At 36.5% G+C, this 136,982-nt stretch overlaps 19 protein-coding genes and 2 non-coding genes across 32 annotated transcripts in view; 11 read left to right on the top strand and 10 right to left on the bottom strand.

Annotated features, from left to right (window-relative positions):
- Window positions 1-5,239: 5,239 nt before the first annotated feature.
- LOC103938994 (AP-3 complex subunit delta-like) lies at window positions 5,240-8,378 on the bottom strand. Its single transcript, XM_009349049.3, has one exon. The coding sequence runs from the start codon at window positions 8,232-8,234 to the stop codon at window positions 5,352-5,354; it is 2,883 nt and encodes a 960-aa protein (XP_009347324.1). The 5' UTR covers window positions 8,235-8,378; the 3' UTR covers window positions 5,240-5,351.
- A 14,138-nt stretch (window positions 8,379-22,516) lies between these two features.
- On the top strand, window positions 22,517-29,908 carry LOC103938978 (zinc finger protein BRUTUS). Of its 3 annotated transcripts, XM_009349037.3 has the most exons (14): window positions 22,517-22,964; window positions 23,411-23,620; window positions 24,568-24,762; window positions 24,850-25,214; window positions 25,567-25,792; window positions 26,012-26,180; window positions 26,279-27,463; window positions 27,739-27,910; window positions 28,050-28,271; window positions 28,374-28,511; window positions 28,619-28,853; window positions 28,958-29,017; window positions 29,153-29,224; window positions 29,520-29,908. In XM_009349037.3, the coding sequence occupies exons 1-14, from the start codon at window positions 22,674-22,676 to the stop codon at window positions 29,658-29,660; spliced, it is 3,681 nt and encodes a 1,226-aa protein (XP_009347312.2). In that variant the 5' UTR covers window positions 22,517-22,673; the 3' UTR covers window positions 29,661-29,908. The 3 variants fall into 3 exon arrangements, with proteins under 3 accessions (XP_009347312.2, XP_009347318.2, XP_048445438.1); XM_009349043.3 differs by lacking the exons at window positions 22,517-22,964; window positions 23,411-23,620 and adding an exon at window positions 23,814-24,424; XM_048589481.1 differs by lacking the exons at window positions 22,517-22,964; window positions 23,411-23,620 and adding an exon at window positions 23,814-24,482.
- Window positions 29,909-31,999: 2,091 nt separating this feature from the next.
- LOC103938970 lies at window positions 32,000-33,777 on the bottom strand. Of its 2 annotated transcripts, none has more exons than XM_048589482.1 (2): window positions 33,317-33,777; window positions 32,000-33,266 (listed from the first exon to the last, which is right to left on the bottom strand). In XM_048589482.1, the coding sequence occupies exon 2, from the start codon at window positions 33,084-33,086 to the stop codon at window positions 32,307-32,309; it is 780 nt and encodes a 259-aa protein (XP_048445439.1). In that variant the 5' UTR covers window positions 33,087-33,266; window positions 33,317-33,777; the 3' UTR covers window positions 32,000-32,306. The 2 variants fall into 2 exon arrangements, with proteins under 2 accessions (XP_048445439.1, XP_048445440.1); XM_048589483.1 differs by having other exon boundaries at window positions 33,387-33,777.
- A 10,849-nt stretch (window positions 33,778-44,626) lies between these two features.
- LOC103938956 (AMSH-like ubiquitin thioesterase 1) lies at window positions 44,627-49,674 on the bottom strand. 2 transcript variants are annotated; one of them, XM_009349017.3, is made up of 14 exons: window positions 49,333-49,674; window positions 48,349-48,413; window positions 48,131-48,206; window positions 47,839-48,039; window positions 47,528-47,622; window positions 46,969-47,071; window positions 46,847-46,893; window positions 46,345-46,699; window positions 46,038-46,127; window positions 45,897-45,959; window positions 45,713-45,787; window positions 45,349-45,411; window positions 45,135-45,187; window positions 44,627-45,013 (listed from the first exon to the last, which is right to left on the bottom strand). In XM_009349017.3, the coding sequence occupies exons 1-14, from the start codon at window positions 49,450-49,452 to the stop codon at window positions 44,839-44,841; spliced, it is 1,581 nt and encodes a 526-aa protein (XP_009347292.2). In that variant the 5' UTR covers window positions 49,453-49,674; the 3' UTR covers window positions 44,627-44,838. The 2 variants fall into 2 exon arrangements, with proteins under 2 accessions (XP_009347292.2, XP_009347284.2); XM_009349009.3 differs by having other exon boundaries at window positions 46,345-46,708; window positions 49,333-49,672.
- A 2,852-nt stretch (window positions 49,675-52,526) lies between these two features.
- LOC103938948 (cysteine-rich receptor-like protein kinase 10) lies at window positions 52,527-55,025 on the top strand. Its single transcript, XM_009349003.2, has 5 exons — window positions 52,527-53,063; window positions 53,534-53,744; window positions 53,843-54,080; window positions 54,203-54,353; window positions 54,678-55,025. Exons 1-5 carry the CDS (start codon window positions 52,884-52,886, stop codon window positions 55,023-55,025), a joined length of 1,128 nt encoding a protein of 375 aa, XP_009347278.2. The 5' UTR covers window positions 52,527-52,883.
- A 231-nt stretch (window positions 55,026-55,256) lies between these two features.
- On the top strand, window positions 55,257-56,449 carry LOC125479726. Its single transcript, XM_048589450.1, has 5 exons — window positions 55,257-55,262; window positions 55,438-55,655; window positions 55,818-55,965; window positions 56,118-56,213; window positions 56,267-56,449. Exons 1-5 carry the CDS (start codon window positions 55,257-55,259, stop codon window positions 56,447-56,449), a joined length of 651 nt encoding a protein of 216 aa, XP_048445407.1.
- A 61-nt stretch (window positions 56,450-56,510) lies between these two features.
- On the top strand, window positions 56,511-57,464 carry LOC103939767. Its single transcript, XM_048589196.1, has 6 exons — window positions 56,511-56,610; window positions 56,710-56,734; window positions 56,839-56,922; window positions 57,019-57,048; window positions 57,140-57,242; window positions 57,325-57,464. Exons 1-6 carry the CDS (start codon window positions 56,512-56,514, stop codon window positions 57,395-57,397), a joined length of 414 nt encoding a protein of 137 aa, XP_048445153.1. The 5' UTR covers window position 56,511; the 3' UTR covers window positions 57,398-57,464.
- Window positions 57,465-58,909: 1,445 nt separating this feature from the next.
- LOC103938939 lies at window positions 58,910-61,753 on the top strand. Its single transcript, XM_009348993.3, has 10 exons — window positions 58,910-59,260; window positions 59,766-59,861; window positions 60,189-60,273; window positions 60,433-60,554; window positions 60,722-60,746; window positions 60,833-60,916; window positions 61,009-61,038; window positions 61,132-61,234; window positions 61,336-61,401; window positions 61,527-61,753. Exons 1-9 carry the CDS (start codon window positions 59,168-59,170, stop codon window positions 61,397-61,399), a joined length of 702 nt encoding a protein of 233 aa, XP_009347268.2. The 5' UTR covers window positions 58,910-59,167; the 3' UTR covers window positions 61,400-61,401; window positions 61,527-61,753.
- A 474-nt stretch (window positions 61,754-62,227) lies between these two features.
- On the bottom strand, window positions 62,228-64,257 carry LOC103938923 (40S ribosomal protein S7). Of its 2 annotated transcripts, none has more exons than XM_009348977.2 (6): window positions 64,126-64,257; window positions 63,526-63,615; window positions 63,367-63,440; window positions 63,169-63,292; window positions 62,641-62,823; window positions 62,228-62,539 (listed from the first exon to the last, which is right to left on the bottom strand). In XM_009348977.2, exons 2-6 carry the CDS (start codon window positions 63,598-63,600, stop codon window positions 62,420-62,422), a joined length of 576 nt encoding a protein of 191 aa, XP_009347252.2. In that variant the 5' UTR covers window positions 63,601-63,615; window positions 64,126-64,257; the 3' UTR covers window positions 62,228-62,419. The 2 variants fall into 2 exon arrangements, with proteins under 2 accessions (XP_009347252.2, XP_048445046.1); XM_048589089.1 differs by having other exon boundaries at window positions 64,130-64,152.
- Window positions 64,258-66,676: 2,419 nt separating this feature from the next.
- Window positions 66,677-68,355, bottom strand: LOC103938915 (transcription factor MYB62). The gene is made up of 3 exons (XM_018645345.2): window positions 67,896-68,355; window positions 67,646-67,775; window positions 66,677-67,427 (listed from the first exon to the last, which is right to left on the bottom strand). The coding sequence occupies exons 1-3, from the start codon at window positions 68,062-68,064 to the stop codon at window positions 66,836-66,838; spliced, it is 891 nt and encodes a 296-aa protein (XP_018500861.2). The 5' UTR covers window positions 68,065-68,355; the 3' UTR covers window positions 66,677-66,835.
- A 5,335-nt stretch (window positions 68,356-73,690) lies between these two features.
- On the top strand, window positions 73,691-75,229 carry LOC103938907 (transcription factor BEE 3). Its single transcript, XM_009348961.3, has 6 exons — window positions 73,691-74,101; window positions 74,191-74,310; window positions 74,438-74,503; window positions 74,603-74,671; window positions 74,770-74,847; window positions 74,952-75,229. The coding sequence occupies exons 1-6, from the start codon at window positions 73,739-73,741 to the stop codon at window positions 75,045-75,047; spliced, it is 792 nt and encodes a 263-aa protein (XP_009347236.2). The 5' UTR covers window positions 73,691-73,738; the 3' UTR covers window positions 75,048-75,229.
- Window positions 75,230-81,179: 5,950 nt separating this feature from the next.
- Window positions 81,180-85,808, top strand: LOC103938890. 2 transcript variants are annotated; one of them, XM_009348941.3, is made up of 10 exons: window positions 81,181-81,489; window positions 82,106-82,315; window positions 82,520-82,754; window positions 82,983-83,152; window positions 83,325-83,467; window positions 83,589-83,766; window positions 83,893-84,472; window positions 84,589-84,701; window positions 85,056-85,299; window positions 85,408-85,808. In XM_009348941.3, the coding sequence occupies exons 2-10, from the start codon at window positions 82,137-82,139 to the stop codon at window positions 85,633-85,635; spliced, it is 2,070 nt and encodes a 689-aa protein (XP_009347216.2). In that variant the 5' UTR covers window positions 81,181-81,489; window positions 82,106-82,136; the 3' UTR covers window positions 85,636-85,808. The 2 variants fall into 2 exon arrangements, with proteins under 2 accessions (XP_048445563.1, XP_009347216.2); XM_048589606.1 differs by having other exon boundaries at window positions 81,180-82,315.
- Window positions 85,809-86,282: 474 nt separating this feature from the next.
- On the bottom strand, window positions 86,283-87,279 carry LOC125479615 (VQ motif-containing protein 20-like). Its single transcript, XM_048589150.1, has one exon. It carries the CDS (start codon window positions 87,229-87,231, stop codon window positions 86,524-86,526), a length of 708 nt encoding a protein of 235 aa, XP_048445107.1. The 5' UTR covers window positions 87,232-87,279; the 3' UTR covers window positions 86,283-86,523.
- A 6,366-nt stretch (window positions 87,280-93,645) lies between these two features.
- On the top strand, window positions 93,646-99,050 carry LOC103938871 (extended synaptotagmin-3). 2 transcript variants are annotated; one of them, XM_048589736.1, is made up of 15 exons: window positions 93,647-93,929; window positions 94,023-94,223; window positions 94,663-94,737; window positions 94,824-94,931; window positions 95,285-95,317; window positions 95,428-95,517; window positions 95,649-95,774; window positions 95,906-96,049; window positions 96,473-96,880; window positions 97,062-97,196; window positions 97,287-97,502; window positions 97,613-97,885; window positions 98,031-98,168; window positions 98,285-98,587; window positions 98,699-99,050. In XM_048589736.1, the coding sequence occupies exons 2-15, from the start codon at window positions 94,023-94,025 to the stop codon at window positions 98,918-98,920; spliced, it is 2,472 nt and encodes an 823-aa protein (XP_048445693.1). In that variant the 5' UTR covers window positions 93,647-93,929; the 3' UTR covers window positions 98,921-99,050. The 2 variants fall into 2 exon arrangements, with proteins under 2 accessions (XP_048445694.1, XP_048445693.1); XM_048589737.1 differs by having other exon boundaries at window positions 93,646-94,223; window positions 97,622-97,885.
- A 1,084-nt stretch (window positions 99,051-100,134) lies between these two features.
- On the top strand, window positions 100,135-104,608 carry LOC103938866 (CRM-domain containing factor CFM3, chloroplastic/mitochondrial). Its single transcript, XM_009348911.3, has 9 exons — window positions 100,135-101,163; window positions 101,352-101,817; window positions 101,902-102,032; window positions 102,421-102,765; window positions 103,001-103,157; window positions 103,238-103,530; window positions 103,623-103,682; window positions 103,923-104,006; window positions 104,118-104,608. Exons 1-9 carry the CDS (start codon window positions 100,303-100,305, stop codon window positions 104,223-104,225), a joined length of 2,505 nt encoding a protein of 834 aa, XP_009347186.2. The 5' UTR covers window positions 100,135-100,302; the 3' UTR covers window positions 104,226-104,608.
- Window positions 104,502-105,920, bottom strand: LOC103938855. 2 transcript variants are annotated; one of them, XR_007260209.1, is made up of 3 exons: window positions 105,544-105,886; window positions 104,888-105,414; window positions 104,502-104,800 (listed from the first exon to the last, which is right to left on the bottom strand). It is a non-coding gene; the product is annotated as an uncharacterized LOC103938855 (transcript). The 2 variants fall into 2 exon arrangements; XR_007260208.1 differs by having other exon boundaries at window positions 104,502-105,414; window positions 105,544-105,920.
- A 503-nt stretch (window positions 105,921-106,423) lies between these two features.
- Window positions 106,424-109,739, bottom strand: LOC103938846 (protein CUP-SHAPED COTYLEDON 1). Of its 2 annotated transcripts, XM_048589838.1 has the most exons (4): window positions 109,348-109,485; window positions 108,336-108,388; window positions 107,840-108,105; window positions 106,424-107,439 (listed from the first exon to the last, which is right to left on the bottom strand). In XM_048589838.1, the coding sequence occupies exons 3-4, from the start codon at window positions 108,092-108,094 to the stop codon at window positions 106,747-106,749; spliced, it is 948 nt and encodes a 315-aa protein (XP_048445795.1). In that variant the 5' UTR covers window positions 108,095-108,105; window positions 108,336-108,388; window positions 109,348-109,485; the 3' UTR covers window positions 106,424-106,746. The 2 variants fall into 2 exon arrangements, with proteins under 2 accessions (XP_048445795.1, XP_009347167.2); XM_009348892.3 differs by lacking the exon at window positions 108,336-108,388 and having other exon boundaries at window positions 109,348-109,739.
- Window positions 109,740-119,404: 9,665 nt separating this feature from the next.
- On the top strand, window positions 119,405-122,864 carry LOC103938829. 2 transcript variants are annotated; one of them, XM_009348884.3, is made up of 6 exons: window positions 119,405-119,715; window positions 119,830-120,278; window positions 120,399-120,746; window positions 120,865-121,239; window positions 121,411-121,625; window positions 121,930-122,864. In XM_009348884.3, exons 1-6 carry the CDS (start codon window positions 119,543-119,545, stop codon window positions 122,176-122,178), a joined length of 1,809 nt encoding a protein of 602 aa, XP_009347159.2. In that variant the 5' UTR covers window positions 119,405-119,542; the 3' UTR covers window positions 122,179-122,864. The 2 variants fall into 2 exon arrangements, with proteins under 2 accessions (XP_009347159.2, XP_009347152.2); XM_009348877.3 differs by having other exon boundaries at window positions 119,407-119,715; window positions 121,405-121,625.
- A 4,762-nt stretch (window positions 122,865-127,626) lies between these two features.
- LOC103938811 lies at window positions 127,627-129,807 on the top strand. Of its 2 annotated transcripts, none has more exons than XM_009348858.3 (4): window positions 127,627-127,786; window positions 128,152-128,331; window positions 128,449-128,515; window positions 128,999-129,807. In XM_009348858.3, exons 2-4 carry the CDS (start codon window positions 128,192-128,194, stop codon window positions 129,278-129,280), a joined length of 489 nt encoding a protein of 162 aa, XP_009347133.2. In that variant the 5' UTR covers window positions 127,627-127,786; window positions 128,152-128,191; the 3' UTR covers window positions 129,281-129,807. The 2 variants fall into 2 exon arrangements, with proteins under 2 accessions (XP_009347133.2, XP_009347141.2); XM_009348866.3 differs by having other exon boundaries at window positions 127,702-127,859.
- Window positions 129,808-134,494: 4,687 nt separating this feature from the next.
- Window positions 134,495-134,567, bottom strand: TRNAR-ACG. The gene has a single exon. It is a non-coding gene; the product is annotated as a tRNA-Arg (tRNA).
- Window positions 134,568-136,162: 1,595 nt separating this feature from the next.
- LOC103939745 (kinesin-like protein KIN-14P) overlaps window positions 136,163-136,982 on the bottom strand; it is a 5,362-nt gene continuing 4,542 nt past the window's right edge. The window contains exons 18-19 of the mRNA XM_018645305.2: window positions 136,962-136,982; window positions 136,163-136,862 (exon numbers count right to left, since the gene is read on the bottom strand). The exon at window positions 136,962-136,982 is cut by the window's right edge and continues 143 nt beyond it. Of these exons, the coding sequence (XP_018500821.2) occupies window positions 136,716-136,862; window positions 136,962-136,982 (168 nt within the window). The 3' untranslated portion in view covers window positions 136,163-136,715. The remainder of the gene's footprint in view (window positions 136,863-136,961) is intronic.

Below are 136,982 nucleotides of genomic sequence, written 5' to 3'. Positions count from 1 at the left end.
GACCACGCTCGTCCTCGGGATACGTCTCACCTATATGCGAAATAACTATAAAAACGTTAATTTTAAAGCACATAACCAAACTTTAGAAATAACTTCTCATACAATGCTCAAATGGGGTGTATGAATACACCAACGTGATCTACTCAACCTCACGAACATCCCCAAATTTTTAAAATAATTTTTCACCGCCGCACGCGCCCCCACGCGCAGGCACGTGCCTGGCACGCTGACGGCGTCAACTGACGCCGTAGGGAATATTCCATTAACCCTAACGGTTTCCGTCAACGGCGTCAGGAATATTCTGTCAGATTTGACGGAATATTCCGACTTCTTCCCCGGCGAGCCTCTGGCGCCGTCGCCGGTGCCGGAAAACTGGAAAATTTTCAAACTTCGATAACGTCTTCGTTTTTCATCCAAATTTCACAAAATTGGTACCAAAATGAAGCTTAGAACTAGAAGAACACAATCATACTACTTTCAAGGGTTAAAAACCACGAAATCTCACCTGAAAATTCAACCCAACTCCGCCCAACTTCGAAACTAGTGATCCCGACGTCCAAAACCATCAAACGAACCACTCCGAGCCTCCTTGGAACCTCACCAAGCTACCTACAAGCTTGAAATTCCCTAAAACATGAGAAATCACGTGTGCATGAACAGTACTCGAATTCGGACATCGTGGATTCGACGTGAAAACGATGGTGTTCTTACCTGAAAATGGTATGGTTGGACTCCTACAAGCCTCACGAGCTCGAATATGGTCTTGGTTTCCTCGATCTGTGGAAGTTTAATGGGTTTTGGGTGTGTGTCCGTACGTATATGGTGAATGGGAAGGGAAATGGGGCTCGGGACAATCACAGGGAAAGGGACAGAAAGGTGTGGGGTGTAGGAGTGTGAGTGTGTGGCCCAAAACATGCCAACACAGCACAAAAACAACCAATAAACGTAACGAAATCGAACTAGGGGCAAAATAGTCTTTTCACGCGTACGTTTTTGATGTTTCTGGGACGGGCTGTCACACGGAGGGATTTTGATAGTTGAAGAAAATAAATAATATGTTAAAAAGTGATTTGGGGTTTATTTAGAAATATTTTTTTTAAAACCTAATAAGGTCAAAATTGTCATTGCATAGTAGGGTAAATAAATCATTTAATATTAAATTTTAATGTGAGGTGCATTCAATATTTTGTGGGGTGCTAATATAAAAAGAATTTTGGCAAACCATATTGTTAGGGGGATAGAGAATCGGTGACAAATCTGCATTAGAATGCATATATATCATTATTTTTTTATATTGTAGTAAAGCGTCATTTGCAGTTGAGCCAATTAATTAAATGGTCAAAAAATACTCCATGAGAAGTGTTGAACCATGCTAACCCTACCGAGAGCTCGTGCCAAAGCAAAAATACTAGATCTGTCTCGATTGGATCTACTAGAAGAGTAGAAGAGGAATCACTCGCTATTTATGCCTTTTGAGAAATGCTAAGGAGACTTTTGAAAGTGAGACTCTCTATGAACTCTCTGTCATCTCATGTTTTTCACATAATATTTTATAATGTTTGCACGAGAATTAATGTTAAATTGTGAAATGCCAAAGAGTTCATGAAGAGTCTCTCACTTTGAGAGAGTTCTCCTTAGCATTTCTCATGCTTTTTTTGGGGGGGGGGGGGGGGGGGGGCATTTTGATTTAAGTGCCTTGTTGAACTGCTTTTTTGATTAAATATCTATTACTTTTTAAATTTTGATTAATCTCTTCCTTACTATTTAGGTGCCACGCATATTATAACTAGTCAAATTTTAATGCAAAATTACATAATTTGCCATCATATTTAATGGACCAATTGATTCTCAAATTATTATCCAACGTTCCTACAATTTAGTAGATATATATTCCAATACTCAATTTCAGCAAAAAGTCTTTAATTATAAAACCTAGCAGACTTGATATGTTCTTCTACTGATATATACCTCAACGTGTCAATACGAAACCTTGCTTGTTCGTCAAAAAAAAAAAAAAAAAAAAAAAAAAAAGAGAGAGAGAAAAAAAAAAAAATTCAAATTGGCATGTACAAAGAGAGGTATCCTAGTACCGGACATCAGGCCACAATCCAAATACCATTCAAGTTGAGCAAATTGCTCAATGCCTGTATACAAATTCTGCAATACTTAGAATGCTAATTTTGGTACGTTATATAACTTAGGTGTGCTATAGAATGCTAATTTTGGTACGTAACAAACTATTATGACAAACCATTGGTACATTATACAATTTCAAGGTACGCTATAGAATGCTAATTTGGTACGTTATATAATTCCAAAGTACGCTATAGAATACTAATTTTGGTACGTAATAAACTATTGGTACATTACATACTTTCAATTTGGATACGCCATAGAACGTTAATTTTGATGCATTACAAACTACTCATATGCTATACATTTCCAACGTGAGTACGATATAAATTGCATTTTTTGGGACTTGCAAGTATGTTGGTAAGCTGTAATATATGTTGGTACACTATGAAATGTTTATTTTGATACGTACCAATATGATGGTACATTATGAATTCCCCAAAGTGATTGTTACCAACTTGACAAACTTGTACGAGCCTTTGTAAAAAGAAAAAGGAAAAAAAAATTGGCAAAAGCAAATGTTTCTCTCCAATAGTTTGTATAAAAGGTATCATACATCATTGGAATCAAATTCAGTTTGGGAGTGTTTACATTCATTTTAAACATAGTAATTATGTACAAACAAACATACCAACTATATACAGATAAACTTATCCCTGCAATGTTTATGTACCCATAATTTTAAGTTTGTTTAGTTTCATATTAAGCGTACCAACTACATACCAACAAACATACCTAAATAGCAAAAAGAAAACTGAACAAATCAACTATAATATCTACGTAATTAATTGTACCAATTAATATTGTGTTCACTAGTCAAATTTACCAAACATTAGTAAACTTTCAGTAGTTCCCCAAACAAACATAGCCATGAACGTACCCACACTACCCAATAGAAAAACTAGGAAGTGTAAACATAAATAAAAATAAAATAAAAAAACATATTTTGAAATCCAGAACCACATCAAAAGTTAAACATATCAGTAAAGAGATTAAAAAGTGTAAAGTTTGTTTTGATAGTTCCTAAAATAAAGGCATTGGGTTCAAATTGATATACCATTATGAGTATAAATATAATGACATGTAAATATAAAAATGACACCTTAATATATAGCATTATGAGTATAAATATAAAAATGACATGTAAATAGCTTAAATTCAATTATGCTGATGTGGCCTCAAATTAAGGCACCTTAATCAAAAGTTCAAAAACTTTAATAAAAACTTAAAATATCCTAGATGTTTAGTCAAAACATTGTAAAAATGGAGTGGTGAATTCTAATTTCTCCTTTTTTTTTGTTTATGCATTTATGCCTTTAGGATGGAGGGTATGGAGAAGGATTCTTTTACGATGGTGCTGCACCACCTCTCTTTCCTGCTAGGTCCATGATCCATGCCATGGAGGAGCATCATTGGAGCTTCGTACCCTCTACGTAAGAGCCACCTTAGCACTCGAAATGCATTAAAGATTAGAACTAATGTACAAAGTTCCTCCAAACCGCAGCCTTACTGCAGCTTAAAGCGGGACTCTCCTTTTTCCGGTAGCACCCAATCTTTCATTAAAGTCGCCGGTGACAAGCCATGGGATACTTGCATGAGGACTGATGTTCGTTATTTTACTTCTTGCCAAAGCATTTCTTGAATCACACGATCTCCGGCCAGTGGAAGGCTTTCTGGGTTCAGTGAATCGGTCACTAAAGGAACCCCCCGAAAGGGCTGCCGTCCAATGGGTACACGAAGTGACGAAGTTGCTCTGGCTACAAAACTACGCATGTGTTGTTTTGACGAAGTTACTTTTAGTTTTTTATTCTCAAAATAATAAAAAATGAAAAATTAATTTATAGAGTTTTTACAATTTGGCTTTTAGTTTTTAATTTTTTTTTAAATTGAAAATTAAATAGTTACCAAACTACTGTGAATTTATAGTTGCAATAGAATTGTAGTTCATTTAGTTATCGCTAGTCAAAACCAAATTAAAGCAAAAGAACGATTAGGCTGGATTCTAGAACATATTTTAAAAGGGTATCATTGTTTTATGGGCATGGTCAAGTACATTCTAAAATGCACAATGTGCATAAGATGAGCATTGACATAATTCTCCATGAGATGAGCGGTGTTATTAAGTAGGAAAAAAACTTAAAACATAAAATAACAAACTGGAGAGACATTGTCTCTTTTTTTTATCTCTCTCATCACTTGAATGCTCACATGATTAAGAACATAGGGTTGTCATAGAGAGAAGGTCGAGAAACCCGAATGTGAGTGTGTGGATGAAATGGAATTATGAAGCTTCATACAATCTGGTGCAAAAGTGATTTGATGCTGAGAAGAGATGCTACGTACATTAGTAGTAGTTGCTCCTCATGCATGATGCATGCCTTGGCCTGATCGATCAGAGGAGTCATCTTCGCTGCCGTCAGAGGACTCAACTTAAAAGTTCAAACTTCCTCCAACACTAGCAACCTAGCTATTACCAATGGACTTTGTTCTCAAAGTATAAACAGTAAGAGTTCCGTTAATGTGGCGAAGCCAAAGATTCCACGTACATAGCTACTCCAATAAGATATAGAGCAGAAACGTCAACAACTTTCTTGCATGTCACCTTCTCAGGATTATATAAAAATATCATACACTCTTTTCGGTTAAGATGAGAAAAAATCGGTTAAAATAGTTTGAACACGTGAATAAAGACCTAAAGATGTTCCGTTAGATGATGTGAGACTTAGGGCAAAAGAGATAAAGGAAGACATAGGAAGACTTGGACAGAGATTATAAAAAGACATGGGGTACTTATATCTAATGAAAGATTTGGTGCAAAACTGAACACCATGACGTTCTAAAATTCATATAGCCAACCCCACTTGATGAGATAAGGCTTGATTGTTGTCGTCGTTTTGTTGTTTTATCATACCCTTTTCCTTGTCTCCGGTTTTGATCAAAACTTCATCTTCTAAACCGGACATGGGCTGCAACCTATAGTGGTCAATACTCAAAACGGAAATCAGAAAGAACCTCAAACTTCATAGCTGGAACGAAATTCACTAGCATCGTCTCGCTTAAAAACGTAAACAAGGGGAATCCCAACAGTTGTGCAAACACAAACCAAGACCAGAAAAGCCGAAAGTGTTATAAATCTACAGCAGGATCAACCTCAACAGTATACAAGGTCAAGCTTTGTGAAAATGACGAGTAAAAAGTAAATTCAAACCTTTTTAACACTACAAAAGAAAATCTGGAACGACCGGTGTTTGTGCAACCACATTCAAAGGCACTTCCGCTCGTTGTCGAGCTTTGTGCTTACTATGTCTATGACTACTTTTCTGCTTCACTTTCTGACCATTTTCTTCTCTTTCATCTCCCTTCTTCCCCGGGCTTCCATGTCTTCTCCCTTTACTATGACTATGGTGCTTGCTATTTCTCGAACATGGGTTTCCTAGATCATGCTTTTCAACATCACCCAAATTTTCTTTAGCAGAATCAACATTTAGTTTCTCCTTCCCTTTTCTCTTACTCGATGACTTGGTGGATACTCTACTCTGAGATGAGGTGGGATTGGTGTCGCTACCTGAAAGAACGTCTCGCACAGTACCAGACAACACATCTTCCTTCGGGCGAGGGTTGGCTGCAATAGGTGCTTGATCTCCATCTAATTTCACCACCACAGGCCGAGGCTTTGCATGACATGGCTTTTTCTTTGAAACAAGTAATTTAACTAGATCTTCATCATCGTCATTAGTATCAACCTGTAATTTAGGATCATTGGCAGGTGGATAATTATCTTCCTCCTTCACAGAGGGAAGATAATATAAACCGTGCTGCTTACGGTGCTCTGCAAGCAGAGACGTGGATTCGTTCGATGGCACTGGCTCTTCTTTGCTTTCATGGATAGGAATAGAAAAACCAGCTCTCTCCTCATACTGTGGGCTTCCAAGAGAAAATGAACTTAACGAAGGTAGTTGAACATCACCGAAGATTTTTTCCAAGTCTTCAAGATTCTCTGCAAGCATTAACCCATCTGGTACAGGAACTCTTTCTTGAGCACTCACTGAGACAGGACCTAGATCACTTGAAAAGGCATCATGCATCACTCTGATGATTTGGGACGCTTGTGCTTCTTCACTTTCCAAACTTTCTTCCCTGTGTACTGGACAATCAAGCAGTTCTTGCCTAATCAACTCGATGTAACAAAGTATATTCCGTGCTCTCTCTAGTATTTCTACATCATAGCTTCCCATTAATGGAGTCACAGCCAGTTCAACTCGATTTAAAAGGTTTATGATAGATTCACATGTGAAACTGTCCTTCAATGAAGACGATGCAGATGTCTGCCCAAGAGTAGCAGTTTCCTCCCCATCATATTCCACAGAAAGACCTTCAAAAGATTGATTTAAAACCCTCGGGTTGAATCCTTCATCCTGTATGCAATGCACAGGAGCATCACATGATGCCAAAATAGAACTCTCTGGGTCAACTCGTTCCAAAACCAATCCATCAAAAGTTGAGGAGGAAGCAGTATTACCCCTCTGCAAAAGGTAAGAATTTAAACAAAAGACTAAAACTTTAAGAGCAGACTGTACATATATCGCTCTTATAAATGGTGCCAAGAGAATTGTACGAGGCTGTAATAGTGCCTCCATGAGCTCAAACGGGTTTATCGAGAATTCAACATATTGCCCTGACAACCAAGCAGCGGCTGATAATATCCTGTGTAAGAAAGGATTACCAAGTAATGCAGGATCAATCAGTAGATCACGACTGACCCGGACAAGCTCTGGTCTAACATCCTTGACCCTCATACCAATATCAATAAGCTGCTTCTCAATTTCTTCCCCCTTCTGGCAATGCGGGATCCTCGCCATTTCTCCCAGAAGTGATACATACCAATCGAAGTCAACAATAATCTCGTACACATTACTGCAGCATGTTGATAAAATGGAATCCAAAATCTCATTGCAAAACTCGGGATCAGATTTAAGAGCATAATTGACCAACAACCTGCAAATTTCAGCCACATTATTCTCAGACAGCATTGCCATAACAAGACGCAAAGACTCCAGCTTGATATTCGTATCCACATCACTCAAAGACTTAATCACAACCTCCTTATTCTCCAACACTGCCCACAAGTGCTTTGGGGCAACCACCGAAAGTGCCTGCAACGCAAGATACTTGAGATTCGGATCATCATCAACTAGCATTTCCCGAATCTTCACAACGACAACCTTCACTGCAGATTCATAATCACTCAAACCGGTCACCACTGTCCTAATACACTCAAACAACAATGATTTGGCCCCAGTCCTCCTGATATGTTCACAAACCGGCTCAACAACCCTCTTCGCCAACCTGGGTTCTAAAGGAGCCAACTTTGCAAATATCTTCAACACCTTAATCAAAACCCAGTTGTTCTTGGAATCAACCAAGATCTTATAAAACTCAGGCGCCAACGGAAGATATGACCTGGGTTCTCTCAAAGCAAGCTCACAAAACACCCCAACAGCCACAGACACAATCTGCGAGTCAGGACTCTCCAAATTCTCAACCAAACGCTTAAAACACACCCTCACAGCATCTGGGTATTTATCAAACACCCTCAAAAGCACGCCGGTTGCTTTCTTTCGGACGAAAACCTTGCCGCTACCCAGCAAGGTGAAAACCTCTGGTGTCAAATCCCTAGCAAGATCTACAGTAGCAATTCTAGAAAGGCATTCGAGCGCTAAGCTTACCTCGAGCTCGTTCGTAGAGGTGAGGTCCTTGCGGAGCTGGTTGGTGATGAGGACGAGGACCGGGGTGTCGTCGGAGAAGGAGTGGGCGGCGGCGTGGTAGGCGATCTTCTTGTGGGAAAAGCGGGTGGAGGAGAGGAGCTCGACGACGTGGAAGGCAGCGAAGGACATGTCGAAGAAGTGGAGGGAGGAGAGGTAGGTGAGCTTGTGGAGGGCGTTGGCTTTAGTGTCGGCGTCGGTGGATTTGATCTCGCGGCGGATTTCGTCGAGGGCTTTGGAGAGGAAGGCGGACTCGCCGATGAGCTGGAGGCGGAGGCCTTTGATTAGGTCCTCCAGCGTGCGCTGGAAGAGGTTTTCCATGAGGGAGGAACCCGCCATGCGCGGCGGAGGATTTGAGATTTGGTAATTTTTGACGGTGGCGCTACACACTCCGTACAAGGTGGGGCATGTTATGGAAAGGTGATGGCTTTGGGCTTGTCTTTGGACTTGGGAAGTGAACGAGAATTCTCTACAGATTTTGAGAATCTTTCAATCATATTTGTCCATCATATATCATGTAATTAGAAATTATTGTAAATTTTTTATTTAAAATTAAATATAAACAATACTTAACGAAAATTGATCGTACGATACACGATGAACGGATGTGATTGGAGGATTTCCAAGATCTTCACAAAGAGGAACCATAGAGGATACTCATTCAGATACCTCACAGTCTGGTTTCTATCTAGTTGATCTTGTTTCAAAATAAAATATAAATTTTTTTTAGTGGGTTAGACAATAAGGTCAATAGAGATTGAACATCGGTCTAAGTACTAGTTTAGTACTAAGGTGCTTTTATAAAAAGTGGGTATAAAAAAACTAAGCTCAAAAAGTTGTTTGGTAAATACTTAAAAACAGCTTATTTTCACAGTTTTGGGTGAAAAAAGCTAAAAACGTGAAGCAACAAAAATGAGCTTATTCTCACAGCATAGTAGAAGCTGTTTTTTTTTTTTTTGAAGGCACAACAATACAAAACCAGCGCATCATAAGAAAAAGTTGGGAAATTGATTGAAATTCATTTTACAAATCCAATTGTTGAAGGAACAAAAAAGCTGAATACTAACAACATTATCGATTTAATATTGACCATATATTGACAAAACGATGGGACATAATCGATGAAATGTTGAGAAGTGATCATTTCAGCAAATAAAACCTGCAAACTGATCATTTCGGCTAACTTCTTAGAAAATTTGGTAATGCCTTGGACTTAACAAATGATATTATATACACTATAGGAGAGGGGGTCGGCTTACCCTCACAATGGGTTAGCAATAATTTGGTTCAAATTCGCTTTTGATGAGAGTTGAACCTAAGACCTCGCACTTATAAGTGAAGAGGAATACCACTAGTCTCTACTTAAGGACTCCCACCACCACGTTTAAGGACTCACTTAAGAGCTTTAGAGGATATTCGAGTCACTAAAGAATTTTGTCTACAATGAAAATTCCGTATAGTATAATCCCTAAATATAGGGACTAAAATATTAAAAATTATTATTCATTTCATTGAAATATTGTAACCGTTGATAAAAATAAAAGGGTTAATATCAGTTTACTACCCTTAAGTTTATTGGTTTTCAACATTTGATACATCATTTTTTTCATCTTAAAGTGGTATCTAAAGTCATAATTTTGGAACACTTTCATACATCCGTTAAGGTTGTTGTTAAAGCAACCGTTAACTGGTGATGTGGCGCCCACGTGGACAATGATTGGGTGCCACGTGTCAATATAGGATCCATGCGAATTAAAAAAAATAAAAAATTAAAAAAATAAAAAAATTATTATTATTATAAATAATTTCGTCTCCTACCTCATCCCATCCCTCGACCCTCCTTCCCTCCCTCTATTCTCTCATCTGCACCCACCCAATCATCTTCCCACGCCCTGCAAATCCACCATTCTCCATCTATCTTTAACCGTGCGCCGTCAGATCTACGATGAGATCGAAGTTGTGGCCCGCCTGCACCAATGACAATGTCTATTTCTCCTCCGCTTTAGTCAAGATCCCGTCGCTGGTTGTCACATCCCAACCTGAGCCTTCACCACATCCCGGGCTCGACTCCATCGTAGCACGATATTGTCCGTTTTGGGCCCCGACCACGCCCTCACAGTTTTGTTTCTGGGAACTTACACAAGAACTTCCCAGTGGGTCACCCATTATGGGATTGCTCTCGTGTGCTACTCGCTTAATTTTGGAGTTTCGATGGAACCCGAAGCCAGTGAGCTCCCAAAAAGTCTCATGCTAGGTAGAGATGAGAATATACATATAAGCTTTGCAGGATCCTCACCCCTGGACGATGTGAGATCTTACAATCCACCCCCCTTAGGGGCCCGACGTCCTCGTCGGCACACTTCTGGCCAGGGATTGGCTCTAATACCAAATTGTCACATCCCCGCCTAGGCCCCCATCATATCTCAAGCTCGACTCCACTATAGCACAATATTGTCCACTTTGGGCCCCAACCACACCTTCACGATTTTGTTTCTGGGAACTCACACAAGAACTTCCCAATGGGTCACCCATCATGGGATTGCTCTCGCGCTACTCGCTTAACTTTGGAGTTCCGATGGAACCCGAAGCCAATAAGCTCCCAAAAGGCCTCGTGCTTGGTAGAGATGAGAATATACATATTAGACTTACATGATTCTCACTCCTAGGCAATGTAGGATCTTACACTGGTTCTCTTTGGAATGGCTGCCATCAAGTTCATGGTGGACCTGAAAACTGACGTTGTTCACCAGAAGGATGAACCCAATCGAGAACAGCGAGGCATGTGTTGGAGAAGAAGACGGTACAGATGCAGATGGGTCGAAAAATTAGGAAAAGCCAGAGTCTTTTGCCAAGGTGGGGCTCGAAGGTTTGAGCTGACGAGGCTATCGAAGAGAAGATGAGGGTTGGGTGGGTGCAAAAAATAGAAGGAGTGAAGGAGAATAGATGGAGTTTCGGGGGAGGTAGAAGGCGACCTTTTTTTATATATAATAATTATTTTATTATTTATTTAAAAAAATTTAATCCACGTAGGTCATATATTGACATGTGGCACCCAATCATTGTTCACGTGGGCGCTACGTCACTAGTTAATGGTTGATTTAACAGCAACCTTAACAGAGGTATGAAAGTGTCCCAAAAGTATGACTTTAGGTACCACTCTGGGATAAAAAAACATGATGTATCAAATGTTGAAAGTCAATAACTTCAGGGTAGTAAACTGATATTAACCCAAAATAAAAAACTATCTATACCATTGATTTTTCAAGAATTAAAAAAAAAAAAAAAAAAAGGCAAATGAGAAGTTGCCCCCCTTGGATGGGTTCAAAAAACAAGGAAAAAAAACATAAAGAGCAGCACTATTCTCATTCAAAATTAATATGAAGTCCACTATTTGAGTTTCTATATGTAGTCCTCATATTTGAGAATTCTTTTGAGGTATCTGGCGAGTCCCTATGTATTGAAATACTTTGAGGATTTTAATTCCGACTCATTAGAAGTCATTTGTCCCTATATATAGGGACTATACGGTTGTGGGGACTTCATTTAGGAACTCCATTGAAAATGCTCTAAGTGGCTAATTATCCCTTAAACAGTAGACGTATCACTTTACCCGTTATTATTAAATTTTGTTAACTTGTCATTAAATTTAGTCATATTTAGTTCGTTTAATATGGAAAGGTAAATAAAAAGTGTGATAAATTTGACATATAAAGGAAAATTGTAAATTGTACATGTCAAAATGCCTTAGAACTAAACTGAAAATGACTGGTTGAATGAATGTCATAAGTTGAAAAAATTCTTATGTTCCACTTGGCAAACAACCTAAGACGCAAAGACTCTCCATCAACCCTCACTCATTAACGGCCACGTGGTCAAGCGTCCAAATCCAAGTGTTTTTTCATAAGTTGAGGCCTGAAGGGGCATTTTAATTTTTTCCCTAAAACAATATAATTAGCTGAATTACATTGTGTTACCATCCTGGCAAACCAAGCCAAAACACAAATAACCACAATACATAGCAAACACATTACTTAACTACCTACAAATATAAGTCTAAAATTCTGATTCTGGAAGAACACCAAAACTTTCTCTCCCAGTGAGAGTTTTTCTCTTCTATTGAAAGTCTTTCTCACCTTCTGTGTGAGGCTTCAAAAATTAAGAAAACTCAGTGGCGCCGACCCTAGCCTCAGTCAAGGTTGGTCGCTGTTACCTCCCTTCTCTATTTCAATTCTCTGCTCTTTGTTTCTACTGCTTTCTCCTCTTGCCTTTTACTCTGATCTATTTTATCCCTCTTGCCCAGTTGGTATCCCTCATCTTCGTTCATCATTATTCTGATTCTTAACCAAGAATATCGTGGAGATCGTGTGTGGAGCATCGGCGTTTTCACCGACTCGAGTGTTTCCAACACCAACACATTCTCCTGGTTATCTACCCTTATCAGCATTGTTGTTCATGGGCTTTCACGGACTTCATCCTAATAGTTGGCTTCCTTCGATCAATTGTTGGCTATCCTTTCTTTGTGGCTATGCTCATGAAGCAGATCGGGGTAGGATGCTGCATTTGAAGAGGCGATGCTTGGGATGTGGACAAGGAATTGGATGGATCAAGGTTTATGTGGAGGTGGCGGATGCAGTGGATGTTTCTAGAGTCTGTAAATTTGTTTGTGTGCTTGGGCTTCAATGGTTGGTTGGCCCTTTTGTACTCTGTTTGTCTTGGGCCACTTTTTGCTTGTCCATATGTTAGCTTTAAGCCTTTGGTTGTGTTTTTTGTGTTTGTAAGAGCACTTCCACCCCTAACACAAATGTGCCAGCACCCAGTGCATTTATCCACTTAGTGAACATTGATAGACCCCAATGAACAGTAATAGACCAAATGCATCTCCACCCCTAACAAAAAATAGCCTAGTCAATTTTATTAAAATATTATTATTTTTATTATAAAATAATAAAAATAATAATTTTATTATATATATAAAAAAAAAAAAAAAAATAAGTCACACTAGAACCCTTTATACACTCCCTCTACATCCCCAACTGATTCTTTCTCTCTCTCTCTCTCTTTTCCAGCTCACTCCCGTGACCTCTCCTTCTCCTTCCTCTTCAAAACCTTCAACAAATCAAACACAAAATATTATTTTTGTAATCCTTGGAGCTCAAGGAACCCAATATGGCCTTGCATGCGGCATTGGTGCATGGTGCGAGGTCCTACCATTGAAGGCAAGAGCTTGAGCTCTCAATCTCTAACCCAGGTGATGTTTCTATCACTATATTGTATTCTTGAGCTTTAAATCATGTTGTGTTTCAATTTTTGTGGTTAATTTGAGGGCTTAATTCCCTGCATGTGATTCCGACAAAGGAAAACGGACAACTCAGACGAGTTCAAGGTCCAATCTCGGTGAAATCTCTTGCATTTCACCTGGTTAAGTTCTTAATCCTATTCTTATGGTTTCTAACATATAAATCATGTTGGAAACCTTTGTGTTGATGCAAACATGATGTCACTGCATTTTGTTTCAGATTTTCTGACAAACTCAGGCCATCACTTTCAGGGCATTTGCCTTCTCCCTCCGTGGCTCCTTCCATCCCTGACGTTAGTATGGTGTCATACGGGCCAGTCCCAAGGTCTGTCAATTTTGGGTTGGCCTGGAGACCAACTTATAGGCTAGGTGCCAGGCAATCCTGTGGGCTGGAGAAACTTCTTTAGGTGCCAGGCCATTTTTTTGGCTGTGTGCCAGCCTATCCCACCCCCAGTGGAAGTGCTCTAATAAAAGTAGCTATTAACCCAAAAAAAAAAAAAAAAAAACACCTACAAATAAATTAATTAGTCTTCCCAATTATCCTACCAATTCTTATTTTCTTACTAACTAACTACCCCAAATCCTATTCTGATGTCCTTTTAAGCCGCTTTCGCTGGTGCTGATCTGCGAGGTCCTTCACCAGGAAAATCCTCAGGATTGATGAACTGAACCTCCCCCAGACCTTCTTCTGCCATCGTCTCCATAAACCTTTCTCTCTCTTCTCTTTGAATGGCTACGTCGGCAAAACAAGGGACGGCGAAGCCCTTAAACTGCTTCATGAAGTCGGCGATGACGATAGACTGCTCGTTCGTAAGCCAAATGACGGTCCAATGCTTCATGGCAGTGACGACATGCTCCATTTCCCTCCTTACTAGGTCAATCACTTCGACTTGTCGGGCTATGTCTGCAAGGGCGATGGGAAGGCAAATCTGCTGTTGTCGGCCAGTTCCACCGTTGATGATCGTATACATGGTCGACAACAATGGATTTGATGGCCCCTCGCCCTCGCAGAGATAATCCAAGAACTCGAAGTGATTGACCGAGTGAGGAGGGAAATAGTGCATATCGTCACTGCCATGAATTACTGGACTTCCATCTGGATGACGGACGAGCATACCATTGTCACTGTTAGCTTCATGTAGCGGTTCGAGGGCTTCGTCGTCCCTTGCGTCCCCAACCATGGGAAGAAATTAGTCCCATATTTCAGTTTGTAGGGTTTTATCTGAGACCAATTTCTTAACTGAAATAAAAAATTAAAAAAAAAATTTGGCACTTTTAGACAAAGAATAAGCCCTAAGGATTGGGAGTGGAAAAGGTTTTAAGTATATATGGACACATGAACCGAAGACTTATATATGTTCCAGTCAGAATATGCGACTATGAGATAGATAACCAAGGCAAAAGGGGTAGAAAAAGACGTAGAAAGATTTTGAAAGATAGTTTGAGAAAAGATATGATATCGAGTACTTGAAGCTAACAGGAGACTTGGTGCAAAACGAGTACAATGGCGTTCTATAGTTCATACAACCGATCCTTCTTAATGGAATGAAATAAGGTTTGATTGTTGTTATTATTGTGTGAAACAGACGGACAGACGGATGGTTTTAACCGGATAGGTGAACGATTGATATTAGAGCTGAAAGTCTAATTGAGTACCTAAATGTAGTGGAGAAGGACAACTAGCCCAACGGGCTTTTATAAAGGGGCCCTGTATTATGATTATATTTGGTTGAAAAAAAAATGAAGTGCATCTTGGTTGTAAAGATTGTGTATGGAGAAGCATTCGTTGTGTGTTTTTTATAGGTAGTATTCTAATTGTAAAAGCATTGGTATATTTAATAAAAAAATTGACATATATTTTTATAAAATATGATAGGATTTTGACCATTGCAAAAGTAGGGATAAAAACACTTAAATACTTGCAAGAGTACAAGGTAATTGTAGTATAATCAGCTCTAACAAAATCGTTCTCCACAGGGCTACGGATTGAATGAATAATTTGTATCAAACCTAATTCTTAATTAACTACTTAAAACAAAGTTTTAGAAAAGATAGATTTTATGACCTAAAATATTAAAAACGAATTTAATTAAAATTATTAAAGAAATTAGCAAAGTAAAGAAAAAGTTTTGAAAACCAAATTATAAAAACACTAGGGTTCCGCCGTCACCTTAACAATCATATGTAATTTTACTAATTACTTATGAATTATATATGCAACTTTGAAGGTTAGGTTTTCCTTATGCATATTCTCCTTGTGATATTCATGCAAGAATGTATATTTAACCTACAATATGTCTATGATATTCAGATAAAATGTAAACATGCAAGACTCATTAAGTTTTGTGAAAACACTTTAAAAAACCATGCAACCCCTAAGAGCATGATATTCGCCTTAGGTGAAATTACAATTATCAATTGCAAGAAGCAATACTCAATCCTTCAGTGATATTCCGATTGAATTGCATCCGATTACTTATCTAAACATCTTAATGGTGGCGAAGCATTAAGATATAGAGATAGTTTAAATACAGTGATTAATAATTCAAAGTATGTATGCATAATATCATAAGCAATTGAATAAAGACTACATATTCATGCTAAGGCTCGTGGCCTTGTCTTAGCAAACAGAAATTAGTTACGCACAACCATAAACAAAAGGAATTTTATTAAAATATAAAAATGATAGAAAACACCTTGAAAGAAGAATACAAATCGTCAAAGTTTAGCCAAATTCTCCAAATTGATGCGTTCCCCCAAACCGTAATGGCTAAATAGCCTTATTTATACTACTACAAAATAAAAATCTTTACTAGAAAAGGTCTGTTAAAAATAAGGAAACATAATAAAATAAAATAACTAGGAAATACATTCATATTCTAACTTTTGGAAATTTGCCCAACCACAAAGAATCCCACGTTTCTAGATCTTCAATGCTCCAAAACAGACCCAAAATGACTTGAATTAAAACTTAGGATATCACGAACATAATTGCAAGAAGGCCTCGAATCCAAAAATATCATCTTGGATGCCAAAAAGCCCAAATAAGCCCAAAACGTAATTTTGACAGCATTGTACGCTGCTCTTTTATTTCTTCGCCATAAATAAATCGCTTGGAAAAAAAATTTGAAACTTTGACACAAACAATCCTACATTGGAAATATAATTCAAGTATCAAAATTCTTACAAAAATAACTAATAAATTAATACTAAAATTAAGATAAAATATATAGTATAATATTAACTAATCAAAATACTTTTAGCATAAGCGTTTATTATCAATGAATTTTTATAAAGGGACGTTTTGATATAAACGCCTCGTTTTTAAATGTCATAGACTAAACATCTATTCCTTTTGCAAATTTGATTAAACATTTTCCCTACAATTTTAGTACTTTAATTTTATTTCATTAGAAGTCTATTCACGTTAGCATTCCCTTTTTTTCCTCCTATTTTTATGCATCTCTTATTATGATGATTTAAGATTTTTTTTATATTTTTTATTAAAATATTTATTTTAGTAAATTAAATATAATGTAACAAAACTCGTTGTTAGGTACATTTGGTTATATCAGTACGTTTGATTATAATGGTACATGTAATTACTTGGTACATTTGAATTTTTGGTCCATTTGGCTTTTTGATACATTTGAATTTTTGGTACATTTAGTTTTTGATACATTTGAATTTTTGGTACGTTTGTTTTCAAAACATAAGTTTTATTACTTTTGTCCTAATAATGAGGAATTACTTTAATTAATTTTTTTTTTATAGAAAGAGTCATTAACAATGTAAAAGTTTAAATTACTTAAATTAATTTTTTTATATTTTATTATAGAAAGAGTCATTAATCAACGGACAATAGCCTTTTTGTTAATTCAAAATTATATGATTTATCGTTATTATTTAGCATTATCTACAATAATAAGGATTTATCTCCGATCAACTAAAAGTTGTTCCAGATACCTATCTACCAAAAAACAAGACTATTTAGAGTATTGTGTATGAATCAAACATATTTTTAAACATTACAAAAAGATGAATATTCATTTTAATATAGTTTATAATTGGGTACGTTTTAATTTGGGGTGGGTATGTTTTCGTTTGACGTTGGTACATTTTCATTTAATGTTGGTACGTTACCATTTGGCGTGGGTGTACATTTAGATTTGAAAAGTTTAAATTTTTAGACTTAAATATAATTGAAATTGTTTAAAATATATAGCAGATATTTAAATATAAATTAATTTAAATTAATATAAAGTAGTTCAAGTCTGAGTATCTTAATCAAATGTCTCAAAAGCTTAATAAAAAACTCAAAAAGCATAAATGTTTAGTTTACAAGAGTCTAAAATGAGGCATCTAATTCTAATTTTCTCTTTTATAAAATACCATGTATCCATTGAAGTTTGGGATTAGTATTAAAACGGATCACGATTATCCCAACGTTTTAATGTTTGACCAATTTACATATATATATGAACCGTCAACTTAACCGAATATGTAAATCGGTCGAATGTCAAAATATTAGATTCCAACTAGAGAAAGCTATAGTTAAAACCTTGTGACCCATTTTGCAACTTACTCTAGAACCCCGATAATCTGAAACGTACTATGCCCTTGAGAGCATGTGTTTCTGCCATTGGTTGCCTCACTTTGGGTGACATGATACTAGTGGGGTTAAATCAGACCTCCTCATCCACCCCATATTTGAATGAAAAAGGCAGGAATCCATGACACCAATGGGTCGCCTGAGTGGCCATTCATCCTCCATCTGCTTGTATAAGTATCTTCAAAGATATATATATATGAGTGTCACTTCCTGAATGTATGATTCACTGAGGAAGGACCAGATCATATGCATTCTTAGTCACATGCACTTCAAAAAAGAGGTTTAATCTTCTGGGAAATACTTTTTCTCCGACATTTTCACTTGTCCTCTACACATATTCATCTCCTCCGTAACACTATGTGAAGTGCTCAACCAACACGCTGCGATTACTCACACAAGAAACTTAGAACAGCATACCGGAAAACTGGCTAGCACGCACGTACCTAATATTAGTCGTTGTCATAATTCGGAGCACGCACACAACGAGCGACAAGCAGCTGCACTCTCTTTAATTTGTTAGAGGCATGCAAGTGGAATGCTACTTCACCATGCAGTAGTGTTCATGAGATAATAACAGTAGGGAAATTATCTTTCTTCCACTTCATAAAAGTAGAATATCAGATATCATGATTGATTGCTTAAAGCCTTTTTGACACTAATTAATTTGATAAACCAACTTTTATCCATGCTTTGGATAATATATTATCCCAATATCCATTCAAGAATTACCAAAAAATCAATTAAGCACAGTTAATTAATTTTGTCTTCAGGCATGACAGCAGCTTGGCTAAACATTGCAATTGCTAGGGTTTTGCATGCAGGGTTTTCGAAAATTTTGATGGTTTTCAACCAGCAGGAAGTGATGGTTACATAATTCATCTGCAGTTCTCATGTTATTATTAACGTCGTTACTCCAAAAGAATGAAAATTACGAAAAACAAAAAAGCAGCTCCTGATTTGATGATTCAAACATTCACAAGTTGCTGAACCTGCAATCACATCTGCATTGCGATTTCATTAATGTTGAAGTAAGTCCCCTTTTTTTGGTAGGTTAACTGTAATCCAAGTACTTACCAGTTTATTAGACAGTAATTTAGACGGCCTAGATTTTTGGTAGGTTGACTGTAACCAAGTACTTACCAGACAGTAATTTAGACAGCTTAGAGCATCATCAAAGAAGATGTTAAACAATCTACACCAGCAATAACAGTAAACAAAAAGAAAGACATCATTTGTGTTTTCAGTCAAAATGTCAATTATTATGTGGCATGACGTGAATTTACAACAAATGTGATTGCTATAAAATTTGACTGTGACTTCAAAAATTGATTAATAAATGTTTTTAATGTTTTCTATTACTTTTACTATTGTTTTTGGTTCTAAAAATGTTTATTACAAGGATAATGTTAGGGATACCAAATTTTTAATCCAAATTTATAAACCAAATAATGTGTCATCAATAAGAAACAAACACGTTAATCGACACTTAGTTAATAATCCAATCATCTACAACCACATCATTTAGTTTGCAAATTTGGTTGAAATTTTTTGATCTCCCTAGCATTACTCTTATTACAATTATGAAAAAGTAAATAATGTGATAAATAATAATTTAATTTAACATAATGGATAGAGAACAAAATTTAAAAAAAGATCAAAGTGTTATATAAGCTTCCAAATTTAAATTTTATTTTAAAAATTGGCATCTCTTTTGGAGATCCTTTTACAAATTAGCTCAGTTACACTCAATAAACTCAAAACTGTTAACATAGAAAGCCGCAAACCAGAAAACAAAAGTCAGTAGAAGCTAATCGATAAAATTATGGGAAATTTAACGAAAAACTTTTAGTACTGTTCACTTTAACGGAAAATCACATTTTGACACTAAAAAGTCAATTATGATACTATTCACTTTACCCCTTATTTGTCTTTATCATTAAAACTCAAAGTTTTCAAACTATTTTCATTAGTTTTCCTTAAAATTATTGTGTTGATGAAACACAAAGACCACTTTGAAAAAAAAGCACAAAAAAACAAACATTGGTTGAGGAAGTGGGTCTGCAATATCTTTGTACATAGAAAGTGCTTAAAGGAAAAGAAAACATATTAGTGGCCAAGTTGGAGGAGTTGGAGAGGGAAATGAATGATTGACTAACTGATCAGACATAAAGAAAGGTTAAAATATCATTAATATTCGCTAATAAGAGGTTGATGAAACATCTCAACTAAAGAGGAGATTTTCTAATGAAAGGTTTGTAGTGAGCCAAACAGGGTTGCTTTAGTTGGTAAAGGTATGTTTATGGTTAATCTCAATCTAAGTTTGATCTCTTTACCTGCAGTTTTCGTTGGTTCGCGATCTATAGATTATTACGTAAATTTATATTAGTGACAACTGTTAATTAGGTGTCACACACAAGTCCTTTCTGCTTGAAATTGTGGATATGTCCTGACACTGGTGGTGAGAGTTGCAATCTCCCCTAAAACTTTGTACCTCAAAAAAAAAAAAAAAGTTTGTAGTGGATTCATTTCAATAATTCACACACATATATTTGGATAGAGCGCCGAAGTCCCAAAATTATGTCCTTGTTTAGGTATTTAGATTTTTTGTTGAACAATTTCCCCACGTACAGTGCCATTAGAAGGCAGGGCGAAGAGTTCATTAATTGTGAAAAAAAACTTTTCTGGAGCGGAAATATATCTCTTGTTTCTGTCTCTCTTGACTTGAAAGTATATATACATGCAAATTTTTCTCATGCTATATGACGAGAGACAAAGAAAAATAATATACATGTGTCGTGCAAGTTCTTTTCATACAACAAAATCTCGATAAATGAATGTTCGATAAAATAATTAGCTCAGTTAAATAATAGAATCTTCTGGCCCTAACATGGACTAGTGTAGATAATAACTTCACTAAATGCATAAGACAATATTTTTTTTAAAATCCTTTAAGGTCCAGTAAATATATATAATAATTGATGAAATGCATGAAAGAAATAACACATAAAATTCATAATAAATACTTTAGAATTTTTTTGCTTAACAAATTCTATTTTCTCAATTTAGCTGTTTCTACAAATATGCGTCCACAGCCGGTTTGCTTTTTCATTGTCCCTAACAGAACTGAACCTCATCTCTAGTTTTTTGCCTTTTCTAGAGTTCTTATCCAGTCAATGCAAGACCTCGTAGAGAAACAAGATATGCTGTGGAGTCTAAGAGATTACGTGCATATATAGAGAGATTAGATTCTTGTACATAAAACATCTTGAAACACTTTATCTTCTTGGGGATTTATTTTTAAAACACTTGATCTTCTTGTTCTTAAATTATCTTAAAAGTTTTAAGGGAATTTTAACGAAACACTCTCGGTACGGTTCACTTTTAACAATCTTTTTCATTAAAACTAAAGGTTTTTTTAGATTTTCGTTAGTTTTCTTACGTTGTTTTAAAGCCCTAAACCCTCTACTTGTATCTTTGTTTTCTCAATAAGATACATGAATTTTTGTTTTATTTATTTATTATATACATGCATCTTTGATTCTTAATCACCAAAAAAAAAAAAAAAAACCATAAAATTCTGAATTATCGATAAATTAATAAATTATTCATTTATCGATATAATAATAACTTCTTTAACTAATAATTTTTCTTAGTTCTAAATTTCTAACATTATTCATTTATATAAAATTTCACTATACACCGAACCCTCAAACAATAATTTCCTAGGTCTAACCTTAAAAATATTTTGTTTTATGCTTAAGCAAATAAAGATACAATCGTACAACAACGGGATATTAAAATAGAAAAAAATTAATAAAAACAGAGTTTGCAGTTCTGAAAGAAATTGCAAACGACTAAAAAACTTGACAAAACTGAGGTGTAACTTGTGAGGGCGTGGGCTGGCACGAGCCTACTCAAACCACAGCACAATCGGCACGAGCACCCTGTGTGCCTTCAAGGCTTCAACCTTAAACATCTTTCCCTTTCTAGTCTTTAAATCTCCAACCATCTCGAAAACGACTCACTTAATTATTTGATTTCATTTTCTTAATTACATCACAAGAATTAAATTAGTCTGCTTTCAACATATAATAATGCATATGTATAGTTTGATGTGCAAATAATTGATTAAGTTGGTAAAACTCTTAAATCACCGAATACTATTAAGCACTCTTTTAGGTATGAACCAAAACGAACTAAGTTCTAACTCTAATCGACAAAGTTAAGATTGAATGTCTCTATCCCAAATCTACATAGTTATCTGATCACATACGTATCTCTATAGAATTTTAAGCACTCGTACGTCAAGCTAATTGAATTTGAACTAATTTGGCCCTTTTCCGTAGTTTTCCTTTGTGATCACGCTTCCATTCTTCTTTAGTTGAAGTAGAAAGATTGTCAGTTGTGATCAAATTCTTTTTTGAAAAACTTAATAGAAGCTTGCATTAGATAATTTTTCGTTTTTATTTAATTATAAATGTTTCTAAATAAGAAAATAAGGAAAAAATCACCATTACATATAAATTTAGGAACAAATTATTTTCAAAAATTGGATTAATTGAGAGAAAAGAAACAAATATTTTCTTTATGAAAAAAATTCTTTAGTAATTTCCTTACCATACATGAACAAGTGCCTCACGTGACTAGCCGTTAATGACATCACCGTCCACAGTGGCGCCGTGCGGACTATAAAAACTCATCGTCCTCCTTCACCAGTCTCTCCTTATCGACCTACTCCAAGCCCCCCCTTCTTCTCCGTCAAACGAAAATAACAGACAAAAATTAAATTCGGATAAAAATATTTTAGAGAGAGAAAGAGAAAGATAAAGCGAGAGAGAGAGAGAATTCTCCGATTTCCTGGAAGACGAGGATGGCGGCGCCGTTAACGGACGGAGGCGGAGGACTGGTGGTTCTGTCGAATTCCGTCAACAAGGTGGAATCTTCGTCGGTCAATGGCTGCTTGGCGAGCACGGAGGAGCCGACAAGGAGGCCGATTCTGATTTTCCTGTTCTTTCACAAGGCAATTCGGAAGGAGCTCGATGCGCTCCACCGATTGGCCATGGCCTTCGCCACCGGAAAAAGAACTGATATTCGGCCGCTGCTCGAGCGCTACCATTTTTTGAGATCGATTTACAAGCACCACTCCAATGCCGAAGACGAGGTCATTGATTTTTCTCTCTATTTATTGGATTCGTTTTCGTTGAGTTTTGAAATCGCATTCAGGAATTTCAATTTGTTCGAAGAAATTAGTTTATTCTGAATTATAGCTGTATGTCTTGGTTTCTTGTGTATAATCTTTAATATTAGTGAAGGTTTTGCTGCAATTGCATGTGTGTTGGTAAAGATTGCAATTTTATTTCTAGCATTTTAAGATATGATGATCATGTGTTGATATGGCTTTGTTCATTTCCGAACCGAGATAGTGTTTCGTTTTATATCATCAAAGTAGAGTTAATATCCAATGGCTGCACTTGAACTGTATTCTGTTTTTCAAAATTTTCTTTCTTGTTTAAGTTTTCTATCAGTCTGGCCAAGCAACGTCACGCGAACATTTTGTTTTCCGCTGCATCTTCTATTCTATTTATGTGATTGTTTTTGGAAATTCAGGTAATCTTTCCAGCTCTTGATATACGTGTGAAGAATGTAGCACAAACGTACTCCCTTGAGCATAAGGGCGAAACAAATCTTTTTGATCATCTATTTGAGCTGCTAAGTTCGAATGCGAAAGATGATGAAAATTTCCCAAGAGAGCTAGCGTCTTGTACAGGAGCCCTACAAACATCAGTTAGCCAACACCTGGCAAAGGAGGAGCAACAGGTGCTGATTCATTTTTTGAAGTTTGAATCTTGACTCTTTTTTTTATATACCACCAGTTGGCCCAACGTGTTATTCCTAATTACTTACGTGTTATTTGTAATTGCTTTTTATAGATGAAAAAAAATGGAAAGAGAGTTTTTAAAATAGTTGGTATTCGAATAATATTTTCTAGTGGTAATACTATGACGTGGCTGCATATGTGGTTATACCATGTCAGTTTGTGATTAGCTCCTGGTGGCGTTCTATGGGAAGTATAATAACCATTAATGATCATCACTTTTGGTAGTTTACTTATTTTTCCTCATGAAATTTCATAACTAAATGTACTGGCCATGCAAATCCAACTTTGCAATTTTGGTCTATTAGGAGCTATGACAAGTTCGAAAATCTGATGATCACCATAGGTACTGAACACAAAGTTTCCCGACAAAGTTCAACCACTAATATACTGTTAGTTGAGTTTCTGCCTTGGAATGTTTTCTATTAGGAGCTACAAAACTGTCTGATCAACATCACTTTTGGTAGCAAGTACATGTATTTCACACAAAATCCCCTCTCTATGTGCATCAAGTTGTCTCTGTTAGCGTGTACACATAATTGACTCCTCTCTCTCTCTCTCTCTCTCTCTCACACACACACACACACACACACACACACACACACACACACATCAACAACAAGGAAACCCCACGCATCTGCAGTAGGAGGGGAATGGAGGAACTACGGTAAAATAAGGGACCCCCTGGGAGATCTTTCTTCATATAGTATGAGCACCATAATAGCTGTCCTTACGAACTGGAAGAGGTGAAAACTTATGCTTCTTGGAAAACTTCCATTTGTCAACCAAGGGACCTCCTTGGAGGTCTTTATTCATATTTCCGAAATGTTCTTTTATGCTGAACTTAGACAGTGAGATTGGAACTTATTTTCAGTTTTATTTTTGGCAGGTCCTTCCCTTGCTCATTGAGAAATTTTCAGTTGAAGAGCAGGCAGCTCTGGTCTGGCAGTTTCTATGCAGCATTCCTGTGAATATGATGGCCGAGTTCCTTCCATGGCTTTCATCATCTGTTTCACCTGATGAACATCAGGATTTGCGAAAATGCTTAAGCAAGATTGTTCCAGAGGAAAAGCTTCTTCAACAAGTAATGTTTAGAGTTGGTCAAAGAATTCAGTGTTTTCTAGTATTGCTCTCCAAATGCACATAACTGACAGCTCTTTGTTACTTGAAGGTCATTTTCACCTGGATGGGAGGTGGAAACAGTGTTGACATGTTTGGAAGCTGTCTAGATGCCCCTCAGTTCCAATGTTGTGTGGATTCTGGTGCTAGCACATCAAGTCAACATATGGAGAAGGAGAATTCTGCATGCGAGTGCAGGACTGGGAAAAGGAAGTACTTAGAGTCAAGTACTGATCTTTCAGATAACATTGCAGGGCACCCAATAAATGAAATACTTCTTTGGCATAATGCCATTAAAAGGGAGTTAAATGAGATAGCTGAGGAGGCTAGGAAGATACAACGTTATGGAGATTTTACTAATATATCGGCTTTCAATGAGAGGTTGCAATTTATTGCTGAAGTTTGCATCTTTCACAGGTATGTCTACATATCTATCATGTATCTGATGGAAAGTCAACTCATTTAACTTCTGCTGGATATTAGTTTTTCTTCCATTTTGAATGATGTGTGGTTAGTAAAAAGTTTCTACTATGGTTGCATGAATTGGTACTGCAACATGTTAAAGCTAATATGTCATAGGGTATGATTCAGTTTTGGTATTAAATTTTTAATAATTCCAGTTTTTCCCTGTTCTCTACTCTTTGAATTGTTTCTGTCACTTGATGTATCATTTAGAGTCTGCTCCTAATGAATTCCTAGCCTGCACTTGTGATTATATATCTTAATTTCTCTCCTTTTTATTTTAACATCACTTATTTGCTGATTTCAGTATTGCTGAGGACAAGGTCATATTTCCAGCGGTTGATGGAAAAATTTCCTTTTTCCAAGAGCATGCTGAAGAAGAAAGTCAATTCAATGAATTCAGGTGTTTGATTGAAAATATTCAAAGTGCAGGAGCCATCTCTACTTCCGCTGATTTTTATGCAAAGTTATGTTCTCATGCTGATCAAATAATGGAAACTATCCAGAGGCACTTTAGCAATGAAGAAGTTCAGGTAAAGTTTCTTTATTGCTACAATAATTCTTCTGGATTTTTTTGGTGCTTTTATAAGTTGTGGAAAGTTGATGCGTTACCTCATAGAAATTATATTGAAATGATAATAAATTGGTAACATGGCATGTTTGATAATTATTAGATAATAGATACTAGAAACTATAGAATTAATATCCCATCTAATTCCTAACGGTAATTGCTCCATTCCCTGCATATCTAGGTTCTTCCACTTGCTCGAGAGCACTTCAGCTTCAAAAGGCAGCGTGAACTTTTGTATCAATCTTTGTGTATGATGCCCTTAAGACTGATTGAGCGTGTTTTGCCTTGGCTGGTTGGAACGTTGACTGAAGATGAAACAAAGAATTTTCTCAAAAACATGCAGTTAGCAGGTTCTGTATTTATTGTTTAAGTTCACCTTTTAATTGAAAAATACTAATAAAAAAGTTTACTAGTCACTTTCTATTCTGACATCTAGTTTATGATTCAGCTCCAGTGCCTGATTCTGCTTTAGTAACACTCTTTTCGGGATGGGCATGCAAGGCTCGTAGTCAGGGTTCATGCTTGTCGTCAAGTGCAATTGGTTGCTGTCCTGTTAAAAGCTTCACTGATATTGAAGAAGGTTTTGTTCGTTCAGCATGTGCGTGTTCTTCCGCATCGTCTGCTAGAGACAGCCTGACACCAGCTCAAGCAAATAATGTGCACAGGCCAGCCAAACGAAATGTTTCTATGTCATGCAATGGTAGTGACCAGTCCTGCTGTGTCCCAGGTTTAGGAGTGAACAGCAATAATCTTGGGCCGAGTTCTCTTTTTGGGGCCAAGTCTTTGCGATCCTTATCTTTCAGCTCTGGTGCCCCATCACTGAATTCCAGTCTTTTTGTCTGGGAAACGGATCATTCTTCTTCTGATATTGGCTGTGGGGAACGCCCTATTGATACTATTTTTAAATTTCATAAAGCCATACGCAAAGATTTGGAGTATTTAGATAGTGAATCTGGAAAGCTTAGTTATTGTGATGAAACCACTCTTCGGCAGTTCATAGGAAGGTTTCGATTGCTGTGGGGATTATACAGAGCGCATAGTAATGCGGAGGATGATATAGTGTTTCCTGCGCTGGAATCCAAAGAGGCGCTTCATAATGTGAGTCACTCATACACACTGGACCATAAACAGGAGGAGAAATTATTTGAAGATATCTCATGTGTTCTGTCGGAGCTTTCTCACCTTCATGAAAGCTTGCAAAAGGATCACATGGACGAGGATTCAGCTGGAAGTAGCATTAGCTTTTCTGCTGCTAATGGTAACTACTCTAAAAAGTATGACGAGCTAGCTACGAAGCTTCAAGGAATGTGCAAATCAATCAAAGTTACACTAGATCAGCATATTTTCAGGGAAGAACTGGAGCTGTGGCCATTATTCGGCAGACACTTCACTGTGGAGGAGCAAGACAAAATAGTTGGCCGCATTATTGGGACCACGGGTGCTGAGGTGCTCCAATCAATGTTACCATGGGTGAATTCCGCACTTACTCAGGATGAACAGAACAAAATGATGGATACATGGAAGCAAGCAACTAAAAATACAATGTTCAATGAGTGGCTTAATGAATGCTGGAAAGGAATTTCAGAATTAACTTCACAGACTGAAACATCGGAAAGTAGCACTCCTCAAAAAGGTTTGTATCATGATCCAGGTGTTTTTGTCGAAGATAAACACACAGTTAAGGCAGTCAATCCACCATGTCGAATGAGGACTATGCCTTTGTCCTGACTTCTAATGGGAGATATTAGACTTTTTAGTACCGTCAAGTTAATTTTTGAATGCCCAACTTGATTTTGGGAACACAAGTACCAGCTGGATTATATTTCTGAGCTTCAGTGAATTTAATGTCTAAAAAGCTGCCTCTTAACTGTATTAATTTAGCTTATCTTGACTTTTATTTTGTTTTAGGGATTGAATTTCAAGAAAGCTTGGATCACACTGATCAGATGTTCAAACCTGGTTGGAAGGATATTTTCCGTATGAATCAAAATGAACTTGAGTCAGAGATCAGAAAGGTTTATCGTGATGCGACTCTGGATCCAAGGAGAAAGGCATATCTTGTGCAGAATCTTATGACTAGGTTAGTTCTATACTAACCTTCTAGAATTTCTCCGATTACTACACTATCTTATTCTGACACAAAAACTAGATCATGACGTCTAAAAAACATAACCCTATTGGCCAATATTCCTAAATAATGATAGACTCGTTTATTTCAGCCGCTGGATAGCTACTCAGCAGAAGTTACCTCAAGAAATAGCAGGAGAATCGTCTAATGGTGAAGACATGGTTGGACACTCACCAGTGTATCGAGATGCTGAGAAAAAAGAGTTTGGGTGCGAACACTATAAAAGAAACTGTAAACTCCGAGCTGCTTGCTGTGGCAAGTTATTTACATGTAGATTTTGCCATGACAATGTGAGCGATCATTCAATGGATAGGTACTTTTCAATCAACACTTATATTTCAAGTTACATCACATTAACTTTATTCTTATTCTTCTTGTTGGGGTAAAACCTCGGACTTTCTCTTAACCATTGCAGGAAAGCAACATCTGAAATGATGTGCATGAGCTGCCTGACCGTTCAGCCCGTTGGGCCACTATGCACTACACCTTCATGCAATGGACTCTCCATGGCAAAGTACTATTGCAATATATGTAAATTTTTTGACGATGAAAGGTATATGAGTTATTAATTGAAATTTCAATTTTGTACATATTTAATCATTAATTCTGATAATTAGTGAATTCTTATGTGTAAATTACATCTTCCTTTTACAATTTCAGGACTGTGTATCATTGCCCATTTTGCAATTTATGCCGACTCGGAAAAGGTCTTGGCATTGACTTCTTTCATTGCATGACATGCAATTGTTGCCTGGGGATAAAGTTAGTGAACCACAAGTGCCTGGAGAAGAGTTTAGAAACAAATTGCCCCATCTGCTGTGATTTCTTATTCACATCAAGTGCAACGGTTCGAGCTCTGCCTTGTGGCCACTACATGCATTCTGCTTGCTTTCAGGTCTCTGTTTTTATAAAGCTTCTTTTTAATCCATTTGCCATGTGCTTTTCTCCTTTCCTTTCAAAAGAAAAGTAAAATTAAACTACTGTGTTGTTTTCTATTAGGCATACACTTCCAGTCACTATACTTGTCCAATTTGCAGCAAATCTTTGGGAGATATGGCGGTAAGAGGATTTCTGGTTTTGTTTTTAACTTTTTTCTTCTTCTTTTATCGTTACTGGAGAAGCTTTGTCATTATCTCTTGAGATCCTTTATGAAACCGAACTGTGAGATCTTTCTTAATCTCTATACCTACTCAGGTTTACTTTGGCATGCTTGATGCATTATTGGCTGCCGAGCAGCTTCCAGAGGAATACAGGAACCGTTGTCAGGTGCATTGCTTCTACTCATTTTACTATATTCATGTTCTCAAAGTTAGTCGTCTTGACATGCTGAATTAGTAGGTCTCCTATCTCAAAGAAGATTACAGGTTCTACGTTATGTTAGTTCCGTCTCCTTAAACTTGCGACTTGGTCTTCATATGTTTAATTTGACGATATTATTTGTCCTCTTATTTTTCATTTCCTTAAAGACGGCATGTCTTCACTTGCGATAGATGCATTACTTTGCCGAAATTTAGAGGCATAATGGTAAAGGAACCATCTCACAAATTAATTTTCCAACCAGGACATTCTATGTAACGACTGTGATCGAAAGGGTACCTCACGGTTTCACTGGCTCTATCACAAGTGCGGGAACTGCGGATCTTACAACACCCGGGTGATCAAGGGGGAGACATCAAATACCGACTGCTCAACATCGAACTAAAGGCAGGTTTTATTTTTTTGACAAAGAGATGTATATATGTTGGTTTGTAGATATTTGTACAGGCAATTCAATTTTCCCGTGACCATTAAAGTGGTTATTTGACATCCGACACAGCAATTTTGTAGAAGCCTGGTAAATATCATCCTGCCTTGGTTTCGAGATATTCGTTTTTCGAACATATAGACGGAGGAAGTAAACAGAGCTCATTGAAAGCCATCTGTATATAAATTTGCTAGTGTCGCTTTTTCTCTGGTGATGTAAATTTTTCGATCCATGATCTCGTTGGATTTTTCCCTCCTTTCTTACGTTAACGTTTTCGGTCCTATTTACTCGAACTGTAATTTTTTTCACCACGCTTCGTTCACTCTCTGTCCAAAAGTTGCACCTGAGACTCACACGGAAGGGCATTTTTACTTCCATTCATTGTAAGCCTCAGATGCAACTTTGGACGAAACTTGAAGGAAAATCATATTGATTGAGAAAGATGTTCCGAGCATCTTATACACTACGGTGTTGTTCATTTAATCTTGCATTTTAAATTGATCTTAACTTTTTTAAACATTTCAAACTAGTATTCAACCTATTAAATGTGTTAGGGCTTATTTTATCTCCAAGACCAATAGAAGGTCATGGATCTTCATTAACAGTCACCATCACTTCCATCAGGCTATCACCTCCAAACTCAAAGCTTAACCACCTACTCCACCCCACAACTCAAGCCACCAAGATCGAGAAAAAGGCCATGGAGGTTGCTGAAATGGTATGGATTGTCATTTGTGGCCACTACCATCTTCACTAGTCACAAAGAAAAACTGGAAGCTAAACTAGTTGTTGGGTTTTGTATATAAAGGTTGGGACGGGGTTTCCACGGTCGTAGGTTGAGCTTGGAGGTGGTTGGGCTTGATATTTCCCGATCTTCATTTTTTAAATTTTATTTGAGATTTTGTTTATTTATTTTTTATTTTTTCATCTTCCTGTCTTTTTAAAAGTTATTTTTATTATTATTTTAGTGTCTAAGCAAGCTAAAAAGTGGGACTCATTTTTTCACTTGTACATTTAAGGGAAAAATTAATTGAGATTTAACGGATGTAACATTTCAATGGTTGGATACTTATTTGAAATGTTTAACAATGTTAAGACCAATTGAAATGATACTAAAAGGTTGAGCGGTTTTAAGTACTTAATTCTTAAATTTTTGGTTAAGAATTTAATGATTAAGTTGTAACAAGATAAGCATAGTAAAATTTTGGAAAACTCTGTTGCACAAGGGTGTGATTTCCATCCATCACGAATGACATGTCCATCATAGTTGTGTCAATCCAACGTCAACCAAAGAGTAATCTCCAAGCTTTGGCACAGATCTGGACAGCCAAGTCTTTTGCTACAGGGAAAAGGCATCTAGCAATTGCTTGCTTGGGACCCCAATTGCCAATATGTATAAAAGTTTTGGTGACGACCAGAAGACATGGTCCGTGATTAAATTAGTTCAACAGCTAAAGGTTTAATGCTGACAAGAAATCTATAAAGTTTATGACATTTCAAACAAGGATTCGGTGTTTTTCCGACCCACTCCACGCATGAAACCAGCTTCCCTTGTCTCTTCAATCACAAATCTTAACAGATGAGAGAGAAATTCTAGTGATTTTCCAATCCTCACTTGACATTTGATAGAGAAATTTTCACTAAAGCAGCTTATTTATGCGGTTAATAAATAATAAGTGATCGGACACTCTCACTGTAAGTAAAATTGTGAAGGTTGTACCTACGTGACGAGACCGGATGGTACTCTAATACAAAAGAGCATGTTTCTTTGTAAGAGTAACATGATCAATCATGTAGTCAAGTTGCCCATTCTTCTTAGTTTTATATCCTTTAGAGTTTAGAAAAATATTGAATTTGGAGTGCCGTGATTACTACCCAATAAAAACTTTTGATTCATTTCACACTGAGCTACAAAAAGAAAAAAGAAAAAAAAAAAAAAGGTTAGCTGAGAAAGAATCATTCAAACAACCAAGGGGCATGGGGTACCCTAGTAGTTGGGCCTAATTCTAGGCTCCTATTCACACATCTGATTATGGGTTCGATTCCTGACTTGTGAATCACACAATAATGGACAGAAAAACTAAAATGCTTATGTGATTCTTTTCGATTCCTGAAAAAATGGGCTGCCATAGCTTTTGCTACTACCTGATCCCCTTTCAAAATAAAAAAAAATAAATAAAAAAAGCAAACAAAATCCACAAGGAAACAACAATGAACTACCAATTTCAAAAAGGGTGTATGTTGATTAGCATTATAGACATGGACCAAAAGCACCCCTAGAATATAAACAACTGCAATTATCCCACCACAATGAAGACAAATCCTTAATAATAGGGATACATGTCGTGTCTCCTATCTAATGACATTTTAACACGTTAAAACCTTCCAAGCCCCTCTATTCATCCACTCTTTTAACTCAATAATATTATTAACTCGATATCTCAATCTAATCACGTATACTAAATTTAACTACCAACCGGTATTACAAGTGAGTTTCTATAAGCTAAACATTGCTTCCTTCTTTCCAAGTACACTGAAACATTTGACAAGGAAGCAAGTGAACAAAAGTCTAGAATGGTAATATCGCTTGTAATCGAACATAAGTCATTTCTTGCCCTTTTTATCTTTACCGGGGTGTAAAAAAGAACCCAAACAAAAGAGCTTTGCGGTTCCTTTAGAAATGTAAGGAGATGGTACATTCAACACAGGACTAACTCGAACCCCGTTGCCGTAATAAGACGATCCATTGTATCCCTTCCTCAACGGCGGCCTCGGCACCAGCGGTGCATGCGGGTTCAACGACGACGATGAAGAAGAAGATGATGAACATGATGCTGACTTCAACGTTGAAATATTCGACGTCTGTTTTTGTTTATGAACATCCTTAAAAATAGCCTTTTTCGGATTCGGAGCTGATCCGGTCGAGTTGCTTCTTGACAAGAGTTGCAATGAGCAAAATAAACTTTTCTTGTTTTCTTGATTGAGGCTGGTGCTTCTCTTGAATCCCCAGAAAGATTTCGACTGAGGCTTCTTCTCGAAATGATCGGAACTCGAATCTATATCTTCCTTCGAGTTCTTGCTCTCTTTCTTTGGATTTTGATTGTCATAGATTGGAAGATGACTTGGAAGAGGAGCAGAAGAAGAATAACTTTTGACTTCGCTGTTCGAAACCTTTTCTTTCGGCTGCATAGGGAGGATTACGCCGTGCAAAAACAGCTCGTCGGCGGAGGAAGACTGACGTTCGAAGCTGCTTCTGCTGAAGCTGAACTCAAAGTCACAGTTCATGTCCAAGAGTGATGCGTCTCTCCGACCAACTGGTAGAACATCTGGTTGTCCAAGGTCATGGGAGAAAGATAATCTGGGAGGACTAGTTTCTGAGCACATGTTGATTATCTTTGATTGATCAAGGAACTGGTGAGGATGTGTTGGAGCAAAAAAATTCGAGTTCTTTAACAAATATCTTCAATCCACACGTTGAGAAGCCGGACGCCAACCTTCGCTTGCCAACACGATGAGCGAGAGGGTATCTGCAAGAAAATACTCTGATGCTCAACTTGCACCAACCTTCTTTAACAAATATCTTCAATCCACACGTTGAGAAGCCGGACGCCAACCTTCGCTTGCCAACACGATGAGCGAGAGGGTATCTGCAAGAAACTACTCCGATGCTCAACTTGCACCAACCTTCGCTTGCCAACAATGAACGAGGAGAGGTACCTGCAAGAAAACACTATGACCTCAAGAATCTTCAGAAGACATTAAGAGTTTAAGAGCTACTTGAAGTTCAAGAATTAATATTGGTATGCCAATGGCATGTGGAAATGGATTGGGATTAGAAGTTTCAACTCATGATGAGGTATTCAAACTTGACATGTTGGGCTGGACTTGGAAGTCAAAAAAGACGAACAAAGAAAAAAAAAGGCGACTCTTTTAGAGGACGAGTAAAAAACAAAGGCAGCTTTTGGAGCTGCACAAATTTGAAGAACAGTGAGTAAATCTTGGAAATTTCGAAGATTAGAGGATGAATTTCCCAGCTTTTAGTGCTGCTATTGTTATTTGTTCTACAGAGTGGAAACAAAAGAAGGAGACGGTTACATACATACATATATATATATATATATATATGTATATACATATATATATGTATATGTATGTGTGTGTGTGTGTGTATATATATATATGATGAAATTGAGGTTACACTGTAAAATCAATTAGCAATATGAGAAGTAACCCAAGATCATATAAGCACATAGTAAACTTTGTCCCTCACCGATGTGGCTCAACTCTCAACATGTCCCCGCACATGTGGCGGGTTTTCAAGCCTACACGTGGACAATAACTGAGTGATGTGGAGTGCGTGTGACCGTTTGCTTCACACAAGGACAACCCGCTCTAATACCATGATGAAATTAATGTTCCACCATAAAACTAATTAGTAATATGAGGAGTAGCCCAATATCATATAAGCACATAGCAAACCTTGTCCCTCACCAATGTGAGACAACTCTCAACACGTCCCCGCGCATGTGGCGGATTTTCAAGCCTACACATGGACAACAACTGGGTGACGTGGAGTGCGTGTGGCCATTTGGCTTCACACGAGGACAACCCGCTCTGATACCATGATGAAATTGAGGTTCCACCATAAAACCAATTGGCAATATAGGGAGTAGCCCAAGATCATATAAGCACATAGCAAACCTTGTCCCTCACCGATGTGGGATAACTCTCAACAGTATATATATAGGGAAATGTTATTGGTACTTCAAAAATTTCATTCTACACTCCTCACAAGTGTATTTTATTTTTCAAATATAGAAAGTTTGAAGTATAAAATGAGGTTTTTGAAATGCCAATAACAATCTCCTATATATATATATATATATATATATATTGGACCGGAAAAAAAAAAATATATATATATAATGTTATTTTGTTCTTTTTTAAGATGAATGAGGAGAAAAAAATCTCTGCAGCGTTGGATAACTTGTGGAAAGAGAGAAACTATACTGCAAGAAACTACTATTACACTGAGAAAATGAATGACTCTAAAATGAAGAAAGATTTTATGCAACAGGAATGCAATTCTGATGGTTGTTCAGACTAATCAAGTATTATTTCCGAACGCATGACACAGTGACACTTCATTATCCGGTGGAAAGTAAGTTTCTTGTTCGAAAAAGAGGAAGCCAAGCCAAGACTATGAGATTTCTTTAGCTTCTAGTAGTTTTTTTTTAAAGCCAGAAGTTAGGGAAGATTAAAGTGGTGAGATGGAGATAAAATGTGAGGTCTGTTCTCAAAATAAGGACAAGGTCTATGTTCCTCTTGGTGTTGCCATGAGTAGACTTTTGGGGTTGCCATCCTAACCACTAAGTAGGCCCTTTTCTTCTTGTTTTCCAAAGTTTCTTTCACTCATAACCTTTCTTGTATAAAGAAAAGCTAATCAAAAGTTTCAATAAACAAACTAATTGACGCAGCACAAAGCTAAGGATTAGAAGCGTAATTCTTTGAAGAATTGAAAGTCTGAAATTCATCAATTTTTGAGAGAAATCCTAAAGGATTGTTTATCTAAAGATTGAATTGATGATATTACATAAACAGTCAAATGACTTATAAAGACACTAACGCAACTCTGGGAAAATTCAAAGGTCTTAGAAAATTAAAAACAACATATATAATTCAGACGGTAATTGAAATGTCTGATTTTTATTACAGAATTTCAAATACTGCTTTGGAATCCTAACAGTATCAGATGGCTAAAATCTATTATATGTCACGACAAGGCTGTGTGTTTGAACGGAAACATCTTTTTCTTTTCAAAAAAGGTATCATAGGCGCAGATCGGAGCTCGGCCAAATCTGAAAATTTCTAATGTGCCCTTTTTCCTTCCGTCAGTCCATTTCCTTTTCTATCCACTCGACCATTTATTCTACATCATTAATAAGATAAAAGAACATTTTGCCACCACTAATCTTGAAATTTCTCCTCATCCAATCACATCAATATCTCAAATATTATGTAACCTTGGAAGATATTTTTGTTGGTACAAATCGGAAGCTAGTGAATGGGACTTTGCAACTTCATTGAGATCCTCATGCTTTACGAAATTAGGTTTTATAATGCATGATATTCATAGCAATTTGTAAAACCAATTAAAATCGTGAGTAAATTAGTAATTGCTCAATTTTTTTGTAAAAAATGCAACTAATGAATTTTCGTGAGATCTTGCTCGAGCAAAAGACTTTATAAATCATGTGGAAGCTCATTTACAATTTATTTAAGTTTATTTTCATAGCATGAGGATGACTTACATGCAATTGGAACGTCAAGATTATGATATTCCAAGCTCATTGCTCAACGGCATGTAGGTAAGTTTCATATTGTCATATTAACATCGTGATTGTAAATAAGTTCATATCCATGAGTTGTGACACAACAAATTGTCTTAAAAGATAGGTACGTTAAAATGCATAATAATGTATAATAGACTGAAAATATTGTCACATTGACGTCGTGATTGTACATAAATTCATTCCCATAAGTCATGACACATCAGATTCTCTCAACCCAGCAAAGATAGGTCCTGACTAAATTTTGTCATTAGATGGGATGATGGGATATAGCATCGTGATAAAACATGGCAGCTACGCTACCGTGACGTACGCGTTGAAAGGCGGTAGTTTCGTTTTGTGAACAGATCCTCTCTGAATCCAAACTATCCGGATCCTGCAAACCTCCCTTCCCCTCAATTCCCACTGCTTATTTCTCCGACCTTCATCCCCTCCCATTTTCTTCTTCTTCTTTCTTTCGCGAATCTGCTTTGTTAATCGCCACCGGAGAAGAAGGTGACAATACTGAGAGAAAGAGAACGGGTTAGAAAATTAAAGAGGAAGAGCGATCTCAACTGCATAATTTTACATGAACGGTTGTGTTTTTTTTTAGGAGAACTTAGGTTTCTATTCTTTTTTTTGCTACTCTTGATCAAAATCTTATTCATTTTCAAATTTTGATCAAAGTTCTTAGGTATTAATAAACGTCATTAAGTATTTCAATAATAAAATATTTTTTATTTCTAAATATATTCATTTAGTGTTTTTTGAAGGAATATTCATTTAGTGTTAGAAATGTTACCTTTGGTATATTTATATCTATGGCTAAATTTTTTATCAAATTTTTTTTAGTTTGTACCCATTTTTAATTTGCAACTTTTTTTTTTAATTGTACCAATTTTCTTTTCAGTTTTCATTTGTACCCATATATTAATTTCTTTTTGTGCCCATTGTACCCATATTTTAAATTTATTTGTACCCATCCTAATTATATGTATTTATTTTATGTTTTAAAATATATCAGTAATTATTTTTTTAAAAAGAATATTATGTGGGTACATTATTTTTTTGCTATAATTTTGTGAAGAACAATATTACTGTAATATTTATTTTAAGTATATTATCTTTTAAAAAAAAATTTGAATTTGTTTAAATTTCATAATTTGTGGGACATTAAATGCATAAATGCATGAGTTAAATATCTTAAATGATGTTAAGGATCTCGATTAAAATATTTAAACAAATAAAGTTTCAGTCTAACAATTAGAATGATTAGGAATCAGAACCAAAATGATCATTTTTTTTATCCCAAAATTCAAAAGATTCGTATTCGAAGAGGATTATGTTTCGTTTTACAATACAAGTGTGATTGAGGTAAGCCAAAAACTTGGCAAAAGATATTCCCGAAATTCAGAAACTCTAATTTATTCAGTAGGATTAATGCTTACTACTGCACAAATGTCTGGTTACAACTTTACATCAGACGAAAGAACCGACCGACCGACCAACCAAATCTAAGTTCTAATCTTTTGCTAAAAATAAAAAATAAAAAAACAATTAAATTAGATGCTTCCAACCATTGGTTGGGCAATTGCAAAACAGATTTGCTAATCATTGAGTAGTTCATGCAACAAATATGTATTTGGTATCCTCCAATCTTTGCATGAAAAATTGATAATCGCCTCATTTTTTGCCTTTAATTATTAGCTTGAGATGCTACCGATCTTCTCGGCTCTATTTTTTCAGTTTTCCATCTATCTTGTATTCTGTAATGTTGCTCGATGAAATAATACTCGATTCAGATCGTCTTACCATAGCACGTGATGAAATAATACTCGAAAAAGTAGAACGAGAATATTCAAATAAGAATGTGAAAGATAAAAAAAAAAAATGTGCGAATAACACAATTCTTAAAATAAAACTCATATGAGCAGGACAAGAATGGTTATATATTTACCTCAGATGGGCCCATAATTTTATTTAGTAGCATGAGCTGTAATTATGTCAAAGCACAGAGTAGGCGATGACTTGGTACACAGGACTGAGTAAGCATTAATAGTAAAAAATAATAGGGTTTGTTGAAACTTTGAGATCGAAAGATACTTTAAATTATTGAGGTGGTGATGCTATACCATTACGATCAAAGATTTTGGATTGACCATGGCCTAGTACAATTGACTGGGTTAGGTTAGGTTAGGTTTCGGTGCACATAATATTCATGCACTCTTTCGATTCTTAAAAAGTTTTAAGGAGGAGAAGAGGCTATCCATTTCAGGGTCAATGCATATACCGAACCTCTTTGAGGATTTACAAAAGGTGTTTTAACCTTTTTCTTAGTTTTTATAGATCGCTTACTAAGAAAGTGTTGACAGCAAGACTTAAACCTAAACTTTAGTCTAACAAAGAAAACGATCCTTATCAACTTAACCAACCTTCGTTGGCAATAGTCATGCACTCTCATTTGTAGACATGCACTCAATCTTCTCATAAATTATTGAGAGTTAATTAAACATTGCATACGCTAATCCTCATATAATAGTTTAATACACCTTTGCTTGCAAGGATGTGTTTGTCATTCTCAAAAAGTTTTGATTGACGTGAGAGTTAATGTTTGTTGTGTGCTCAAGTGAGATCTTTTGTCACCATGCATTTAGAAAGCATTTAATTTCTCTTGCTTCTTGATGTTGTAAGAGCAACTCCAGCGTTGGAGCCCTCCCCCCTGGCAATACACTATTCAATCCACCTAATGAACAGTAATTGCCCTTAATGAACAGTAAGTAGCCCTGGCAATAGATTTTGCATCTCCACCGTTACACTTCTATAGCCCTGGCAATAGGCAATAAAATATTAGTATTTTTTTTATTTATAAAATTAATACAAAATAATTTTAAATGTAATATCGGATAAGATTTTTAATCGTTGTCGGTGCGCCACGTGTCATTATCCTAAGTATTATTAAATAATACAAAATAAATAATTATAAATATGGATTTCTGATAAGATTATTAACCAATCACGTCGCGCCACGTGTCATAATCGGTTCACAATCTTTGAGGATAGATTTCCATCAGATTTTAAACGAATGACGGCATGCCACGTGTCATAATCTGTTAACAATCTTGGATGATAGATTTCCATCAGATTTTTAACGAATGACGGCATGCCACGTGGCATTATGCAGAACCTAATCCTTTCTGAATCCTCTATATAATCCACCTTCCATCTTCACAAATCTCACACCAAAATTCTCAAGATCTCTATCATTATTCATAATTTCTGCTTCCTTATTCACAAAAATCAGTTTCAATATTCATAGTTTCTGTTTCTTTCTTTCAATGTCTTCTTCTTCTTCGTCAAGGATGATGTGGGAATTGAATCAGGAAGAGGAAGACTTGTTTAACCAATCAGAATCAATGTTCAATCAGCAGCGGGTAAGAAATGAGAGGGAAGAAGATGAGGAGCGTCAAATGAGAGATGACGACGTAAGAAGGGGCAGAGCCTCACATTCCCGTCGAGTCATCCAAGCTGCGGCTCAGATCTGCAGGCCCAGGCGTTCCGGAAACATTGATAGAAGCAGGCAACGACGAGGTATGGAACTCTTGGATGATTATTTTGTTCCTAATAGTGCATTCCCTGATACGTACTTTAGACGTCGTTTTAGAATGGAACGACATTTGTTCAACAAAATCATGATTGCTGTTTGCAACCATGATTCTTATTTTGTGCAAAAAAAAGATGCTTTTGGTGCTATGGGTCTACTGCCGGAGCAAAAAATTACTGCTGCCTTGCGGATGCTTGCATATGGAGCATCTGCAGACCAAGTGGATGAGATAACGAGGATGGGGCAATCAACCATTCTTGAGTCCCTGATGAGGTTTTGCGGAGCAATCGAATCTATCTACACCGCTGAGTACCTCCGCAAACCCACACACATGGACTTGGAGCGGCTGTTGAAGAAGGCGGAGATGCGTGGCTTTCCTGGGATGATTGGAAGCATTGATTGTATGCACTGGACGTGGAAAAACTGTCCAAGTGCATGGCAAGGTGCTTACGGGGACAGAAAAGGGGCAAAAAGTATCATTCTGGAGGCGGTGGCATCTTTTGATACATGGATTTGGCACGCCTTTTTCGGGGTCCCGGGAGCTCAAAATGACATCAACGTCCTTGCCCAATCCCCAGTGTTCAACGATGTCCTGCAAGGAAAGGCACCAAAAGTTACATATGAGGTCAACGGACGTATGTACGACGGGCCATACTACCTAGCTGACGGCATCTACCCGCGCTGGTCAACATTTGTCAAAACAGTGCCAGGTCCGCGGAGTGCGAAGGAAAAACACTTTGCAAGCTGTCAAGAGGGGTGCAGGAAGGATGTGGAGCGTTGTTTTGGTATCCTCCAAGCTCGCTGGGCGATCGTCAGGGGTGCGGCCAGATTGTTTGATGTAGAGTCGCTTCGATCCATCATGATGACGTGCATCATTCTTCACAACATGATTGTGGAAGATGAGTACGATTATGAAGCTGTTGATGAATATGAGCCAGACCCGATGAACAATTCAAGAACACGTATATATTGTGCTCATGACGCCACCGATGACCCCGTGCAACATGAGCCATTACAAAGGGATGGACGTTACAATGAAAGGCTCATTCAACGATATACTGCATTTCAAATGCCAGACATGCACAATGCCCGACAAATTGACTTGATAGAGCACCAGTGGGCATTGAAACAAGTTGAGGATAATTAAGTTCATTTTAGTGTGTTTATGTTTATGTTATTTTATTTGGTATGTTTATGTTATTTTATTTGGTGTGTTTTATTATTTGGTATGTTTATGTAATTCTTAGTATATGTAATTCTTAGTATGTTTATGTAATTTTTTTATGTTTATGTTTATGTAATTCTTAGTATACGTAATCTATGTTTTTTTAATGGACTTTTAACAACATAAATAACTTACCAAATTAAATAACTTACCAAATTAATTCTTAATATAAATAACTTACCAAATTAAATAACTTACCAAATTAATTCTTAATATAAATAACTTACCAAATTAATTTGAATAAATATTCATGAACATGGAAACAACATAAATAATAAATTACAACCCAAAGTGATTGGAAAATTATGGGCTCCGATTACAAAAAGTACTCTATTCATCATCACTTAACCAATTTGTGCTGCTAGGATGATCTTCTCTTGCGGTGCTAGAACCACCTTGGCTTGCTATTGTTTCTCTTGCACGCCTCCTTCGCACCACGGCCGCTTTCTCTGACTTCCAAAAAAATTTAGAATTTGGAGACTTCCCTTCTAAAGACATGTTCATAATCTCACGATCTTGTTGAGCTCGTCTTTCTTCTCTAACATGTTCCCTTTCTTGCCTAAGTAGCTCTCTTTCTCTCTCATTAGCATAAAATTCTCTCTCAACAGCTGCTGCTTTTGATGCCTTATCAGCCTTATCAGCCTCATCTTTCGCCAGTTCCCTCGCCAAAGTCAATTCACCTTGGCGAGTAAGTTCTTCCATGAACTTTGCATAATCGTTCTTGGAAGCACTCCCTTTTCTCTTTGTAGCCTTCTTACCTTGAGGCCTAATTGGAAAACGGGTCGAACCCGACGCTTGTTCAGGGAGGGGCGTTTCGGGCACTTCTTCTGCATCATCTTCATGAACATGATCGGGTGTAGAGTGTAGAGGGGTGCTGTTCATGTGCACTTCTGGACCAACTGGCACAACTCTAAATTTAGGACAATCTTTGACAATATTCCAACATTCCCACCGGTTGAATGATTTATTTTTGCCTTTGGTTTTGGCAGCATACCAAGCTTGTGCTTGAAGTTCCTACACAATAAAAATAAGTAACAAATAAATAATACAAATAAATAATTATAATGAAAATAAGTAACTAGCAAATATATACATATATATATATATAAGTAACAAAGATAATGAAAATAAGTAACAAAGCAAATAAGAAGGCTTCAAGTTTAGTAAATAATGAAAATAATTAACAAATATATATATATATATATATATATATAATACAAACAACATAATTATAATGTAACAAATAAATGTAACAAATAAGTAACAATAACATAATTATAATGTAACAAACAACATAATTATAATGTAACAAATAAGTAACAATAAATAATAAATTTTGTACGTAACAAATAAAGAATACAAACAATAAATAATAATATCTTGTTACCATATCCGAGTAATTTTCCCCACTTCGAATATTATTACTAGCTTGTGCCAAAGCGTCTCTCCACGTACTAAACGATTGGCTAAGTAATTTCCAACGACTGGACATCGATTCTTTGGTTCTTTTCCCACCAATTTTCTCAAGATAATTGGTATGAATAAGACTCCACATTTCTCTTAACTGCATCTCATTACCCGTAAGCGAACTATGAGTAACTTCAACCCAGCTAGTACACAACGCAACATCTTCAATAAGCGACCAATTCGTACCTGCACCAGTGGTCATTTTGTTGAAAAAAAATTGATTCAAACTTTGAGACAAAGAAAGGAATGTGATTGAAAGTGGTTGAGAAAATATGAAATTGTTGTGAAGGTAGATGATAATGAGAAGGTATTTATAGAAAAGTAAAAACAATTTTTTTTACAATTTTTTTCAGATTTTTTTTTGAATTTTTTTGAATTTTTGACATTTTTTTTTGAATTTTTATTCAATTAATTAATCTCTGCCGTTGGATATAAAAAAATTTGAATTCCAACGCTCCAGATTGTGCCACGTGTCACAACGGTAACTTTTCAGATTTTTAAAACTATTTTTTCATTTATTTTTTAATTTTTAAAGCATTTTAATATCCACCATTGATCTCAGATCGAACGGTGGATATTAAATCTGCCAGTTTGAAAATTTTTTACCGTTGAGATCTAACGGTCCACATTAAGTGACCGTTACGATCTAACGTACCGTGGGAAGCCACGTGGCTTCCCAACGGTAACAGACAAACCTTTTTTTTTTTCTGATTAATGTGTCAGGACGCGCCCCCACGCGCGGGTGGGGTGCACGCGCCTGACACAAAAAAAATAAAATAATATGCTGACGCCACCCTGGCGTCAGCATGACGTCACTCCCACCCCGGGCTCAAGGCCTGTCGATTCCTCACGGGCCTGGCCCTCGGGCCTCCCCCGTCCCCCGGCCTGCGTCACGCTGGACGCCTTCCACCGGCCCTCGGGCCTTTGTTCTGGAGCCGGTCCCCCGAGCAAATTGCAACGGTGGGATAGCTCTAACGTTTAAAATTATCAGATTTTTGAGCTTCTATTAGAATATTCTTGAATAAACATGTTTGTTGGACATTGTTGACCTTTTATTTTTTTTCAACATTATTGACCTTCGACTCCACATATAATAAGCAAGGACTCCATTTTTAAGTAAAAGGGTTAGCTTAAAAATGGTATTATGGATAAGAACAAACTTTAAGCTAAGCCCTCACTGTCCATGTAGGTCCATTCGAGCAATTTTCTTATACTTAAAATAACCTAATAGTTTATGAATTGCAACATGCTATTGTTTAGTTAAGGCTGAAAATACAGGTTGAGTTAGTGAAAACAGTGTAGCCGCTCTCTTAAAGTCAAGTTCGAATTTCGCTTTCCGTGACTTAAAGAGTATATTAGATGAGCAAAACCTTAAGGCATGGGGGAGGGTTGGGAGTAGGGACCCATAAGGTTCGAACTCTTTCCACCTCGTAGAGGACATACAATCCATCTGTGGTAACTGGCCATGTGACCAGTCTCCTTTGTCACTCTTTAGGGTGGATGATTAAGATGCAGAGACTTGCCCACAACGACCACAATGGTGATAAACCACTCATTGTGCATATATATGGGACCAACTTGACCCACTTGGACTTGGTATGTTGCTGGATCAGTGTTCAACATTGGTGTGTGACATTAGAATACTCGATGGGTACACGGAGCTACTTCAACATAGACAAGGTATCCTAAACCTATCAAGCGTTGTTGACATTTTTAGCGAGTTCACTTAACATCGCATGATTGGTTTAGGATAATGGCACTTAAGCATCCTGGTTTCATCTTAAGCCGTCCTGATTGATGATGAGATCATAGGTAAGGGTATAGACATAAAGCTTATCCCATCACAAATTGCCATGTAATTTAGGTATGTTGGTTTGTGATACCGTCACAATGACATGTGATCGAAGTTATGTTTGCTTGTGGACCCACAACTAAGCAATCATCATATCACCAGCTTCATGTAAAAGGAAATTATAAAGGGACCGACTTATGAGGAATCGTTTGTATCCTATGGTTTGCCGGTACCCAGTTCAAGATGCTTTCCTTTCATTGAAAATGGTCAAGAAAAAAAAAGGGGAGATAACGTAATCCTCAAGGCCCATTCCTTGAGAGTTGGAGAGTAAAGACGTTTTTTCCGGTAACCCTAATCGTCTTCAACGACCCTTCACATAAAATGAAAACGATTAGGGTTACCGAAAAATTCAGGTGAACATGTACATCATAGACAAACAGTTGTAGCTCTCTAGACGAGCATATCTTAAAGACGTCATATCGATAACAAAACCAGTAAAACGCAAGTCACTCTCGCAACACTCTTCGACTCAATGCTTAATTACTTAGTCATCCGTCCTTGGGAAACAATCGACAAATGACAAAAACAGTTCCCAAGTCTTCCCAATTCAAGCCATGCCTGGCAACATTTCATTCTTTACACACAGAAAAGAATACTTGTACATACGACGGTATGAACAATTGCAGGAATGAAGGTGAGCCATCTGAATACCGTTTGTCTAACTATCGAAGATCAATAACGTCAAACTTTAGATTGGGGTTCATATAAACATCTGCACAGGTCTTGTAAATGGGTCCACCATCAGGTGGCTGATCATGTGGATGAAAACCACGGTGCTGGCACTGTCTAATGACCGACATGCCACCTGGGTTTGTCAATCGGAAAATGCCATGGGTTCTGTACATGTGAAAAAACAAAAGCTAATGTACCAAAAATAATGTACGGCAAGCAAAAATCATTCCTACGGTCACACCACCAATAATGCAAGACATTCAAGGAGATGTGATCGATCTTTTACCTTGAGCCACCTTGTGGTGCCATGACAATTGCAACAGCTTCCGGCAACATAATCTGAACACGGAATAAGCATTTGTGTAAACCGCGGTTTTATAATTTGGTACATTAACATCTTAGCTTCTGTTTATCAAAATAAACTCACATCCTCTAAGCACTTAAAAGTGGTTTCCAATTGACACAAAGAAAGCTATGCGTAGATGATAAAAGGCATTCACCTGATATGAATAATGGGTATGGAGATCAATCGACGACATGAAACAGGACTGTGTAGGATGCGTCTGAAAATTGTGCCATAATGAACAATTGAATGGTCAGCATAATGATTGGAAATAAAGAAAATCCCGGGGTAAACTTTTAACATATATAGATTAGGCATTGAAACAGATGCAACTACAGACATGCTTTTTAGCATATTACATTTAAATATTATTATCCTTTAAATGAAACCAAAAGCTACAGAAGTGTAACTCTTTTTGCAAAATCACAACCAAATCAAATATGAAACTAGCTTTCATCCATGAATCAGAGGAAGATCAAAGCATGATGTTTTGATCAGTGATTGAAGCACAAATTACTCACATGTATCCAGCCAAGAGGAAAGAGAGATTGTTTATCCTGAACTTCAAATATTTCCTCTTCATTCGTGGCCTGACACTGTTAAAAAAAAATGTATATTGGACAAGAGTTATATCACCAGGCCAAGTATACTGATATATGTGAGGCCAAAACATGAAATAGTACAAAAGGCACAAAACTGCCATACCGAATTTGCAGTTGACTCCTGTTTAGGTATGATGAGAGCCGTAACATAGAACTTTCTGTTTTTCTGACAAATGGAAATTTAAAACATTATCATCTTAAGAAGTCAAAGACTTTGAACAGTAAATTAGTTATGCAGTCTTACTAGTGAGCCTCCTAGGATGCCACATGTCTCCAAGCTCTTATCAGTATTTGACTTAGCCAGCTTCATGAAATGCTCCATCATTGTCGTTGACTGCAAAGAGAAACAAATTATTAGGTAAAGGGAGCACCTACAGATTCTTGTCAATGTGATTGATTTTCCGCGTACATGACCGAATAATTATCAAAAGTTTTTATCATCAGAAAGATCTTGCATTTAAAAGTTTCTAGTTTCTGTTCCTGACAAACAGCTGAATGCCCAAAAAGGAAGAAAATACAGTAAACATTAAAGAACTTGTCATGAATCTTACAATGTGTAATTGCAAGGGAGATTCAGCACGAAGAAGTTCATCCGATGAGAGAGTCTCTAGTCCACATTCTACCTCAGACACTTGAGGTGAAACTGCTGGAATCAAGTCTTGTACTTCTGCAAGAACAGGAGGAGGAGAAGGCTGTCTGATAAGTTTTGTATGATCAGGAGTTTCTGTTGAATCGAAAGAAATGAGGGAGCAAAGTTCCTCTGTAAAATCCTTCTGGCCACCATCAGTAGTCTGGGTAAGAATTGGTTCCAAACTTGACCTTTCAGGTTCCAAGTCGCTAGCATCCTTTATATCTGTCTTTTCGTCTTTTTTACTTGTATGTTCATCTTCTATGGACTGTCCCATGCTGTTTGCCCTGAAAACTTATCAGATGCATATATAAAGCTACAAACTCTTACGAAACAGAAGTAAATATATCATGGAATGAGAACTGCCTGGATTGTTTAGTATCAGGACCAAAAAAGAACTTCAGAAAGTTGACCAGGAGACATACCTTGGGATTTCAACAGGAGTCAAGTCTAATATACTTGGATAGCGAACCTGCAATTTAAGAGAAAAGTGAACATTTTTTTTTTTCTACTTTGAACCAAAAACAATAGTCAGATACCATCATACCCCTATATCACTTCTAGGTGGCTGCCACTGTCCACTAAGGCCATTTGGGCCCAATATAGAATGTCTGGAAAGAGTTTCCTCATTTGGACGTGGTACTATGGATCTACAAAAAGCAAACAAGCAAGGGCAATCAAGACCAGGAGCTTTTCATAATACCAAACTTAACTCATTTTCTCACTGTCCCATACAGTATGTGTGTGGTAAATATGCAACAAGTTTCGAAACAGAAAGCAGAAACAAAAAGAAGGTTCAAACACAATGACATATTAGCAAACTTCACATGCAGAATAATCTTTCCCTCAGACAAGATGGCTCTCAAAATAAATTTTTTTGTTCTGATAAATATGCAGCTAGAAATGGTTTTTTAAAATCCACGTGTACATAAAAGGGTGGAAGCAGTGTATGTATAATACTATAATTATCTCAATTCAAGAAATCCTCGAATTACCCTCTCATGGAAGTAAACTAGAGTTTGTGCGTAAAGCATGTAGGGCATATTCTTAGTTTTTTTTAGTAAGAATATATAGGAGACACCTTTGTAAAGTAAATAAATACTTACAGTTTGCGAAATTGATCCTCCAAAGGCTTGGCATAGGAAAATTGTTGAGACCTCGGAGGCTGATAGACAAGTTCTCTTGCAGCTGATCTTGCCACCTGTCATACATAGAATAGCATAAGGAAAAATTGTTTCAACAGTACACATATAATAGTGGCAGTCGGAAAATGAAAGAAGAAGCAAAGTATAAGGAAAAAATGACAATGGCAGGCAACAAGGTCAAAGAACGAAAATTGAGATCAGTAGTTTCCACTTTTTTCATATGATACGTCTAATGTCCGTTAGCATGACAACGCAGTAAGCACTAACTGTACCTTGGTTGCATCATAGCTAATCAACGATTGCTTCTTGAGAGGAGAAACCACAAAATCAATCTGGTTATTATGGCTCCACCCGTTGTTAAATTTTCCGTTTATCCTGTTAAATTCATTGTTCTTATGTATCGCAGCTGGCTTAAGCTTCTGTTTCACTGCTGGCTTGAGTTCCTCGAGTTCATTCAGAGCATCAAACAATTTCTAGAGCAAAAATCAAAAATTATATTGTGCACAAAAACAGAATAATAAAAATAACTTTTATTATGAATTAAAGATGAAATGACAACATTACCGTTTTCAAGAAACCCTTCTCTCCTTGAACAGATGCTCTATAGTCACGATGACACGGTATTGTCTCAGAGACCAAACTGACGTAGAAAACCAAAAAGTTTCACCATTACTTTTAAACATTTTTGCATATCTCCACACACACATTCTGTGTATACTTTTGACCTACTTCATATAACCTAGCTGACTGTATAATTAATTGACTGGTGCTTACGTACGTACCTTGAAAACCTTAGTAGCATAATATATAGGTCTATAATATTCTTCTCTTGTCGGAAAATGTCAGCCTACAATTGAACAATTTTTTTATGAGCTGAAACGACATTCTAAAACAAAAACAAGAAACTAAACTAGGGGGAAAATACATGTTAATCATTTTCTAGTAATATAAAAGAGGCAAAGATGTTAAAGGAACAACTAAACATCAATATCACAATCTATTACGAAAAAGTAACTGCAAAATTTAGCGAAAAATACACTTCAATATACATTGTAGCGGCAATGGATATGGCACGTAAGGAGGACATCTGTTATGTTATCAGAATATGAATGCACAAGATAAGATGCATTGGCACCAGAATAGCAAGCTCTATATAATTAAGCTGAAGTTATCACATCCCTTTAGCTGCAATTCACGACGCAACTGATGCATTCCTATAATTTGAGTGAGTCAAACACCGAACAATAACAACAGCAGCAAAGCCTTTTCCCACTAAGTGGGGCCAGCTGTACGAGTCCTAGGACGCCACTGTGCCCGGTTTTTTGTGTTATACATGGAAACTGTCTAAAATATTGCTTTTGCTTTACTGCATTCGATTTATTTATGTAGTTATTTCCTACTTGAATGATAATGATGATCCCTACAAGTGATCAAATTCGTTGTGTTTGTTCTTCTTCTGTTAATCGCACTGATCCTTCGGGTCCTATCAACCACAAGCTACCAATTTGAATTCTTGAAATCCTTAGTAAACCCTAATGATCTATACAAGATATTTCAGCTTCTGAAACTCAAATTACCAATAATTCTATCTAAATAATCCATATAAAAAGGCGCGCTCATACAGAGCACCAACAATCAAAATTCCACTTCCAAAATAAGCTAATTAACAAATAAATTCAAAATTCCCAGCATAAATTCAAAATTAATGAAAATTTAATTGACAAAATTGCTGAAAAATTAAGGAGAAGGAGAGAGTGAAGTGAAACCTGCTTGAGGACATTATTGGCGATCCGAAAGTAGATACGCAGAGGAATCCGATTGTCGACATCGAGTCGCTGGGCACTCGCGGCAACGTTAATCCTATCGGAGGAAGACGACGACCTCATCTTCTAATTTTACCAATTTTTTCTTTCTTTCTACACATGCAACATCCTCTGCGATCGAGGGTTTACTCGCTCCGATGCCTGCTTCTGAGTTCTGAGCATGGAAGCCCGGGGCAAGGTCGGCAACGGCGGCTTCGTAACCAGAGAAAAGAGAGGTTGGAAAAACCGAGAAAGGGTGCGTACAAGGAGGTAATTTTAACTCTTTCGCGGGGGTAAATTGGGAAACATGAAAAAAATTGAGGGAATTGAATTACAAGCCAACTATTGAGGCTCATATACTAATCCGTAATAAAATTACGCGAAAATGTATCGAAGAAGAATTGTATTCATTATAAAACAGAATTAGATTTTATGTTAAAATTGTTTACTAATCCATTTAGAATCATAATAAGAATGACGTAGTTCCATATGAGTTGCTTTAAGAAAGGAATTAATGAACTTAATTATCAAATTACTCTAATAATAGAATTTTCTTTAGAGAGCTGCTAGACTCATCCCGTTATCTTATTTTCCCATCCATGTTATATTTACACCCATTATAAAAAGTTAAAAAAATTAAAATGTTATTTTCCCACCCACTATTGTTCCAAAAATAACCCTATATATAATTAGAGATAAATATCTCTTAAGAAAAGAATATAAACAAATAATATTACTCTCTTCTAAAAGCCAGAAATAAAATAAAATAAAATAAACCGAGGTCTTCTAATCTTCGTCCTACATGTTTGGTCAGGATTGAAAATGGAGAAGCTTACTCAAGTCCGAACCCATGTTTTAACTTCTTTCAGCAGTTTACTTTGTCTTGCAATATGTTTATCTTTAAAAGTCGATTTGCACTTGGTATGATCAGGATGATCTTTTTACGTCATAAAAGAACCATATTTTTTTTATTTCAATTACAGGTCAATGCCTTTTTGTATTGTCATATACACATTAAAAAAACAAATTTACTGTATGACAGCAGTATGCAACAATTGAAGGTTAATTCGGCTTCAATTCTAACTTAAAGGGAGAGAGAGGTGGTGCTTGTGGTAAGTACGGGCTAATGAAAAATCAACCACGCTTACCGCTGTTTAGGTTTTCAATTCTAAATCAACCACGCCTACAGCAGTATGCAACAAATTTACCCTTACCTAATGAACGATGTCGGCATAGCTATGCTTCAATTCCAGAAATTCTCATTAAAAATCAAATTGCACCCTAATCTAATGCAAATTCAAATAAAAAGTCACAGAGCTATGCTTCAATTGTACGATGTCGGCAAATCAAGATGACCCACATAAAATTATCTTTTATGTCTTCGACGGAAACATAATCATCTACTTCTTCCATAAGAACGTCATCTTCTAAGTTCATTCTTTTTGCTTTATCTGAATAATTTTGCTCTCTGAATGAAAGGAGATGGGAAGGATGAGTTAGGGTTTAAGGGAGACAAATTTTCTAAGCGTGAGAGTTATCACATCCAAACTTTTCTTTTTTCTTTTTTATAAAAAAAAATAGTAATGTAAAAGGGATAACTAAGGTCCTTATTAGTTATTTTACAAATAGACAAATTTGTAATTAAAAAATTCATTAAAATGTGGGTGGGAAGATAAGACATTGGGGTGGGAATAACAGCTCTCTTTTCTTTATCAATTAAAAGAGAGTAAAAAGACTATTTAGTCTTCTATCACAATAAAAAAAAATTAAGGGCAGTAACGTAATTCGACAGAACAAAATTTTGCAAAAATCAAAAAAACAAAAAAAAAAGAGTGAAAAGACTATTTCTTTGATTGATAGTTTAAAAATAATAAATTCTGTATTCAATTCCATTATTATTTTAGGTTAACCAAACAAGAAAATTCACAAATTTTAGAAAATAAAATCTCATCATTTCAATTTCCGTCATTTTAATATTTTTTAATAATCTTAAATTTATTCGTCCAAACATAGTGTAAGAGTATTTTTATTAGAAATGTGTTAAAAATTTAGGGTCTGTTTGATATTCAACTTGAGGCGTAATTCAAAATTTTGTTTTTTTTTTTCCTAAAAACATGCGTTTTGATTTAAAAATTTTAAATTCAAAACCTTGTTTAACATGCAACTTCTTAACCAACAAGATCCTCTCTGGACCCTCATCGTACATCGTACGGTCAGATTTTATCAAGTACTGTTTATGTTTATTTTTAAATAAAAATATTTAAAATGATTTCTGACTGCACGATGTACGATAAAAGGACACGATTTACGGATTCTAAGGATCCTCACAAAGAGAATCCGATGAGAATTCAGACTCATTTCTCAAAACTAATTCAAAACAGGAAAAAATCAAACGCCCAGGGCAAACCAATTTCCCAACCACCGCAGCCGTCCCTGGCGACCCCTTTTGCTATTTATCGACTCCTTCCTCCAAACTCGCTTTGACAGACCAAGGCTGGTCATGTCGGCAATCTCAAATTTGAGATCCATTTACCCCCAAAACCAATGACTATTCGTTGTTGTCGATTTATCTCGGTTGGAGGAAAAAGGATTGAGGTGGTGACTATGGCGGATGCAAGTGGGAAGAGATTGAAGAGGCAATAGAGAAGAGAGCATCAAGAGAGAGAGAGAGAGAGAGAGAGAGAGAGAGAGAGAGAGAGGGGAGTCAATGGTAGGGGGTGGGTGGTGAATCCCAAAAAAATAAAATTAAAAGACACTTTTTGTGTTGAACAATACTTGGCTACTAAAAAATGAGTAGGAACTATTACTCAAAACTTTTGGTATTTTAATCACAGAGCTTTGTGCTTATGATCAAAACTGTTTATAGTATGAATCACACTATAAAGATCATCTCTGCAAAAAAAAATAATATTAAAACTAAGATCGTTTAGTCAATCTATTATAGTAAATACATAGAATATTCATAATACTTTTACCAAGACCATTCATTTGTTTTTTAAAATATTGGATCCAAATCAAATACCAAACGGGCCCTTAATAATTCAAGTAATTCTTGAAATTAATTGTTTGTTGTAAAAATTAAGTTTTGGTCGAAAGGAACTGTTGTAAACTTCGTTTTTAGAAGGGACAAAGGAGAGAAGGTGGCCGGCTAAACAAGAGAGAGAAGGGATTGAGAAATTTCAAGCATAATTAAGTTTGGAGTTATCTTTGACGATGTCGTTACTTGGTTTCACTATTACAAAGATGACGAGGGTGGTGAAGGCTAATTCAAATGTTTGTTTATGTTGAATTTTAAGCATCCGTGACGCTGTTTTTTTTATATCTAAGTTCTGCCTCAAGTAATTATTTTTTTTATCGAGTTCCACATCATCAGCGTACTTCTTCTAGCTAAGACCTTGTATTTTTCAAGTAGTTTGAGTTGGTATTTGTAAGACATTTTGTTTTATATCCCTAGGCAGCTGTTTTAAACTAAAACTAAGCGCCAACAACTTCCTTGGCTCCAAATTTATGCGTTCATGGGACTTTGCTCCAGCTTCTGCGTCTGCCTAGAGGGGCTGAGAGCCGGCTCCGACGATGCCGCAGACGGAATTGATTCGTTCAACCTCTTCTTCGACCTCCAGGCGCTGCAAATCGCCACCGGTTTCTTCTCCGAGCTCAACAAACTCGGCCACGGAGGATTCGGTCCCGTTTACAAGGTACGTACGGACTCGTAAATCGCTAGCTTGATCAGGGCCAATCCTGGAAGTTTAAGTAAATCACGTATTTTCTTCAAATGGTAGATTGCTAAGTGTATGAGTATTTTTTTTTCCAATACAAGCGATAGTTTATACTAAATTAACTATAGGATAGAGAATTCGAACTTTAGTGCAAAGGGTACCACACTGCTCGAGCAAGCTTTGCTAAGCTCATGTTTGCTGTAATGTATAAGAGTTGAGAAGTAAACCTACCCGTAGTTTAGATGTAAGTGGAGCTTAACGCAGACATGAGCGTACTAACATTAGAAGTGGATGCGCTCCCCTATGCACATAATTTGAATCATCTCCCGTAGTTTATAATAGATTAAATTGAATATCGTCCTAAAAAAAAGTTGTGATCTTTAAAATACCACTTATTTCTATTTTCTTCGGATTGTTGAGTATTTATCTTCCTTGTATGGACTATGCAGGGATTGATGCCAAATTGTCAAGAAATAGCTGTAAAGAAGCTTTCGTTAGGTTCCCGGCAGGGAGCTAGAGAATTCACCAACGAGGTGAAACTGTTACTGAGAGTTCAACACAAGAATTTGATCACGTTATTGGGATGTTGTGTAGAAGGGCCTGAGAAGATGTTGGTTTACGAGTATCTCCCAAACAAAAGCCTCGATTACTTTCTTTTCGGTTTGTTGCTCTTCCCTACTTGAATTTATATGTGTTCATCTCGGCATCAGAGTGAATTTGAATGAATTACTTCATTTGGTTAAACCCGAAACTTTCAGATAAACAGAAATCTGGAAGCCTGGATTGGACGACAAGGTTTCAGGTGATTATGGGCGTGGCAAGAGGTCTTCTCTACCTTCATGAAGAGGCCCCGGAAAGAATCATTCACAGGGACATCAAAGCTAGTAATATATTACTAGATGAGAAGCTGAACCCGAAAATCTCGGATTTTGGCTTAGCAAGACTCTTTCCTGGGGAGGACACTCATATCAATACATTTCGGATTTCTGGCACTCAGTGAGTAGTCTCTTTTCTTCACTTCTTTTACCCTTTATCCCATACAAAGTTTTTACCATTTCATCCCACTCGTCAAGGAGCAATGAAAAACGGAATTGAGTGAATTATTTTGTTGAATGCAGTGGTTATATGGCCCCTGAATATGCAACGCATGGATATTTATCGGTGAAGACGGATGTTTTCAGTTACGGAGTCTTGGTGTTAGAGATCATCAGTGGGAGAAAGAACCACGATGGGCAGCTCGAAAGAGAAAAGGCCGACCTCTTGAGCTATGTATGTTACTTATGTGGAAAGTTTTGTTGCAAATTATGCAAACCACAAATCAAAATATGATCCCTCGATAGTGTGACTAAGTTACTAACTATACTTGGTACCTCTGCAAATTTAGGGAATACCGAAACTGATTCTTAGTTAGCGTGTAATGCATAGCGCAGTTTATCTAATAGGACTACTTCTTAACGAACTCTAACCTAAGTAATCATTACAGGTGTTATCGTCCAATGCTCATGCAGTTTTTTTTCCCCTTTTTTTTTTTCTGTTGAAATATGTGCTCAGTCAATTCATATAACCCTCACTTTCCTTCGCTCTCTTCCGCAGACATGGATGCTGCATCAAGGAGGGAAAGCATTGGACCTGGTGGACCCAAACCTGGCCAGGTGCAATCCCGTCGAGGCAGCAATGTGCATTCAGCTAGGACTTCTATGTTGTCAAGCAAGTGTTGCAGAAAGGCCAGACATGAAATCCATCTTTCTCATGTTTTCGAGCAATTCATTTACTTTGCCGAGTCCAGGTAAACCTGGACTTCAGGGCCGTAGAGGATGTTGGACAAGCAGCCCTACCTCCGCTTTTACCAACGTTACTAATGCCAGTAGTCGCGGGAGCAGTTTTGTTGAGGAACATTCTAGAAATACGATGTCTCATTCTTCTGTCGACGAAGGTAGATGATTAATAATAACCTTCACTTGTAATTCAATTGTGTTGTGAGCTCCATTTTTGTGATGTAAAGTGATAGTGTAGGAGAATCGGTTTAGGATTCTGTTGGGCTAGGTTACGTAAATTCTTGTGGGATTAGGTTTACTTGTACACCAAGTCAGTTGACTAGTATATATTTGTACCTTGTGTTATCAATTGAAATCAATCCAATTGTAATTCTACATAAAGTAACTAATTTTAATCATGAATGTAATTTGTTTAACTCTTTGATTATCCAAACGTCAAAAGATTTACTATTTTAAGGTGAAAGTGAAACCTCTGTTTTAGGCAACAACACAAACCTGTGTTTTACACCAACCACGTACAAGAAAGAAAAACCTCAAACCTTATACAAATCAAAACAGATAGAAATCATGAATTGCAGAGAACAACATTTTCAATTAACAAATCCCAGAAGCCCTGCGCTCCCTCGGTTCATCACCAGGGGGCCTGGAAGGCCGTCTTTGTTCAGAATCGGAAGCACATAGGGCAGGTCTTGAAGAACCTTTACCTTCATAGCTCACCCTCTTTCCGGCTTGTGGGGAAACCAATCTGTTACGCTGTTAGCTTCGTGCAAAAGCTAACCTCGAATTCAACTTGCAGGTCCCACATTGTGTTACATTTACAAATTTCTTGAATTGTATATGAAGACGAGTTTTATCTGCAATTCAAATACTTTCATGTATTTCCTGTCTAATTTTCTTGTCTATTCATTATTCATATCGCTATGGGGCAACGCCAATGCCACATGAAAATTTCTTGCAGTATTTGGTTTCCGAAAAAAGGAAAAGAGATGGAGTTGAATTTGAATTTCATGAAATGGAGGCCAAATTGGCAACTCAGAAAATGCTGCAACCACGACCAAGTAATCTTCCTCATCTCCGTTGCTGTCTGCACTGTTGTTATACTTGTGGTAACCCCTCTCTCTCTCTCTGTCACGATCTTTACCTCCTAGCAAAATTTTGGTACTTGGATATATCTAATTAATCGAATTTGTTTTAATTTTTAAACATGTAAAGAATCCGCTAATGTTTTTGTGTCAACTTGTTTCGTCAATTCTTGTAGCTGTGGAGGACAGTGCTGATGACACCTTTTAAGCTTATAACCGTGTTCCTTCACGAGGTGAGCCATGCAATCGCTTGTCTGCTTACATGTGGTAAGGTAAGAAATTCTTTCTCACTTTTATCTAAATTTTTAAGAATGGTCACGTTTAGTTTGAGACGGGTAATGATAAGATTAGTCTGCAGGTGGAAGGGATTAAAGTTCAGGCAGATGAAGGTGGAGTCACACAAACCCGTGGCGGCATATCCTGGATAATTTTGCCAGCCGGATGTAATTTCGTTTTATCCTTGGCCATATTTTATGTTCAATTAACATGCACATTGCATCTGATTTAATTGTTACATTTATCATCCTTCGATTTTGTGGCACGCCAGATCTTGGTTCATCGTTTTGGGGGATGATATTGATTCTTGCATCTACGAAGCATCTCACTACACAAATCGCTGCTGGCTGTTTCATCGTTGCCCTAATTATTGTATTCTTTTTAGCTAAAAATGTAAGTCATAGCAAACCCATCTTTTACTTGATTTCAAAGGAAGTAAAACTTGCTAACTAAAAACTTCTGTTGTGTTTGTACTTCTTGACATCGTACAAGTGGACGCTTCGAGGACTTTGCATCGGTATGGTTTCCGTATTTCATCAAAACATCGTCCTGTTACTACTAGCACACGATGCAATTTGACGTTTGGGGTTTTATTTATGTTTTACGGTGTTGAACTACCAGGATTCATTGTTTTATTTGCTGCAATTTGGTATCTGCAAGAAGCAACGCCGGTTCATATGCTTAGGGAAGTGATTCTGTTCACCGGTAATTGCATCTCCGCTATTTTCGTTCAACTATTTCTTGAGAAAGTACCTTATGTATTCTTCATTTCGTCTGACGCTTTATTTTATCTAATGATAGGTGTGATGAACAGCTTGTTTTCGGTGTATGGTAAGAAGCGATACTATTTGATCGTCATTTTAACTGCATGTTTTTGTACTCATAGATACCTTGTAACGTATACATGTAACGGTCAATGCAGATATATACGATGATCTTATATCGCGGAGAATTAATACGAGTGATGCTGAAAGATTTGCAGATGAGTGTCCCTGCTGTACTGGATGTGGATGGGGTGTCATTTGGTGAGCCTTTATGGTTTCTCCTCCGTTCTTTTCTTTTTATCCATTTTCGTTGTTTTCTAACTACGAAGAGCTTTACGCGTAGGGCGTTCATATCTTTCACATATCTCTGTGGATCTGTGTACCTTGCTCTTGTGATCTTGTCTCCACGTCTGTGACTGCATTGCAAATTGGCCTAACATGAACTCCGTTCGCCGCATGCTTTCAAGCGTTTCATTTGGCCGGACGAGGGAAACCTGGACGAAAACACCGCCGAGGAGGCTTCTGGGGGAGTAGTTTTGTTGAGGATTTTTCTAGATATTCGTTTTCTCGTATTCTTCCATTGATGAAGGTACATTACCTCCATTTCATGTGATACAAAAGCTATTTTTGTAATCTTAAATCTCATGGCAATACTATATAATTTGTTTAATTAATTCATAATATATACTTGTTCAAATACAAATAAAAATGTTTACGAGATGTGGATTAATCTACTTGACTATCGTTAAGGACTGCCACTGAGTCGTAGTCGTAATGTTCCATTGACTGTGGTCGGTTTTGGGAATAAATCATGTATTAATGGGGGAATGACGTTACATAGATTTATAAGTAAGTTCGTCTACTTTTCATATTGCCAATTAATTCTATGTTCAATGAGATCCAACAAAAGCCATCGAGTACCTCAACAAGAAATTTTTTTTTTGTTTGTTAAACAAACGATATAATCTACACTATGAGAAAATAGGATAAGTCTCACAATGAGCTAGCAATAATGTGGTTCAAATTCGCCTTTGGAAAGGATCAAATCTAAAACCTCTCACTTACAAGTGAAAATAAATATTATTAGACCGTAGTATTAAGTAGCAGTACTTCAACAAGAAGTTGAAGTTTGTGAAAAATAATTGCATGTATAAGACCTCGTTTGGTATAGATAAATAGTTCATCAAAAACATCAAAGGAAATTTTTGTGTTTACATTTACAATTTGCCACCTTTACATTGTTTCTTTTTTTAATAAATGATATTATCTACGCTAAAAGAAAAGAGCAAGCTTAGCCTTATAATATATTAGTAATAATGTAGTGTAAGCTCTCCTTTAACGAGAATCGAACTTAAAAAAAGTAAATTGACTGAAAAATAGCAATTTTAAATAAAAATTATAAAATAATTTCTGACCGTACAGTACAATGTAAGGTGAATAAGGGCTGGTTTGGTATTGCTGTGCTTTGAAAAAAAAGCTGCTTCTGCTGTGCTGTGAGAATAAGCAGCTGTGAAATAAAGCAGCAGAGTGTTTGGTAAACTTTTTTGTAAAAGTGCTTTTGAAAAAAAAAAAGCAGTATTAGAGTGTTTGGTAAACTTTTATGTAAAACAGATGTGAAAAAAAGCCGGTTTTTCAAAGCTAGGTTTTGCAGCTTCTTGTTTTTGGCTTTTTTTCATCCAAAACTGTGAAAAAAAGCTGAAGCTGAGTGTTTACCAAACACAAAAACAGCTCTCAACTTTTTTTTATAGCAGCTTTTTTCATAATTACCTCAATACCAAACCAGATCTAAACATAATTAAAGGATTCCGGAAGAATTCTCGTTCTGTTGTACATTCCCAAATATACCAAAAAAAAAAAAAAAAAAAAAAAAGACTTTAACTCGAAGATTTTGAAATGGGTTGGATCTGGAATGTAGCGTTAGAAACAGTGCACCTGGCGAGACAAAAGTCATGGGATTTTTACTACTTTCCAGACATGTTCTAGTCTCCTGATTGGTCACCAAAGATTCAAACTTTTTCAAAACTTCCTTCTGTTTTGTTTTTGCCCATCTTCAAAATTTGCTCTGCACTCTCCTCACTCTCACTTCAAATAAAAAAAATTCAATCTTTATACTTTCTCTTTGATCGGGGAGAGAGAGAGAGAGAGAGAGGGACACCAACTTTCTCTCTCTAAATTTGGGGTCAGAGATGAGGCCTAATTGGGAACTCACAAACTGCTGCAACCACGAGCAAGTCGTCTTCCTCATCACCGTTGCTGTCTGCACTGTCGTCATACTTGCTGTAAAACTCTCTCTCTCTCTCTAACTTACATTGGTTCTGGCCAGTGTTTTCCATGGCTTTTGATATTATATTTGAGAAGTTGGAGTGTCGCTTTGATCTGGGCAAAGATTTGTTTTTCGACAAGTTGGAGAATTGGATTGATTCTTTGGTTCATAAAATTTGTTCTTCAGCTGTGGAATGAAGAGCAGTTTGATTCCCTGTTGATTTGTTTTCTGCTCTTAACAAATTTTGGGGCTTGGGATCTTTGCCAGTGCTTAAGTTCAAGTTAAATTGGCCGAATTGGTCATTTTTCAATCCCCAATTGCTGAAACGATCGTTTGATTTCTACGTCGATATTTAATTTTGATCAGTTCATCTGGGATTTGATTTCTGATAATTTTAGCTCATTTCCCAAATTAGTTTCAAGGAGAAATGCAATTCTTCAACTTGTTTTTTTGTTGTATCTTGTAAATATGGTGTACCGTTTACAATTCATGAATGGTGAATCGTTCTTCCTTCCTTGTAGCTTTGGAGGACAGTACTTCTGAGACCCTTCAAGCTTGTCACTGTGTTTCTTCACGAGGCGAGCCATGCTATTGCTTGTAAACTTACATGTGGTCATGTAAGAACCCCTCCTCTTCCATATTTTCATCGAAAAATTTACGTTGATAAACTGGAACAGAATGCCTGCCTGCCTGCCTGCCTGCCTCTAGTTTTGTTGAATCAATAGTGTATTTGTTAGTGACTGATACTTCAGGTCAGGAGAAATGCCACTTGCTTCCAGTAATAACGCTCTTTCGTATATGTTCTGTATGCACTTCGTTGTATTCGTTTGATGAAATTAGACATTGGAAAGTCTGCCTTGCTGAGATGTCCTAATGAAAACGCGTAGAATGTCTTCGTAATTGGCTATGTTTAGAGGCAGGTAATGATACAGATTAGTTTGCAGGTGGAAGGGATTCAAGTTCATGCAGATGAGGGCGGAACCACACAAACCCGGGGTGGTGTATACTGGTTGATTTTGCCCGCTGGATGTAATTCCTTTTATCTTTGACCTCTTCTCCGTTGGGAACTGTTTTCAAATGCATGATATTTTATACTTACCATTTGGACATTTCGGGTCATATATGGTTTGTTTCTCAGTCTGATGCAATTGTTATCCTTCTCATTTTTCCGTTTATGTTGCGCATCAGATCTTGGTTCGTCCTTTTGGGGGATGCTCTTGATTCTTGCATCCACAAATCTCCTTACTGCTCGAATAGCTGCTGGGTGTTTTATTGCTGCTCTACTGATTGTACTGTGCATAGCTAAAAATGTAAGTGCTAATAGACATGCTTTTACTTGAAGCGTCAGGATATGTAACAGTTTAACGTTGGATTTCATTGATGCTGAATGCATAAGTTTGTCAAATAGACGACATGTTTGCCTAACATTGGATTTCATCTTTATCCTGTTGTGTTTGTTCTGCTTGATGATGTGCAGTGGATGCTTCGAGGACTCTGTATAGGTATGTATTCTAGTTGCAGTGGTATATCTTCCTATGACTAGCAAAGGATGCAATATGACGTTTGTTTCTCATGTTTACACCGCCAGGATTCATTGTTTTTCTCGGCGTAATTTGGGTTCTGCAAGAAACAACAACAGTTCGTGTGCTTCGGTACATTATTCTGTTTATTGGTAATTGAATCTCTTCTATTTCCTTTCTTTTGGTCATCTTCCAAAACTACGGGAATAACTAATCGCTGCCGGTTCTATTTTGTCTAATGCAGGTGTAATGAACAGCTTGTTTTCAGTCTATGGTATGGGGAAGAAACAAAATATTTGATCCTCAAATTAACCTGGCAATTGTTGCATTGGTCAACTCCGTTTAATGTCTAATTGTAACAATGCAGATATCTATGACGATCTTATATCCCGTAGAGTTCGTTCTAGTGACGCCGAGAAATTTGCAGAAGAGTGTCCTTGCTGCACTGGCTGTGGATGGGGTGTCATCTGGTGAGCTTCTTATCGTTAATAAGAATTGCGCCCGAGTGCAAGACATGCTCTTGTGCCCTACTTCAGCCGTTTTTTCTAACTCCTAAGAGCTTTCTTTGTAGGGGTTTTCTATCTTTCGGGTTTCTTTGCGGAGCCATGTACCTTGGTCTTGTGATTTTGTCTTAGAGGCAAGTTTTTGCTTCGAAAAGTTGTTATTCTTATCGCCTATTTGCTCAATCACGAGAAATACTTATATAGAACAGGTTCACCGTGTAAATGTCTCCCCTCAATCACCCTCGCTGCATTTGTGCAGGTTACCAAATCCGGTAAAATTATTTGGCTGCTGCGAAGTTTCGACAGCACCATGTCTGTGGCTGGCAATGGTCCGTCGCTGCCACCGCCCACGAGCGCCATCTAAATACTGTCAAGCAGATTTTTTCGTCATTCTTAAGCTTCTATCGATTCATTCTTTCAAACGATTTGAATCTCACAGAGACGATTTATCCCAATGAATTTTGTTTGCTACAAATCTATTAACCACGGATCTGTTTGGAATTTTCTAAATAAGGATCTCACTTATCAATTATTTAACAAACGCAAAATCAAACATTGACAACATATTGATTAAATATCAACGACATAGTAATCATTATCAAATTCCCCGACTCAAGGACCTTGATCACAAAGTGGGAAAAAGGATGTTGGAGATCTTGTGATCGTAACTGTTCATCGTACAATCATCATATATCGTACGGTCAAAAATTATTTAAAATTTAAAATTAAATATAAATACTACCTAACGAAAACTAAACGCATAATATATACAATGAACGATCACGATCACAGGACCCCGATATCTTTTTCCCACGAAGTGAAGGAATATCAAGGACTAGTTGAAAACTAATCATTTCAGCAACCAAATTAAGAAAATACTAATTATGCAAAATGGTAAATAGTTTGTCACGAAGCAAGTGATGTCGAAAACCAAGCATGAAATTTGAAGAGTCGAAACACTTGATTGAAAAACCTTCGATTCAAAGAACAGAATAAAAATCCGACATTAAACCATATCACATCAACAAAAATACGAGCTAGTAATGTAGAGAACGAAATCCTTCAAAGGCTATCCTAAAACCAGGTCTTCAACATCAAAATTTTAAATCGTCTGCCTGCTCAACTGCAGTTCGTAAGGTAAACCAAATAATTCTATGCTTCGGTGATTGGATACTCGAACACAACATCCTTTCCCGAAAGCTTCCTGTAAACAGCAGAGAAGCTCTCCAGCTTGTATTCGGTGTTGTTACGTTCCTTGGGGTCCAAGAACACCTGCCCAACATTAGGATAAAGGAGACTTCAATATTCTAGTTTTTCTATTAGAACATCTATCCAACTTAATTTACCATTTCATCCAAGCCTTGATAGTTTACCTTCATTATCTTGGATCCATCAAGACGGTATCTTATGCGCTTTCCGGTAATCTCAGCAGGCAACACAACATCCTCCAACATTGCCTCGTGCACAGCAGTTAGTGTACGAGTGCGGGGGCGTTGAGCAGCTGACCCTTTCTTTGGAGGCCTCACAATCCTACGTGTGGCAATCAGGATCACATCCTACCAAATGAAAACCCAGGAGGCCCCTATGAGGTTACCAAACAAAAAAGAAATTTTGCAAATAGATACAGATATGCATATAGGAATCACTTATTTATAGATAAATAATGTAATAAGACAACTAAATTTCAGAACTAGGCCACCCACTAGAGAGACAAGAAACCAAGATGAAAAGCTAGCTGAGCAGATAAAAAGAGTAACAAAGAGATAAATTGTTTCAAGCTGTTAGGCGCAAAGGGTAATGCCTAGAAACGAGGATGCTACATAACCACAATGATAGACTAGTCTCAATTATTTATAAGTTCACATACAATACAGAACCGAACATCATAAATTACTAATCACCTTTCCACTGAACTTCTTTTCAAGCTCCCTCACGAGGCGAACGTGAATCTTGCGGTATGCCTTCCTAAGCCTATAGGGCACATGGATAACAACTGCCTTCTTGCTTCCAGACACATCAACTTGACTGCGGCAGAAAAAGAATGCAACTCATACAATAGGCAACAGTTTATACACACAAATTCCGTAAACAATGCTTACATTGCTGAATTAATATATAGATCCTTCAGGTCACTCTTCAGCTCCTGATTTGTGTTTTCCAAATCAAACAATGCCTGCACAGATAAGAACGGGTGATCAAAACCCAAAACTACAACAACAAAGTAACTAAAAATCATAGTAAACAGCTGCATCACTTACTTGAGCAACTGACTCTTCAAATTCAGTCGGCTCAGCATTGTTATCCTTGGAAATCTTCTTCCTTGAAGTATACATCTTGGCAAAAACTGACTAAACAATACAGGCATAAACCACAATCAAAATTTCCGGCATGCAAAGACACGAAAAAACTGATAAACTTGGATATTCGGCGCGAAAACAAGAATTATATTACGATCCATCATACGCCATTCGAGTTTTATAAATCAGAGAAAAATTAAAACAAACATGGAATAAAGGGTTGGGATCATATTATTGAACAAAACTCAAAACCCACATTACAAAATACAAATCTTTCTGCATTCGAACAAATCACAATCCAAATGAAGGGAAAAAAATGGAGAAAATAAGCAAATGGGTCGCTAAGTTTTGCAAAAATTGATGCTTGGAGACAACGTAAACATCTTAAAACCCCTTCGATTTCATGTGAAATAAAAGCAGCATAAGAAATCTAAGATGCATAGACTTACTACAGCTAAAAGTCTCAAACTTTCTCACACAAAACAGTCAGTCGAGCAGTGAATCGAATGTAAGAGAACGAGTTGAGGAAGATAAAATGGGGATTAGAGATTTAGGGTCTACCTCGAGGAGAATCGAGAGCCGGAGCGACTTCTGCGTTTGAGAAAACCCTACAGCTCTGGCTTCGGCGGGTTCAGAGAAACCCTAAGGATGGCGAATAAAAAAGCTTTAACGAGATAGAACGGACGGTTGGATGATGAATCGTATAAATGAACGGTTACGAATAGCCCTGGAGTACTATACAGTAAAATATTGGGCTGAAAGCCCAACATCCAAACGACAAACTTAACCCAGCGGGCTTTTACAAAAGGCCCTCGAAACTATCATTTTGTTTTGAGGCCCTAAACTTTAAATATTTCTAATTCTCCCCCAACCGTTAGCGTTCTCACAATTTTTGTTCATCACTTCCAATGCACAAGATCAAGTTTTAGGGACATATAAGAAAAATTATTTGGTACTTGATCTGCATCAAATTCAAATATTTTTGTTTTTTTGTCGTCGTAAAAGCTTATATTGTACAAATTGCACAAAAACAACACTCAATTTGATAAAAAAAAGTCTGAACTTAACAGTTGGACGAACATTTCAAGAGAAAAAGAGTCAACATAATTTTCGAGAGCTCTATTCTGACTAACTTTCCAGTTGGTGATCATGGAAATTGTCATGCCTAGTAGTCTTTTTCCAATTTGTTGAATTAAAAAAAAAATATATATTCTGACTAACTTTCCAGTTGGTGATCATGGAAATTGTCATGCCTAGTAGTCTTTTTCCAATTTGTTGAATTAAAAAAAATATATATATTCTACTAATAAACCAATTACACTATCTATACGTTAATCGATGAGAAGACTTGTCATAGTTTTGTGTTAGAAGGGATCATCTCTGGATCCTTTCCACCTAATCCTTCTCATCAAACAATCTAGACCTTTGAAATTTGATTAAACAGCTAAAAATACGAGCCCACTTTAAAAGTTATAATAACTTTAGCCGTTTGATTAAATTTTAAGGATCCCGATTGTTTGATGAGGAGAACTAGGTGGAAGGGATCTGAAAAGGATCCCCTTCCGTTTTGTATTAGCTATAATCAATGGTGAGAGGGGAAGACCAAATATTAGCATGTTCTGTGCTATAATATGTGGAAGTATTTCGAGTCAATCATGCACTGACATGTGTTTTTAATTATTCAATATTATTATTATAGACTACCGTCACAATGTCATCTCAATTGTAGAAAAGTTCCTTTCCCTTTTAACATAGGTTGCAACTTTTTTTTTTCTCAGTTGCATTAATTTTCTAGTGCTTCATGGTTGGTGGTCTCTTTGACGCACTTGACTTGCAAGTCTTAAATCAAAGCATTGCTGCAAGAAGATATTGCTTCCTAAAATTGACTAATTTAGTCACGATTTCTCCACCGTCCCATTAATTGGTTAAGGAAGAAAATTTGAAGCCTGGCTACTTTTGCATTTATAAAACCATGTAGGTTTTTTTTTAAGGAAAACTAACAAAAATGGTTTGAAAACTTTGAGTTTTAACGATAAGGATAAAATAAAGATAAAGTGAATAGTACCATGATTGACTTTTTAGTATAAAAATGTGATTTTTCGTTAAAGTGAACAGTACCGTGGACTTTTCATTAAAACTCTTTTTTTTTTTTTTTAAGAAAGAGTGCTATATTTTATTTATTGATAAAATGACATTATAAAAATATATCATGAAGAACTCGGCTTTAAAAGGGTACTTGCAAACTAGATCTAGACATATTACAATAAACATTACTTATCGCAAAGTAATGGATAGACTTGAAGCATTTGTTCGAGCACATTAGGAACCACAAAATTTATATAGATCAACAAAACCGTTAAATTTTGTGTTACACGGAGACCATGTGAGAACAAAATCTCAAATCATATATTGAGACATAGAGTACAATGGCCATAGGTGGATCACCACCTATTCACCGCCATGATCCCAGAATACAAGTGAAATAGATCCAGCAAATCAAACAAATTCATCCTTAACACTTGGATCCAAAAGAGGTTGCACACTAAAACGAAAAGGAAAATCAAGCAACTCTTATGTAGAGAGCAATCAAACAAGCACACACTCCTAAAGAAAGAAATCAAACCAAACTCCAAAACCATTCTTGGAAATTATTAAACATAACTAAAATAAAAAGATAAAATTATGTCACCGCTTTATAATCTCCGGACATAGGAAAGCCATATTGCTGCATCGACTAAACCTAAATTGTCATTATGGCTAAACCAAGCCTGATGCAATTTGATAACTTTCCCTGCTTCAACCTAATATTGAAGGTGATAACCGTACCCAAAGCCTTGTGTTAATTGTCTTGTGTGGGCCAAAATGTGATGGCTATCACAACAACTACAGCATTTCAGGACGAAAATTCAACACCAAATAAAGTAAACATGAATTGAGAGGAAAGAGACCAAGAATGATTTCAAGAAGATTGTCGTCGGCCCCAAACCCAACACCAAACACGGGCCAGCGCAGATATATTTTATTTTATTTTTATACAAGAACCAAGTAGGTTGAAGCTGTAACAATATATGAAACTGCACTCGAAGACAAAGTGAACTCGGAGCCTTAGTGCTTGTCTCATAACCATACCATTTTCAGTACTAACAATATTTGTACAATTTTGTGTGTTGGGTAGAAAATTAGCTGCTTAACACTTGATGAAATGATATATAAACTAATTTGTATGAGTCACAACTTCCCATTTGGCCACATTTCATCCATGTTCCACATGCTACATGAAAAAATCACTGTCAAACCAGTTGTTTTCTGCCACGTAGCAATCGCCGGCGGAATTTCCAGGGAAATTTGGTGCTGAGTCTGCTGACACAGATTCCTGCAGATTTAAGGATTCCATGTCGTTGCCACTGTTGTCACCACAATAGAAAGGAGGGCATTCCGGAAATTGCGCAGTCTTCGACATGTCCACTGGTTCTGAAGGGAAAATGCATGAACTTGTGCAGTAATCTGCCTCTGTGTTTTGCTTTTCGACATCCAAATTGTACATTGTTCCACTCATATTAATTTCTTCCAGCACTAGGATTTGTGGTGGCTGGGATACTGTTGCCGTTAGATGTTGGACAGTGTTGTTTTCGAGAGGCTGCGAAATCGTAGGATTTTGGTTTAACACAGCTGAAGAAATCGATGTTTCTCCTCCTATCTTCTGCTTCAACCTAGGCATCCAAAAGCACCTTATCATATTTTGAAACTCTCTGCTTTTCATGTCGATGTTGAGATGCCGGGCTTGTTTGTGCATCCTTGTTCTCCAATAGTTCTTGATTTCATTGTCTGTTCTTCCCGGTAAATACTGCGCGATTTTCGACCACCTGCGATCACAAAAGGAAATATAACTATTTTTCTATAATTTAAGACCAAAAAGCACCACACTATAAATGGTAAGTTTTAATAAACTCTGCATGAAAAAGGCTTCTTTAAGATGTAAAGAAACTGAATGCCTCTCCGCGTTTGTTTATATTAGATTAGAACATCGCTCGAATTAAAAGCGGCAATGAATTTTGGGTGTTGAATGGGGTAGCTAGCTCACCTATTGCCCATTTTTGAGTGGAGGTTAAGAATCAAGAGCTGTTCTTCAGGACTAAGATTGCCTCGCTTAACGTCGGGTTTCAGATAATTCAACCATCTCAATCTGCAACTTTTGCCAGTTCTCCTTAATCCTGTATAATTAACCAACAAATTAAGAAATATAATAAACCAAAAAAGAAGGGAAAAAAAAAAAGACCATAAAATACTCGTAGCCATAGTCACCAGCATGCAAATTGGTTACGTACGGTTACCTGAACGTTTGGCAAGCAAGTTCCACTGGCCTTCGCCATGGCGCTCTATGTACTGAATAAGAAGACGGTCTTCTTCAAGAGTCCATGGCCCTCTCCTAAGCTCACTGTCGTCTTCGCCGGAACAATTGCTACTTAGGGTTTTAGTATTAGTGGACATACCAGCTCTCATTCATAGAAACAAGGGCAAGCTTTTGAGGTGTTAAAACAAAGCCAGACTAGAAATTTATATGCATCATACAAACACACACACACACACACACATATATAAGTATATATAGTAAACCAAAACCATTTTTCTCCTTGAGAATTTCTAAGGGCAAAGCCAGAAAATTCAAAGAAGAAGACTAGTAGAGTTGCAGATTCTACATGCATGTAGCTTCCATTGAGCTTCCTTTAGTTTATGGTTTATGTAGGAAAAGAAAAAGAGAAGCAAAACGACAATCACCCATGGAAGTAAATATTGGCGGGAATAACAACCAGTAAGATTAATTTTATTGAATATAAATTCCACTATAATAAAATTATACAAACATATATGATATATAATCACATAAAACAAAATTATAAAAATGTAATGACCTAAGGGAATTTTGCAGATAGAGCCTTACGGATTTGCAATGTCCTTGAAACAAAATTTTGTCTTTACTCAATGTTTGTAACTCTATGGACAAATGTTTTTTCTACCAGGATTCAACTAGCTATAAACAAAGTTTAAGGTAGGCATTCTAATGCTTTTTTCAGAACATATGTAACGATTTGATCAAACAGATCATATAACTGTTTTGAATTAATCAAAAATTTAAAAAAATTAATTAATCACTGAATTAAAAACTTAACTAAGTCATTAAGGCTTTTCTTTAATTAATTAAATTTATACATTAAGCATAAACCAGGTGGGCCTCCTCACATGCACTTAATTCATTTTAATTGGATGTTAATTTGATCGATTTAGACATGTTAGACTTTTTTTCATAAGACTACAAATGGATTTATGCTTATTATTAAAGGCAGATAAAACAGAATGTTGCTATCTTATCTTAGTCGCCCTTTGATTAGTATACATAGCTGCGTAGGCAGTGGCGGCTCTAGGGAAAGAACGGCGCATTGTACAGGACTTTGGATTTGAGCGGCTTCAAAAAATTTGTCAGCTAAAATTTATATGCGATAATCCTATAGATTAAAAAAAATTGCTCTGATTAGCACTTCAAAATGTCATTATGCATTCTTTGTAAGTGTAAATTTTTTTAATCGAAATATAAAAATTGAGAATGTATAATAAGATGCTTAAAGTGTCAATAATAAAATTGAAAAAAAAATCTTATTATATAATAGTGTTATATAATCAAGTGAAACTTTAAAGTTAGAGTTTTTGAAAAAAAAAAAATTTCTTGTTTGATTGTTTAAGATTGACTGTTTTTTATTATTTAATGAACGTTATGTTTGTAGCTTTTTGTACTTATTATTTAATGATAGTTGTGAACTTATAATTAGTTAGTCCTAAAGTTTGTTTTGATTTAAGTTATTTCAAAGACAACCCTGTGTGTAGGCATCGTAAAAGATAAACCAACACGCTTCTTTTGGTAGTAATTAAGATAAATATAACACCACTACTTCATAAACAATATTTAAATTAAATTCAATGAATTTCAAAACAAAAACAAGAACATGAGGTACTGCTCTTTGCGTGCAATGTTGTCAGCAAAAATAATATGAAATATTTGTATGTACGCAACGCATGAATCAGATTTATAGTAAATAATAAATTAAGGAAACATTAGTATCCGGTCCTTAGTTTCTAATGTTCATTGATTAAAATCCTATTAATTTTTATATTTTGATCAAAGTCCCTATCATATATGCAAGTTACATAATTTTTATAACAAAAATTAGTAATTGATTTAGAGATATTTACACCCTTATTAAACTCCTAATTAATTTTCAATTCAAACATTTCCAAAATATAAAAAATAAAATTAGAATAAGTTTGTACCCATTAAATTTTTATAAAAAATTGATATGTACCCATTCTTAAATATACCAATTTGTTATATGAAAAATGTACCCTTTTTTAATATAAAATGTACCCATTTTTTATATAAAATTCATTCAATCTTTTCTCTAATCCATTTTTAAACTTCTATGGGTACATTTTGAGAATGTAATTATGTCAAATTAAATAGAAGAAATTTAATAATGTTATTAAGCCTAATATCTTCTTTTTTTGTGTTTTTTTAAAATGTACCCATGTTTTGGTACAATAATTTTTTAGTTAGTTTTTTATGAGCGTACTCGTGTGTGTACACAAAATATATTGGAGAATATAATTTATCTTTGATATTTTTTATCCTATAAATTATGGGTTTTATTTTAAATCTCATTAATATAAATAACTACAAATTTTATTCTTAAATTAAATATATAATAACCTACATAGAAATATATTATTACATTAATGTCAAGAATTTCGATAAAAAACTAAAAACAACAAAGATTTCAGTAAAAAAACATTTGTAATTAGGAACCACATCCAAAATGTTCCTTAAATCAATTAACGTGATTACTCATTGAATTAAGCAGTCCACGATTCCATGCACAAAGATATCATATATGAGAGGGATACAGCTAAAGGGTGGACGCACTTTGAGGTCAAGGTGGCCTCGCGACTATTAGGAGTCCATAAAATAAATATGTCAAAGTCTTTCGATTCGATTGTTTAGTACGTGTCTCTGTTGTACCCACCAAGTACTTGATGTAATGTATGCTAAGCATATATTGGTAGCAATAGGCAAATTGTGTCAAGATCACTCAACAAAGTCTCTTGATTGCACTCATCAGATTTCTTCAGCATATATTTCTATTTGTTGACATGTGTACAAGTTGGCTTAACTGACGACAATAAGCCATCAAATATTCAACTAAAAGTCTTAGTGAATAAGCTGAATTTTTTTAGCGTGCTTCATGTCCTATTCTTATCTAAAAACTTAAACCTTTGACACTGAAGTCTCTCAATGTTCAAATCTTGGATCTATCACCGAATATTGTCAAGCCTTGATGATGATTTAGCTACTGTTGCAACATGTAGTTTTCTGCCAGAAAACTTTGATAAGATAAGACGAAATTGATTAACCAAAATTTTGTACTTTGATGATGATTTAGCTACTGTTGCAACATGTAGTTTTCTGCCAGAACACTTTGATAAGATAAGACGAAATTGATTAACCTTAATTTTGTTCTTTGATAAGACAAGACGAAATTGATGGGTTTATGACGTTTGCTAATTCTTGTGTCATGGGTTTCGCAAGCGTTCGCTAAAAGCAATTCATGAATCGATATTATATTCCTAAGTTAAGAATTTGTTTTCCAATACAATAGAAAATGATCTTTTTTGGGATCCAGGAAATTCTGTGATTATATCCGTTCATTGTATATCATGCGATTAGTTTTCGTTAATTACTATTCATATTTAATTTTAAAATTTAAAATAATTTCTGACCGTACGATGTACAATGAACAAACACAATCATAAAATCTTCCGAATCTCCAAGAAAAGAATCTAGTGAGGATCATTTTCCCAATACAATGAGTTGTATTAAGACTATACTAGACATCAAGTGTAAGGCTTAGGGCAAGGATCATCTATATATTTAAAGGAAAATTAATAAAAATAGTTTGAAAACTTTGAATTTTAAAGATAAGGACAAAATAAATAATAAAATGAATAGTAGTATAGTACCAGAATTGATTTTTTAGTGTAAAAATATAGTTTTTCGTTAAAATAAACAATACCAATAACTTTTTGTTAAAATTTTTTATATTTAAACCTTAGATACTTCTTAGATGTGGGATTTTCTTCGCATCATTCTTTTGCTTGTATCGAGCCGACTTTAATTACAACATAATTTTTTGTAGTCTTCGTAGTTTTTTGTAGCTCTTCATGTGCTTGCTTATTTTATGTTCATTTCCAATGAATAATAAACGAATTTTGTTCAGTTCGCAACATAAAAATAAATAAATAAAACTTTTTTTTTTAACTCACTATCGTATCATTGTAAGAAAAAAGATACTAATTTTGTTCATTTACTCAAACGAAAGATATCATGCACGTAAAGATTAGACCCTAAAAAAGGAGAAATCTTTCAATATGCCAGGAACACAACCCGATACACCAAGTATTATAATATAAGTGGTTAAAAATTCAAATTTTAAAGTATCAATCACTTGTATTATATAATACTTGGTGAGCTAAACTGCATTTCTAGCACATTGAAAATTTTCTCCTCAACAAAGCCAAAGGCAAAGAAATGACTCGTCAATTTCTTGAAAACAAAATTTTGCCTAATGGGGTGAATTCCATTCAAAGGGTCATAGTTTCTTCTTCTTCTTCTTTTCTAGATGATCTACAACACTCACAATATGCATGAAACGTGTTTGACTGACCAAATTATATTAAAATATATTTATCCAGCACTTACAAACAGTTAAAATCTTATCCACGGTTGCTTATTGTAACAGTGCCATTTCCTATGTGGTTCCTTTTCTTCCTTCAACACCCCATTCAAGCTTTGAACACAGCAAAAATATGTGCTGAAAAGTCTGCCGAACTTGTTAGTTGCAGCTAATTTTGACTTTAGAAAGATACTGTATTTTTTACGACGATTGTCACACTATCAAATAGTTTTACAAAATCAGGTGTTATAGTATGAGTTACCTACAAATGACATTAATGCTAGTTTGTATAAGCAAGGACTTTGACTTTGTAACAGTGATCACTTTGTAACCAAATCTTAATAATCAAGAAACTGCTCTCTGGACTGTGAAATGATCTAATTAGCTAGTGATTTCGATGCTTAATATTTAGCTAGAACCCTAAAATTCTAAACCCGAAATCCGACTTTTCTTTCGAGATTGCCTTGAAACAGGCTAACCCGTCCACCTAGTAACAAAATAAAAAGCCCAATCTAAAGACACAGATTTAAGCCCAATCCAAAGACTTGTCGTAGGGATATCTTAGCAAGGCATTCTTCCGTTTTTAAGAAGAGTAATTATAGGGAGACTACATATTTATAAGGTTGTGCTATTTAGCTTGTATTTTATAGTTGAGATCTTCATCTAATCCTCGGTTATTTTGTAAGATATATCTAAGATAACGAAAACATTCATTCTTTGGCACTTCCTAATCTCCAATCATCATCCTTATCTCATTTGGACCCTCATTCCCACTGAACTTGACTCCACATACTTTGTCTTTGATCTAAACAAAGACCTTTAACTTCCAACATTTCCCGCTCAAGGTTAAGCTTCGCATCTACTCCTTCTTGCGTTTCATCTATCAACATGATATCATCTGCAAAAAAGTATACATCGAGGAATATCATCTTGAACATGTTATGTTAACTCATCTATTATTAATGCAAAAAGGTAAAAGTTTAAAGTTGAGCCTTGATATAACCCTTTAGTTATGAGAAAAGCTTTTAATATGTCCTTCACAAATTCTTACTGCAATAATTACTCCAACATACGTATCCCTTATTGCTTGGATTCTCAAATCCCAAAAATTTCTAAAATCTCCTAATTAAATAGGGAAAAGATCAAGAATTGAATAACTAGCTAATTCTTACTTTCTTTAAAGTTAAACCACTTCATATGTTAAATTATTAACAAACATGATCATACACTTCTAGTTAAGCATGATATGGGGCCCACAGGGGACACACAGATCTGCCACGTGGCCACTTCCTCATTCATCCATGTTAAATAGTAGTACCTCACCCACATTATCCAAAAACTCAATTGAAACCTTCGAGCAGGGGACTCTGCAAATCCAAAACAAACAATAAAACCCAATGTCTGAATTCACAGAAGATTTCCTTAGCAATAAACCTTCACTTCCATTTTTAGATATTGACCAAAACATGGAACCAACAAACCAGTATGCAGACCAGTTCAATATTCCAAGTGTCGTGGAATATCCAAGCTTGAATTTCCACACCTACATGCCCTTCTCAAATGACACTTACTTGTTCAGCAATCAAGAACCCGAGTTCCCCGCCGGAAACACGAACGAAAACTTTCCAAAATTACAAGTTCATTCCATTGTTACAGATGGAAATGAAAGCAAGAAGAGAACAGCAGTGGATGATGCAACAGAGAGCAGCTCCGGAATCTCTACTACCCCAGTTTCTGAAACCGGGGTCAAGCGAAAAAATGTAACTGTTTAAATCTTTTTTTCTCAGTTTTTTTTAAATTTGTTTTGCCTTGTATGGTTCCCAGTTTGATTTTGTTCGTGTGTTCGCAGAGCGCAGAAAGAGGAAAGAGGGTCAAGAGCAATGAGAAGGAAGATGAGAAACCAAAGGAATTTGTTCATGTTAGAGCCAGGAGAGGCCAAGCAACTCACAGTCACAGTCTAGCAGAAAGGGTACTTAAATTTGCTTGTGCTTCTTCGTTTTTTTTCTTCGAGCGATATTCTAATTCAGTGACCGATAAATTTGTTAAAAACATTAGTTCTTGGTTTTAATATATGTTTATTGAATGTCGTCAATCAGGTTAGAAGAGGAAAAATCAATGAAAGGCTGACATGCTTGCAAGATATTGTCCCAGGGTGCTCTAAGGTAATTAAGAAATTTGGTAGCGTAATTAAGCATATGTGTTTAACTTAGTAAATTCAAGAACCATAAGTCTAATTTATGAACGCGTTAATGTAATTACAGACGATGGGAATGGCGGTAATGTTGGACGAGATAATTAATTATGTTCAGTCCTTACAAAACCAGATTGAGGTAATTAGTTTAACAATAATCAAATTTTCCTTGTTAATAATTTGTTCTTAATTATCTTCTCTGGAAAATCAATGTTTGTTCTTTGTCGAATATTTCAGTTCCTATCTATGAAGCTAGCCACAGCGAGCTCTTTCTATGACTCCAACTCAGAGACTGATGTTACGGAAACAATGCAGGTACAAAATATGAAAAAGTTTCAGTAAAAATTTTTTGGTGACGAGGGATGGAATTCTAATTTTGCGCGATCGAAAAGTAGTAACGTTTTTTTTTTATGTTGCAGATAGCAGGAGAGTTGGAGAGATTGAAGAGAGAAGCTGCAGGATATGGAGGATTTGGTGCTAGCTTCCACTCAATATCTTCAGCTTGGTCCCCCTGAGACTTGAAGATGCTCTATCTCCCATATCCTACTCCTCCTACGGTTCTAATGTTATGATTTTTGTCCCCGCTTCATGCTAAATATGTCTGCCACAAGTGGAAAACCAAAACTTGTAAAACCCTAATTTATATGTTGGGGGAAATTTATTGAGATTAATACCATGCACACAGTTAAAAAAGTTTCTCCCTAGTTGTGAATCTCTAACAATAATCAGTAATTATTTGCATGATGCATAAATTGGCTGTACACTAAATCCTAATTACGTACTTTAATTTATCAAAAGAGAGATTCAAACTCGGCTACAAGAAGCCGGACATACTACGATAATCAAATGACCTATTTCATGTTTACAAAACCGACTTTATGTTACATAATAAAGTCATGACTTATAAACATAAGGGGTGGATAAACACTAAGCTGTCAGTTAAAAGGACTGCTAAGACAACGGTTGGATGATACATGTTGTCTTGTCTCATGTGTTAAAAACAACATTTAATTGCCATCAACTTGTACGTATAAGATCATGGGAAATTTGGAAAATTTCTTCTAATGTCAAGAGCAACGTAGATGCAACATGGACGTTAAGGATATTGTGTGCCGTTTAGTGTTTTAACTATTCACATAACATTGCGTGATTGGTTTGAGATACTTTCACCTTAGCGTTTTAGTCTTCTCCTTCTATATCGGCCTTAAAATATCAAAACTTGGAGGTAACTAAGTGACATTAATTTATTGATTATGACTCATGAACCGAACCGAAGTGTTACAAACTTGAAATGACAACTGAAAGTAACCCATGGAGTCCATGAAAATCTCATGGAGGTTGCCAATTCATGAGGTGAATGATTGGGGGAGAGAGAGATGTGAAGTTTTTGTCTTCAAGTTTTGTTTTTGAAAAGAGGGAAAGATAGGTGCAATGCATCCATGAAACTTGGAGGGACAGAGGACAGCAAGAATGGGCCAAAGCATGCCCTAAAGAGCATGGGGCAGTGTGGGATCTCCCAACTTCTCTAAAAGGATAAATGCTTATGAACCTCTCTCTCTCTCTCTCTCTCTCTCTCTCTCTCTCTCTCTCTCTCAAAAGCAATTTTTTTTTTCCAATTTGTTTTCTCCTCATATCCCTGTCAATCTTTCTTCTTTTCTTTGACCCCTCTTGGACCAAGTCTATTGAAGCAGTATGCATGAACAAAGAGGAGGAAGAGGACTCAAGGGTCCCCCCTCAAATCGTAATGGAAAATGGATAGTGCCATATATTCCCAAATTGGATTGAGGAGATCACATATTAGGTGGAGTTGGGAATGTACCAATAACTTAATATGGGCAAGTTCAAGGCACATAGATTAGAAGCTTTTGGAGTGGAAGATGTTAGTCTGTCAAAATACCCACTAAATTATGGCAAAACTAAAAAATAGCACAAAAAAGAAACCTAAGTGTGTGCATGCATCTCATAATATTAATATGCATAAACCTCAATGTAATATGATTCACCACGAACCATCTCATCGTCGAGTGTCTCAAGATGGTTATAGTGATGTGGTCAAGAAGCATCATCATACTCAAATGGTAATGTTTGCATCAATCTTAATCAAAATCGAGATCTATGTTTAAATTATGTTTGAAGGTTGTAGATGATGGGAAAGGAAACTCTCTGGATCCTTTTTACCAACTCCATCAAGGCACACAATCTGGGCTCTTGAAATTTGATCCAATGACTACAAATAAGGGTCTACTTTAAAGGTTATAATAACTTTAGCCGTTAGATCAAATTTCAAAGATCCAAATTATTTGCCTTAGTGGACTTGGTGGAAAGGATCTAGAGGGGATTCTTTCCCATAGATGATTATCACATGCAAGGTCAAAATGTCATTTCGTGGTCAACAAAAGTAATTTTTTGGATGTTTTTGTCCCGATTTGTGAGCCTCACATGCAACTATGAACATAGACAAAACTAGACTACATAGATGATATGTATGGTTTGATCAAATGAGAGTTTCTATCATGCACATGCCCTATATGTGCATCAGCATAATTGATCAAATCTCTGCCACTCGTTTTCATTTAAAAAATTGGAAGGTCGAGATTTAATCAAATATGTTGATAAGCAACCCATGCGCATGAGAGAAACTATGTTGACCTATATGGATTAAGGACTCAAGAAGAATTAGGGGTGTGTTCCAAAAAAATTGAAAATCGAAAAATATCGCACAAATTATCGAATCAAAATAACTAAATTGAATTTCTCTAACTGAACTGAACCGAATTCAATTGGTTCAGTTTCGGTTTCAAATGTTAGGACACCCACTGAGACGAACAAAACCAAACATCTAAACCCATAATACTACGTTGTTTTATGTTTTACACTAACCCTAACTAACAGACCCCTCGTCCCCTCCTTTCTTCAGACTCCAAACTTGATACCTTGCCTCCAGTCTCCAGACTCCAAAGTTCAAACTCGATACCCCGACCTTGCTGCTCACTCTTCAAACTCAAAACATCATCCTTTAGACCTCACACACCTGACACCTCGTCCACTTCGCTCTCTGTCACGCTCGCCCACCTCGCTCGCTGCCACGCTCACCCACCTCGCCCAATTTACTGCGTATTGGCCTGCAATTTATTTCTCAAGAATAAAAAATTCAACATTATTAAGACATGAAAGCAAAGCTTTTTTATTCACATGAAAAAAAAAAAAAAACCAACAGGAATTAACTAAAACTAGAATTAGTTACAATATTTGTCCCTTAACTTATATTTGTATTTCACTTTATCTCCAATTTAGTTTATCTATGTAATAGTTTTTCACTTGTGGTATGTGACTCACTTTAACCATTTTGTCATACTTTTGCTTATTTGATTGTCAACAAATAAAGTTAAGACTAAAATGAAACACGAGTATAAATCAGAATATTACTATCGTAATTAACCCTAGAATAATATCAATAAAAGTAAGAGAGGTTGAATGCTATGAATATCAATAATAAATCATAGAACTCTCCTCAATCCACTGTGTTTGGAGTTCAAAATCTCTTCCTCTTAGAGTAGTTTAGAGTACAAGTATCAAATGTATTAAAAAAAAGGTTTGTAGCCAAAATGGTCTCTGAGATTTGCATAACTCATCATTTTGGTCCTTGAGATTTGAAATAAATAGAAGTATCATTTTGGTTGGATATTGACCAGATGCTTACGTAGTTTCTGAGTTCGTTAACTATAGGTTTGGATTAATATCTTGTTTCCTTTAGTGATCGATCAGGGGTAGGCATGTAAGCTTTTCTTTTACAACATTTTGCCGGTGGGAGACAACTGCGTAATTTCGATCCCTCCCTGAGGCAAGCACAAGCAAGGATTCGGAGTCATGGATTCCAACAGACACAAAGCAGTGGCAACAACCTCCATTAATAACCGCTATTAACTCAGTGAGTAGCCAACCTCTATCTGTACAGATGTATTTGGAACATCCATGTTTATCTGAACCAAAACCTTGAAAGGGGAATACCAGTGTTCATATCATATGCATGCACGCACCGTTTAGCTGGTATTCGCTTTACCTAATTTACGTTTTTGAGTCCTTCAATGTGATAGAGAATGAACCGTTTTGTCTTGATTTTGCATGACCAGTACGATACACGTCCCATGAACATACTGCTCAAGAAGTAAATCTCGCTTGCTTGCTGCATTTAGCGTATAAATCACAGTAAGTGTTTACTATCTATATCTGTTGTCCAATTAGGATGAGATTACTGAGTACCGACGATGTAGAAAGTTAGTAGAAGATGAAAGGTAGAAAAGAAGCACAACACTTTAGAGCAAGCTGGAGGTCATTAGCTGAGGGGATTGTTGTTTGTGCTTTCCCACATCCTGCACTCGTGTGCGGCCGTGTAAAGGCCGAGTATTAGATTTTTTTTTATCAACGGGGTCACAGAACAACAGTTAAATTATGAGGAATCGGATCCCCTCCGAATCCAAGTGAACTGAGTTCAATGATTAAATGATCCGGACCATTGAAATTTGATCAAACAACTACAATTATTATAACTTTTAGATGGGCCCCTGTTTGTATCTAGATCATTTGATCTTTGTGCTTAGTTCCCTTGGGTCCGAAGGGGATCCGGTTCCAAATTATGATGCACCAGTTTTGTTTTATATAATCTAAGAGTAAATTGTAGCTATGGTCCCTTAACTTTAACTCAATTGGAGCAATGGTCCCTCAACTAAAAATTCATTACCATTGGTCTCTCAACTTTAATTCAACTGGAGAAATTGTTCCTTAACTTAAACCCAATTGTAGCAATGGTCCTTTCAACATAACTTGTTTTGACAAATTTTTTGACGTAGTTGACGAAAATGACCATAATTACACACTTTGATGAGTTGAGAGACCCTAATTGTATAAATGGTCATTCCAACATAACTTATATTAACAAAATTTTGACAAAATTAATGAAAATGACTATAGCTACACATTTTGATAAGTTGAGAGACCAATGGTAATGAATTTTTAGTTGAGAGACCATTGCTTTAATTTAATTAAAATTGAGGAACCATTGCTACAATTTACTCATAATATAAAATTAGTAGCATTAAACCCTAAACCCTAAAAGAAAGACTCGAATTAATTAGTCAAACTAAAAAACATTAGTCAAACTAAAAAAACTTGTCAAACTGAATAAATTAGTCAAACTTACAAAGTTAGTCAAACCTAATAACATGGCAAAGAGCTAAGAGCAAGTCTACCCCTAAAAAATGTGCTGGTACTTAGCTTAGTTAATCCACTTAGTGAACAGTGATAGATCCCATGAACAGTAAATTGGCCAAATGTTTCTCCACCCCTAAAAAATGCGCTGGCACAAAGTCTAAAAAATACGTTGGCACAAACGATCTTCATCCCTACAAAATGCGCTGGTACCCAGCCCATTTAAAATATTATTAATTTTTTTTATAAAATAAAAAAAATTAATTTTAATTTCGGATAGGATTTTTAACTAATATTGTCATATCATATGTCATTATCCGAAAGTACTATTTTGGTTGAAAGTGTTGAAAATATTGAAATGTGGTGTAAAGTGGAAGATGATAGTTAGGTATTTATAGAAATTGATAATAATTTTTTTTTTTTTTTTAAGTTTTCTGAATTTTGAAACATTTTTTTATTAAAATAATTAATTTGGACTGCTGGATTTAAAAAAGAATTCAAATCCAACAGCCCAGATTGTGCCACATGGCTAGGCGATGGATTTTTTTTTTTTTTTTTTTACTGTTGGAAATCCAACGGCTCAGAAAATAGTTGTTGGAAATCCAACGATTCAAAATGAACCACGTGGCATTTGGACCCTCGCCCTTGTCACAATTGCACACGCGGGCCCCGCCGCTTTTTCTTGTCCAAATGTGCGGCCACTCGCGCGTGTTTCACATGCGCTTGGCGCAAAATTTTTTTTAAATGGGTTGTGACATCACGCTAGCATCAGCATGACGTCAAATAGGTCGGGCCATGGCTTCGCACATTCTGAACCGCCCTATGGGACGGCTTAGGCAGGGTGCTAGCCTATTAGGCTGGGCTGGAGCACTTTTTGTGGGTGCCGGGCCATTTTGAAGGCTGTGAGCTGACCTATTCCTTTGGGGTGGACTTACTCTAAGGTGTAGTAGATGGTACAATGCTTTCAGCGCATGTGTTAGCTTCATAACTTGCCACATGGCGGATGTTTGGATCAAAAAGTAGACAGTACAACCATTTGCATCATCACTTGGTCTTTTATCTTAGAAAAAGATCCTTTCTGGATCTCTTTCACCAAGGCTACCGGATCAAGTGATCCGGACCTTTCAATTTCATCCAACAGCCCACCCATTTTGATCTCTTAAAAACTGTAATAATTTTTAACCTTTGGATAAAATTTGAAAGACTCAAATCATTTGATCCAATAGCTTTGTAGAAGAGATCCGAAGAGGATCTCTTTCCAAGATAAAAGACCAAGTGATGATGCAAATGGTTGCACCTGTCTACTCTTTTGATCCCAACAAGCGCCACGTGGCATGTTATGAAGCTGACACATGCGCTGACAGCATTGTACCATCTACTGCACCTTACCTCAGCGAATCACAACCCTGCTGCTACTAGCCAGAGGAGTATTTTGGATGATGAAAACTCTTTTGTCACAGTTGCCGCGAATGCTGTACTTATCTAACAATCTCAGTTTCCCTTCGAATATAATACAATAAACCCCCGAACCACGACACATTTATGATCTTCCACACTTTCATACGTGGCTGCTCGGACCAATTCTTCTTTTGCTTCAATTAATTTCGCAAATTGGTGATGTGGGTTCGTAGATTTTGGTTCCGAGCGTGTAATCGGAGGTGGGTTTGCCGAAATGTTGCAGAAATCTGAAGAATTTCATCGGCAAAAGCTGAGATTGCTGAGAAAGCGGCGGTCTTGAATGTGCATTTTACGGCGAGGTGTGTTGTTTTTGGGTGTTATTAGTTGCTGGGTTTAGTTTGGTAGTGGGATTTGAGAATTAGGTTTGATTAATTTTTTGGTATTGTGGTGAGTAATTTAGAATTGGTTTGTAGCAAGTTGAAGAGATTGATGATGTTGTTGGTAGAATTTTGGTGTTGGGTTTTCGGATTGCAAGTGATTTTTTGATCTGGTGGTTTTTGTGAACTTTTGCTGGTGTTGCAATTGTTTAAGTTTCTTATTTTTGCTATGAACTTATGATTGCTGAAATCTTAATAGATTGAAAGAGTAAACTTAATTGACTAAAATTTGCTTCTTGTAGTTTCTGAATTTCGTTGCGAACTTATGATAAGTGAAATCATAATACATTAAAAGAGTAAACTTTACTTTACTATTGTAAAATGTCATTCTGGTTGAATGTGCTATAAAGTGATGGGGGTATTGAGGTTTTGATGAACAAAAATTCCAAAGTGAGCAGCCTATGTAGCGCTCCTTCCATCGATTTCTGTTCTTTTAGTTTGAGAAGTGCAATATTTGGACAGTGGTGTTTGTGAAATTGGGGTCCTCAATCAAATTTAAGAACTGACATATATGGTAATTTGCTCCTTTACAGTTTAGACACACAGTGAGGGCAAAAACTAGGGATGGCTGTGGCAAATATGCTCGAGAATTTTGTTAGAGATGGATCCTTCAAATGGTTGCTTGGAGATCGTAGCCCTTATGATGAAGAATTGGAGGATATGGAAAAATCTCCTTCTGCCCAGACGAATTGGGTTCCCGAGCTATCTCCAATTGCAAACATAGTTGTCCGAAGATGTTCAAAGTAAGTCTTCAGCTGTTCACCTGATACTCTGTCAACTGTTATATTGTCACAGTAAAACTGGATGAAATATGTGTAACTTATGTTTTTGGCTCCTTTGGAAATTATTCTATTCTCTGTTGTTGGGAACTTCATATGAATCACAAACAAAATGTGGTAACTAGTATCGAGAAGTGATTTTCTATTGATAACAAACAAATGATGCAGAATCCTTGGTGTTCCTACAACTGAGCTTCGTGAAGGCTTCAATTCTGAGGCTTCTGAATCTATAAAGCATCCATCGTGTTATGCTAGGAACTTTTTGGAATACTGCTGTTTCCGAGCACTTGCTCTGTCCACTCAAGTAACAGGTCATCTGGCTGATAAAAAGTTTCGACGCTTGACATATGACATGATGATAGCTTGGGAGGCTCCGGCTGTTTCTAGCCAACCTTTACGAAATGTAAATTTTGTTTTTTTCTTTTTCATTAGAAGCTTATTTCTTATATTGTAGATTCTTAGATATTCCTATCAGTACTGTACATACAGTATACAATCTCTAATCTTATGTTAAATTTTTTTTTTTTATCAGACCTGTTTTGACTATGTGTAAATTATAGTTTGGGGTTGAAGTGATTCTTTGCACTGTAATGCTTCTATTAATGTCAACATGTCCTCGTTTTTTGTGCAGTTAGATGAGGATTTATCCGTTGGGTTAGACGCTTTCTGTAGGATAGCTCCAGCAGTTCCTATTATTGCAAATGTGATTATCAGTGAAAATCTTTTTGAGGTGCTTGCATCTTCAAGCGATGGGAGACTTCAGTTGTCCACATATGACAAGTACCTAAGTGGACTAGAAAGGTACATTCTCTCCTATCGAGTTTGCATTTTCTTCTTCTCTCCCCTTCAAACTTGCATTTTCTTTTCTTAAATTTCAAAGTTCAAATTTATGGAATTTCTGGAAGCATATATCTTGTACCGCGTATCAGACGCTCATATCTAGTCCTACGATTTTGAAAATTTTCTCGTACAGAGCAATAAGAAAAATGAAAAGCCAATCAGAGTCATCACTTCTTTCTGCCATGCGATCATCAAAAAGAGAGAAGATTCTGGAAGTAGATGGAACAGTCACTACCCAACCAGTTCTTGAGCATGTAGGAATTTCTACATGGCCTGGTACGTCAATGGATAGTTAAACAATTCAAATATCTTTGTTGGTTCATGTCCTTGTCAGTTCGTATTATGGATTTACTACACATGAAGATTATTAATGCCAAATTAATTGTGTTGTAAGCAGGAAGGTTAATTCTGACAGATCATGCACTTTACTTCGAGGCCCTGCGTGTTGTATCTTATGACAAGGCAAAACGATATGATCTATCAGATGACTTAAAACAACTTGTGAAAGCTGAGTTGACTGGCCCATGGGGTACTAGACTGTTTGACAAGGCAGTCTTTTATAAATCAATTTCATTGTAAGTGAAGCATTACCTTTTATTTTTGGTGCTTTTAGTCTCTACACTTGATCTGCCACGTAGCTATAAAAGAAAGTCGTCTTCTTAGGACTTGATTATCAACTTTCAGTAGTGTCTTTTCTGTAGATCAGAACCAGCTATAATAGAGTTTCCTGAGCTGAAGGGGCATACACGTCGTGATTACTGGCTAGCAATCATACGGGAGATTTTATACGTTCATCAATTTATAAATAAATACCAGATCAAGGGGATAAAAAAGGATGAAGCACTTTCAAAGGCAGTGCTTGGAATTCTGCGACTACAAGCAATTCAAGAAATTATCTCTCAAACTGATTTATGCTACGAGGGTCTTCTAATGTTCAATCTTTGTGATCAATTACCAGGTGGAGACTTGATACTTGAAACCATGGCAGAATTGTCAACTTCTAAAAAATTAGATAGGTCTAACAATTCTAAGCCAGGAGGTGGAATGTATTCGATCTCAGCCTTGGATATGATCTCTAACTTGGGATTTGCATTTGGAACAAGTTCTAATAATTCTGTTGAGGCTGGGCTTGCCGTGGGTGAGATAACTGTGGGAGAAGTTACTTTGCTGGAAAAAGCAGTTAAGGAATCTAAAAGCAACTATGAAAAAGTGGCGCTAGCACAAGCAACAGTAGATGGAGTCAAAGTGGAAGGGATCGATACAAATTTTGTAGTGATGAAGGTATTTGGTTATAATGTAATGTTATTTAAGGTTTTATTTAGCCTATATTCTCTTACATAGCTTATGAGTTACTCCATTTCCTGGCAACGTCGTCTAAATTTGTTGAGTAATTGCAGGAGTTACTGTTTCCAATGACAGAATTAGGGAAGTGCCTGCAATCTTTGGCATTTTGGGAGGATCCATTGAAGTCTTTGCTTTTCTGTTGTGTTTTCACTTACATCATTTGCAGGTAAACTGCTTGAAATTTCATTTTCTTCCTTTACTGGTTGATCTTTAATTTAGACGTAGGGGGAGTGCAGGAAAAAATGAATATTTAAAAAGCATGATTATCGCACATGATAACAGAGTCAAACTTTGATGTTGACTCAATGTAACATGGTTTTCAGTGACAGAAACAAGCCCTCCAAATGAAAATTCGTAGATACTAAATTTTTTGGAAACTCCCTAAATTAGAACACGGGGTAGCTAGAGAAAAAAATACAGTTCAATGGGATTTCTCATGGTCTCGATTCTCTAGTGTTTCTTTCCACACATCAAACCGGTAGGAATTTTGTCTGTAGACTGACACACGTGTACTTTTCAGGGGATGGCTGAGCTATGCCTTTGCATTGACGCTCGTCTTTATGGCGGTCTTCATGGTTCTCACTCAATATTTTAGCCAAGGAAAGTCCACTCACGAGGTTAAGGTGTTAGCCCCTCCAGCGATGAATACGATGGAGCAGCTTTTGGCTGTTCAGAATGCAATATCTCAAGCTGAAGAGGTCATCCAGGATGGGAACGTTGTTCTTCTCAAGCTACGTGCCTTGTTGCTGTCCATTTTTCCTCAGGTTCCACTCTCTTATTCCTTGCTCGTTCCTCCACCTTTCTACTTCAGTTATATATACTTTTAGCACATTGAACATGGATGATGAATGATTCTGTGTAATGATGATCAGGCGAGTCAAAGATTTGCGATAGCTCTTCTAGTTATGGCTTTGGCTCTGGCTTTCATGCCCGTCAAATATATTGTGCTATATATCTTTTTGGAGACTTTTACGTGTTATTCGCCGATGAGGAGATCGAGCACGGAGAGATGGATGAGAAGATTGCGAGAGTGGTGGTTCAGCATACCAGCGGCGCCCGTTATTCTTGAAAGAGAAAAGGAAGAGAAGAAGAAGAAATGATGATGTAACTATTTGCGAAATGTATTATAAATGTCCAGGTAACGTTTTTCTGTACTACATAGAGAGAAAGTGTGTGTATATCTTTACAAGGAAGTCGAAATAAGCTCCTATATAGTATGAGATTCAAGGAAAAAAGAAAGAAAATAAATAAATAAAAAGGTTTGTTTGTCCAATTAATTCTTAATTTTTTTTATCTGCTTCTTCTCCGGCGCAGTCCGCCAGGATAAATCGTAAAGCTGCTTCTGCAATCTGCAATTGTTCAAATGGTCTAACGGAGGTGGCCTGCGTCCTGCTGCCATTTTTGGATCGATTAAATCCATCAATTTTCATTTTTCCAGAAGAGGGTGCATAAGGGTGGGCACACCTACTACATTAATTTAATCTCAATTATAAAGAACAAAATTTTATTTAGGATTCATAAAGTAGCACATCTGTTCTAGTCAATATGGCTCGTCTTATCTTTTTCCTACTTCATCCATCCATTTTGATTTGATAAACAACAAGCCGTCAGAAACATGAGTTAATTATCAGATTACAACGATTAAGTATGAAGTGATCCGAACAAACAGAATTTCTAATTTCAATCGTGTTTTCGACAAATTGATGGACAAAAAGAATTGAAAAAAAGAAGTTTTACCTCAGAAAATTAGAACTTTTATTGGCAGCTTGCAGGCATCCACATTAACTCCAACAAAAAATCGATGAAAAACAAAAACCAACAAATAATCAAACATTAATTCTAACAAAAACGGCGAATCCTTCCCTTCAATTTAGTCACGTAGGCAGGCCTTCAATTTAGTCCCGTAGGCAGGGCCATTCCATCACAAAGTTGTACTCCTCCTCCGCCGCCGCATGATCATGAATCATGATCACCATGCAGGATGATCGTCATATTGCTGTGAAGAGGTGGTTGATGGAATTGGAGCACAAGAAATCGGTGGCGTTCGGCGTAAAAACCGGAATGTTTCCGAGGTAAGGATTAGGCGGCACGAAGCAGGAATTCACCTGACCATCCCCTCCTCCTCCTCCTACACCTACGACACTCCCTACATTATTATTGTTATTGTTGTTGTTATTGTTATTAGTAATGTTTTTGCTGCTACAATTCTCCTCCGTCGTAATAACCGACGACGAATCGTTGTCCTCGTTCCTCATCATAAAATTTCCGGTGATCCTATTATTATTCATGATCTTCTCCTCCAACAAACTCTCCACATTAACCTCGCGTTTTGCTGAAGGAGGCGGCCGCTGCGGATGAGGCTCTCGCCTGTCATCCTCAAAGCGCGATAGCCCCGTGAGCTTCTGCACCAACGCCATGAAATCTCTCGGGTGCGTGTGGATGACCTTGGGCGAATGCGTGTAGATAATCACCGGATGGCGCTGTTGCTGGGGCGGTTTCACACCAGCCACAGCGTTCACGAGGGAAGATGTGGACGACGAAGCTGACGACGACGGCGAGGCCGAAGACGAGGACGAGGACTTCTTGATGAAATGGGAGTCCCTGTTGATCTTCAAGGGCGGAGGGTAAAACGACGTCCCATGATTATTGTTGGTGCGGATCACGTCCCTTTTGTTTGCGTTTGCATGTGGGCTCATTGTAAATATTGGCACTTGTGGGGACACTTTTATTTGGGCGCAGGGAAGCGCGCAAGGGCCTCTCAAAAGTACAAGAAATTAGATGAAGGGGAAATATATATAGAGGTGGAAATAAGTACGTGTGACAAGTTTTGCTCCTATTTGCATGGGATTTGTTGAAACAAATTTAGAAGGTATTAAATTTAAATGTACAATGTTTCCTGAGAACTACATGCATCGACAACTATTGAATTTGATCTAACGGTTTAAAAAAAAAATCAACACTCAGTGCATGTGCATGTAGATAATAAGAAAATTTTCGAATTTAAGGTACCTACACAATGTAAGTATGGTGTAATATGGGGAATGTATTAGGGTTCATTGATCGAGTGCAGACGTCCCTACGATTGGATGGGTGGGCTTTTCGAGTCGTATTGTGCCACGTATGGGGATTTTAATTGGATTGTGGATGGATATAGGAGTGTGGAGGTGGTTCCGAAATTGTCGAACTGGGCCAGTAGGGATGTGCCAGGTGGACTGACCGTTGAGATTTGTATGGGGAAGGGGTGCGGTGGTGGAATTTGAGGGCTCATCGGAGAAGTAGTTTGATTATTTTTGTACTTACATTTCTTGGCAGCTAGGATATTGTCGTCTTGGCACTTCTCTATGAGTTGCAATTGCATGCTTCTCTAAACCATCTACACGCTTTCCATGCATTCAAATCTCTCATCTCCCACTTTACTCAAGATACATGGAATGCACTATATATAGCACTTAATGTCAAAAAATTATTCGGCACGAAACTCACATCGCTACATAATATTATAAAGATTTTAGTCTGCAAATATCAACTGCTACTTCCTTGACTAAACAAGTCATGCTGTATGATAAACCCAATCCTCTGCACATTACATCTTTTGATATCAGATTCGTATAAGTTTTACTGAAATCAATCGCGCATTCCGCAAACCCTAAGGCCTTGAATTAAAAGGGCCAGAGTTAGCGATAGGCTGTGTAATTTTTAACTGACACATCTCTAATTAGATTGGAGAACATTCTGACCATCCAAGATGTGAAAGTGGGATGTATCATAATTATATTCTATGCTCTCTTCAGGTGAGATGGTCCCAAACTCGTCGGTTTATGCTGATATATATGCAGCCTTTACACGTTAATGGAGAATGGAATATTCAACATATGCATAGTGTTATATATAAACCGATAAAATTTATTTCATTTTTCTTTGTAATGCAATGGATACTAACTTTTGAGATTAAATTTTGTAAATTATAAGACGTGGTTGTTGATTATTAGATTATTACTTAAGTGTTAATTAACATGCTTATTTCCTATTGGTGACATATCATATAGTAGCAAATTTAGTTTAAAAAGTTGATTATCCTAGCATTACTCTTTTTTATTATTCACATTATATATTGATTTTTTATGTGCTTATTTTTAGAGATTGTGAAAACGAAATGACTATCAAATGACCTCCTAGTTTACATATATGTATTGCCCACTTATAAGGGTGGTTAACATGCTAAGATAAATATTCATATATGCCAGAGTGCACTTTGACACTGTGCTTTATCTTTAAAAGAATTCATGTACGCTGTTTACATATAGAGAAATATTATCAACTTTTGCAAGAAACCTTTGCATTTGAACCTTTTAACTTCTTCACATAAGACATTATTTTTTTAAACAAAAACCAAGACCTTTAATGCCTTTTTCTAATTTTCTTCAATCATTGTGTGTAAAAAAACGACATGCGTCATTTAAATAAGTAAAAAGGTCCAAATGCTAAAATTAGACGCAAAAATTGCTAGCATTGTAGCCAACATGTTAAGGTAATGATCCTTATAGTTGTACTATATAATACTTGTTTTCACACCCTAAAAGTGCATACATCAACTGGATATGCATGCTTCCAATATGCACATGAAGTAATGAGCTAGGTTGACGAGTGAGTGATGTAAGAAAAAAAAGAAAGCAATGGATAGAAATTAAAGTTAATTTGTTCCTTTCTTTCTTTTTTTTTCGATAAAAAGGCTGATTTGTTGGTGTCGTTGTACTTCATGTGATCTAGCAAGTTTAAGTGTAGAAGGAATATGCATGTAAGCATGCGAAAGCTCGATTGCCAAGCTGTGGTCCATAAAGCTGTATGTACACTTTAGTTGATGTATGGTCCCCGGGCCCCGGCCGGCCGGGAAGAAATCCAAGAACATGGCATGATTAATACATATGTGATCCGCTCATCAACAAACTTCGTTTGATCTGCTTCCTTTTCTTTAAGATTTCAAGATATATTTCCTCTACATTTAGTTGATATATGGTCTACGTGCTTCCACGTCGATTCAATAAGTGTTTTTTATGTGTTAAATTCAAATAACTTTACATGTGAATTGTTGAAAGAGCGTGCATGGAGTATAAATCTCATATCAGAAAATTAAGATACATTGTAAAAACTAAACTTATAAAAGTTGAATTACTTCTTTCATTGTCAAATAATTTAAGATGAAACGTTGCATATCTTATCAAAAATTGATGTTTTTGGAATGATTTTCTGAAATACTCTATTTCTTCGGCGAACTCAACGTGGCATTGATTTAGTTGCCCCAAGAGTTTTAGCAGTGATTATTTTAGTCCTTGCGTTTCAAGTGCTTAGTTTAATAATTGTAATTTTTTTTTATTTTTCTTTTTTCGTATCTATGCATGATAAACGCGACAGTGACACCACCAAAATATCTAAAAGTAAAAGACAAAATATGTTAGTGGCGTCTTATAGTCAATGAAATATTTCATTACAAATCGTACATGATGATCATTGATGAATAAGAAGTTTCCCTTAGTTCTTCTTAATTAATTTGATATGTCATATGCTCTAGTTTAAGGCGGGCGAGGTTTGAGTTAAATTATACAGGTTGACCATAGCGGAGTATATCAAACTCGTTGTTCTTGCGAGTTGAACGCAAAACTAAAACTTTCATTTACTAGTTGAGAGAATACTATTATACCACCGCAAAGCCTTTAAGGAAAGAAATTCTCATTTAAAAAAATAAGGATTAGTTGTGAGGTCCACACCACAATTGAATTTTAGTGATTCGAATCTTCTATTTTTAAAGTTACACTTCATAGGTTATCCTTGCAACATATTAGCCAAATTGAAAATATTTGAGGCATCTAATTGAATTCAAAGAAATTGACGAATACTATATTCTAAGAAACATTGAAATTTCATCTTGATAATTAAATGAAGAAATGTTTAGGGTTAAATTGAATTTTTACAAAGATGATCTATGAATTGAGACTTACAAAATAAATAATTCAAATTATTGAAGTTCGATGTGAATTGTGTCTCACAACAAATCCCAATCTTTTTCAAAAAATGAGAATCCTTCATTTTAAAGGGCCTGATTATACTGCAACAATAATGAGTAATTAATTAATTTATTAAATAGCAATCTTAGCAGATGGTAATGTTTACTTGAACATTTGCGTGAAAGCAGAAGGATACCACTGACCTACTCTTATCTTATGTCATTACGTTGATGGAATTGGATTGATCTGAATTTAATTAGAACACAAATATTAGGGTCGTTGTCGGGTAAATATTCTTGAAAAGTTTATATTATTAAAATCGTTGTTATTTAATTTTTAATGCGACATGCGCTTCTTCTGTAGAACTGTTAAACGGGAAAAGTCTTGGTCTTTTTTTTTTTTTTTTTTTGAAAAGCAAGTCTTGGTCTTTTGGTGTCTAATCAATTAGGAACATGATCTGCTATGGCAAGCCGATCTCTCTCTCTCTCTCTCTCTCTCTCTCTCTCTCTCTCTCTCTCTCTCTATATATATATATATATTAAAATCGTTGTTATTTAATTTTTATTGCATCCTCAACCACTTTAGCTAATTTAGTATTTGATCCAAAAATTAAAAAATAAAGTTTATTACAAAGGAGGTGAGGAGAAGGAGCCCCTAGACTTAATTCTATTCTTATTTGGAAGTGCTTTCAAAAGGATTGAGAACATTTTTAGTGAAATTGATTTTGGGTTTCAAAAATACTGTGATATGTGTGTTTTTTGTATGAAACACTTGAAGTGTTTTTCCAAGATCCACTTGAATTTTTATTAACGATTAGTTTCAAAAACATTTTTACAAAAAACATTTTCAATTATTTTAATATCACTTCTAAATTACTCTTTTTGGAATGTAAAACAACTTACTGTTTACTTTTTAAGTTGAAAAGACAATATTTTATTGCCAACGAGGGTTGGTTCAGTTGGTAAGGACGGGTTTGCGGTTAACTCCCAATCTAAGTTTGATTCTGGTTGCCATAATTTCTCATTAATGCACGATTTATAAATTTATACGTAAATTCATATCGATGAAAGTTGGTAGTTTGGTTTCTCGCATAAATCCTTCCAGCTTGAAGGTTGTGAGTATTATCCTGTCGCTGATGGTTAGATTAGCAAATCTCTCCATAAACTTTTCTGAAGCGAAAAAGAGACATTTTATTTTTGGGCAAATAATAGGATAAAATACACAAATTTAGTAGAAAGAGGAATTTAAATTTAAATGTAGAGGATGAAGCACAGTACTCTAATTAGATCGGCTATATCCGTCCATGAAAAGCAATATATATTGTTGTTGAAGGAAAATGAAGATAACAGTGAAAGCAATTTCGGTAGCTTCATCCTTCAACCATACCAAAGAAATATGGTGTGTAAGCGATTGCTTGTCTTTTTCACTTGCACAAACAACCACCATCCATTAATATTAGTGAGATCGATCATTTTCATGATTCCTGGTGTGTCGACATTGTCGACGTCCTACATTCTATTGGACATAGAAAAGAAAACTTGGAACCATATTATTTCCTCCTTTGTTTTCTTTTGTTAATCTTTTTTTTTTATATATAAAATGACCAAATGGTTTTCCATGACAGACAATTCTTTATGAGGATAGAAAAAATCCACCGAGATATTTCAGCTCTTCCTAAGAGCAGCTAGACCGTTGCTTATTGTCTTAGGAATAGGCAACCCAATCCACTTTCTCTCTTTTCTCAAAACACTCTAGCCCACTCGAGCAATTAAACCCAAAATGAGCCTGATGAAGAAGTCAAGCAATAATTACTTAGCCTAGCATCCTGCCTATGTGATGGTATCATGTTGGTCACAATTTTAATTAACAAAAAATTATAGAAATTATAAAAAAAAATTATTAAAAACTAATTAAAGATGTAAGAAATTATATATATTTTTTATAAATACCTAATTATGTTCTTCCACCTTACACTATATTTCAATACTTCCAAATACTTTAAACCAATCTTTATTATTATCCAAAATTAAAAATAAAATTATATTTTATTATCTTATAAAATAAATAAAAAATACTAATATTCTAATACCAATTGCCATAACTATTCAGTTTAGGAGTAGAGATGCACTTGGGCAGTTAGTTATGATTGCAGTCACTTATTATTCAGTTAAGGGGATTGAGTTGTCTATTACCCAAGAAACCTTCATACATTGGGAGTGTTCTAATCACCATCGCATAATTTACCAGTGTAAAAAATAAACATGTAAAAAAAGCCACGACCAAATGAGACCATGGTTTGTGTTGGTCAATGGGTTACACCAAAAACAGATTCCAATACGACTTGGTCCTAAGTTCGAAATAAACCTTAGTAAGTAAAAGTGGAGAGACATGTTGTCTAATGTAAAGAGACACCAAATCTAGATCCAAAGTATTTTAGACTGTACGAACAAAACTAATTCAAGCATATGAATTGGTACTACCACAGTACCACATATCGGTGTGTTAGCGACGTGTGTTATTATGTTATGTGATACATAAAATTGTCTGCCAGAGCTAATTATGTATAATGCGCAAGTTTTGTAATTATATTCGTTTATTGTATATTGTGTGGTCAAAAATTATTGTAAATATTTTTATTTTAAATTAAATATGAATAGTATTTGATAAAAACTGACTACACAATATACGATGAACAAATGTGATTGAAGTATATATGAGATCCTCCTCATTCATAAAAAAAAAAAAGAAATGCGTGAGTCTATAAAACAAGTAAATTAATTATTCAATGTGACAGTGATAAAAAAAAAAAATTATATTAAAAGACAAAAATGTCCTTCAAAAGCTTTTTGGTAGTTAGTAGGACGAGTCCAGCTTCAACGTTCAATAGGCAACTGCCAACAAGTTCTGACATGTACATTGTCACCGGTCAAAACATACCCGCGCTTCAAATGAGATCGCACGGCATAAGCCCACAGACGATCCTCAGCCGTCAGATGGAGTCCATCGAAGAGCACACGATTCCTCCACCATCAAAGGCCGAATGCTAAAAGAAGGGTTCCAGTGTGGCCCACCACATAGATAAGCACTTAAATTGAAGCACTTTTCGTAGTAGTTAACAAAAGACTTGGGGATTTTATTTATCTTTTCTCCTCCCCGTCTCTCTCTCTAGCTTGACTTTTCTTCTCTCTTGTTTCTCTCTTTAAACTGGAAAACCATTGCAGCCAACTGCTTCTGATTTCTTTGTCAGATTATTTCACCGTCTTAAGCTTCTTCAACCGGCAAAGTATCGCATAAATATTCCTCACATTTTCCCACAAATTAAATTCCAAAAACCCTGGTTCCCACATCTCATACCTGAGAATTTGTTTTTATTTCTGGGTTCTTTATGTTCCTCAGTAAAGCATGAAACTTTGGAGATTCTAGTTATTATCTATACATATTTGTATGTATTTAGAGGAAAAGTGAATTGTTGAAGTTGGTTTATTTAGATGCCTGCTCAGATGAATAGAAGGAAAGGGAGGAGTTTGAGCTTTGAGGATGCAGTGGAGTTCTTCAACTATGTGATGGCAGAGAAGCCTTTTCTGCCATTTTTGATACCTCTGGTTTTGTTTGCCTGGGCTTTTGAGAGATGGGTTTTCTCCTTCTCCAACTGGGTCCCACTTGCTGTTGTCGTTTGGGCAACCGTACAGGTAAAATTGCTTCCTTGTGTAATTGTGTTATGTATTTGTAGTTTTTTCGATTCGAGAGCAATAGTCTACGCTAAATTCATCTAAACTACGGAGAGCGAGACTCGAACTGTGCGGACTCTGGGTGATCCATATCTGTAGGTTACATAAGTGTTAGTGGAAAAAGAATTTACTGTTCGATTGGTCAATTTGGTCAATGTGATTTTTGGTTTGGAGAACTTGTTTTACTTTTGTTTCCAGTTGTTGAGAATATGGTGTTTAATTTACTTTTGGTTTTAGTTTATTCATTGGTTATGATTATCTACCGACGAGTGCCAATCGTTTTCGTTTGTGTTTCGATTTAGAAACTGTTCCTGTTCTGTTGCATTTCACAATGTTTAAGGATCTAACTATCGAAATCATACCGAGATGTAACATAAGCTGTCACTGATTCTGTTTGCAGTACGGGAACTATCAACGTCGGATACTTGTTGAAGACCTGAACAAGCAATGGAAGAGAGTCATATTGAACACCTCGGTACCATATTTGTTCCGGAATTTTATTTGGCTTGTATGACATTAAAGCTTTATCGAGGCTGAATTTTCGCTTTGTGATTTATATAGCCTATAACTCCTCTGGAACACTGCGAATGGCTGAATAAGCTGGTGATGGAAATATGGCCCAACTATATGAACCCGAAGCTGTCAATAAGGTTTTCGTCCATTGTTGAGGTGAGAATGTGTCCTTGTGTATCAACCGGTTATATTAATTTTTCGTACGAGGTTAACAACTTTAAGTCTCCCACTTGCATTCTATGATCATGTCATCCTTGGCCGTCCATTGGCTTTCCTATAATGCTAGAACAGTCATCTTAAAGTTTTGAGATACTCGCTGACTGTCGGTTTTCCTAAATTACTTTTGAATTTACTAACTGAATGTTTATAATGCTGAAAGAAGTTCTGATCATTATCGTTGCCATTTTCTAATTTTGGTAGGATGTCTAAGATTGTCCATTAAACAAACATTCACAAACACAAGCTTTGGTAATGGATCATGCTAATTTGTTTAAGTTTCTTTTGTTCAGAAACGGTTGAAGCACAGAAAATCAAGGCTTATAGTGAGCGATCTATCCCTTTTTCTTGTTTATAATAATTTCAATATTTGAATTCATTCTTACTGTATGGTGTTTTTTTATGAGTAATTAATGAGTAAACATTTTTCATGTAGGAAAAAGTTGAATTGCTGGAGTTTTCACTAGGTTCATCCCCGCCTAGCTTGGGCCTTCAGGGGACTCGTTGGTCAACTTCAGGTGATCAGGTTTGGCTTCTGTTTACAGTTCTCACACTTTAGTACGTACGCTACTTTGGTAGTGTTGTCTTGAAGCAATTGATATATGACTACTAAATTCCTGACATCTTCATGTGCACTGCCTACGTTAATTTTGGCAGCGGCTTATGCGTTTGGGTTTTGACTGGGATACAAATGATATGAGTATTTTGTTGCAAGCAAAGCTTGCCAAGCCATTGATGGGGACAGCACGGATTGTTATAAATAGTCTTCACATCAAAGGCGACGTATGTAAAGTCGTCTCCTTTTCCAATTTCTCATAAGCTTCAGCTTGAAAGGTTTCTATTAAAAGAAATTAGAAGCTGTGCGGTTTTCATAATTTTGGTCGGTATATTCATTCAATTGCTTTTTTTTGCAGCTTCTGCTGATGCCGGTCTTGAATGGGAAATCAATTTTGTACTCATTTCTGTCAGCTCCGGAAGTGAGGATAGGAATTGCCTTTGGAAGTGGTGGAAGCCAGTCACTGCCTGCTACAGAGCTTCCAGGCGTTTCTTCTTGGCTGGTTTGACTCCTAAGCCTGAAAGTTAATTTAGACTGCTTTAACTTAAGTTGACCTGACTTATCACTCTGGAATTGTTCATATAGCTCGTTTGGATGTGCTTTTAAAATGACTAAAAGCGCTTTTAGATTCCAAAAGCACTTATAGTGTTTTTTGCAAGAAGCACCAATTATGTGCTTCTTCTAGGACGCACTTTAAGTGCTTTTCCAAGATTTACTTGCATTTTTACTAAGAATTAATTCTAAAACATGTTCACCAAAAGCATTCAGTCATTTTAAAAGCACATCCAAACGAGCTAATAGTCTCTTTGTAAATAATCACTCAACTAGATAATATTGAAATTTTAACTGGTCAAAACCATACATCTAGCCACATTTTCGTGCAAATCTTGATAATTCGAGAAATAATATATTGCTTGCTCTACAGGTTAAAATTTTCACTGACACGTTAGTTAAGACGATGGTTGAACCTCGCCGACGTTGTTACACTATGCCAGCTGTAAACCTAAGGAAAAAGGCCGTTGGAGGAATTATATACGTGACAGTCATTTCAGCAAGTAAACTTTCTAGGAATGGTTTGAAAGGAAGCCCGTCCAGAAAGCAGTTCGAGAGAAGTTCAGATGAGCAGTTTGTTGATAAAGATCTGCGGACATTTGTGGAAGTTGAACTTGAAGAGTTAACTAGAAAAACAGGTGTGAGTTTGGGTTCAAACCCTAGCTGGAATTCTAAGTTTAATATGGTGTTACATGAAGATACAGGAAATCTTCGATTTCATCTTTATGAGTGTACGCCAAACAATGTGAAGTATGACTATCTGGCGAGCTGTGAAATTAAGGTACTATTTCTAGGATGCAAAACTTAATTTTTTTGAAATGATAGTCACGGTGACGATACAGATTTTCTTTTTTTTTCGTTGTTTATGACAAGAAACACTTGATAATATATATTCTGTGCGCAGAAGTTATCATCAACTTGTTGAGTGTGAACTAAGTTGAAGTTTTCTTCCCCGTGGACAGGTGAAGTATGTTGAGGATGACTCAACGATATTCTGGGCAATAGGACCTCATTCTGGTGTGATAGCAAAACATGCTGAGTTTTGTGGAAAAGAAGTTGAATTGGTCGTTCCATTTGAGGGGGTAAATTCAGGGGAGGTAACACATTTGAAGATTTATGACCGATTTATATCCCTTGTTTTTATTTAATTTTAACAGTGTATGTTTTTTTCTCAATGCATCATGTAGTTGACGGTGAAGCTTGTCCTAAAAGAATGGCAATTCTCTGATGGTTCACATGTAGACAACTCTCTTCTTACCTCCCAAAGATCACTGTTTGGGTCATCAAATTTTCTACCTAGAACCGGAAGGAAAGTTAACATATCTGTTATGGAAGGAAAAGATCTCGTCTCAAAAGACAGATATGGAAAGTGCGGTCCATATGTTAAACTGCAATATGGAAAGGTAGGATTTTTTTCCTCCCATAATAGTTTCCTCTCACGTGTGAATTAAAGTCTATATATTGCAGAAACAAACATTATAAACACCATATGTTGCCATAACCTTCTTTCCAGATTCTCCAGAGAACAAGGACTGCTCAAGCTTTCAATCCCGTCTGGAATCAGAAGTTTGAATTTGATGAGATTGGAGAAGGTGAATACCTGATGATAAAATGCTTCAATGAAGACACATTTGGCGATGACAACATTGGCAGCGCACGAGTTAATTTAGAGGGACTGGTTGAAGGGTTAGTCAGGGATGTGTGGATCCCCCTAGAAAAAGTGAATTCCGGAGAACTAAGGCTTCAAATAGAAGCAGTCAGAGTTGAAGGCTCTGACGGGTCAAGGGTACGGAACCTTGTTTCAGTCTGTTTGGTCGTCCGCATGTGTATGTTCAATAATGTTCATTCATATGCGCGCGAATCATTCTGCTCTTACTGTGTGTGGTTTAATACGGTTTTGTTCCTCCTTTCCTCTTCTTGGAATATTTCAGGGTTCGGCAAGGGGTTCAGATAATGGCTGGGTTGAACTTGTTCTCATCGAAGGAAAAGACCTTATTGCTGCTGATATCAGAGGCACAAGTGATCCATATGTGAAGGTTCAATACGGGAACTTGAAGAAACAAACAAAGGTTTGAGCAGTCACATTTATGGTCAAATATTGTAGTGATTGTCGTTTTCCTCTCGTTTGTTAATTTCCCATTACTTTGCTTTCAATCTCTTATTACCTGGACGTCTTGCGCTCCAGGTTATGTACAAAACTCTGAATCCCCAATGGCATCAAACCTTGGAATTCCCCGATGACGGCAGCCCCCTTTTCTTGTATGTTAAAGACCACAATGCCTTGTTACCATCATCAAGTATAGGTGATTGCGTCGTGGAATATCAGAGATTGCTTCCAAACCAGACGGCAGACAAGTGGATCCCCCTTCAGAATGTAATAAGGGGGGAGATCCATGTTCAGGTCACGCGAAGAGTCCCGGGGTTGGAGAGAAGATCAAGTTTAGATTCTGAACCATCCATAAACAAAGCACACAAAATTTCCAGTGAGGTGAGATGATTCGTTTTCATTTCCAGTTTTTCTTCCTGTGCCACATTGTTAGCATTGTTTAATCAAGTTCCAACTCTTTTCTGACACGCGATTTACCATGAATTTGTTCAGATGAAACAAACGATGATGAAGTTTCAGTCCCTGATCGAGGACGGAAATATTGAAGGGCTCTCAACGGCTATGAGCGAGCTAGAAGCCCTAGAGGATACGCAGGAAGGGTACATGCTTCAACTCGAGACCGAGCAAGTACTACTTCTTAACAAGATAAAGGAGCTTGGTCAGGAAATCCTGAAGTCATCTCCTTCCAGTAGCAGAAGATCTTCCGGAATCTGAGCCGTTCACTTTCCAGTTTTGAGCTTTAATTTAGGTGGTTATATTTTCCGGTGCATATATAATTCAGTTGATTAACAGAAATACGTTTATGGATAGAGTATCTACATGGAGTTCTAACAGTTCACGTCCATCTTCATGCTGCGTAATTGTATATGGTCAATGATGCTTGATCTATTTTTCTCCGGCAATTCAAAGTCCAATTAATAATAATAATAATAATAATAATAATAATAATAAAATTATTCTAGTATTTTTCCTTTCGACTTTCATGTATTACATTATGCTAGCTTTTAGCACGTGACGGGAGAGATACATACACCCTGTGGTATGTAGTTTATACTGTTTCGTTGGTGAAGATAGCATGTCCTCGTTACGAATGGAATCGAAAAGATCCCTAGATTGATCAAAGAATCCCTTAATTGGTTTGAATTCTTTACTTATTTTTCTTAGTTTTTGAAATCAATCAGAACCTAAATGATGGCTTCTATTATGCATCAATGTTTGCTGAGTGGTTCATATCGACCAGTTAATTCTTAATTTATGTGTTATAATCAGTAATGTATGTCATCCATTGATATACTCGAGGATTCCCACACTATAAGAAACTTTTCTTACATTTCAAAAGAATTAAAATTCAAAAACTACCCCAATTCTTATCGTAAAATATCGTTTGTTAAAAAAATAAAAATTTAAGAAAAAACTCTCAAATGTTGTAATCTTATAAGCCATTCAATGTGTGAATGGTCAACCCACTGCAACTCTACATGTTTGTCCACTAATCCACTTGCTGACTCATCATTCCATATAAAATCACACATAAAAACAAGCCTTACGGCTGAAAAGAGAGAAAAGAAAGAAGAAAGAAGAGAGGAAGAAGAGAGAAGCCACAAGGCTCATGGCAGAGAGAAGAAAAAGAGAGGTGTGAATAGAGAGTTATCTTTGTAATCGTATTACTTCAGATTATAAATGAAAGCATCACTGCTGCTTCGAGAACGTACTCCAATCACATTAATTGTAAAGAAACCTCGTAAATTTTGTGTCTTGTTTATTTATTCCATTGCACACTCCGTTGATTTTACAACACCAACATCAATTATCCTCTGCTACAATTAACCTCTGTAAATTAGGGCCTGGGCGGAAGAGCTCTTCCCCGCCCAAAATTACAGATGTGCCCCCGATAAAATACCATAAGTACATATACAGGAAAAAATATCCAAAAATCTTCCCAGGAAAATCTTATCGTCTCCTCCAAAACTATACAGTCTTCGTCTCCAACCTCCCGTCGCTCCACCGCTTTCCAGGCTCCGACCAATCAGACAATGACAGCGTGCCGCCGTCAACAGCCACAGTAAGCTGACAATTTACTTCAATCTTCACCGCAAATGGCCTTCACAACCGCGAAAATTTCCGAAATGCCACTGAGGAACTCACTCCCACTCACCTCTCACTCACCCTCCTCTCTCAGCCTCCTCTTCTCGGCCCCAAAACCGTCATTTCGCATCGTCAAAACATTCTCCTCCTCCGTCAGAACCACCGAGCACGGCGGAAATCCGAACGCTAAACCCCCGCAGCACAAATCCAGACCCGCCTCGCCCGCTCCTTGGCTCAACAAGTGGCCCAATCGCAGCTCTCCCGCCGAATTACCCCGCCAGAATGTCAACGACAAGGTCAACGAGTCGCAGGGACGAGAGAAAGATGGCAAGGCGGATTCGACTCGGTACTTTGACAAGGATAAAGGCCAGAACGCTATTGAGAGAATCGTGTTCCGGTTGCGGAACTTAGGGTTAGGGTCGGACGATGAGGGGGAAGACGATGGAATCGGATTGGACAGTCAGGATTCAGCGCCGGTGGCAAGCGGAGAGGAGAAGCTCGGGGATTTGTTGCAGCGGGAGTGGGTCCGGCCGGATTATGTATTGGAGGAGGAGAAGAGCGTTGATGAGGTGGCATTGCCGTGGGAGAAAGATGAGGAGGAGGAGGTGAATGACAAGGAGGAGGTGAAGGGGTTGAGGAAGAGGAGAGGGAAAGCTCCGTCCTTGGCGGAATTGACAATTGAGGACGAAGAGCTGAAGCGGCTGAGGAGAATGGGGATGGTGCTTAGGGAAAGGATCAGTGTGCCCAAGGCCGGGATCACCCAGGCGGTGCTAGAGAAGATTCACGATACATGGAGAAAGACGGAGCTGGTGAGGCTCAAGTTCCATGAGGTGCTGGCATTGGACATGAAGACGGCTCACGAGATTGTTGAGGTTTGTTCAGTTCTCGAATTTTCAGTTTTTGCGGTCTTATGACCAATTTACATTTGTATATATGTGTGTTGAGTGTAAATTACAGTACTTGCTGAATGCAGCTTGGAATTGTATGTCGAGTTTGGAAATGAACATGTAGAAGCATTTTACTTTCGTAATGTAACTGACTGCTTGTAGTGATTGGTCAGCGTCGAACAGGAGGGTTAGTTTTATGGCGATCAGGAAGTGTCATGGTTGTGTACCGAGGGAGTAACTACAAAGGACCTTCTCAATCTCAAACTGTTGATGGGGAAAGGGGTGGTCTTTTTATCCCAGATGTTTCTTCAGCTGAAACATCGGTGACGAGAAGTGGCAACGATGCAACTTCAGGTCCAGATAACACTGAGCAAGCATTGAAAATTCCAGAGCGTGTTCATAACATGACGGAGGAGGAAGCTGAGTTTCACAGCCTATTGGATGATTTAGGTCCACGTTTCGAAGAGTGGTGGGGTACAGGAGTACTTCCTGTTGATGCTGATTTGCTTCCCAAAACAATTCCTGGCTACAAAACACCTTTCAGGCTTCTCCCTACGGGGATGCGATCAAGGCTGACTAATGCAGAGATGACTACCTTACGGAAACTTGCCAAGTCGCTTCCTTGTCATTTTGCCCTTGGTATAATTCTCCTTCTGTGTACCTTTCTTCAGTTTACCGTGTCAATATTTGACATAACTCTTTGTTCTTAATTTCTTAATGAAGGGAGAAATAGAAACCATCAAGGGTTGGCATTGGCTATTATTAAACTTTGGGAGAAAAGCTCTGTTGCAAAGATTGCTGTCAAACGAGGTATCCAGAATACAAACAACAAGTTGATGGCTGAGGAGATAAAGGTCTGTTCAACATTGTCTCTTGTCCTAATTACCATCAAACCTTGTGTTTTTGGTGTGACATTTTACCTTTCGTTCGTGTCCATTAGTGGCACTTTCAGGTCTTCCTGCTACAACTTTCTCAAGCTTATTCTGCATTTTTATTTGTTTTTCAAGTAAAAAATGCGAAACACCGTCCTTCTAATTAAGGAACCTGTGTAAATCTGTTATTACTTGTTAATAAGTTTGCCATTAAGCGCCTCCACCATTCATTTTCTACCAAATCTATGGTTGAAAAGGCACTCAGCTCTTTCGTCAAATAGTTTTAAGGTTTTTTTGTAATCTTCTTCTGATTGTTACCTACGGAATAAATACCAATGGGTACTGATTTAAAGTTCCTTCTATTTTGCAGAATTTAACAGGTGGCGTTTTACTGCTCAGAAACAAATATTACATTGTCATTTACCGTGGAAAGGACTTTCTTCCAACAAGTGTGGCTGCTGCTCTGGCTGAAAGACAGGAACTAACGAAACAGGTTCAAGATGTTGAAGAGAAAATGCGGATCAAAGCAATAGATGCGGCTTCTACAGGTGCAGTGGAAGGACAGGCACTTGCAGGGACTTTGGCTGAGTTTTATGAGGCTCAAGCTCGTTGGGGAAGAGAAATATCTGCTGAAGAACGGGAAAGGATGATTGAAGAAGATTCGAGAGCTAAGAATGCTAAGCTTGTCAGACGAATCGAGCATAAACTAGGTGTTGTAAGTATTTTCTCTATCCTTCTTTTAGTGGACGAGCCTGTAAGGGTCTTGTTCTCACTCCTTGTGAATGCAATAGTTTTGGAATTGAATCGACTCAAGTATAAAGATCCGGGTACTAGAATGGTGCCTTTTTTGTAACATGTTTTTATCCAAAATATATCATTTAACATTCATTAGAAGTATACATGTAGATTCATATGTGTACCTTAGTTTGATATTCTGAACTCATTGGCAGGCCCAAGCCAAAAAGCTAAGAGCAGAGAAACTCCTGTCCAAGATAGAATCATTAATGCTTCCTGCGGGTCCCGATTATGATCAGGAAACAATCACTGATGAGGAACGGGTTATGTTTCGCCGGGTTGGTTTGAGAATGAAAGCGTACTTGCCTCTTGGTAAGAAATCTTCTAATTTTTGAGGTGAAGATAGAATTTTTAGCTGAAACACTAATGGTCTTTATTTCATATTATACCAGGCATACGTGGTGTCTTTGATGGTGTCGTCGAAAACATGCATTTGCATTGGAAGCACAGAGAACTAGTGAAATTAATAAGCAAGCAAAAGACTCTTGCTTTTGTTGAAGATACAGCTAGGTTATTGGAATATGAGAGTGGTGGTATACTTGTGGCGCTAGAAAGAGTTCCAAAGGGATATGCCCTCATTTACTATCGGGGAAAGAATTATCGGCGACCCATTACCTTGAGGCCAAGGAACCTTCTAACTAAGGCTAAAGCATTAAAACGATCAGTGGCCATGCAACGCCATGAGGTTTCTAAGAAATTTTTCTTTCCCAGTTTTTTGGATATTTCGCTCTCGTTGATGTTCTTCACCTCACACTAGATCTCTTATGTCCCATGCAGGCTCTCAGTCAGCACATATCTGAACTAGAGAAGAACATAGAGCAAATGAAATCTCAAGTTGTAAGTTATATTATTTCTCGTTTCAACACATATCTGAAGCACTGCTGATAAAATCAGTGATCACTATATGTTTGTTCATCTTCATCTGTTCACTGTGCGATCCAAGTGTATGCCCCCTCTCGCACGGCCGGTTGTTGCTTTACAGCTTTGGTTTCTCCAATAATATGCATGATACATTTCTGTGCTTTTGTATGGGTGTTTGCTCACTCGCATGACCATAGCTTTGTTGATTGTGAACAGGGTATTTCTGAAGATGATGTAGATGAGAGTTCCTGGAGCTCGAGAGATCCCGAGCAGATTCATCGTGCGTTGGAATTAGTCCAAGTGAGATATCCTGTTTCCCATTGTCATCTATTTACTATCAAGTGGTCATGAGCTCCAATCAGATTGATTGTATCAAGCAATTAGAGTAAAATATTTGATTCTTATCTGCAGAGCGAGGACGAAAATGAGGATGAGGATGAGGATGAAGATGAAGATTCATACGTGGATTCAGATGTTAGTGACAATGATGAAGATTCGGATTGGGAAAACGAAGATTAAAACTTTCGCCCATTTTGAAATGCTGATCATTTTGCGAGCGTGAACAAGAACTGTTGACAATGGCAAAACATGGGATGCTTGTAAAGAATTAGCCTTGCAATGCTAATCATCCTGCCTGGTGGATTGTCTAAAAATGTGAATGGTTATCTTCGACTCGGAGCATGCGATGGATTCAACGGAGTTTTGTTCAGAGAGGGCTGAGTTTGCAGCAAGGGAGCAAAACATTGGAACAGAATGTTATCAATTGAAACTCCGAAAGTAGTTCACGCATCTACATTAAAACAGAATGGCTTTTAGCATATAGATAAAATTCTGATGTATTTCGTTGATCAACAGCTTTGTAGTTAACGTTTTCTAATTTATGCATTTGTGTATACAACAAATGGATGTAGATTTAACACCTAAGCTGATGAACTAGGCATTGCCGGTTGGTTTTGGTATTGCTTTCTCGGAGGAGCTTGGACCCGCGATGGCCCTGTTTGGTCCTGTAAACCCACTTGACCAGGCAACGAGGGAGCAGCCTGAGTGCTTGGTTGCTGAGAATTATGTGATGTCGGTGGCTGAATGCTGGGAATCTACAGACAACCTCAAGTTAGCATGTAACATAAGTGCACAACTAGGAAAACACTTCAAAAAGGCTTCCAGAGAAAGAAAAGGCATACCGCTTGAGGTGGCCGCGCCATTCCAAATACAAAATCCAGAAATACAGCCAGCAATCATATCAGTAGTAAAAGGTAAAATCGATAGTTCCTGAACCAAAGCTACGACGTAATCAAACCGATCAGAGACCAAGCCTAACAAATATGTTCTCCAAGCAATCAACTCTCAAACATCACCGAGACAAAATCACGCGTCAATTTAGCATTAACAAAGGTAAAATCTTGTTTTCTCGTTGGGAGCCAAAATGAACAACTTTCCTCCGAAGCTATTCGAACCATTACAGCTTTGAACCCTAATCATATAAAATTATCTCAACAAATCAAGAAAAAGAAAAAAAAAAAAAAAACCAAATTTGACAAGAGACTAAATCCTAACTACACAAAACCCTCTGCATCGTAGACAAATTTAAATATTTAAGCAAAGAGGGGAAAAATTCGACAAAATTAGCAACCTGGAAAAGAGCTTTGGTGAGGAGTGGATTCTGAAAAAGGATCTGCCTCGCCTGCTGATGGTTCTGTTCTATCAAATTCTGCATTCAAATGAACAAAGAAATCGAACGTCGACATTAGTCCTAGGTCAATTTCGGGTGTTTGGAGGGAAAGAAAATTTCGGAAGGAATTGGAGAAGAAGTAGAAAATACGAGGGAAATAAGGGATACCTTCATTTGAGACATGATGTTGTAAAGCTGGTTCTTCGACATTCCCGCGATGTTAGCCAGTCGGCCGTCGCCGGCGAGTTGCTTTCCCGCCATTGTGCACCGAGAGGGAGAGAGAGAGAGAGACGGAGACTAGAGTGCGCGCCTATGCGGTGTGCTGGTTTGTTTTAACGGTTAATAGGCCTGGGCCGCGGCTTTAACGACAGTTTATTATGATTTGGGCTGCATTTTTTTTTTTTTTTTTATAAGTCTGCTGGATTTTTTCCATCAGTAAAATCGTGGCCGTCGGAAGATTACATGTTGTAATATACGTATTTTTTTATTTCATATTTGTTAATAAAACGTAGAGAAATCATGGATAGGACTAATTCTAGGGAACTTTAACGAAAAACTTCTGGTACTGTTCATTTTAACGAAAAATCACATTTTTATACTAAAAAGTCAATCCTGGTACTATTCACTTTACCCTTTATTTTGTCCTTATCATTAAAACTCAAATTTTCAAGTCATTTTCATTAGTTTTCCTTAATGCTCATCCGACTCATTTCAGGTAAGTCCGTATAAAAAGATATTCATTGACAATGTTTTAGTCGATATAAGGATAATTATATTTTTTTTTCTGAACGTTGTTAGTATCTAGTTCATACATAATTAACATAAATCAACTCCTCGAAAGGCATTGCGTGGATCTGAATAGTCTATATTTCTTTTGAGATCTCGAACCTCTGCATTTAGCTACTAATTTGGTTCGAATTTTGTTATAATAATAACAAAAAATTCTTGTCAATGATGATTGATGAACTTTCATTTTCTTAACCATTACCTTCATCATGTAGATTACCTTATGAATTTTAAGAGAGAAATGTGTTGAGATGTTTGATCATGAGAAACATGTTTTCATAATATGAGAGGGTGCAGATTTAACATAGGGAGTTTTCCCTACCAGCATAATACTAAACTCTTCAACATAATTAAACAGACCCATAAACTAGGGCAAGAACCCTATTATTTTTCGACATAATAATCTAACATAGTTATAAATATATGGAACATTATCGAACTTTACGTACGTGCTTGTGAGTCTACTCTCCCTGTGGTACTGCATTTGTTTCATAACCAGTACTTCAGGATTAGTACAGTAACGATGCCGAACTTTACAAGATGTTATTAGCTTATTCATTTGATCAGGCTGTACACTTCACAACTTCACCAAATGGAGTCCAAATTGAATGGTTGCTCCGAATGTTGTTGTGGCGGCATCGATTCCATCATCTGATCTTTAATACTCGACGAAGAAGCTTGAAAATTTGAATTTATATGATCCATAGTAGTACTGGATCCAATGTGATGAGACATTGACGGCATCATTCCTTGCTGCTGCATATTATTATATGATGAGTAATCTAGAGTACTAGTGCCTGCTGTAGCTTGACCATGATTAGTATCTCTTGGTTGATAATTACTACCGTTATTATTAGTACTACTCCTAAGATGTAATGCCCTAAGAAGCAACGAATTCACCGAAAGATTTGAGGGACTTAACAAGCTTGACGGCCATGAAACAGCGTTCGCGGCTGCCTCTCTCGCCGCTGTTGCTGCCCAATTCATGTTCAAACTCATGTTGGTAACGTCGTTAATGTTGTTCTTGCTATGATCAATAATATTGCTGTAATAGCTTGGGGGTGAGGAAATGTTGTTGCTGAACCCGCTGGATGAATTTGCGTTAATATTGCTGTTTAGGTTTGGCAGCTCGATGTCTCCGAATTCATTAACTATTGAGTTCGTATCGTCGCATGGAGATTCTGTCGACGGCTGCTGATGGGAGGATGTGGTTGCTTGCTGTGGCTTTTTCAATGCACTAATGCTCTTTTGGAAAACTCTACAAACCACCCATTCTTCCTGCATATTGTGAAACCAATAAAAAAATTAAACCTAGCAAATTAAAGAATTATAAATATAATCGATCAAGGCCAAGTGTTTGAGATTGTTTCTGAAATGGCTAAAAACACTTTATAACAACCAAAAGCGCATCTGACTATTTTTTACCAAAAAACTTAGTGTTTATGTTTAATAGAATAACTCTCTGAAAAACACCTCAACCAAAAGCGCATCTGACTATTTTTTACCAAAAAACTTAGTGTTTATGTTTAATAGAATAACTCTCTGAAAAACACCTTTTTAGAAGAACCTCCAAGTGTTTTTCAGGTAAGCACTTCTAGCAAAAGTGCTTATCAGTAGAAGTGGTTTTAAGATAGCAGTCCGAAACGATCCAATTGTTTTCTTCTATAGTAATTTGTACCTTTGAGGAATTGAAAGGATGCTTGTTTTCTAATCTGTATTCATGCATGACCCAATTGCTTTTCTCACCCCTAGGAGCTCTGCCCTTGTAGAAAACTAGGGTTTTCTTCATCCCAACCAGTACACCTGTATGATGTATTTCCTTGTCTTTCCCAGTTGTTTTCCAGTACCCGGCTTCCGTGGCTCGGTTGGTTCGAAGCCCAGTTGGATATTTTCGGTCTCTCAGGTTGAAGAAGTACCATTCTTTCTCTCCCATCGAAGCCTTGCCTTCACCAATCACATAATAATTTAGTTTGTTTGTAAGTTGCATATATCGGTTAAATACGTTACTGTCAAAATATATTCCTATCAAAAGTATGAATATTTAAGCTAATTAAGAACGTTCTGAAAAATAGTATTCAAGTATATCTGTTGGTAAATTAGTATAAGAAATGTATGTTGTGAAACAATTTTTAAAGGTCTGATTGCATTTTTTTAGGGTAGTGTTATCCACATACCTATTTTTACAGTTTTACTTCTTGGACACCCCTCTCATTTTCGGCCATCAAATCTAATGAATTTAAAAAATCAACGACAAAAAATTAACATAAATATGTGAGAGGTAAAAATGGTGTGCAAATAGTACTATCCTTTCTTAACAAAAGATACACCGTAAACCTAAGAAAGTCTGAAAAAATGTCATGGGAAGTATGTATTTGGTGTGGTTGGTCAAACAAATCAAAGAGGAAGGAAGAGATTGGAACATAGTTTTCTTTATTCTCTTTTTTATCCAAGCATATTGAATTAAGGCTTTTTATATAAAATAGTTTTTGAAATTGGTATAACTTCTCACTTATTAGTCATTCAGATTTAAAATCAATAGAAGTTGTCTCAGAGTTTGTCCACCATCAATCATTTTGGTCATTTGATGAAAAATATCTGCTAAAATAAGGATTAAAATGGCAAAATGATTTGACAAAAATTGAGGGCATTTTTTTCATTTTATTTCTTACTTAACATGATTTTTCACGGAATGACGAAAATAATTGAGGGTGGACAAACTCATGGACCAGTTCTACTGATTTTAAATCTCATGCATCAAAGTGAAGAGTTATGCAAATCTCAGGGACCATTTTAGCTAAAAAGCCTTGAATTAATCTAAACGGGGATAGAGCTTCAAACTTAGTGCTCTAGCCAACTTGGCTAAGCCTAAATCTGCTCCTATACTATCCTTTCTTCCTGTTTGAATTACATGTAATTTTCAGGAAAGATTGCTTTACTTACATAAATTCAACAAAGCCATTAGGCAAATTAAAGAAAGACAGATTGTGATCATCATCCAGATCGTTACTAAAAGCCTCTAAGGAATAAGAAGAATGAAATATCCTAGAAAACTAGGAATAATCAGATGATATTATAGGAAGAAGGCAAACATGTGAGGCAGATGAACAGAAGAATAGGGTTGAACATGATGCACATATATAAACATAATCTATATATATATATATATATATGTATGTATGTATATACCTGGGAGGTCCCAAGGTTCACACTTATTGAGATCAACGTCTGCTACAGCTTTCGACGTGAAACTAACATCAGAAACCTTGGGGCACAAATAGTGCGTTATCAGTTCTTCATCTGTAGGATGGAATCTGAAACCTGGAGGAAGACTCTCTTGCATTCTTGATTCGATAAACAAACCAAATGGATTCGATTTTGATGCGAGCAGAAACCCTGGTACGGATATCTGATGCTGGCTAGCTTAAAAGTAAAGCTCAAGGCGATCAGGTATAAATGGTGTATACTTTGTGTTGTATAAACTCGATCTTCAAAAAGAAGAAGCCAGTCATTAGCCACATTAGTCTTTTTATATGTTGATAATTACAGCTAACACTTTGACAAAGATGGTGATTGAAAAGTACAAATTTTCTAATGGAATTAATAATTAAATTATCAAAAACACCCCAGCTACTATACATGAGCGTAAGGGAGGGGTATATATATTTTTTAGTAGTCGTCTGTGAGGCTTGAGATTATGGCATTGACTAAGACTGATTCAATCAAAGTGGATTTGACATTGTGTCATTTTAAATAAAATTTTGTAGAAGATGAGTGGCAAGTATTTTGGCACGAGGTTTTGTTTTTGTTGTACCAGATTTCATGTATTTTGTTTCTAATTCCATGATCCAGTCCAACCACCTTCACCCATTTCTACCCACCAAACCCTCTCTACGCTACTACTACTGTGAGTACAATGGGAACATGGTAATCTGCAGCGTATATCCCTTTTCATTCAATCATAAATTACTGTTACCAATTGACATCTCAACCAAGTTGAGGAGAAGTTCAACTCCTTAGAAAAATACACGTAAGATCCCTTAATTTCTTGATGTGAAATTCACATTCTTAACACACCCTTCATGGAATCATGCGTGACGAATTTTAAGTCTAAAACGTAAGCATTAGGCAACACATATTGGGAGCACATGAGCCGTTGGGCTCAACACATAGGTTAGCATACTTTAATATCATAAAAGAAGTTGAGGTTGCACCGTAAAATAAACCGAAGAAAGTTGAGGTTCTACTATAAAACCAATTGACAATATAACTAAGAAATAACTTAGCTCTTTATACACATATACCTGATAAGAGATTAACAATCTAATATCAAGTTTAATTAGTTTGGTTATTGTCTTAAATAAGATCAAATATAGCATATATATATATGGATGCATTCATGGCTAGATTGCTTGATATGCTGCAAATTTTTTAATTAATTAGATTGCATGTTTGGAAGTGCGTATGATCATGATAGTTTGTTTACAGCAAAGAATATTGCATAATTCACAGTTCAAAGATCTTTTAATTCGTATATAATGGTTGGCCGTAGGCTATAGGTGGCTTATCTTCTTTTTCTAATTTATTTAATTTACTATAACTATAGTGTGGGCAAAGTTTACCAAGAGTGGTTAAAATGGTGACCAACCCGTACGACTGTATGTAAGCGTTTCCGTTACATTTTTTCTTCACGCTCACCTCCTTTTGTTTTCCAAGCTTCGCATAAAATTCAATCCTAACTCCAACTTTTGATGGAGTACTACATCGAGGTTTCCTACATGCTAGGGTTTCTAGAAGACTAGAAACATCTCTCTCTCTCTCTCTCTCTCTCTCTCTCTCGGTGGTGCTCATTATTATATGTTTGGGTTGAAATTTACACGATAATCACTGTATGATTACCTTTTACACGTTTGATTGTAAGAAAAAAAATTAAGGATGGGTGACTTTTGGATTGAAATTTTACTTTGTGAGACTTTTAATTAGAGGCTCGAAATTTCCTCCATTTTTACTGATTACCATAACTCATAGGTGTTTTGAATTGGATTGGAAAAGTCACTCCATTCAAGCTTCATTCAAAGAAAGAAGCAAAAAATGTTGTCCAGTTTAAAGTGGAACACTGATAAATCATAACGGAAACTTATTCTTTCTACCCCTATAAAATGGTAAGAATTAAAGGGGGATAAGTTTCCTGTGTCTGAAACTTATTCACCTATAGTTACACATACCTTGACTTTGTGAGTTTTTTATTTTTTTGGGATGTAAAAAAGATTACAAGGAAAAGCCCCTAGGGCAAGAAGAGCTAGCTAAGTCCCAAAGCCACGCCTCACGAGCCTTACGAGGCAACGAATTAGTTCACATCACTTAGTAACATATCATTTGGTTTGTAAATTTAGTTTAAAAATTTGGTCTCCCTAACATTACCCTTTGTAATAAGATCACAAATATATTGATGGACCAATCAATATTTTACATTTCAAAATCAAATAAAAAAGAAGCAAGCCGTCTATCAAAAGCCCAATTGAAAGCCCATAATCTCTACCATTGCTAGCTATACAATGAATGTAATGTTACACTTAGAGAGATAGTACAAATGTTAGCTAGTCCTACTGTCTCTATCATAGAGATAGAGTCCGCCAACGTATGTGAGTCTTATTTCTATTAGAGATATGACACAAATAGGTGGTGAAAGTAGTATTTTTGTAAAGAGAATATTTCTACAATCAACAATACCATTCCAAGAGATGGAATGTCAACTGTCAAGCCCTCTTCGGGGCTAAAAAAAAAATACTACAATTACGAAAATAGTTAGCACGTATTAATTTCACTCATCAGTTAGAATCCCCAGTAAGGATCTTCCACCCCAACTTGTAAAGAGCAGCCTTATTAAAATGAAGCACAAGTCTAACACCAAGGTCACCTTTATCTTTAGAGGAATGTCCAAGCGATAGGAGGATGAGTCCTCGAAGAACCCCAGAAAAATCCTGACTCGCCTGTTCAATAGCTTTAGCTGTTCTAGGAGGACACGGAAAGAAGGAAAAATATTATTAGGCATGCTAGAAATAGTTGGCTTTTAAAGTGTAAGCTTGAACCGGTTTACAAAAGAGAGTTAGGTACCCTTCCATCATGCAAGCTTGTGTTGCACTTTGAGAATGAGCTCTTTCGCCTTAAAGGGTCTTTCCAAAAAAAAAAAACGAGCGGCGGATTCAAGAAAAATTGTTTGGGGGGGTCAAGTGTAAAAATTTATACACATTTTTTCAACAACAAATAGCGATAAAAATTAAATCATAACTCCATCATTCATAATTTATGAATAAATAACATTACAAATTGCAAATGTCCATTACAAGCGACAATTGTTCACGACATGGTTTCGTATTTTGAAAATATCATATTGTAGCTTCTTTATTATTATTATTATTATTGAACTTTACTATTATTAATGAAATGGGAAGAGATTTCAAACTATTACAATAGTTTCATTATTAATACAATGAATATTCAAATTTTATAAATCTGGAATTTGGTTTGGGATTAGGTAGAAATTAAGATTTTAAAGATTTGGGTTTATTTTGTCTAGATTAATTAGAAGCTTAAGTTTTTTTCAAGTGGCTGGGTCCTATTTTTTAAAAATGTATAAAATGACTTGGTTTTGCTTCAAAGTCACACTTCCAAATGAGTGATGGCACTACTTCAAAGCAAATAGGGTTTGGAATGGTGGAAGTGGCTGCTATGGACTTATCCACTTTTCTTTAGGAAATTCCTTGGCAGGTTGAGGCAAGTTTAGAAATCTAGAGGTAGAAAAACAGAGGTTGTTGTTGGAAATGTGCCCTAAAACCAATCATATGATGATACTTTACGGACATTTCAAACTAATGTAGTTTAAATGTAAATGGCAAAGATTATTGTTTGAGCCGTCTCATATAAATGTTATATGCTTAAACGATAAGTCCAAAGAATATGTGATTGGAAGAATGCGATCTAAAGAAGTTAGATTCATGAGACCATTCTTTCGTTGACACATCCTAAACGTTCCTGATCATAGGATTGTCAATTGGGCATTGACAGTCCGTTAAGATCAGTACGTGCTATGTCTTCTCTCAGGGAGAGTGACTAGTCTCGAGTCATTGGTGTGTGTGACATCAAGACAAGTACGTAGGTGCTCAATAGAGAATGAGTTCACTGAACACGATCAACGAAGAGTTCTCATATTCATGTCACATGAGAACTCATGGTTGGGATAATGCAAATTAGTCTTTTGACCTGAGGCATCACAGTTGTCTTGTGGTTAGGTCCTTAATCTTTGATTATGTCAAAGTCACTCCATCAGGAGGGTGTCCATGGCATCGTTAGGGTTAAGTCACTTAGCTATGGAGGCAAGTGAACGCGCAACAAGGGATCTCTGACCTTCAAACTGTTTGAGGGAGAATATTCTATGATATGATTAAGAATCTTTGGCCAAAGTATGAATGAGATTTAGGAATGTGTTCCAAATCACATTCAAGGTAATCATATAAGCACAAGACTCACATTGGATAGTAGACATGAATAAACTATCAAACCAAACAATGTGGTCAAGAGTATTGTATTAGAGAAAGACCGTATTGCATTTGTAATCCTAAAACTGAATAGGTTCTCCACCTCTTCTGATTAGCTTGGTTAACCATGACATGCTGCTAGGCGTCAACCATGGTTTGTGGAAGCCCTAAAAGTGTATTATCACTAACGGGAGAATTGAAAGTAAGTTTCAATTCACAATCGATTTGAAAGAGTTTGAATCGCCCACTGCCTCGCTAAAAGGAACCTAATGGATCGTACACCGTGTAAGGTAGAGATTGAAGATTCAACGGAGATGAGTAAGAATAATTAAATGGTTTAATTATTTATGGCAAGGATTAATTAATATGATTATTAATCAAACGAATAAGTTCGTTGAAGACCTCGGGATAGTTTTGGACCTTAAGGCCCAATGGGCTTCGAACGTCAAGTCCATTGACTTAAGTTGTATGACAAATTAATGAATAATGATTCACAAAGGCCCAAATAGCCCAATAAATCCCATATGGCCGTCCATTTAGAGGAGGGTAGTGAACTTGGCTTAATTGCAAGTTTGCCACTCCATTGTGAGGTGGTATAAAGACATATTTATAGCCATTTCATCCTTAGGGTTTTCTTAGGAGTAAAGATGAGAACACAAACCTCCCTTTGCTCTCAAAGAGGCCGGCCACCCTTGAGGAAAACATCTAGCAATCTTACTTCCTCAAGGTCACTCATTTCTTCTACAATATGCCTTGGTGTGGAGACTTAGAGGTTCTCAATTTTGGGAACTTGGAGAAACCTTTTCATCCATCCAAATCCATGGATCTAAGATGCAAGGAATGAAGGCCCTCTCTTTGGGTGATTAGCCTTTGCTTATGCAAAGAGGAATCTACAAAGGTATTGATTTCTCAACTCACTTTGTTTTGAGTTGAGTCTTGGTTCACCTATCTACTAGGCTTTGAAGTTCATGGGTTAAGTTTTGTTTTTGAGTGCATATAAACATGATTCCGCCTTTTAATTGTTAATTGCATGTTGTTGATGTTGCTCAAATGAACTTGTTTTTCACAAATCTTCCTTCAGTTGCAACACCAAACTCTGATGTATTATTGGAGGCAAAGGCACGATGCAACCTTCATCCACGCTGTATACAATTCCCTGCCCTGCCACATGCTGCCCATTCATTGAGGCATTCCATCGAGCAATTGGAGGGCATATCTCAAGGACAACTCTAAACCTCAAAGGGGTAGCACTGTGGTTTTCCATGGAGGTTTGCCACAGTTAGGAGGGTCAGATGACCCCTCATGCCCCTTAGTGGATCCGCCAGTGCAAAAAAACCACATTATGAAGTCCCAAATTTACCTCTGGAATGGCAATGTCGGATTTGCAAAACCTGTCCAATAGTCACCTTATCATGAGTAGAAACATTGTTTGAAAAATAAGGTGAAGACATATGAAAGTTAATTTGATGTCCAAAAGCAGAAGAAAAATAATGGCGAACATCTAGCACCTTCATAGCAGCCGAGAAGAGAGTAAACTTTGAGACTCAGTTTAACATCCTTCTTCTTCTTTTTCAAAATCCAATCCAATTGCATAAGTCATCACTCACACAGACAGAGTTGAGAATGAATCTCACATTGATGGGATGAGGAACCTTACATGAGCTTATAAGTAAGTTAGGCTACTCCCTTTATTGCCAATTGGTTTTATGGTTAAACCTCAACTTTTTTCCGTGATATCAAAGTAGGTTGTTCCACGTGTGGAACGGCCACGCGCGCTCCATGTCACCCCGTTATGTTATCCACGTGTTAGGCTTAAAAATTCGCCACACGTGAGGGGGCGCGTTGAGATTGAATTCCACATTGATGGGAGGAGGGACCTTGCATGGGCTTATAAGTAAGTTGAGCTACTCTTCATGTTGCTAATTGGTTTTATGGTGAAACCTCAACTTTTTTCAAGAACCACCACCCACTCTTCGTATTTCTGACCCCATATCTTCAATTTCATCCCATCGCTTCCCATCTTATCCCATGTCATCCAATGGATCACAACCTCTCCAAATTTCCCATGCTCTCCTACGTCCTGTCCCGCATCCCCTCTTGAAGTCCCAGACCTAACAAACCATCCCACCGCCTCTTCTGAACTTTGTAAAATCTGCATTGACGCTCATCCATTCGGCCATACACTACTACAAAATTACCTATAACTGACGGTCCAAACACTAACAAGAAAACATAATTTTTGTCGGATATTTGGTAAAAATCCGACGTAAACTCATGCAATGTTGGATAATAGAACCGACACTAACGCTAGCGTCACGAAAAGGCTTTTGATGTCAGTTAGTCCCCTTAATCCTCCAAGAAGAAGGAAAGCATTATAAAATAAAAAAGGATAGTAGCGTCGGTTAAAAGTGACATCGAGACTCACGTCAGATATAGGCGACACTAAGTATTGACAAATACTGTCAAATAGAGCAGACTGATATTGGTCCCAACCGACACCATCTAACAATTTGATAAATACAATAACCAATATACTGTCGCCCATAAGCGACACCACAAACTATTAATAATAAAAAAAAATAAGAAAATTTGTTTTTGTTTTTAATTAATAATAATTAAAAAAAAGTTTACATGAAATGAGAGCTAGAAGCATAAGGGGAATTGAAGGAAACGAGTGATATAGGTGACGGGGAAACAAGTGATACAACCGACGGGGAATTGGAGGCCGGTACAGGTACGTTGGGTGTAGCATCCCTTTTTGAGGAAACGAGCGATACGGCCGATGGGGAATTGGAGACCGGCTTTAACTGACTTGGACACCGACTTCTTCCTCTCTCGCCTTTTCTTCCGCCGGCGCCCTGGTGGCTTTCGTGGCTTCCATTCTCTTTGACTTTTTGGGGAAGTGAAAACTATTCGTTTAGGAGGGAAAACGAATTGTTGGGAACTGAGATGCGCTTGGATTTGAATTTTGGTCTAGAGTGTTTTGGTGCGTGGTGTTTTATAGTGGGGTTTGCCATGTTGGTGATCCAAGTGCTTTTGGGGTCGCCAATTGGATTGGTTTCAAATAAGGGAATGGTTCTGATTTTTTTATGACGATGAACGGCTGTGAGTTAATGACATGCTGGCAATCCAAGTCCTTTTGTGGTGACTCGTTGGAGCATTGGATAAAGAACACCAACATGTCAGCTACAACCGACACTGAGCTTTAAAATATTTAAAAATAATTATTAGTGTCAGCTACAACCGACATCGGGTTTTAAAATATATAAAAATAATTATTAGTGTCGGGTAGAAGCAACACGATTTTTTTTAACCGACACTGACATGGTTTTCTTTTTATACAACACCACCATTTAAAAAGATTAAAAACTATGTCGGTTAGAAGCAACATTAACAATCTATGTCCGTTATAAGCGACATAGACATTTTATGTCGGTTATACCCGACAGTAATTCCGACACCATGTAAAGAGGGTGTCGGAAATGTCTTATCCGCCAGTATATTATATAAAACCGACACCAACCACCGACACAATAAGCCACTTTTGTAGTAGTGAGACCCCCATCCTTAACCCAGATGCCCCACCTCTCTAATCTCAAAGTCCTCTCTGCCATTCAACACGCTGTCTCTGACGTCACCCAAATCCGTTCCATCCTTAAAACCCTAATCCCCAATATGTACAAAACTCCTACTTCTAATTTAATTTTTAATTTTATTTTTAACATTTGAATGTCAATTCGATCTGGCTTCCTACTACCACCACCATCATCTAGACATTTACTCGTCTAATTTGATGAACAGGATATAATTTTGTTCAAGTTCAACTATTTGGAGTAGGTTTTTGGCGGCTCTCTAATATCGGTGAATGTGGATGTGAATTTATCTTGATCTCGAGGTGTGGGATTATGGGTAGATACTTGGTAGTTGGTTTTGGGCAAGGGGAAGCACGACGTGAGCGTGGTGGTTCAGGTGAGGAGGACAGAGGTCAACTGTGCAGAAAATTATTTATTTTATAATTTTATTTTTTTATCTACATGGCAAAATTGACTACCATATCAGCAAAAATATGGATTTGGCATTTGCCACATCATTACTTAATGGCCAATTTGACGAATTGATTATTGGAAGTCTAACATTATAATAGATTCGTAAGTTGAAATATGACATTGTAATATTTAAAAAATAAAATATGAGTTTGTTATATGACTCAAAGTTGAGGTGGTAAAATGTAATTTATCATTTGTTTTTTAATCTATATGGACAAATTTGACTTTAACGTGAGTAAAAATATAGGCCCTACATTTGTCATGCCATCATTTAAAGGTCAAATCGACAATTTGGCTAACAGATATATGAAAATGAAATAATATGTAATTCTATGAGATTGAAATGTTTTAAAGATGACGAATAAGTTGCAATTGCACCCATACAGAAAGAGTTAAAATGTAATTTACTCTAATTTCTTTGGCTATGTGGATTATTCAATCCAATTTGTGGCACCAAACGATTTTTTTCCCCCACTTCAAAGAATTATGCAAATATTGGACTTTTCGTGGGTTATATTCAGGAATGTATTTACTATTGGGCTACCAAGATTTGGGGTTTTTTTTTCAAGCTTATCAAGCAAAGATACGAAGTTGCAGTCAAAAGCTCAATCCATTGTAAACTAATTAATTAATACAAATCATAGTTTAGTGCTTCATAATCTGGTGATTTGATTCGTGCTTGATCAAGTAATCAACCGCTGATTTGGATCGACAAACATGCATGCAGAAATCTTAGTGCCAAAGTTAATTAAAGACGAGAAGAAACAACCAAGAAGATTTCCAAAAGAGAAGCTCCAAAATCCAATTGACAACACCTCCCATAATTCATAGCTTTATAAAAAGGTTCTTTATATATTATAGGAGGCAAAGAATACTAATACCTTCAAGCCTCCACTAATTATCTGACCAAAACCTTGTACAGAAACTTATGTCATGTCATTTTTTCCCTCTAATTATCTACTTTAAGTTATTTATTTTTATTTCAGCTTCTTTGTATTTGAAAATAATATTATCTTATATCTTCTTTTAAAAAGTGGCATGCATACATGTCTACCAATGCGTGTGGCTTGGTTTTGGTCTCTTCTTTTGATTTTTGTTTCTAATTATATACTTATATTTATTTATTTGGATATAGCATAGGCCCCTTTCTTGCAGAACAGGATTTTCTACTTTAATTCTAGCAATAAAAAGAAAAAGGAAAAGGAGTTCTTTTACTTCAAATACAAACTAAAATACAAGGTTTATGTTCTTTTAATACAAAGATACTGCATTAGAAATGATTCTCACGATTTGTTTCACACAATGTGAGCACATGCAAAAGAACTATTTTCATAAGCAATTTAATCAAGACTGTGCAATATCTTTTACCTAAAAAAAAAAAAAAAGAGGAAGAAGAAGAAGTTAGTGAAATATTTAAAATAATTGTTGTTGGTAGTGAGAAACCTTTAAAGAATCAAATTATAGAAAATTATCTCTTACCTATATTAATGTCAGTTGCAACAGTTAAGTTTAAAAGTTTTTTTTCTTCAAAATAGTGTTATACGTGTTCCTTTATTATAAAATAGACGATTTAAGTGGCTTATTTATAAATATCAAATTAATAATACGAAACATATATAAGGTAAAGTTGGCACTTGCAATATTGGAGGACACGAAACATTTCTTGGGGAAAAAAACTATTTCGACCAACAAGGAAGAGAGTATTTATGAAAGCAAACCAAAGCACACGCTTTAACTTTTTTTCAAGGAGTAATACTCCTACTTTGCCATTGTGCTTTGTGAAGGAGAGACACTAGAGGCTCCATGCAAACTCATTTTTCGGAGAAGAAAATGCCATGTTCAGCTGAGGAAGCACTAGTTAGGCTCTTCTACAACACCTCCTCCGCCTTCCACCTCCTCCTCCTCTTCCTCTACCTCTCCTCCATTTTTCTTTTCAAACTCTTCTACTTTGTTGGTAGCAACCCTATTTTCTCAAGGTCTTAATATATCCTTATGTTTTAAGTTCTTAACTGCATGCTCAGTTTTGTGTTTTACTTCTTTAATTTACTTAATCTTTACCCTTTTGTATGCATTTATTTGTTGGATTGCAGAAGCCAGAATGGATACGAAGACTACGTGTTTTCGGACGAAGAAGAAGAGGAGGAGGAGGAGGAGGAAGAAGAAGACGAACAAAGGCAGTTTCATGTTCCTGGTCACCAATACTGCAGTACCATAAATGATCATGATCTGGTGGCTGACATCATTCAAGGCGGCGAATCACTGATGTTTTTGCCTAACAATAACCTTCAGCATCATCATCAAAAAAGTTTTTCGGAAGACCAATTCATTAGCGCACGGGAGAGCTTAATAATTGAAGACCGCCCGGATGAATATTTGCATGAGTCACCACAAGGTTTAGAATCTGAACATGACGATCAAGGTGCGGAGGAAATCCCCGTGAAAGATACAGTTTCAGTTCTCAATTCTGTTGCGAAGGATCGTGTGTGGCCCACATCTCCGATAACTATAGAGCTACATAGAAGTGACAAAAATGGTGACGGTATGTCGCATTATTTCAAGCACTAAAGTTTGTTACACTTAGCTAGCTAGTCACATGATGTACTTCTAATACTTGTACTATTTGCAGCCTGACATTTGCTTATGTTATTTGATCATACAGGTAATTGTGATGAACATAATACTGAAATCAAAAGGGCAGATCAGACGCATTTATCCAGTGACGAAAATTTTGTGGTTTTCGGGGCATCACAATTGAAGAACAAGAAGTTCCAAGTTCAAGACAATAAAGAGGATGAAATTTTTGGCGACTCAACTGTTGGATCAACTTCTAAGAGCTCTTCTGAATGGAGAAGCTCAATTAATTGCAGGGATTCTGCCACTGAAGATCCTTTTTCTTCCTCATCCCGGCGAAGCTGCCCCAAATGGGAGTCTTACACAGTCTTCCAAAAGTATGATGAAGAAATGATGTTCCTAGACAGAATTAGTGCCCAAAAGCTCCATGAAACAGGTAATTTAATTTTTATTTTTTATTTTTTATTATCTAGCTATATTTTCTTCCTTTTTGTAATGATTTCTTTTATTAATATCTTAAGCTGACATTATATAGGCTATATTTTTGTTTTTAGAATCACTTAAGTCTATTCAAGTTTGTCCAAGATCAATTTCGGAAAGGATTGTTCATAGAATCTCTACGGCAACAAAAAGGCTCCCTGATGTACGTCACAACCCTTATCATGAGCTGGAGGCTGCTTATGTTGCACAAATTTGCTTAACATGGGAAGCACTTAATTGGAACTACAAGAATTTTGAGCAAAAAAGGGCATCACGAAGTGAGTTTGATCCCGGCGTTCCTGGTGAATTAGCACAGAAATTTCAGCAATTTCAAGTGCTTCTACAAAGATATGTAGAGAATGAGCCTTATGAGCAAGGCAGGAGGCCAGAGATTTATGCTAGGATGAGGCTTTTGGCACCAAAGTTACTTCAAGTGCCAGAATATCGAGGTACATCTGCAGAAGAATTGTACTTTAAATTCTTTTAATTCATACCCTTTTTCTTTAACGATTTGAATGTTACATGATAGAATTTTTTAAATTGTATCAAAGAATGCAAAAGGTCTAGGGATCAAACAAAGTTAATTAACTAATGTATGAATTTTATGCCATAAGTTTCAGAAGACGATGACCACCAAAAGGATGAAGGTTTTGGCTCAAAAATTTCGTCAGCTGCATTTTTAATGATAATGGAAGACGGAATCCGAACGTTCATGAATTTTCTCAAGACTGATAAGGAAAAACCCTGCCAGAAATTAGTATCCATGTTCAAAAGAAAACGAAAAGGTTCAGTTGATCCCACTCTTCTCCATCTGATGAAGAAAGTTAATCAAAAGGTAAGTTCATATATATGTGTGTGTGTGTATTATGTCAATTGCTTAATTATGTTGCGTTATCATTTATTTTTTACTATACCAAATTATTGTCCATAACGGAAGTCCATCTTTATTAAAGAACTGATTGTCGATATGTTATTAGTAATGTCAAGTTACTAATATCACTGTTGTAACAAAATGTACAAACATGTGATTGATACATTCTTGACAATATCAATGTGCGTCCGTTCTTTAAGTTAAAGAACATACGTCATGTATAAACATTTTCCGGATATAATCCTACCTCTCCTAATTTCATGAGCAGAAGAAGATGAAAATCAAAGATCTTCGACGTTCCCACAAATGCCTGAGAAAGCGAAGGTTGAAGGTGGAGGAAGAGATGGAGATACTGATGGGTCTGATTGACCTAAAACTGGTATCTAGGGTTTTGAGAATGACCGACCTAAATGCAGAACAATTGCATTGGTGCGAAGCAAAGATGAGCAAAGTGCGAGTTCTGGATGGGAGAAAATACCAAAGAGATTCCTCCCCACTTTTCTTCCCAGCACAATGACCCACGTCACGTACCACCATGGTGTTGCTTTGATGACTAGACATCGTGACATGAATGTTCATGCGTGACTTCACAGAGAATGAATGAATATCCTACCCAGGTACCCTTTTGTAAAAACCACTATAATATATAATATTATATTACTGAGGTAGGGCCTATAACTACATATCAAATAAAGCACAGGAAGGTGACATGGATTTTGGAGTTTTCGAATCCATGAAATAATGTTTAGAGAGAGAGAGAGAGAGAGAGAACAAAGCAAGGAACATCAAGAGAGAGAGACAAGAGTTACTTTAGCTTTAGCTTTTTTTTTAAAAAAAAAAATTAGGGTTTATCTACAAGCTGGGATATGAGCTGAATCAAAAGAGGAGAAGACTAAAGAGGAAGAATAACAAGGCTGCTTCAAATACATGTGCAGATGCAGTGGAATAAAAAGGTAGCACATGGTACACTCAAGGGATTAGGGTTATATCATATATATGTGGTTAATTTAGGGTTTAGGACCCACTTAGGTGGGCAATGAAAAAAGAAATAAAGTCTGATATATCACCATTTTTAAAGATTTCTGTACCTGGAGGGTGGGTCGACAATGAGATTGCATGACTTTTTTAAAGGTGATGACCTATGGACTATTATAGTTGGGAAATCATGGTGATTGGAAAGGAAATATATTAATTTTGTACTCAGTTATTGCATGGGTTTTTGAAACTGTCACATAATTTCAAATGTCAAATGTCACATATGATTTGCTGAAAATTGTATAGTGCTTTGTAGATTTTAATTATTGTATACTTGATTGATCATTAACTATTCAAAATTCTATGGTATAGAATATTTTAGATATATAAGAAAATTTCATCATTGCACCATCAAAACATTAATGTGTTCCTTAAACTACAATCAGAACTACTAGGGTTACCTAGTTAGTCTTGCGCACATGACGTCATTTGTAACTGATATTTAATTGTAATTCATACGCAACAATAGTCTAATTGTAAATTTGTGCCATCAACCCTATCACTCTCCCTAATCTATCATATAAAGAGAAATACTAAGGAGACTCTTCATGTGCTGCACCCCCTTCCCCCCCCCCCCCCCCCGGCCGGGCCCCCAAGTTTTTTTTTGTTATAATGTTAACAAAAGAATTGACGTTAAACTGTGAAGTAACAGAGTCCCACTTTAAGAGAGTCAGTAACATTTCTCATCATATAAATATAATCAATAATTCTTTAGTTTGCTAATTAACAGTCTAATATATACTAAGGTTGGGAATTCCAATCCCTCCATATGGCTCGTATCATTTACGCATATATTTCAGAAGATTGAAATAATAAAAATAACAACAAAAGGTTGAGAAACGACTTACCAGTCTATTGGTTGCCAATGTCGTCGCCGGCCACGCCATCTTCCTCTCAGTCTTCTAAAACACAGAAGTAAAACTTGGGCAGAAGATCAAGTTCAAACGCGAGACCTATAACCCATGGCCTGTCAGGCCCTTAATCTAGTTTAGTGGGCCGGTCTTAAGCCTACCCAAGACATTGTACTGGCCTATCAGGCCCTTAAATAATTATGAAAATAATGACCAAATTAGTATTATTATTTTTCATTAATACAAGCTATTCATGTCACTAACTAGTTACTAACCTCCTTCCACGCCCATGTTAATTGGCCTTTGTTTTAAATTAAAAATTAAGTTTATTCCTGCCTTAGATCTAATTATATATTTTAATAAAAAATTCAGAAACAGAGAAAGAATAATTAACCACCCACCAATTAAAGTGAGGCCATTGAATGGATATTGAAAACTTTACCTTTTTTGCCTTTTCACTTTATATATGCAGATATACATTAAGGAGAGCGCAGAGATTTGTATATTACTAGACTAATAATTAGTTACTCTAAGGAATAGGGGAAGTGAATTCCACACAATCTTTTTATCACACGTAGTTGCACACTATTGTATTACTCTGGTCATTCAATTGAAATATATGAAGAATTGATGATCAGAATAACCATCGATGTGCAGAAGAAAAAAAAAATATATGGAAATTACTTCTCAATATAAATAGCAAGTTAGTGAGCACTTCACTATCTATTATCTTTTGAGTCGAGCGATAGCATTAATAAGTATTTGATTAGTTACTAACGGAGTTCGAATCCACGTCGTTATGCAAGGACATAACACATTTCCACCACTGTAGTAAATGGCCACTTGCACACTATCTCTTATCTAATAGTGCACAAAAGGAAACAAAATCGTTTTAATATACGGTATAATCGGATATACGCTACATGATTCTAGCATTGAGAATGAGTGGTGAATGAACCGTATACACATATGATAGGACCAATTAAAATTGGTTGGTAATGGACCTAATGGTAGGGGCCATATATATGTGTGTATTAATCTCCATGAATTCCATTGGATTGGAAATTTGGACTATGGCCACCAAAATTTAATACAGGTATATGATATACAACGGCATTTTATACTTGTAATTAAAATATTATTTCAAATTTGATATTCACAAGAGTTGGCTTTAAGATTGGAAGTTTTATCGAAACACTTCCGGTACTATTCACTTTTAATGAAAAATGATATTTTTACCTTTCTTGCTACTATTCACTTGGGAGCATTTTTGCTCACCATAATAACTATGGTGTATGTTCACCATACTCCTAATCAATTGACATGTGTCATTTCACCTAACTCTAGTTAACTTTCACATTAAATATTAGTTTTTCAATTTTGAAAAAATTAACCAAGATTAAGTAAAATGACACGTGTCAATTGATTAGATGTATGGTGAGCATGCACCATAGTTTATGATGGTGAGCAAAAATGCTCCTCTATTCACTTGCACATTTATTTATCATTTTTCATTAAAACTAAAGTTTTTAAGGACTTTTCATTAGCTTTCCTTTTAAAGTTTCTCACTTATAAGAAATTTTCATGATATTAATGAGTTGGTCATTCATCAGAGTTGATTGTACAACTAAACTTTTTCCTCAAATAGAACAACATACACAGATCATTCATAAGTGTTGATTCTACAACTAAACCTTTCTTCCAAAAAGAACAACATACATAGCACAGCTACACAATTACATAACATTCCGTACATAGAAAACAATACCATATAAACAAGAATTACATATATTTTATATTATTAACACAAAATGTTACCGATAAATGTGCCAAGTAAATGTAAGTTTTTCTCCCAACTTTGTTACCAATGTGAACATCCCGCAGTGGCATGCGGAGGAATCGAACAGAAAAGGAAAGGGAATGGAGTTGTGGTTCCCACTTCCATTCTGTGTATACGAACATGTCTGTCCTTCCTTGCTTTCCACATTGGATCCGAATTATTGAAGCTCCTTTGCAATTAGCCTTTTCTTTAATTAACGATCATCTGCCATGTTTTTTTCATGCCCTCTCTTTTATCTTCAAAATTTGACATGCTTCTTTAATCTTTGGCTATAGTTTTTAAACGAGAATTTTAACGAAAAATTTTCGGTACTGTTTATTTTAAAGAAGAATCACATTTTTACACTAAAAAGTCAATCTTGATACTATTCACTTTACCCTTTATTTTGTCCTTATCGTTAAAACTCAAAATTTTCAAACTCTTTTTATTAGTTTTCTCTTTTTAAATTATAGTTTGGCAAAGTACAAACACATACTCATACCACGTTGGTTTAATTTGTGGCACGTTCATGACTCATCAAATTGCATTCGACCTATTGGGTGTAGCAACATTTTAAGAAAAGAAATGTGATTTTGAAAATCTGATCATGTCATTGTTATAACATGTTTTATAAGGTAAATTACACAAAACTGCCTAATTATTGGGTCAGTCACAGTTTCATGCCTTATTTTTAAAAAATATCAATGTCATACCTCCTCTTACGAATTTGTTACAATTTCATACCTTCCGTTAGTTTGTCTGTCAAATTGACCGTTAAATGCTGACATGGCTTGAGGCGTGCCCACTTTCTATTAAAAAATTAATTAAATATGAAAAACTAAAAATAAAATCATTTAATAATTTTTTAAATGGGTTTGTAGGGGTGGGTCCCCCATTAAAAAAATATTAAATTATTTTATTTTTTTAGTTTTAATATTTAATTAATTTTTTAATAAAAAGGGGCCCTGCCTCAAGCATATAGCATTTAACAGTCAATTTGACAGACAAACTAACGGAATGTATGAACTTGTAATAAATTCGTAAGATGAGGTATAACATTGACATTTTTTAAAGATAGGATATGAAACTGTAACTGGCTCAATAATTGAGGTAATTTTATGTAATTTACCTTATAAAATTTGAAACTTCTATGTATTTTGATATCACATGATTCTAAGTTGATCATATTCAATGTAAAAGATGATCTAATAAGACAACTTTATTGAAATTTCTTGCCTTTTTTAAAGATTCACTGCATCATCTAATTAGTTGTTCATACTCTGTGCTATTGTACCATTAAAAAACTCATTTTCTTATTTTGATTTATTAAGTTGTCAAATATATAAAAGAACTTTAACGAAAAGCTCATGGTACTGTTTACTCTAACGTAAAATCATATTTTTACACTAAAAAGTCAATATTGGTATTATTCACTTTACCCTTTATTTTATTATTTTCGTTAAAACTCAAAAATTTCAAACTTTTTTTTAATTAATTTTCCTAATATTTAAGTCCTTAAATCTAAATTAATATTAATCACATTAATTTTGTGACTAATATACATTTAATTTTCGTAGATCTTCAAAATAAAAACGGAAGCTCAAATCCTATGGAGACGTTTATCTTCTTATTTTGGTTGATTGTCCATTTCAACGTGTTCTTATCAAGTAAGAAAAAAATCTGCATGACTTCAAATTTAAGTTAGATAAAGATTTGATTGTCCTTAATCCTAATCTTTCTCTTCGTTCATCAGAAAATTAAAAATTAAAATAGTTGGGTTGTCATTGCAGAAAGAGATCATCTTCGGATTTTTTTCACTAAGACCATCAGATCAAATAATTCGAGTCTTTAAAATTTTCATCAAACAGCCCATCCATTTTGGTATCTTAAAAGTTCTAATCATTTTTATCTGTTGAATGAAATTTTAAAAGTTCGAATCACTTACTCTTGTGACCTTAATAGTAAAGATCTAGACGTGCACTTGCAAGTTGCAAAGGCTCAAAGCCTTAAAGGTTATTGGTCAATTGGAAATTGGAACCAATCAACCCTACTATAAATAAATGAAATTTTTTAGATATTTTCCTTTGTAGGCTCGTACTAAAACAAGAATATTATTATTTATTTATTTTCTAGTATTATTAAGGAAGAAAGGGGTCTGGAGATCCCGACCACGTGGACCAAATCGGGCTCCTCCAACACCAATCTCAACCTCATCCAACGGTCCACAATCTAGATCATCCTCTCTTTCCTATCTCTCTGTCCCCCGCTTCTTTGAATCATAAATACTCAGCCCACCAGCTCTTTTCTGTCTCTCTCTCTCCCTCTCAGACGCCCCGGGAAATCTCTGTTTCGCAGACCCTTTCTCTTCTTCCCCTCAAATCTCCTCCTCCCTGAGGGGCCTCCTGTGGCTGCAGCTCAAGGTTCTTAGTTCCTCCCTGTCTTTTTTTCCTGGGGTTTCTGCAACTTTTCTATCGAAAGATCTGCAAACTATATGTAAATCATGAAGAACAACTCTTAATTTCGCATCATTTTTCCTTCTGGGGTTGTTTTATTTTCATGCTTTGTTATATTTAACGTCTTTCAATTTATTTCTGTCTCGTGATTTTCTTTTGATTTAATTCGTTCAAAGGCCTGAAATTTTAATAAACAAGGTGTACGAAAATCACCCCCCCCCCCCAAAAAAACAAAAATTATATTTTATATGAAATCTTCATGCAAAAGTTTGTATTATTTTATTTTTGGTGTTGATATTGATGAAATGAAATCTGGGTGTGTGGGTGTGCAGGCTTTGTTGTTGGTGATATCACCCAACAGAGGAAGCAAAGATGATGAGCAGGTGCGGTTACGAGCAGAGCGTCACGGCAGGCTGCGAGGGGATGGATTCAGTTGTGTGCCCAAAACCACGTCGTTTCAGCCTTCTAAATCGTTCCTTCAACGACAACATCAGACCCTTCAGATACTTCAAGTACGTACCTTTTTTTTTCTTCTCACACTCGTATTTTCTTTTAAGGTTTTAATTCGTAGGTAGAGTCAAAGGTTTTATTTTTTGGGTGTTTGATTTTTGTTGCTGCTGCTGCAACAGTCACAACCAATCGGAGATTGGAGATTCTGAAGCTGGGTCTGAGATTCTGGATATTATTCTCGCCAAGGTTCCTCTCTTCCCCTTAAATTTATAGTAAAACTAATGAAAAAAGCTTGAAAACGTTTAGCTTCAACGAAAATGACATAAAGGGTAAAGTAAATACTACGAGGATTGAATTTTTTATAGTAAAAATGTGGTTTTTCGTTAAAATAAACAGTAAGTTTTTCGATGAATTACCCTAAATTTGTTGAGCTAATAGTCGGAGAAAATGATTTCCTCGCATCTGTTTTCGTCGAAGCATCCACTCGAATCAAGGGACATAAATAAAATGTGGTTTGTTGGTTTTGTAGAGAAAAGGGTGTGCGGAAATCATTTCATTTTTTCGTTTTATATTTTCTAATTTGGGGTTTCAAGTTTGTTTTTATTGGCATGAATTAGTTGATTTTTAATTTTGTTATCATGTTTTAGCTCACTCTTCCACTTATGAAAAAAATTCCAAGAACAAAGACTAATTATTTTCTCCTGTTTTGTGGTTAATTTATGAAAACAGGGGAATTATGATGATAGATTCAGTAATAAGCAATTGGCTTCATCGCCGCCCTTTTTCTGCGGGTCTCCGCCGAGCAGGGCATCAAATCCCGTAATCCAAGACGAGCATTTCGGCAACAGCGGCAATATAGCTCCATTTTTGCCGGCACAGCCTATGTTGTCATCGCGCAACGGAGGCTGTGTCCGGATGAAGTCCGGGGACAAGCCAGTTGCAGTGCGGATCGAAGGGTTTGATTGTCTTAGCAGGGACCGCAGGAACTGCAGCATCTCTGCTGTAGCTTAGACACAGAGTTAGGGTGTGGAACAGAGCCCTCTCTGTTTTGGAAGAAGCAGAGTTTTGTGAGAAAAGGAGAGGGCTTTGTGCTTTGGGAAAAATATCAAGAGGAGGAGGAAGAAGATGATGTTTTTTGGGGGGTCTTTGAGATGGAGAATGTAATTTTTGTATATACAAGTCAAGTGAGTTGATCTTAATATGTTTAATTTATGGTGAGTCTTTTTGTGTAAACTCAAAAGATGTATATGTAAATTAAGGTGATGGAGATTTTCCATCTTGAGGAATAAAAGAAAAGAGGAGAGAGAGTGGGAGGCTTAAAGTCTATCTCTCTCTCTCTCTCTCTCAATGTGGATAGAAGTTTGTTTTGGTTTCCTTCATAGAAGTGGCCATCTCTATTAGGAGATGGTTTTGTGACATTGGGGGAGGAGGTTTCATGGGACAAGCATGTAATCTTCTACTAAAGACTTTGTTTGGATTCTCATAATCCTCCCTTTGTAATTGTAATTTGGAGGAAATGAGGATTGGATCTATTTGGATTTTGTTGTATTATTGCACGATTTATGATTGACTTGGTATATTGTTACAATTCAATCTTCAGAATTTTTTTCTTGAGAAGTATGTGGACGTCAGTGTAGAATTGTGACAAGTCATTCACACATTGACACATGTTTTAACTTTCTCAAACAATAATTGCGATGAGTTTAGAATATTGTCACATTTGCATATTTAGAACTTCTTGAGATGTTATTGTGTTGTTATTAAACGTTAAAACTTTCTCACACAATAATGTGCTGACGTAGTGAATATTTTTCATAAAATACACGTGGTGTTTTGATCCTATAGTCATAAGTATAACGTCTCAAATATTGCAGAACAGTATGTAATACGACGAGAGAGAAAGTTTCAAATAAATTGATGGGTCCGTAGTTGAGTAAAACAAGTAACATAATTAAGAAGTGGTGGTCTTACGGACCCCTCTTAATCTAAATTAAGTTGACATCTTAATCAAATCAGATTTCCAAGTTGTTTTGTGGAAAAAGCAGGATTAGGAAGGTAGGTGGGAGAAAGGTTGGAGGGACAAGTGTGGGGTACTGGGGTTTCTGTCTTTAGAAGCATCGCGGAACATGTGGTAGGATTTGGCCTCTTTTGTTTGTTTGTTATTGTTTGGCCTGCCTGGCTTTGGCTGACTTGGTGTTGGCGTGGAGGATTGCTATTAGGGATTTGCACTTTTGAATGGGCCAACTCCAAAGGGTGACTAGTCAAATCCTTGGGCTCCTCGTTTTGGGAAAGGAATCATCTTCAGATCATTTCTACCAAATTTACCAAGTCAATGAATTCGGATCTTTAAATTTTGATCAAACAACTAAAAATAAGGGTTTTCTTAAAAAGTTATAATAACTTTAATCATTAGATCAAATTTCAAGAGTCCGAATTCGTTAACTTGGTGAATTTGGTGGAAATGAACTAGAGAAAATCCCTTTCCCTAGTTTTGTACGGACAGGAGTTTCAGTGGTTGAAATGTCTGGTAGCAAACGCTGGCCTACGCACTTGTGAAGGATAAAATTTGTGCAAGGCACCCTAATCACGGATATTAACTTACATAGCACAGTTACACTGTTGCAACTCTTTTTAATTTTGAGAGACTATGGTTTGTAGTTAGCGTATGTTTTCTCTATGTAGGCAGAGGGGGATATACCCCAACTCAAGATTTTGCTCCTCATTATGAGAAAAACTTAGGTATAGTCAATCTGATCAAAACGAGTACATTGAAAACCTTCATAGGATAAGATTGTGTACCTAAATATAACCCGTTTGTTTGTGGAGGATACATGACTATTTGGATTCTAGATGATTAGGTTGCTTTAAAGGTGTCAAATGGGTCGACCCATCACAACCCGACTCACGTGGGCTTGACCGGTCATGGACTAGCCAACATATCCCACTTACATAAAATGTTAAGCTCATGTGCACATCAAAAGTGAACATTTAAGTTACACATCTGAATAAACGTCGTGGACCAAATCAACCTTTATCAATATCACCAAAATTAGTTGTGGACTAGGTCATGGAATAAGGTTAGTACATTGCTCTTATGTTAATTTCAATAAAATGATTTTTAATTCAAACAAATCAGTTGTATTAACGAAGTTCTTATCATTTTTTGAAAAAATTGCTGACTTCGACAGTGAGTGTGAGCGATGTGACATACAATGGTTTTCATGGAACTTCTTATCACATCGGCAATTGCTGGGAAGGAGATCCGTGCCTCTTGCTCCAACTTAAGTAGCGGAACTTCTAATGAAGTAATGTTCCTGATGTCCCTTGCCTGCAAAAGAAGAACATTGCTCAACCGATCAACTTCATCAACAGCATAGGGATCTGATTAAAAATACTCAACGAGGGACACAACATATTGTCATGTTTCCTGATTAAACTTGTGTTTCATTTCTTTTTCGTTTTCGATTTCAATGATACAATTTGTATATATGATTAAGTTGGGAGACTAATTATATTATTGGTTTTAAATTTTATATCTAAATTGGATTATTGGTATCTTAAGGTGTAATTTTTGTAACATTATTGGTGTTTCATAACCTAAGTCATAAACTACACCGCACAAATCATGACAGAAAAATTTATCAGATGAAGGGAAAAAATTGTAAATTCATGAAGACATAAAAATCTCTTAAACCTCTTAAAAGATTGAATTTTGAACCACCAATTTCTTGCAATTAAACACGATTGATTTCGTTCGATGTTTCCCAGCTTGAACATGATTTACTGGGCTGCAATACATGGCTTTTTAGCCAAAAATAATATTTGCGATTGCATTAACTCCTCATTTTGGTCCATGAGATTTAAAATCGATAGAAATTGTCTCTGAATTTGTCCACCGTCAATCATTTTTGTCATTCTGTAAGTAACCTCTATTAAATAAGTTGTAAATGACAAAAATACCCTTGATTTTTGTCAAATTACTTTGGCACATTGTTTATTAAATTGAGGGCATTTTGGACATTGTTAGGGATTTTTAAGCCGAGCTAGACTTGGGCTTGCGAGTACCCTTTTCATTCCCTTGGTTCGCTTTCGTACCAAGTCCTGAAATATCTTGAAAGAATTAGCGGGTCTTAGGAAATATCTCGGTTGGATCAATGACTCAAAGATAGTATGATTAAGCAAATAAGAACTTGATTGACTGAGGTGTGGTGTGGAAGCTAGAAGTTTACCAGTTTAGTGCGATAGAGAACTTCGCATGATTGCATGATGTGTTTAGTTGGGTGATTTGGGTTTCCTAGGGTTCTAAGAAGGCTCCCCTTGACTGAGCAGATTGAAGGAAGCTTAAAGAAACTACTAAGGTTGCAAGAAAGTGATCCTCTCAAAGGTTCAAGACTATTTGCATTTAGAGAGCGATTTCCCTTGCTTGGTGCAGTACAACCTTGAATCTTTTTTTCTCTCTCTCTTTCTCTAACGTTATGTCTTCCTCTATTCAAAACCTCTGACCCCTCTTTTGTAGGTGAATGGTTCCCTTTTGAGGCTTCCTAGAAAAGCTCCAGTTATAGCTACATCTTCCCTCACATTTCCCCTAGCACAACTCTGACCTTCCCATTTAGTGTAAGACAGATGAACACCATTGCTCTCATGAAGACTGCATCGGGCTCTCTTTCCAAATAGCTCATTTCCTAGGTCAACTTCCACATGCATTAATTCTAGTAACATGTTTCATGACATTCATTCATCGTTCTTCTATGTGAACTAGGAAAGGAAAGTACGCCTCTCTTTTCATTAAATGCAAACTGTATTGGGTTTTCACGTGATTTTTAAGGCATTGAGTTTGGTTCTTTTCTAATTGGCTTAGTTGTCTAGCTAGGGAAAACAGGGAACTAGGTTTGTTCTCTCTCAAACTTACCTACGTAGATTGGATCTTTAGGCTCCTAAGCAACCCAAAGTCTTCCATAATCTTGACTCTGCGTATGCCCGACAAACTTCCGTAACAATCCACACCATGATTCACTTGGCAAGCCCCATACATATGGATTGGACATATTTTAGCATGAATGGTAATTAGCAAGATATAACATGGCATGATGAATGTGTATGGATTTGCATGGCGTTGTGTGATTATACAAACGTCTGGTTCGTTCATCATTATATTAATCGCATGGCATGATTGTGAATGTTTTCCCTTCTCGATTTCGTACCTTGATATGTGTTTAGGCTTGACTCGGGGTTTTACAATAATTGGGCCTACTTGATTGCGTTTACATGTGACATTTTTGGGCCCCAACAATTATTATTTAACAGATATTTTGCATAGTAGGATGAAAATGATTAATGATGGACAAACTTAGAAATCATTTCTATTGATTTCAAACTTCAAGGACAAATTGATGAGTTATGTCAATCTTAAAGACCTTTTTGACTAAACTACCATTTATGTTTCAGGAAGAAAAGATTCAACCTTTGAAATTAAGACATGAAAGCAAGCTTTTTTATTCAAATAAAAAAAAAAAAAAACCAACATGAATTAATTAAAAATATAATTAATTACAATATTTGTCTTTAAACTTATATGTATTTCACTTATTCAGTTTATCTATTTATAGTTTCTCAAATGTGTTATGTGACTCACGTTAACTTTGAACCATTTGCATGTGCTCGCCGAGCAGTTGTATGGTTTGGAGAGGCTTACTTGACATAATGACTGAAGCAGGATATATGATGCCAATTATAAGGGTCATAAAATTTAAAACTGAGGTTAAAACTAAAGTGAAAACACAAATTTAAATATGAAGATCACTATCGTAATTAATCATACAAAATTATCAATAAAAATAAGAGAGGTTAAATGCTATAAAATATCAATAATAAATCATAAAACTCTTATCAATCCACAATGTTTAGAGTTCAAAATATCTTCCTCTCGTTTGAATAATTTAGAATAGGACTATCGAAGGTATCAACAAAATTTGTAAATATATTGATATGGCACACAATAATATTCCATAAAATACTAAAATGTATAATTTTGTTACTCATTTAAAAAGGAAAAAAAGTTTAAAAAATCATAGCAACTCTGCCTACTGTGTGAATCGAACCGGAACCCCGGGTTCGCATACCAGCGCCTCAACCATTGGGGTACAAAACTAAACTGGAAAGTCTAAAACATTTAATGGATATAATAATTTCAGTATTCATTAAAAAAAAATTTCAAAAACAACAACACGACTCTGCTGGGGATCGAACCCAGAATCTCTGGTTTCGTAGACCAGCGCCTTATCCATTGGGCCACAGAGTCCCTCTTTGCCAACAAAGCAATCTTCTTACAATATATATGAAAAAACCCTAAACCCTAAACCCTAAACCCTAAACCCTAAACCCTAAACCCTAAACCCTAAACCCTAAACCCTAAACCCTAAACCCTAAACCCTAAACCCTAAACCCTAAACCCTAAACCCTAAACCCTAAACCCTAAACCCTAAACCCTAAACCCTAAACCCTAAACCCTAAACCCTAAACCCTAAACCCTAAACCCTAAACCCTAAACCCTAAACCCTAAACCCTAAACCCTAAACCCTAAACCCTAAACCCTAAACCCTAAACCCTAAACCCTAAACCCTAATATTGTAATTAAAAAAAAAAGATGAAGCCCTTTCAAGGCCAATGCTTTGAATTCTGAGACCACAAGCAATTCAAGAAATTAGCTCTCAAATTGATTTACGGTAAGAGGGTCTTCTAATGTTCAATCCTTGTGATCAAACCATGGCAGATATGTCAACTTCAAGGAATTAGATAGGTCTAACAATTCTAAGCCCGGAGGTTGAATTTATTCGATCTCAGCCTCGGATACGATCTCTATAACTTTGGGATTTGCATTTGGAACAAGTTCTAATACTAGTGTTGAGGTGGGGCGTTAAATTTTTCATTGTAACAGGAACACAAATGGTATACCATATGTTTTAATAGAAGTGATCTGAAATTTTATTTTTTAAGTTATTAACATTTTAGCACACATATCCCACCATTTGTATAGTGACAAGTGGTATATCACCCCGTTTACCGGTTACGTTGAAAAATCAGTAAGGCTGGGCTTGCCGTGGGTGAGATAACTGTGGGAGAAGTTACGTTGCTGGAAAGTGCAATTAAGGAATCTATAAACATCTATGAAAAAGTGGCGCTAGCACAAGCAACAGTAGATGGAGTCAAAGTGGAACAATACAAATTTTGCAGTGATGAAGGTATGTGGTTATAATGTAAAATTATCAAAGAGAGCATTGGCTTAAACATGTATTCTAACCCTAGTAAAATACGGAAAAATATAGCAAGTGGAAAATAGTTACTCTATCAATTGGTGTTTTCGCTTTACAATTACACTATTACATGGCTGTAAAGTGAAACAATATAACGGGCTTTGAAATGCTTAAATGTGATGCTCTAAATGAAGATTTGTGCTTTGGATAAAGATTAATATGACCTAATTTAATGATATGAGTTGTGCTTCGAAGATTAATTTGACTAATTTAATGATAAGATTTGTGTCTCGGATAAAGATTATACACAAGGCTCGTTGGTTTAATTGTATACATTACATAATTGCATTAGAGCTCACACAACAAAAAGTTTGAGTAATTAGAAAGCTAGGGGTAGGAGCTGTTAAAATTTTCAGAAAATTGCAACTGAGAAAACTCTGTACATGTATATCAAAAAAATGAGAGGAGAAATTCTTGTAGTGACTGAGTTCTAATTATTTCCAACTGTTTGCAGCCGGCTTCAGCGACGAAGAACTGCTACTTTTTCTCATACCTGCACAAAGTGATTGTGAATTGTTGAGAGACGTAATACTGCTGATAAGTAGAAGGCAAACTGAAGTAATAATTGGTGCAGAGAGCTCTATTTTCACACACCTGATGGCACCTTCACAGCACTCGTTGATCCTGATGCCGAAGGTGAAGAAGTTGTTCCTGGTTTAAGCGAGGGTCGCGGAATCCTGCTAATCCTTTTAGGCCTGCAGAATATGAGTCATTAGCAGGTATTACCAATGCCATTACATATAGGCCTCGTTGGTGTGTCTGGATAACGCATTAGATTCAATGCAAGTAATGCTCACCTTTCCAAGGGATCGGATTTCATGCTTTCGGGATAATTCACGCTGTCAGCAGAGCCATCAGTTTCTGTTCCAGTAGAAAGACCACCGTCAGATAAGTCACTTAATTTCCCCTCAGAATCTGCATCTCCAGATGCCAAGTACTCAGCATATCTGCATGTTTATTCTGACCTATGTCATCACCTCCGGCAACCTTTGATGATTGCCGAAGAAAATCATTTTGTTGTTTAATGTCCTGCATGGACTTTTGGAGCTTATGATACTGTACAAGAACACAGTTTTCAGGATCAGAAGCTGCCTTAAGCCCTAAGCCTTCATTCTGCCACTTAACGGTGTTTGGTTTCACTTTCCACCTCTAGAAACTCTGCTTGGCTGCGAAGATTCATACCTAAATGAGCTCGTCCCACGCTTCTCACTGTGGCCATCAAGTAATTGCAGTCGCTCAATCTCGCCATCCTTCTTAGCAATCGTGTCTTTGAGAGATGCTACCTGCAGAGGCAAGAGAAATTTAGAAACAACATCTTGTTTGTAGAACATTATTTGTACATATTTTCCCAAGCATATGTATTTGTTATATGTAATGAGAACCTGTTCCATTAATTCCCTTAC

This window comes from the organism of the source record quoted next, unplaced genomic scaffold, assembly GCF_019419815.1.
Source record: "Pyrus x bretschneideri cultivar Hongxiangsu unplaced genomic scaffold, Pyrus_bretschneideri_v1 Contig3, whole genome shotgun sequence".
NCBI classification, from domain to species: domain Eukaryota; kingdom Viridiplantae; phylum Streptophyta; class Magnoliopsida; order Rosales; family Rosaceae; genus Pyrus; species Pyrus x bretschneideri.
This window is presented reverse-complemented; position numbering and strand designations above follow the sequence as displayed.

What these genes read in the sequence shown, in the direction of transcription:
- LOC103938846 (XM_009348892.3), bottom strand. Translation starts at nt 109,501, where the DNA reads ATGCAAGAGAGTCTTCCTCCAGGTTTCAGATTCCATCCTACAGATGAA. An exon ending in TGAACCTTGGGACCTCCCAG is followed by an intron (nt 108,106 to 109,347) that starts GTATATACATAC and finishes TGATTGGTGAAG; the next exon opens with GCAAGGCTTCGATGGGAGAG. An exon ending in ATCCTTTCAATTCCTCAAAG is followed by an intron (nt 107,440 to 107,839) that starts GTACAAATTACT and finishes CACAATATGCAG; the next exon opens with GAAGAATGGGTGGTTTGTAG.
- LOC103938811 (XM_009348858.3), top strand. Translation starts at nt 128,192, where the DNA reads ATGATGAGCAGGTGCGGTTACGAGCAGAGCGTCACGGCAGGCTGCGAG. An exon ending in AGACCCTTCAGATACTTCAA is followed by an intron (nt 128,332 to 128,448) that starts GTACGTACCTTT and finishes CTGCTGCAACAG; the next exon opens with TCACAACCAATCGGAGATTG. An exon ending in TGGATATTATTCTCGCCAAG is followed by an intron (nt 128,516 to 128,998) that starts GTTCCTCTCTTC and finishes TTATGAAAACAG; the next exon opens with GGGAATTATGATGATAGATT.
- LOC103938956 (XM_009349009.3), bottom strand. Translation starts at nt 49,452, where the DNA reads ATGAGGTCGTCGTCTTCCTCCGATAGGATTAACGTTGCCGCGAGTGCC. An exon ending in CCAATAATGTCCTCAAGCAG is followed by an intron (nt 48,414 to 49,332) that starts GTTTCACTTCAC and finishes GTTCAATTGTAG; the next exon opens with GCTGACATTTTCCGACAAGA. An exon ending in AGAAGGGTTTCTTGAAAACG is followed by an intron (nt 48,040 to 48,130) that starts GTAATGTTGTCA and finishes TTTTTGCTCTAG; the next exon opens with AAATTGTTTGATGCTCTGAA.
- LOC103938948 (XM_009349003.2), top strand. Translation starts at nt 52,884, where the DNA reads ATGGGACTTTGCTCCAGCTTCTGCGTCTGCCTAGAGGGGCTGAGAGCC. An exon ending in TTTCGGATTTCTGGCACTCA is followed by an intron (nt 54,081 to 54,202) that starts GTGAGTAGTCTC and finishes TGTTGAATGCAG; the next exon opens with TGGTTATATGGCCCCTGAAT. An exon ending in AGGCCGACCTCTTGAGCTAT is followed by an intron (nt 54,354 to 54,677) that starts GTATGTTACTTA and finishes TCTCTTCCGCAG; the next exon opens with ACATGGATGCTGCATCAAGG.
- LOC103938866 (XM_009348911.3), top strand. Translation starts at nt 100,303, where the DNA reads ATGGCCTTCACAACCGCGAAAATTTCCGAAATGCCACTGAGGAACTCA. An exon ending in TCCTTGTCATTTTGCCCTTG is followed by an intron (nt 101,818 to 101,901) that starts GTATAATTCTCC and finishes TTCTTAATGAAG; the next exon opens with GGAGAAATAGAAACCATCAA. An exon ending in GTGCGTTGGAATTAGTCCAA is followed by an intron (nt 104,007 to 104,117) that starts GTGAGATATCCT and finishes TCTTATCTGCAG; the next exon opens with AGCGAGGACGAAAATGAGGA.
- LOC103938939 (XM_009348993.3), top strand. Translation starts at nt 59,168, where the DNA reads ATGAGGCCTAATTGGGAACTCACAAACTGCTGCAACCACGAGCAAGTC. An exon ending in GCACTGTCGTCATACTTGCT is followed by an intron (nt 59,261 to 59,765) that starts GTAAAACTCTCT and finishes CCTTCCTTGTAG; the next exon opens with CTTTGGAGGACAGTACTTCT. An exon ending in TGTGGATGGGGTGTCATCTG is followed by an intron (nt 61,235 to 61,335) that starts GTGAGCTTCTTA and finishes CTTTCTTTGTAG; the next exon opens with GGGTTTTCTATCTTTCGGGT.
- LOC103938907 (XM_009348961.3), top strand. Translation starts at nt 73,739, where the DNA reads ATGTCTGAATTCACAGAAGATTTCCTTAGCAATAAACCTTCACTTCCA. An exon ending in TTGTCCCAGGGTGCTCTAAG is followed by an intron (nt 74,504 to 74,602) that starts GTAATTAAGAAA and finishes ATGTAATTACAG; the next exon opens with ACGATGGGAATGGCGGTAAT. An exon ending in ATGTTACGGAAACAATGCAG is followed by an intron (nt 74,848 to 74,951) that starts GTACAAAATATG and finishes TTTATGTTGCAG; the next exon opens with ATAGCAGGAGAGTTGGAGAG.
- LOC103938829 (XM_009348877.3), top strand. Translation starts at nt 119,543, where the DNA reads ATGCAAACTCATTTTTCGGAGAAGAAAATGCCATGTTCAGCTGAGGAA. An exon ending in TCAAGTGCCAGAATATCGAG is followed by an intron (nt 121,240 to 121,404) that starts GTACATCTGCAG and finishes TTATGCCATAAG; the next exon opens with TTTCAGAAGACGATGACCAC. An exon ending in TGAAGAAAGTTAATCAAAAG is followed by an intron (nt 121,626 to 121,929) that starts GTAAGTTCATAT and finishes TTTCATGAGCAG; the next exon opens with AAGAAGATGAAAATCAAAGA.
- LOC125479726 (XM_048589450.1), top strand. An exon ending in ACCTCGAATTCAACTTGCAG is followed by an intron (nt 55,656 to 55,817) that starts GTCCCACATTGT and finishes AATTTCTTGCAG; the next exon opens with TATTTGGTTTCCGAAAAAAG. An exon ending in GTCTGCTTACATGTGGTAAG is followed by an intron (nt 56,214 to 56,266) that starts GTAAGAAATTCT and finishes GGTCACGTTTAG; the next exon opens with TTTGAGACGGGTAATGATAA.
- LOC125479615 (XM_048589150.1), bottom strand. Translation starts at nt 87,231, where the DNA reads ATGAGCCCACATGCAAACGCAAACAAAAGGGACGTGATCCGCACCAAC.
- LOC103938871 (XM_048589736.1), top strand. Translation starts at nt 94,023, where the DNA reads ATGCCTGCTCAGATGAATAGAAGGAAAGGGAGGAGTTTGAGCTTTGAG. An exon ending in GTCTTCACATCAAAGGCGAC is followed by an intron (nt 95,775 to 95,905) that starts GTATGTAAAGTC and finishes TTTTTTTTGCAG; the next exon opens with CTTCTGCTGATGCCGGTCTT. An exon ending in CACACAAAATTTCCAGTGAG is followed by an intron (nt 98,588 to 98,698) that starts GTGAGATGATTC and finishes GAATTTGTTCAG; the next exon opens with ATGAAACAAACGATGATGAA.
- LOC103939767 (XM_048589196.1), top strand. Translation starts at nt 56,512, where the DNA reads ATGATATTGATTCTTGCATCTACGAAGCATCTCACTACACAAATCGCT. An exon ending in GGAAGTGATTCTGTTCACCG is followed by an intron (nt 56,923 to 57,018) that starts GTAATTGCATCT and finishes ATCTAATGATAG; the next exon opens with GTGTGATGAACAGCTTGTTT. An exon ending in CAGCTTGTTTTCGGTGTATG is followed by an intron (nt 57,049 to 57,139) that starts GTAAGAAGCGAT and finishes CGGTCAATGCAG; the next exon opens with ATATATACGATGATCTTATA.
- LOC103938915 (XM_018645345.2), bottom strand. Translation starts at nt 68,064, where the DNA reads ATGAGAGCTGGTATGTCCACTAATACTAAAACCCTAAGTAGCAATTGT. An exon ending in CTTGCTTGCCAAACGTTCAG is followed by an intron (nt 67,776 to 67,895) that starts GTAACCGTACGT and finishes TTAATTATACAG; the next exon opens with GATTAAGGAGAACTGGCAAA. An exon ending in CACTCAAAAATGGGCAATAG is followed by an intron (nt 67,428 to 67,645) that starts GTGAGCTAGCTA and finishes TTGTGATCGCAG; the next exon opens with GTGGTCGAAAATCGCGCAGT.
- LOC103938890 (XM_048589606.1), top strand. Translation starts at nt 82,137, where the DNA reads ATGGCTGTGGCAAATATGCTCGAGAATTTTGTTAGAGATGGATCCTTC. An exon ending in CTAGCCAACCTTTACGAAAT is followed by an intron (nt 82,755 to 82,982) that starts GTAAATTTTGTT and finishes TTTTTTGTGCAG; the next exon opens with TTAGATGAGGATTTATCCGT. An exon ending in AGGAATTTCTACATGGCCTG is followed by an intron (nt 83,468 to 83,588) that starts GTACGTCAATGG and finishes TGTTGTAAGCAG; the next exon opens with GAAGGTTAATTCTGACAGAT.
- LOC103938994 (XM_009349049.3), bottom strand. Translation starts at nt 8,234, where the DNA reads ATGGCGGGTTCCTCCCTCATGGAAAACCTCTTCCAGCGCACGCTGGAG.
- LOC103938978 (XM_009349037.3), top strand. Translation starts at nt 22,674, where the DNA reads ATGGCGGCGCCGTTAACGGACGGAGGCGGAGGACTGGTGGTTCTGTCG. An exon ending in TGGCAAAGGAGGAGCAACAG is followed by an intron (nt 23,621 to 24,567) that starts GTGCTGATTCAT and finishes TATTTTTGGCAG; the next exon opens with GTCCTTCCCTTGCTCATTGA. An exon ending in GTGCAGAATCTTATGACTAG is followed by an intron (nt 27,911 to 28,049) that starts GTTAGTTCTATA and finishes CGTTTATTTCAG; the next exon opens with CCGCTGGATAGCTACTCAGC.
- LOC103938923 (XM_009348977.2), bottom strand. Translation starts at nt 63,600, where the DNA reads ATGTATACTTCAAGGAAGAAGATTTCCAAGGATAACAATGCTGAGCCG. An exon ending in CTATATATTAATTCAGCAAT is followed by an intron (nt 63,293 to 63,366) that starts GTAAGCATTGTT and finishes TTTCTGCCGCAG; the next exon opens with TCAAGTTGATGTGTCTGGAA. An exon ending in AAAAGAAGTTCAGTGGAAAG is followed by an intron (nt 62,824 to 63,168) that starts GTGATTAGTAAT and finishes TTCATTTGGTAG; the next exon opens with GATGTGATCCTGATTGCCAC.
- LOC103938970 (XM_048589482.1), bottom strand. Translation starts at nt 33,086, where the DNA reads ATGTGCTCAGAAACTAGTCCTCCCAGATTATCTTTCTCCCATGACCTT.